The 144,179-nt window shown below is 42.4% G+C and overlaps 2 protein-coding genes across 11 annotated transcripts; both read left to right on the plus strand.

The window, feature by feature from the left end:
- Positions 1-1,619: 1,619 nt before the first annotated feature.
- On the plus strand, positions 1,620-37,221 carry ARFIP1 (ADP ribosylation factor interacting protein 1). Of its 9 annotated transcripts, none has more exons than XM_035112049.2 (10): positions 1,620-1,773; positions 7,277-7,356; positions 11,835-11,936; positions 19,325-19,433; positions 19,842-19,937; positions 22,409-22,521; positions 25,037-25,258; positions 26,628-26,785; positions 29,284-29,458; positions 35,600-37,221. In XM_035112049.2, exons 2-10 carry the CDS (start codon positions 7,279-7,281, stop codon positions 35,756-35,758), a joined length of 1,212 nt encoding a protein of 403 aa, XP_034967940.1. In that variant the 5' UTR covers positions 1,620-1,773; positions 7,277-7,278; the 3' UTR covers positions 35,759-37,221. The 9 variants fall into 9 exon arrangements, with proteins under 9 accessions (XP_034967940.1, XP_034967943.1, XP_034967941.1 ...); XM_035112050.2 differs by lacking the exon at positions 1,620-1,773 and adding an exon at positions 1,780-2,157; XM_035112053.2 differs by lacking the exon at positions 1,620-1,773 and adding an exon at positions 10,018-10,139 and having other exon boundaries at positions 2,177-7,356.
- An 11,212-nt stretch (positions 37,222-48,433) lies between these two features.
- FHDC1 (FH2 domain containing 1) lies at positions 48,434-100,531 on the plus strand. 2 transcript variants are annotated; one of them, XM_035112476.2, is made up of 12 exons: positions 48,434-48,569; positions 63,684-64,313; positions 72,825-72,886; positions 73,489-73,591; positions 80,457-80,542; positions 80,631-80,731; positions 83,872-83,942; positions 84,067-84,174; positions 85,114-85,184; positions 86,989-87,106; positions 89,886-90,050; positions 93,067-100,531. In XM_035112476.2, the coding sequence occupies exons 2-12, from the start codon at positions 63,840-63,842 to the stop codon at positions 95,089-95,091; spliced, it is 3,384 nt and encodes a 1,127-aa protein (XP_034968367.2). In that variant the 5' UTR covers positions 48,434-48,569; positions 63,684-63,839; the 3' UTR covers positions 95,092-100,531. The 2 variants fall into 2 exon arrangements, with proteins under 2 accessions (XP_034968367.2, XP_060134644.1); XM_060278661.1 differs by lacking the exon at positions 48,434-48,569 and adding an exon at positions 48,655-49,817.
- Positions 100,532-144,179: the final 43,648 nt, after the last annotated feature.

The following is a 144,179-nucleotide window of genomic DNA, read 5'->3' on the forward strand; positions in this document are numbered from 1 at the left end:
CACTGAACTCTATTTCGCCATGATATTCTCCATGCAATCAACAGCATATGAAGAAAGAGCAGAGCCATGTGTGCTAGCCCTGTCATTGCAGCATGTGTGCCAGGCTTGCCCCCATGCTGTCTATGAATTAGGTGCATATCTCCTAAGCGGAGACCACTGAATAGAACTAGTGTATGCAACCTTACTTTTTCTCCACATGCTGTTAATTACATGCAGCCCTGGCACACTAGCTGTGGACCTCACTGCAGCTCAACTCAGCTATGCCATCACTCACTGTCCTCAGTGTTACCCCCCTCTCCTCTGGTGGTGTCTTAGCAGCGGGAGGCACTGCTGCTTTTTATTGGGAGCCGTGGTTAGGTCCCATCTATGGTGGCTGCCCACCATCTTAATTTACCTAGAACACAATGATCTATGCAATCCAAAGATGGTGGCCACCACAGATGGCAATCAAGGTCAGTCCTATTCTAAAGTGGCATCACTGCCCTTCCAAAGGTTAGACGCCACATTGGCAGCCCAGCAGGGAAGGTGGGTTGGGCTGTTGATTCCATGGTGGTGGCAGGAGGGGGGGGGGGAATGCAGCTACATTAAGGGTGGTGTGTGTGTTTGTTATCAGGTGCGGTGGAGGCCCATGGCAGCACCTAAAGTCTTGTGTACAGTGGAACCTTGGGTTACGTACTGTCCTCCTTACGAACGCTTCGGGTAACAAGCTCCACTAACCCGGAAGTAGGTGTTCCTGGTAGCATACTTTGCCCTGGGATGCAAGCAGAAGTCGCGCAGCAGCAGCGTGGCGGCAGCGGGAGGCCCCATTAGCGAAAGCGCACCTCAGGTTAAAAACTGTTTCGGGTTAAGAACGGACCTCCGGAATGAATTAAGTTTGTAAACGGAGGTACCACTGTATTTCTGTCTGTCAATTAGAACAATCCCACCTCTCCTAGGAATCATAGAGCTGTAGAGTTGGGAGAGAACCTGAGAGTCATCAATCCCCTGCAATGCAGGAATCTCAACTAAAGCATCCATGACAGACAGCCCCCAACCTCTGCTTAAAAACCTCCAAGGAAGGCCCACCACCTTCCAAAGGAGCCTTTTCCACTGTCAAACAGCTCTTGCCATCAGAAAGGTCTTCCTGATGTTTAGTTGGAATCTCAGCATCTAAAGACAACCCTTTTTAGGGAAGTTCCCGGGTGAAACAAGGCTCTTCCTTGTTTTTGCCGCAGGCAACTGAATCCACCGAAGTCCTCTGGGAGGGCGGGAAAGGAAAAACCACACACAGCACAGCCTTCGCTTTCCGTTCCCACTGGCAAGCCGCAATTCGAAGTGGAGCAGCCTTAAAGGGCACGGCACGCTATTCTACTTCTGCGCATTGGTTGCCCTACACAACCGGAGAAGCTCCCCCTTTTTTCCACTAGGTCTGCAGCCGCGGCCCGCTTGTCGCAGGCGAGAAGCGGGAGGGGGGGGGGGCGGCGGGGGAAGACCGGCCGAGAAACTCGACGACAGGCCCGGATGCTGTTGCCATGGTGACAGCAACGTGGAAGCCTAGAGCGGCCGCTTTGAAGGTTACAGAGCGGCAAGCGGACGCTCTACTTCCGGCCAGGCAGTTCCGGTTGGTGCAGCCGTTCAGGGAGGGAAGGAGGGCGGGGAGGGGGGTGAGGGAGAGAGAGCGAGAGGCTGCAGTAACCGGCGCCCGTTTTCTCGCGAGCCCTTTCCGTTTAAGCTGCTCGGCCGTGTTTCCGTGGCTTTTGCGGGGGGAGCAGCTGGAAGCAGCCGAGCTTGAAGGCAAGTGAGGGAGGGAGGAGGAGAAGAAGAAGGGTGTGGTGGGTGGTTACTGTGGGCAGAGGGTGGCGAAGAAATTAGCGCCGTGGCCCCCTCTCCCCAAAAAACCTCCCCTCAGACAGGACCGACGCGGAGCCCTCAGCGTCTCCCTCGCCGAAGCCCTTCTCGTTCCGCAGCCGCCTCTCCCGTTACTCCGCTCCTTCCTCCTCGCCCGCGGCGCCAGGCCGGTGTTCTTGGCCTGCCTCCTGCGGCGGCCCCGGAGCTTCAGCCGGGGCCTAGGCCACGTATAAGGGAAGGGCGTATTTCCCACCACCACCATTTCGCTCTTTCCCGGAAGAGACCGTTTCCTATCCGCTGCAGCTTGCCCGACAGGCAGTGGCTCAACAGGTGTTGCTTTATTTTTATTTATTTTTAAAATGTCACGGCACGGAGGTGTAGGATGATGCAGGAAGATTAGTTTCGCCTCGCAAACCTTCGCCTGTTAGGTAACAAATCCGCTTGGGAGGCCTGTCGGGAAGGGGATCCTGGTGCGCGCTCAAGGTTCCTGGTCTTTATCTCTTCTTGGGGGGTGGGGCAAATGGCAGGTGTAAAGCTGATGTGTTTGTGCCCAGGAGGAAGTACTTGTGCTTAGCGGAGAAATACAAACCTGCTCATGGAAAAACGCCTTTTTGGTTTTCTTCTCTTCCTCACTTTATTTAGACTTTTAAAAACACAAAATCTTTAGGTTCCTTGGTGCTCACACCCTTGACTTCCAAAAGTGAAGTTGCTGCTGCTTTGTTTTTGCTCAGGGGTTGTATTCTGGCCATGCACTCTTCTTTCTGCCCTGCTTCCCCAGAATCCATGACTCCCAGCCGTTTGGATGAGTTACTGTATGGATGAAAGGTTTGGGGCTGTGTTCACGCAAAGGTAGTTTTCTTCGTTGTGAAATGGAACTTGTAGTTCAGTACTGTCTGGGATTTAAAACTTGAATAGTTATGTCGTCTTATGAAGGAATTTAATACTGGAGCAGTTCTTAAAGATTGTTAGGATGGAAGTGACTTTTCTAAAGTCAGTAGGTGAAGCTGATGGTCAAGCTAGGAAATAGTCATCCATAGGAAACAGACATGGAATGGTTTCTGCAGGTACATTCAAAATACAGTGAGATGCACAGATGTGATTGCTGCTTAGTTGAATAATATACTCAGGTCTCTTCTTGCACTTTTTATACCACAGCATTCATCTTGCAGAGTATACTACTCTCTGTGTGTATTATACCAACTCTTTCTGGAAATGTGGTTTTTTCTGGTTTTATAGATGACTAGAATAAATAAAAACTAGGCAGCTAGTGTAAAAAGGAAGTAATGGCATATATATAGTCTGCCTTCTGCCATTAAGATACTGTTTTATTGAAGGAGATTGTTGGGGGTTTTATAGCATGCATATATTATGGGATCATAATGATTCATAATATGATATAGTTCTGAGATTACTGGTAAAAGAACAGGAATATTTTTAGTTTGCTCAATTGTGATTCCAGGTCCACAAATTGTGATTTGGCTTGGTAGCTAGTGAGACTTTATTTCTTTCTACGCCAAGAGGTGCTCTCCTTTTACACCCACTGACAAGGAAGGGGAGTTTCACAGAGAAGTGATGGGAAGAGGTACCGTGTTTCTCCGAAAATAAGACACCGTCTTATATTTATTTTTCCTCAAAAAAAGCACACTATGGCTTATTTTCAGGGGATGTCTTATATTTTTCCTCCTCCTCCTCCCGTGGCCGGCATTGCTGCTGCGCCTATCACTATGTCTTATTTTCGGGGTATGGCTTATATTCCTTGAATGCTTAAAAATCCTGCTATGGCTTATTTTATGACTGTGTCTTAAAATAGGAGAAACAGGGTATATACCAAATCCTCATCCAACCCATGATAAGATACTCAGGTGCTTCTTTAAGACAATGAACAGATGAGACTTGACTACTACATTAAGAGTTTCAGCATAACCTAAATGAAAACTTGGATGTGGCAGGCTGCATGAACTGTTTGATGGGTGGTACAACATGGTCAAGTTCATGTGTGCTCGCCCGCAAAATCCTGTTTCTGTCTACCTACTCATATTACATCCCACAAGTGGCAGACCTCGGGTGCCCTGTGCAACGCCAAAATTCAGCACATCCTTGCCTCTCGCCTTCCATTCTAAGTCATTGTTGTGGTTTCCCCTGTGGCACCCTCTCGGCTTGGCGCCCAGCACAGGTGAACCAATCACATTCTCTTCAATCCGCCTCTGACCACACCAGTTAGATGCAGGCTGGTGCTAACTGTGAAAGAAATGTTTCTATAAAATTTTACTTGCATAGTCAAACTTACTGGAAGTCTTCCCTGCACGTTTAATTTTCTGTTTACCACTAGTGTATTTGTGGGTTCTTGGCAGGTTAGAAAGGCATCATGTAAAACCACACTGTTAAACATGCTAATTTGCAGTGAACTTTGCTTAACTTCCTGAGTCCTAGGAAGCACAGCAATTAATGGTAACTACTTCCGCTTGTTTGAAAATGCTCTCCATTTTCTCTATTGTGATTGACACAATGTCTTTCATTATGAAGTGAAAGAGTTTGTTTAATATTAGTGTTAATTCAAGTTGATAACGTCCCCTTTACACATAAAGTAAAGGTCTTCAACCAAGACCTGATTTTTATTGTGTGTGTGTTTTTTTAGTTCAGTGTATAGTTTCTGAATTGACAGAAAAAGAGTGAGAAAGGGGCAGTGGGTTTAAAGAGGCCTAAAATGGTAAGGCCATATGGTCAGAGTCTTCAACAGCAACAGCAAAGAGTAAGAGCTGAATATGGGGTGAAACAGTGTGGGCTTCCCCACAGCCTGCATATCTGAAAAGAAAGGGGACTAGTGTTGTTCCTTGAGACTCAAATAATATTCAACAGTTATATAGTTTTTTCAAGTTTCTGAAGTGCTTCAAGTGCATAGTGCAATATCTGCTAATTATATTGTGCCAATATTAACTTTTTTGCAGGTGAGTTTATATACTTAAAATGGCGTTTTAAAGTTGTTAAAGGTTTGAAAAGTTTTAAGTGCTGTCTTTTTGCTATGTTAATGTAGCAAGATGTACATCAGTGTAATGTAATCCATGTGATTCAGTTTCACTATCTTACGTTCAGCGTGTTCTTGTGTGAGCTAGGTAATGTGGCCATGTGATGGAAATACTCTTAATTAGATACAGTATAAATAAAACATTCTAAATTGGTTTTGGGGGACGCAGGTGGCACTGTGGGTTAAACCACAGAGCCTAGAGCTTGCCAATCAGAAGGTTGGCGGTTCGAATCCCTGTGATGGGGTGAGCTCCTGTTGCTCGGTCCCAGCTCCTGCCAACCTAGCAGTTCGAAAGCACGTCAAAGTGCAAGTAGATAAATAGGTACCGCTACAGTGGGAAGGTAAACAGCATTTTCGTGTGCTGCTCTGGTTCGCCAGGAGCGGCTTTGTCATGCTGACCACATGACCTGGAAGCTGTACGCCGGCTCCCTCGGCCAATAATGCGAGATGAGCACCGCAACCCCAGAGTCGGTCACGACTGGACCTAATGGTCAGGGGTCCCTTTACCTTGACCTTAAATTGGTTTTAGTATTGAAATGATTCCTGTAGTGGACAGGTCCATTGCTTTTAGTGGGTCTACTCTTGAGTATAGCTAAGGGTTGGAATCCTAACCTCACATGTCTGAATGTAAGCCCCATTGAATTCAGTGAATTCATAACTTACTTCAAAAAAGACATGGCTAGGATTGTAGCCTTAGTTGGATAGTGCCTTTAGTATTTAGACCTAGAGATGCTCTAGGTCTCTAGAGTTTAGTTGTAAGTAGGCACTGAAGGCATCAGCAGTCAGTCTTCCTGTTCCCCTCTATAACTTTCCTACAGAGTTACTGTTTGTTCAGCATTCAGTTTTGGCAGGGAAATAGGAAAACTTTGGTTTAGGGGAGGTTTTTTAATCAGGAAAAGTGGGAGCATGCAAATATTAAACAAGAAAGTATAGTACGCAGCATAGTCTTCTGCAACTCCCAAAATATTATTCTTGTTTAGGGATCTAATCGTTCTGGAACAGGAGCCTTAATAGCACTAGTCAGGGCTTGATTGATGAGGATTGTAAATTGTGGCATAAAGGAATACTTCTTTCTTTCTTTTCCACCTTCCTATAACATTTTCCTGTTGTGCTGTGTAATGCTAAAAGATTTGAGTGGACTATCATCAACAAACATGATCAATTTGCTGTGTATCAGAGTGGTAGAGATGAAGACTCTGCATTTTTAAAGGAGATGACCTAATTCATATCTCCCAGGCTTAAACATGAATTGGAACATAATTTTGCAGTACAGTTTCTGGTTCATAATGTCCCAGCATGTGTTTAAAAATGCATTTTAGGATAGAAAGTTTAGGAATATGTACATTGAGATAAAATTCATACTTAAATATCAATATTTGTATGGACTTCTTTTTTAAATCAGATTAATGTGGAGATAGGACTGACCATACTTAAGAGTAAATGAATGTAAAATTGACCCAGGTCACATGGACTGATCTATCCATCGCTAAAAAGCAGAGGGGGAGGTTTCTGGAGAGGGAAAGAAAAAGAGTAGTAGTTCTGCTCTTCCTCCACCTGAAGCCTCCCTGTATAGTTTGGAGAAGAGCTTTATTTTAACCTCATGACAATCTTCTCTTTGACTTTAATCCTCCTAATTAATCCCAATTATAGAACGTTGAGAACTGTTACAAGATCACCCAGAACCATTTCCCTTTTTTTTCTAATAACACTGAACATTCTGTATCTCAACTGCCTTCAGTATTCTATAGGTCCTGGAGATTAAGGATTAGGTTCCTCTGGGGGCTTCCTCCCTTACAACTAAATGCATTTCTGCAAACCTAAACAATCCCTTGCTATGAAGAAAGTACTGTCCATTTTTTAGATTTCCCCATTTCAGTTCCAAACAGATACTGTAGTCATGAAGCTATGCAGGTTTGATTGTCGTGTGACCGCTGATGTGTATGCAGGTTTTGGCACCGGAAAGGGAGCAGGGGCAGGGTTAGGGTTAAATGTGCATAAATTGTAAATTACCTGTATCTAAAATATTGTGGTGGTTATCTAATACTGAAAAAGGTTATCAGGTGCTGGTATACAGCATTTTGACCTTGAGTTTCTTGTGTTAGTCTCAGCATTTTGATCTGTAGGTAGAACTAATAGTAATTTGTTTTTAGATTGCTTGGGAACATTTGTATTTTTTAGTTAGTACGGTAGTTCTAGTTTAGCTGAGGGAGCCCTTAACTATTCTCTTGTTGTTCTGTCCCTTGTGTTATGAAAAAGAGTAGAAGTAATTTACATTTCATGATATTTGCTAGTTAACGAAAAGTCTACTGAATTTGGATACATATAGTTGGAAAGGTTTGTAAATATCTTGAAGGAACTTCCTTAAAGCACATAATTACTTAGTTAGTTAGAAGAACTCAATGCATGCTCAACTTATTTCACTTTCAGGTATGTCAGAAAACAGCAAGAATCCAGAAACTGTTGATGAACTTCACCAGGCTCCAGAAGAACTCCAGTCTGACTCTGAGGTGATTGGGTGATACAAGTGGTTTAGCTATTTAAAATCAACCAATCCAGTAACAGGCTCAGACTGGGGGGGAAATTGAACCAATCTCTGTTTTAATTGTTCTTGATTATAACAGAATATTATTTGTCAAATTCAGAATATGATTAACTGAAAACAAATTAATGTTTACATTTGATTTTGTATTGCCCCATTAAACAGCAAAGTATTCTGTCAGAATGAGGATTTTTATAGATAACCTTGCAAGTGTTTTTGTTGTCCCTCAGCCTCATTTTTGTCCCCACAGGTTTTTTGGTAGTTGGGGCCACCTGGTGCTTTTTCAGGAAAGACACACATGACAGACCTCTGTGAACATATTGATCCAGATTCTTGTGTGTTTATAGATAAATAATAATAAGATAGAATCACAGATGCTAGATGGTTTGATAAGTCTTTCATCACTATACCCTGGTACATCAGATCTCATAATAATCCCCCTCCCCCCTATGCCCACTGCTGTTCTTTGGCAAAATCTCGCTGAAAAGCATGCACTTGGCCAGGTAGAAAACAGGAGAGATAACATACCAATCTTGGATGTTTGCATCCTCCTAATATGGATCTTTGGCTACCAGTTATTTTGAGATTGAAAACGTTTCCTAGTCTCATCCCGAATTTGAGAGACTGTTAGTTTCAGCTTTTGTTGTAAGGGCACAGCTTCCCCTTTTCGGGTAAGTAACTTATTTGGTGCTTGAGTAACTTCTTGCAAAGTGTCCTATTAAGATGTGGAAAACAAGAAAATGGCCAAATCCTGCTCTTAAGTCTGTCCTTGAACAGCTACAACTGGTACAGAATGCTCCAGGCCACTTTCAGGTGATTATTATATCCAGTTGTTGCTGCATCAGTTGTGCTGGTTGTATCCTAGGATAAGGGCAGAGCCTTATTGGTTGTGTACTATGGCAAGCTCTCCATAGTGCAGTCCACCAGAGCTTACACCTGCATCTTTTAGAACAGTTGTGGGAAGTTCTGTTTTTCTGTAAGGGGCCATACTCCCACTTGGTGCTGATCTCTTGGCAGCTGCATGTCAGTAGTGGGCAGGGACATTTTCTTTCTGGAATGACTCAATCAAGAGAAACACAAACATCAGGGGAAGGTGGTTGCAACTACCAGAGTCTCTAATGAATTGCTTTTTAACTTGTAAACTGCTTCACATGATGGTTGACTGGGAACATTGGAGGAAGAGTCTATACCAGGCATCCCCAAACTTCAGCCCTCCAGATGTTTTGGACTACAATTTCCATCTTCCCCGACCACTGGTCCTGTTAGCTAGGGATCATGGGAGTTGTAGGCCAAAACATCTGGAGGGCCGCAGTTTGGGGATGCCTGGTCTATACATTGTAAAGAACCCTGTGAGTAGTGGCCACTCGGTGTTGGGAGTACAGGCTTGGCTTTGTTTTATCTCAAAATGCAGCTTGTCCCCATAGGAAGGAAGTGTAGCCATTCATTTAGGTGGGAAAAATGGACACCACTAGGTCAGCGGCAAAGCATGTCTCTGGTGAGTGCCCAAGGTGAGAAGGGAGAGAAGTCGGCCTGGCTGAATGTGGAGCACAAAAATATTCCATGCTGCTTTCAGTCTAGCAGGGGTTCGGTCCATCAAAGTACGACATTATGCATGGTCAGCCAGTGAACTTCATGACTGAGTGGGGATTGGAATCCTGGTCTCCTTGGTCCTAAAGCGACTTGCTAACCACTACACTACATAAGTGTGTTTGGGATTGAAGCCAGTTCCATTGGACTCAGTGGGGCTTACTTCTGAATAGACATGTGCTGGCTGCAAATGAAAGATGATGATGATGATGATAAAGATAGATATAATAAAGTTGTATACTGCTCTATACCTGCATGTCTCAGGGCAGTTCACAGGATAAAATTACAATATAAAAACACAACAAAACCCCCTTTCCAGCCAGTAGAGAAACAAAGTGAGATCTGATAGGAAGGGTAGGAAACTCATTCCTTCTTTCAGAAGTTCACTCAGCTTTCATGCTCACTGCCGAGGAAGATAAACCCCTTCCTCTGCAGCCATCTCAGAAACTACCAAAGGAGGGGCAGAGCAATTTGTCTTCCTTAAGCTCACCTGGCATCCCTCACAGCACATGTGTTGCAGACCAGATTAAAAGTATGTGGAGGGGGATGAAGAGACTGCAGGCTACATAGGAATGTGCCATCGGTAAGTTTTTATATTGAGTCAGACTTCAGTACAATTTGGTGGTGTCTCCCTTTGGCTTTGAGAAATCAGGGAACACAACCCTATATAAGAAAGACTTGTGATATAAAAGTATTTAAAATAATCATAGCTGGTTAAATTTTGACCTGACATGTGATTTCGGGCATTTTGTGTTTAGGCTTCTTAAATTTTAGAACATGGTGCTATTGTGCTGAATTGTATAGCTGTAGGCTCAAAGACTACTTGTAACTCCAGAGTCGTATAATACATTGTAGATTTTATAGCGTGTACTAAAGTTTTATGAAGTGTCTTTTAATTTGTATTGAGAAACTTTTTATTGATTTTTTTTTTGCATAGAGCAATGCTTTTGATTACATCATGGGAAAAGTGTTACACCTACGGATAGTGATGCAATAATACTTTATTCCCTAGCATGAACATAGGATTGCATGTTGTTGGCAGGTGCTGTCTGTTTTATCCTTACAACAATCCTGTGAATTAGATTAGGCTGAGAGACTATGACTGGCCCAAGGTCATGTAGAGAGCTTCAAAGCCAACTGGGGATTTGAAACCAACTGCAGTGGGTAAGGATTTTGTTAGCATATACTGTACAATGGTACCTCGGGTTACGTACCTGATTCGTTCCGGGGTCTAGTACGTAACCCGAAAAATACGTAACCCAAACAACTGCAAAAGCGCACGTCTGCACATGCGCGCACAGTGAACCCGAAAGTAAACGCTTCCGGGTCCACCGAGTATGTAACTCGGAAAGTACGCAACCCGAAAAGTATGTAACCCGAGGTACGACTGTACTATGAAATCATGGTTCAGCATCAAGTAAACAGACTAGTAGAGGCAACAGAGGGGAGTGCCTTGGGAACTATTAAGTAGCATACATCAAACCATAGTTTGGTTAAAACTATGGTTTAATGTGATGCGCAAACCATGCCATTGCTTTAAGAACTGAATGCTACATTTAATTGATGCGACCTGATCTGTGGCAAGGCGGGTCTGCTTGGATGACTATTGCAATATGTCATAAATTGTAATTTACAGTTTACCCTTACCAGGCTTAACTAATCCAGCTAGTGTCTTAGCACTTTCAGCACTGGTCACTCTGCATCGTGTACACTGTGGTGACTTGATTGGTTCAGGCTTTTGCCACATAGTCATGTGGACTCTTCGTTGGGTCTTTCCACAATCTAATACAGGCATCCCCAAACTTCGGCCCTCCAGATGTTTTGGACTACAGTTCCCATCTTCCTCGACCACTGGTCCTGTTAGCTAGGGATCGTGGGAGTTGTAGGCCAAAACATCTGGAGGGCCGCAGTTTGGGGATGCCTGATCTAATAAAACCCAGAAGATGCAGAAAGATACACTAGCCATGGGGCATATGCCATTTTGCAAAGATGAGCTAAAGTTATAGATAATAGCTATGTAGTGTTTTCATATTACCTTACACGTGTGCATTAGCCTTTTGATCTGCGTTCAATACCTTATAAAAACAGATGCCATAGTTACATGAGTTTTGACTAATAAATTTGCAGGTGTTGTGTGAAAGAGGAAACAATTTGCCTGTAAACTATTCAGCTGTTTACAGTATCAAAATTGTACATCTGCTCAGATTAAATATATAACCTATTATAATACTCCAGAGTTCATGTGGGAACACCATGGGAGGTATGTGAACAGCCCTTGGTTGGTCTTAGTCTTATGTACACTTCTATAGAGAAACTGGGCAAACTAGAATTTTACCTGGCACTGTGACAATCAGGTGCTTGATCAGATGCACTCACCAGCCTTACAGGCATTAATATTTGAGGCTGCACAACAAAAGGTAGATGACTCATAGGCGGTGCAGTTCTCTTAAGTCCTTCTGTGAGCATCTTTTGATAACTGAAAAGGGTTGCCATGTACCAAAGTAAATATAAATATTATGCTGTTTGGTAATGTTAAGCGTCAAGAATATTTAATGTACTGTGACTTGGAGGCAGAAATTACTGTGTGGGCCATCAATTGTTTTTATGTGTGTCTAGCACTGGGGTGGGAGCAGACTGACCTGAACAAAGGGTACTTGATCTACTACTTGCTTTTTGTTTAGGAGACTGAATAATTTAATAAGCTATGTTTCATGGGATCAGTGTGTTAGGATCTGCAAATATCCTCTTTGTGGTTCAGTGAAATGTGGTAGTTTAGTGAAATAGCTAAACATTTAATATTAATATCATTTTTATAACACTCAACATATAACACTCAACATATTTCTCTTCAAACTATAGGATTGTTCAATGGCTGAAGAATCTCCAAAAAATTCAGCAGCAGAGATTTCTGTGACAAGTAATGGAGAACTTGAAGATACACATGAGCACAACTATAACAGGGTATGATGCATAACTAAGCAGTTTAACAATATGTATAATAGCAATGGTTTTTAGTGTTTGAGTTTAATATATTTTCTCACCTAGTGGCTCAATAATTTTCTTGGGGAATGTTACTTTTTGAATGATGAATTCGCACATATTTAGATCAGTTCAGAGTGGGGTTTTGCTATTGCTGTTAGTGTTTTTTTAAAAACTATTTTTGCTTTAAAAATGATTTTTGCTTAAAAAAATAGAATTTGTGGTACTGTAAGTTGCCTAATGGCATTTTGCATTGGGCAACACATGTATTAATATTAATTAATGATAATCAATAATGATATAAGTATAGTGTAAATTAAATCCCTGAGCATTTCACCAATAATCAAATTATTGGTAAAATCAAATGCCTGGAGCAAGCAAATTATAGGAGGAAAGTATTGCCTAGATTAGTCTAATGTTCTCCTGCTTGGAGAAGGCTTGCCAGCCTTTTGTCTAGAGATGACTACTGTATAGGTTTTATACTTTCAAATCACAAGATATGTTGCAAATAACTCCATAAAAGTAATAAAACATAGAAGAGTAAGATGCTGTAATGGTTTGATTTCTTGCAGTTAAAGTTATTTGTAGATTTCATTTAATATTTTCTAGAGTATAATTTGTCCTGATTGTTGGGAATAAGGAAAGTCCAATATGCAGGTGAATAAATCAGATAATCTGAGAACGTATTAGACTGCTAGACTATTCAAGTCTTACTCCAACTTTAGTTGTATTTTGAAACATTAGCTTTCTGGGACTTAAAAAATACTTCATTTCTTCTATCAAGTTGTGGTGACTAGGAATTTTGCTTAGGTAAGTAGGGCTTGTTAATACAGGCAGGATGAGAATATGTGCCTGCAAGTACATGAGGCACAAGGCTTCCCAACCTCAAGCCACAAAGGGATGGGGAGGAGAGCAAGAGCTACATGCCTCAGCCACCACCCAACCATAAACATCTCCCTTCCAGCACCAGACTCACGGGACCAGCATGTTTTGCAAGCAAAGTAGGAATGTGCTGCCACCTCCCTCCAGCAGCCCGTTGGTTATGATTGCTATTTGAAATAGCATTCCATTGATACTAACTGATGGGATCATGATGTTGTGTCAGTTTGAACTTGAGGATTCTGTCTTAACTGCTTTGTGAATCAGACAATTAATGTAGCTGCAGTGATTTGAGAGAACAGGAGGAAGAAGAATTCTAAGTATTGCTTTCTTTGCTGAGAGTGATAGGGGAGGTGTGGGAGCAAGTGGTGGTGGGATAACTGTAAATGGCAGGATAGCAGAGTGTAGTGGCAGTCCTAGATGTTTGCTCAGATGTAAGCCCCCATTGACTTCAGTGTAACTCCCATGTAAGTGAGTATGGAGTTGCAGCCTGAATTCTGAAGGTTTGTTATTGATGCGAAGGATGCAAAAAGGTTTGTCTAGGTGGCCATGGAGAGGCTGATCAAAGTAATAAGTGATGAAAATCAGTGCTGAGGGTGTATAAATCTTTTGCATATGTGTCCTTGTTTTGCATGCTTTCTTTGGAGTTAATTATTTTTAACTTTCTTAGAATGTTTTCTGTGTTACTCCTTTTTGCAAAGAGCACCTTTTTCTGGCTGCAGGAGACCTACAAATATGGTGTGTGTTGGTTATTAGGGATTATCTTCTGGACATGTAAAACTATCATGCTCCCGTTAAAATTATCCATAAGCAGGCTTTGTTGGCATCCATTGTTGGCTTATTTACAAGGCTGACATTGTTAAGTGAAATATTCTTGCCAGCTGAAATGCCCCTATTCTTTGAGTGTTTTTAAATACGGATTACTATTGTAAAATAAACACTGCATGAATAAAATGAAATTGTAACATACTTTTGTGTCCACTAGGGGCTGCTCTGGTATAGGCTGTGTGGTTTGAGGGATAACCTCTTTCAGACTTGAAAAAAATCATATATTTTATACCTGGCTGGTTGGCTGTGCCCACAAAATGTTTGTAGAATCATCTGCTGCCTCTGTAAAAGTAGGAGAGCATTTTCAACAACTATTGAGGGAGATCAGATCTATTAATTTTCAGAGGGGAAGGAATGTACCAATATGAGAGGATGTGGCAGAGCGTTTACCAGTTTATTTAAATATTTTAAAAAGCTTTGCTACCACTTCATGTCAGTGGAGCTGCAATTTGCAGCCTAGCAGAGTTGCAATATGCTGCTACAGAATGGATCTATGGAAATAATGGGGGCAGCCCTTCCCATTGTGTCATTCTGTGTAGGACAGGGGTCAGCAAACTTTTTCAGCAGGGGGCCAGTCCACTGTCCCTCAGACCTTGTGGGGGGCTGGACTATATTTTGGAAAAGGAAAAAAAGAAAAAGAAAAGAATGAATTCCTATGCCCCACAAATAACCCAGAGATGCATTTTAAATAAAAGCACACATTCTACTCATGTAAAAACATGCTGATTCCCGGACCATCTGCAGGCCGGATTGAGAAGGCAATTGGGCCAGATCCGGCCCCTGGGCCTTAGGTTGCCTACCCATTGTGTAGGATGTTACAATGCTGCTGCTGCTGCTGCTGCTGCTACTACCACCACCACCACTACTACTACTACTACTAAAAACGGCACCAAGGCTTTTGATTAAAGGAAATCATTATTGCCTGTCTGTCAGAAGGATTTCCTAAACACAACTCCATGTTGCTCCTAAGTCCCTTGCATAGCTAAAGTAATAGAAATTAATTGCTGCAAACTTGTATTAAAAGATCAGCTGTGTTCAGAGCTGATGAGATTAAGGTATTTAATTATTTAGACAGTGCATTGGAAAACAATAGCTCTTACCATCAGAAAGTTTTTTCTGATGTTTTAGTCGGAATCCTCTTATCACTTTGTTAAACTGGAAGCTATAAAAGGCTTTCAGAATCTGTTCTTGAGTAATGCTGAATAGACGGCATTATCACATTAATTGCTGGAGTTCAAATGGAAGAAAGTATATGCACCCTTGAGTTCATTACTGGTAGCCCATTAAATGGAGTGGCTGGCTGGCAGGTCCCTCTTAACTACTCTTTAGGACAGGAAACCCAGCAGACTAAATTATTCTGCAGGACACACAGTAAAGTTACTGCCTTATGCTGTATAAATAGTGTCAGGAAATTATCTTTGTCATTTCAATGCTTGCATCACTCATCTTTGCTCATTTGGGAGCACTTGACATATTAGCACTTCTAGGTGTGCCCCACAGAGGAGGAGAAATATTGCAGGGGTGGTGGTGGAAGGGGGTTTCATATGCCTGGTGTGTAGGGCACACTTTCCAATAACTAATTCTGCACTGTGATTGGGTTTTGCCCCCTTTTCAAAATTGGTTTTGGTCTAGGTTACTCGTTTAGTAACTCAAAGCTTCACAGCTGCCAAAAATGCAAGTTCCTGCAGATTTTCTGACATGAGACTTTAGCTCCTAAACTCATTTTCTAAAGTTGTCAGAGCTGTAGGGCAGCACACTTCAGCCTCTGACATTGGCATGGGGTCCAAGGACCCCCTGGGAAACTCCTTGCCTCCGCAGAAGTCAACTTGGATCCATCAGCCCCCAAAGGAGCAGCTACATGAATCTTGCTCCCCCTTCATCAGCCCCAGCCCCAGTTCTTCCCTCCCTATTTGTAAAAGCATTGTTTAGAGTATAGGATGTTAATTTCCCTTCTTTTTTGTTCTATGAGTTTAAGGAGTTTTTTTGCTCCTGTTTGTAGTGTGATGAGAGGGTCGTAATTTTTGTTCTAATTTACCAATTTTGGAGGAGGCTTGTTTTTTTAAGTGATGCTCTCTCCTTTATGCAGGCTCCTCTGGTGACCACTTTCATTGTGTCCCAGAGGAGGGGGTTATTATGTCGCCCACATCATTGTCCTTAAAGTAGCTTTGGAGAGTTTTCAAGAGACTCTCTCTAGCTAGTTGGTTTGTGATTAGGATGGGGCTGAAGGACCATGATAGGGTTGTTTGTGTTTCCTCTCCTATTTTGAGAGTAACTTCTACTGGGGTGTGGTCTGTGATTTTAATGTTACCAATGTTTGTTGTTTCTACCACGGGGATCAGGCCTTGTGTGAGCTGAATGCTGTCCAGTCTGGACATTGTGCCATGGCGTTCAAACTGGAATGTGTGACTGGTGTCTCCTAGGTTCTTTTCTCCCTGGATGTCATAAAGGCCTCTGTTTCTTTGAATTTTCAGTAGTTTGTACGAGTCTCTAATTGTTTGGGGTTGTAGGATGGATGTCTTTTAGGGAGGTGCCTCTCATATTTAGGTTGAGGTCATCTCCTAGGATTGCTTCCCCTTTGGAGAAGGAGAGGAATTTGCTTAGTGTCTTTTGGATGAACTCCAGTTGTTTTGTGTTTGGGGCATTTATGGATCCATTTGTCAGTTTAGTTTTCCCATCTAGTACCCCTTTAGCAAAAATAAATCTGCCTTTTACGTAGCACTGTTGTGGCTTTAAAATTTAGGTCTCTACTGAGTAGTATGAGTACCCCACGGACCTTACCTGAGCCAGGGGCGACTCATTGTTGATTGAAGCAGGGTTCGCTCAGGAGTTTGCTTCCTTTGAGTGAGTTGTGTATTTCCTGTAGGAAGGCAATGTGTGGTTTCATTGTGCTTACATACGGGGTGATGTGTTTTCTTTTGATAGGGTTTCCCAGTCCCCTCAAGTTTAGTACAATTGGTTTAAGCTAGCCATTTTGCATGTCTATTATATGTGAGGTCTTCCTGCCAACCCGTCTGGGTTGTCCTGTGTGTATCTCCCCTTACATTGTCTATCAAACCTAGAGTGTTGAGCTGACATATAGTGTGGGAGAAGGGGAGTTAGAGTTAGAAATGGGCTGAATGGGGGGAATAGATTATAGAGCAGGGGTCAGCAACCTTTTTCAGCCGTGGGCCAGTCCACTGTCCCTCAGACCATGTATGTGGTGGGCCGGACTATATTTTGAAAAAATAATAATGAAGGCATTCCTATGCCACACAAATAACCCAGAGATGCATTTTAAATAATAGTACACATTCTGCTCATGTAAAAACACCAGGCAGGCCCCACAAATAACCCAGAGATGGATTTTAAATAAAAGGACACATTCTACTCATGTAAAAACATGCTGATTCCTGGACCGTCCGTGGGCCGGATTGAGAAGGTGATTGGGCCGCGACCCGCCCATGGGCCTTAGGTTGCCTACCTCTGTTATAGAGGGTAGCCTGTATGTAGTTATATAGGTGTTTGTTTGGAGTAGCTTGGACCATTTGGCTTCCAGCCTCTTGTTCCGGTCACCCATATTAACAACAGTTAAAGCTACAGACAGCTGGGGATAGGCATCATTCAGTTTTATGTTTCTTTTTGGATTTTGGTCATTGTCAACTCTGCATTTCAAAGAGTTGCCAGTGAATTACATTAAAGTGGCAAAACGTTGGTGAGAGAGCTGTCTATAGAGCAGGTTCCCTATTCCAACCAGGCCTTGAAAAAGTTACAGAGACTACATGTTTTTTAAATCCTTTTAAAGCATCAGGCTCTAAATCGAGATATGGGTAGGCTTTTGGCATGGTTTTTTGTGCCTATTATGGTCATTAACATTGTGGTTTTGAAACTAATGCTGACAACCTTTCTCAATAAAGGCTGAATCTCTTGATTAGAGATTAAAGCCTTAATCCCTGGTGTTTGTTCATTGCTATAAGACTTTGGCACTTAGTTGAAAACAAGAAAATGTTTCAGAACTGCCAGAAGTTGGGTGTGGTAAGGGGATGAGAGTGAATCTAGGGAGGAATATTGTACAGAGGTCCCACAGAGAGGCATACTTCTATAGAGCATTAGCAGAATGGGCAAGTAACAGAATGATTCAGGAAACAGAGATTTGTACCTGGGAATAAAGTTGAGAAAGCCACTGAAAAGCAAATCTGGGTCATATCTTTGTCAAATCTTGTTGAGGATACCGGTATCTAAGGGGATTTACCAGGGCTGAGGGGAACACCATAAGTCAGCTCTCTCCCTCTCCCTCTTTTTTAAAAAAACATAACAAACCCCAAACCACACATAGTTTTCTTGTAGAAATAAGCATCTATACCAGAGGAAATCAGTGCCTATCCCGCCAGTCAGGGCAGTGATTGCTAGTCAACTGAAATGTAAATTGTATTGCTGGCAAAAAAAGGGAGGGATACAAAAATCCTACTTAGTTGATCAGCATATGCAATGCTGGGAAATGTAGCAGGGTGTTACTGCTTCTGTTAACTCTGCCATACTGCTGGGAGGCAGAATGCTGCCTTTGCAACTTTCCTTATTCTGTAAGTTAGCATGTAAGTTTCTGACTTTTAATATGAAAGCAGAATACATTGCAGTGTCTTAACACATTTATTTAGAATGCAGTTGCATTGAACTTGATGGAACTCGTCTCATTCTTAAGCCTTCCAAATGGCAGAGGGATACTTGAAGTCAAAGCAAAATCCCTTAGGAAAGAAATTGGATATAAGTACTGTATTGACCCAACCGAGGTGCATTCTAGACCACGTTATATTGCCCTCCCCATCTTCTTAGTGGAAACCATTTGTCCTTGTAAACAATTGGTACCGTGTTTCTCCGAAAATAAGACACCATCTTATATTTATTTTTCCTCAAAAACAACAACACTATGGCTTATTTTCAGGGGATATCTTATTTTTTCCCTCTTTCTGCCGCGGCCGGCATTGCTGCTGCGCCTATCCCTATGTCTTTTTTGGGGGGTATGGCTTATATTCCTTGAATGCTTAAAAATCCTGCTATGGCTTATTTTATGACTACATCTTAAAATAGGGGAAACAGGGTATATAGCAGGCACGTCCAACTCCCAAAAGACTGCAATCTACTCCCAGTAGAGACAAAGTTGTTGACCTCTTGGGGGGGGGTGAAGCCAAAGTTGTTGAGCTTCTTTTAGTGAGGAATAGCAAAGCATGTTTAGCTTTATTTGTGGGGGGGGGCATCACTCACCTATAATGACAACGCAGCGGTAACAACTGCTTTTGTTTTCTAACTCGTTGGCTGGCAAAATACGCATTTGACACAACAAAGGAAAAGAGCAGTGGGGGGGGGACTTTCACTCCGTAGCTTATCACTGCCACCGATCTATAGGGATCCCGTGGTCCACCAAGATCTGCCATGATCATCCGGATTGATCTAGCGGATGGACATCCCTGGTATATAGCACCTGGTTCACAAATTTAAGTGAAATGTATGATGCAAACTGCAAAGCTGTACTGTGTTAAGTCATCATAATACAATCTCATGACACCATAAACTGGATTCTAGGCTGTCAAATGCCTTGTTATAGAGGAGCTTGATAGGTTGTTATAATGCCTACAAGTTCCTTTATCTGGGATTTTTACATGGATTTCCCTTTTTATACAAACATTTCTAAGGACTTGAAGCACTCAATACCAGCTGGACTTGGTCTGTCTGAAACCCAAATTACATCGCATGGCTTCGACAGTACCAAAGAGGGAATCATTGAAGCTGGACCATTTCAAGGTAAGTTATTACTGATGAACTAAGAATATTTACTACAAATATATTAATAACAGGAAAGGGATTCTATGTAGTATTCATTGTTACTCATTTGTATGTAAAAAAAAAGCACTTCAGCCAAAGAATATGTCTATTCGCAATTCATTCAGTGAATTTGTACATGAAAAAATTCTGAGTTCTAAAAGCTAGTTCATGGTGGTGGTGGTGGTGGTGAGATAAATAAATGGTCAGTATACACAAAAGGGCTTGCCCTGTGGAGCAGCCCCCATAATGGAGCTGCCTCTGTTTCAAAGCAGCCCTAACCTGAAATGTTGATGTACAAATTTCAATCTAGTTTCTCTATTTTTGTGTGTACATGTAATGTGTTGATCCAATAAGGATGGATTTTCATGGTGTATGTCCCGTTTCCAGGTCCCTCATCATTACCCATGTCACCTGTTGTATCTCCTAGCAGTGCAGCTGCTAGCAGACTGGCTGAACAAGGGAGTGATTTAATTATGCCCAAAGGTATTCAGAGGTTTAAGCAGATAACACTCTTGCTGATACAATACTAACTCCCAAGTTAACAGATAATTCGTTATGATTACTTGCTATTGCTAAGCATAACAGCTGCTTTTTCATGGTTCTGTCACTTGGCAAAGTAACCATTGCATTTTTCTTTCTGCATACTATCTTTCTTTACTATTAAACATGATCAAACAAATTTTATCATCAGGCAAATGATTTGAGGAATGACCTTGCTACTGCAATTTTCTCTTGTAGTGGTAGTAGTGTTCCATTAGTTCTCCATTATAACAGGAATATATAATTTCCAAGGCTATACCATGGACTGCTTGGCTTTGATCAAGTTAGTCTAGTGTTGGTAGAGTGAAAGGGTAGAGTATTTCCCAGGCCTATTGTATAAGGTAGCCTCCCCCATCCAGGTGCCATCCAGATGTTTTAGACAACTCTCATCATTCCTAGACATTGGCCATGCTAGCTGGGGCTGATGGCAGTTTAGCCCCAAACCCATTTAGGACATCAGCTTGGGGGAGCCTTTGGTGTGTAGGGTATTATGCAGACATTATTTTAGGTATGATGAAGTTCAGAGTATGTGCCAGTGATCAGCACTGAAATCTCTAAATGTACCTAAGGCATTCATATGTTTTAGCCTTTTAAAAACTAGATTCATGTATGGTTGGTATTGTGAACATATCTTAAAGGTTATAGAAAGCACTTGCTATCAAGTAATTGTATGAACCACTTAGAATGAATTGATAATACTTTGGTTTATAGCAATTTAAAATCTTGCTTATGGCTCTGCTGGATCATTTGTAGAAATCAAATGAATCAATACTTTCCTAAAGTTGCTATTGGTTGTTGATGTTTAGGTCATAGCCCAAACATGTTCCTACTGGATTGTTAGCTTTCACATAGCAAACATCTCAGGTTGCAGCTTTTAGAATTGCAGGAGCTGGTGTGCTTCTTCTCAACATGCTCTATCCTGTATGCTAAAATAACATCATCTGTGGGAGTCAACACCATCCTGACAGTTCATCTTTGTACTAGCAAGCTGCAATGCCACACATATATTTTTTTGTAGTTAGCTATGAGTATTGCTGCGAAGGAACATATCATAGAAGTGGTATAGGTGAGGCATATGTTGCAATTTGGAATGTTTTCCAACAATTCTGTGCTTGCTTTTGTTGGGTGTTTGTAAAAAGAGCAGGCTTTATGCACTCCCTATCTGCAGTTCAATACCACTAAATGTAGAATGCTGATGGTAACATTTTAAAATTCACAGCCTTGCTTGTGATTCTTTTACTAGCTTCTACTTATGGCTGGGTTCCACTGCTCTCTTGATTTTGAAGGTCATGGTGAAAAATAATTTCAAAATGTTTGAGATGCCTAACTGAATCATTGCATGAATTTGGGATAATGATTCTGATGTGGAATATGGTGCACTGAAAAAGCTCTCTGGTTGACGAAACTGTAATGTGGCTGCTTTCTCTCCTCTACCTTGCAGTGTATTTGTAGTCATCACTAGAGTCACTTTAGAAGCACTGTGTGATTCTTCACACATGTCTTCTGAGCATCAAAACACCTGAAGGGGGTGGTGTATCACATGCAAACGCATGGTAGGCACATCCTAGGTTCACCGCAGCTCACATGGTGGACATACTGGAAAGACATCTGCTTTAAAAAATTTGAAGCCTCCTTGAGTAATGGGGTGCTATAGAAGTAAGATGGGGTTGGAAGGAAGAATGCCTCTTCCCTTGACAACAGTGAGCAACACTCAAGTATGCTGTACAGGCATTTAGCTGTCAGAGCTATTTATTTATTTATTTATTTATTTATCTGAATATTAGTTATAGGGAAGTTAATTCTGTTTTTAAAAGTGAGATGGCATAGGTAGTTGCTATGTCATGTAGATGTCCTCTTGTGACTTGATCTTGTTCCTCTCAACTCTGAAAAAAAATGCCCATAGAGCTCAGCAAGACTGGCTTCCAGTTAAATGTGTGTAGGCTTGTAACCATAACTGCTATGCAGATATTTAAAAGAACCAGTCTTCATAAGCTTTACTGCAGCATATGCATTTAGTGAAAATGCAAGATACTGCATATTTTCCACATGCTGGGAGAATTATTAATTCATCAGTGTACTTGGACCAGTATCCCAATTTCACACTGTGAACACTGCAACCGCTGGCAAATGCAGTAATTAATTGAGTCTGCTTTGTAGCATTTTCTAATATCCTGTTTGTATTAGATAATTTGTCAAAGTATTTTAAAGCTTCTTAATTAAGAACTCAAAATTACTGACTATTGTAACTTAAATCCAAATATCCAAGCAATCTTATTCTTTAATATTCACCATAATATTAACACAGAGATTAGTGTGCTACTCACTTCAGAATGAAGTGGGAAATTCTTTACTTTGTAGCCTTCTGTTTAAGTAGCACACTTCAGCATGCCTATTTACACCTGGTTTCTAAACAGGCAATCTAAGAATGCAGCAGAAAAGTGGACCAGTGGTGCTAGCAGAAGAGGCGAAGAACCCAGCCATGGAAAAGCTGGAGCTTGTAAGAAGATGGAGCCTAAACACTTACAAGGTTTGTATTTCATTGTTGCTGTTTAGATCCCACAGATGCAAGCTAAGCATTCTCTCTTGGCCTGTTGGCTAAGAGGAAGCACTGTTTCTAGTACCGCACATGTAAAAGGATTTGGCGTTTTACCAGAATTAGAAGTCTTAAGAGACTGACGTGCATTTTGAAAATTTAATCTCCTTCTGCTACAGTGACCCCTTGGTATGAAGAGAGGCTTTTGGAACAGTGACATGTAATAAGGAACCTAATTTGTTTTTCTAAAATTTATTACTTCAAGATTATTTTGAGTACTGTGTGAACTTCTTAATAAAGTGGGCTATTAAATAATTGCTTTGGAGTTATTTGAATTGGTCATCTCCTAATAGAACTGCTGAAATTGGCAAGAAATGCAACACTTGTGTGTAAGATTTACAAACAAGAAGATCTCTAATTTCATTGTTATGGCTGCTCCTCATTTTATAGTCAGATTTTAGTTTGCAAAAGAAGGGGCAGTGTATGTTTTAATGGTGCTGTTTTGTGCTTAGGACTGGGTGTATAATTTATTATGTCATTTTGCAGCAGGTTCCCAGTGAAATTAATATTCACACCTTTAATCTGGAATATGCACTTGTTTACCAGGACAAGACTCTGCCCCACCTATGAAGACTGCTTATACTGCCACAACTATATATGTACTTAAAATAGAAAACAAACTATATTTTTTGCTTCTGAGTTATTTTTTTACTAGCATAATTATACTGAAGACAGTGGGAAGTATTCTTCCAAACCTGGGAAGGATATTTTATTTATTTACACCATTTGTATACCACTCAATATACAAAAATATATCTTATTTTATTTTTCGTCCAAACCTGGGAAGGATATTTTATTTATTTACACCATTTGTATACCACTTAATATACAAAAATATATCTTAGCAGTGTACAGTAAACTAAAACAGCAGCAACAAATGTTACAAAAATACCAGGGAAACCATTCATATAGCTTACTAATAAATAAAGACTGCTATAAATTCCTTCTTCTGACACATTTCTTCCCTGAGCACCTCTCAGTTGCCTGGCTCTCACCCATGGCCCAAACAAACTCACTGATTACTCAAAAAATCTCACATCAAAGAAGGTCCGTAGAACCTGGCGACATCACCGTAGTTTCTGACTTTAGGCACCAAGGATACGCTAGGAAGCCAAACTTTTTCAGCTTAGGAAAATGTAGTATAAGTAACCATTAATGAATTTCTTACTCAAACAGCTAGTTCACAGACACATTACATCTTTCCCGTATGTATGTGCTCCTCACATGGAGAAACTTAATGTGCCTGTTTATAGCTATTCATAGATGAGCTCATTTATAAATGAGTGACAAAATGTGTCCAGGGGCTGACTGTGATTACCTTGCCCTCAGCTTTGTGCACCTCACTTCTGCATGTTGACATAGCATGTTAAGGCTGATCTGCATGCAATATTTCAACAAAGTTCAGGCTCACATGCTTAGATTCCCTCCCTCATTTTCTGATTCACAGCAGTTACAGTATATAAATGCCACTCAACATGGGAGTGGCTAACTGGCTATATCTGTGATCCATGACTTCCACATTGTTTTTTCCATGTACATGTATACCTGTTGAAAGTTAGAATTTCTTTCAATGCAGAATCAGGAAATGGTATTGTTGTGTGAACTGGTCCATATGGAACTTGGTAATTTTAAGCAGGGTAGTGAATTGGCTCCCTGCTCCCAGAGTCTGTTATGTGCACCCCAAACCATTCTGTGCTTTCATGTTTGATCATTTTTGTTGATGGAAAATTTTAAGAATTATGATTGTTTCAAAACTTGCTGCTGCATTTGCTCTTGATCATGCTTTCTGTTTATCTGTTCACCGTTTGGCTGCCTCATCAGTTGCTGAGGACAGTATTCCTGATTAACGTTGCTGCAACTTTTTAAAAATGCAGTGGTTTTCCCACACACACACACACATTTCATTGTGGCCCTGTGCTTGGTTTACTATTCAGAATATTGGTCAGTTTCTTTGTGTGTTACAGCATTCTTACTTAAGCCCACACAGAAGATTGACTAATACTAAAATCTGCTCTCTATTTTTCAGGATGAATTGAAATCTTTTTAATGAGCTTTTTCAGTCTCAAATGGCTACATAGCAGCAGTAACCCAAAATGACACTTTTACCCTTTAATCAGAAAAATACACTTGTTCTTTTTTTTCTTTTCTTTTTTGCGTACAGAACCAGTATGAATTATACTAGCTTGCTCTAATTGGCTTTTCGCAGAGTTCAGTGAGTGGAATACATACTACAGGGATCACAGATTCAATTATTTAGAGTTCTAGATCAACATTTGAATCACTAGTGTGGTGCACTCAGTATTTTAATAATAATTTTTGGAGTCCTAAACAGGCTACGAAATGTGAAAAAAGCTTCTTAGGTGTATTTTTTTATTTATTTAGCAAAATATTTATACTGCCTGATTGTAAGAAAATTGTAATTTTATACTTTGTTTTACAAACTTTGCAGTGTACTCGCCAGATTATCTCTGAGAAACTGGGTCGAGGCTCACGAACAGTAGATCTGGAATTGGAAGCTCAAATAGAAATACTGAGGGATAACAAAAAGAAGTACGAGAATGTCCTGAAGTTGGCACAAACATTGTCCACACAACTTTTCCAGATGGTGAATACCCAAAAACAGCTGGGAGATACATTTGCAGACCTGAGTTTGAAATCATTAGAACTCCATGTAAGCATTTAATTGCAATAGAAAAATAGTAAAGTTACAGGAAAGTTGGAAATGCCTCCATTTGCTTAATCTAATTTTGCCTGATAACAGATAGCATAATTTTAAAAAAGAGAACAGCATGAATTGTTGCCTTGCATGTTAATCACTAGCTTTCTAGCTCAGTGGGGCGGGGGAGCCTTTTTGACTTATCAGGATTGGCTTCATGTGCCCTGCCCACCTGTCAGATTACCTGATGTTACAACTATTTCAGTGGAAACCATCTCCCTGCCTAGAGAAAAGAATGGGGATGGACAACTGAAATTGCAGCTAAAGTGGAGCAAAAGTAACCCTGACCAGGATGGGAGTTCGCATTGAAATCCCCAGCAGGGTTCAGCTCCTCATGCATCCTGATTTCTGCAGGGTTCAAATATGCAAGCTAATTCCTGGGGTGGGGGGTGGGGACCTAGCTAATGCACTTGAGCCCCACAGGATTGACTTGCCAGATGAGCAGATGTGCAGATATTTTGGACCTGCGTTCCCTAGGGGTTGGCTGATCCAACCATGTCTCCACCTGCCCCACACCTAACATCACATGTCATCAGTTTTGAGGCATGTGGGCATGGTTTTGGGAAATGGCTTCACAAGCCAAGTGGAGAGGCCTGGCAGACCAAATCTGGCACATAGGCCGGAGGTTCCCCATGCCTACTCTAGCTAATCTCTGCACATTCGTTTCAATTTTTGCCATAAGCTAATTTAGGGCAGAAGCTGTACCTATTTGTGCGTAATATTAAACCATGGTTTCTTATACAAACCGTGAGTTATCACAGATGATCAAACAATGGTAAGTTGTTTCTCCAAAGCTTGCTTTGTTTTCCAGCTGGTTTTGCCTTGTGCCTTTGTAGTTTGGTGAGCATTTGGGATGCAGTAGCCCAACTAGCCAAGAATGCTTGAGTGTTTCTGCATAACACCAAGCCATAGTTAAAACAAATCAAGTTCATAAGCTAAAAATAAACCATGGCTTCAGATGATGATTTTCTGGAAGTAAATGAACCATAATTAAACCACGGGGTATGGTTTGCACGTATTAGCTAAGCCATGGATTAATAAAATTATCGTAGTGTTATGTATGAACAGGACACCACATTTTTTACCCATAGAAAAGCCATTCATTCCACTTTTAAAATGATTCTAGACTTGTAGCATATAGAATAAAGTTCTTACAAATGGAGAATTCAATTTGGTGAGAGAAGCTAATCAGTAAGCTAACACAGGCTATTTTAAGGCTTTGAATTCTCTTAATTGCTATGAATAGTGTCAATAATTTGGCGTTTAATAGATAATGGAAAGTTAAGCATTCAAAAACACTGTTATATTTCCAATTTCTTAACAGGAGGAATTTGGATACAATGCAGATACTCAGAAACTTCTTGCTAAAAACGGTGAAACTCTACTTGGGGCAATTAACTTCTTTATTGCTAGTGTGAACACTTTGGTGAACAAAACTATTGAGGACACGTTAATAACCGTGAAGCAATATGAAAGTGCCAGGTAATGGATTGTACAATATTATCTGATGTCTTTCTGAAGTATATAGTTTTAACAGATGGTAGGGTAGGTGATCGTTGAATCTTGAGTTTAGATCTCATTAAGACATACTGTCCACAGAAACAAATTCAAATATACTGTGTGAAGCATTTTTACCCCATTGTTTAGCCCGAAAGCCCTCCTGACCAGCTTACATAAGATCAATAGCAAACAAAGCAGTCCCTGCTCTCGGGCTTACAATTTAAAAGACATGACATAAAAGGAAACGGATGTGGAGTGCAGGTATAAACTACCCAACTGATGCACCAGTTCTTGGTCTGCATCCCAACAACAAATTTATAAGCATGTCAGGAAACCATATTATGTAGCTACAGCTTTTTTCATACGGTAGCTTTTTTTATTGGTCCTTTTCCACTGCTGAAGAAGCAAGCTGCTGTTCATCTTTGAAATTAATCTATTTGAGGGCGTGAGTTGATGTGGGGAACATTTCAGAGAAAGATCTGGCTATGCCATCGTTTCCAGTACTTGCTTGTAAATGACTTTATTTTTATCTTACTCATTTAATATATACCACTCAATACTGAAGACAGTCTCTGTACAGTGTACAAAATAACCAATACAATACAATACAATGAATACTGAGAAATTACCATATAATTCACTGCCATAAAACATTTTTTTTAAAAAAAAATGAAAGCAGCAAAGCTACAGATTTTGAGACATCTTTATAGAGTTCAGCCTGTTCAGCCTCCCTCTTGCCAAGGCACATTCTGACTCACAAAATGAAACACTTACCCCATTAACATGTACACATCACACACACATTCTGCCTGTATTTATACAAATCATACATCACCTACTACTACTCATTCAATACTGCACACACATCCACCAGTACACACAATCACTCTCCCACTCAATCACAACTGCTATCACCCATCACTCCTTCCACTCAACAAAAATGTACTGTACTGCAAAAGCTCACCAGGAGACAATGAAACCATTCACTGACAGAACCATAAAAATGACACTACACATTGCCACCCATCCGTCACTCAGAAGCGCTGTTCCTGATAGCAATCTGGCTCTCGCCCAGATTGCTCTGTCTCACCCAAAGATGCATTAAACTGCACACACCCCTCCCTGGTACTCCTTTCTGTCACCAAATAGGGCCCTCAGACAATTAAACCCATGCAAGAGGCACTCCAAAAGGCAAAACTTGAAGGAGGGCCTCAGCTTTGCTGGTTCTGCAGCTCTCTGGGTGGGTGGCAGTCATTAGCATCAGCTGGTACCACACTTCCTCTGGAGTTCTGCTCCAACAAAATGACTCCTGGGGCACCCAGTCGCAAAGTCTTTAAAAAGTCAGTATCTCCCTCATAGAGTGCTACAGTCTCCTTGATGAGGGGAAGGGTGGAGATCAGTCACAACTAACTTCGATAAGGGTGGAAATGCCATCCATTATTGCTAAAAAATATTGACTGGACTAAGTGTACAGCAGTCCTGTTCTAAAGCAAGGGTGGGAAACCAGCAGCCCACAGGCCAAAGTTGGCCTCCTAGACCTCTCTATTTGGCCTGCCAAGCCATTTCCCCTAAACCATACCCGCCATTGGAGCAGGTATCAATATGTCTACAAAGTAATAATTGGGAGCTTAAAGTGTGCTATCATTTTTTCCTCTGCTGGAGAAAGGTGCACTCCAGCCACTCGTTGGGTGCGCCTTGCTCATACAGCACCAAAGGTTTGCATTGAAACGCTGTTAAAATGAAGCTTGTTCTTTGCATTTTAACAAGAGTTTCAAGGCAGACTGCTTGGTGCTATAGGAGCAGCAAAGTCCCACATACTGTGGTTCCCAAGTGCCCAGCAGCCAATTGGCTGTAGAGTGCTTAGGAAGTTCTATGCAATGGACTTTCTGCAATCATAATGAAGTCAGGTGATTGACAGATGGGTTGTGCTATCAAAGCTGGCCCATGTGGTTTGGTCAGATAAAGATCTGGCTCATCAAGCCAAAAAAGGTTTGCCACCCATGTTCTGTAGTATACAATATTGCAAAATACCCTGTATGCTTCCATGAGCATTATTGTTGAAACCTGCAACATGAATGCTATCTGATCTCCCCTGCTCATTTATAACCAGTTCCTACCAGGCACAGAAAGTGGAACTATTTGTAAGAGGCTCCAGCTGACAAAATAAAACATTTTAGCTTCCCCCCGTATTATCATATATTTGAAATCTTCCAAAAACATCTGTTACATGTATTGGTGAGACCCAGTGTAGTGTGAGAAGAGCAATAGACAGACTTATTGGTTATCACTCTGTGATTACTTCAGATCATATTCCCGAATGGGAGTCTTTGTTCCCTTTTTCTGATGGCAAGAACTGATAGCTGGGTTACTTGCGTGGACAGGGATGATATGCAAGGCTTGAAAACGAGGGGGGGGGAATTATATGTGTTTCTGTTGCTCCATGCAAATATGCACAGGTCATTTTAATTCTTTCTTCTCAGGATTGAATATGATGCTTATCGCACAGATCTAGAGGAGCTGAATCTTGGCCCACGAGATGCAAACACATTGCCAAAAATTGAGCAGTCACAACAACTATTTCAAATACATAAGGAGAAATATGACAAAATGCGCAATGATGTATCAGTTAAATTGAAGTTTTTGGAGGAAAACAAGGTAAGGAACTGCATTACTTCCTAATTTGCTATATACTTGAAATTCAACTTTGCATTATCAACTATATATTAGATCATGCAGTCTATTGAATTTGATTATCATTGTCTCTTTTCTAAACTATTTAAACTTCTGGCAGGTAAGTACTAGAGTAGATTTGAGTAAGAGCATTAAATCAGATTCTTTTTCTATTCTTAACTCCTATTTGTTTTTGTTTTCTTGTTTGCGCATAGCAGGGCACCTTAAAATTATTTCAGTGTCATAATTTCAACAAGGGGTTGATAATGTACCTGACTATTCATGAGGACCCTTGGAGCCCTTGAAGACAGATAAAATCAGGGCTCAACTGTTTATAAAAGTTCACCACTGTAAAGGGAGGAGTGGAGATGTCATCTAACTTTGTATGCTTACTTGCTTCAGTTTTTGGAGGAAAGCTCGGAACATGAACTGAATGTTTCTGTTTCTGACATTAGGGTATACTTGGAAACCAAACGCTGTAATTTTGGCTGGTTGGTCAGTGTTTGCTGGCCAATATCGTTGTGTTCCATTTGCAGTACTACCATTAGTAGACCTCTGTTTCCTGACCAAATATATCATTTTGGCTAAATATGTGGACTGTAACAGCTATAGCTATTCTTGTTAACATATAAGTAGTGTTGATTGCTGTCAGAATTGGAGTACAATGAACTTCTATACAAAAAGGGGCCGAGACACTTTTTTTCTCTTATTTGACAAGTAGCTGCGTTGGGCAAAGGCAAACCTCCCAAAAGATTGTTTCATGTGTAATAGCCCAGTGATTAAAAGTGCTAGTTTGAAGCAGTAGGACAACTCTATAATGAGTCACTATCTCACTATCTGACTGGTTAATAGTTCTTTTTGCACCATGTTAAGCAGCAATCTGGTACCTACCACATTGAAAGTACATATATATACTTCTAAGACAGTTCCATATTTATACCTGTTGTGTTGGCTCCTTACAGGGAAATGAGTGGCAGAAGCTGTGTGCAAGCTGTGACTGATGTGCGTGGGTTGAAAGGAGGGGAAGGTGGAGACTTCATCCTATGGACTGAATGTGGTTCTGTAATATTTGTCAGATAGTCAGTTTACTTGAAATACTGCAGGTTTCCCCTTTGCATCATTTTCATAAATTTGCTAAGGATAGCAATTTGAGGGTCAATAATTCTTAGGTTGATTGTCTTTGAATTCTGCCTTAATGACTTCATTAGCTATAGACACCCTAAGGGGAAGGAGGTTTGGCAGCCATTCAGATGTTAAGATAAATTGATATCTTTGCTCTCTTCACAAAAAAAAGAAAGCTGTGCTGTCAATGTGCAGTGATAAGTGTCTGTAAGATGTCAGAAACTCTTTTGACAGTTAGTAGCACTACCTGTTATTCTAGCCTAGTCTATGTTTGCACAGATTGCACCTTTTTAAATGTAACAACAATATCCACTCTTGTATAGATCTCTACACATTTTGAGTAGCAGAATATTCTGAAATGTCACCCCCACATCTGGGGTAAATAGTTTAGCAATGAAGCAATCTGTGGCAGTGATGGAAGGTCCTACTGGGATCCGCATGCTTCTGTTTGCGCACTAGTGGTTCCTTAAGTGCCTCATATAGTATTTATTCACTGTGGTGAACAGCAAATTCTGGTAAGCTCCCCTTGGTTTTGAGCCACATGCAGACAAAAGTCAGAGGAATTTATGGCACCCAAATTAGGGTGTGTGTCATTTTCTCATGGAAATCAGTCTTCTTGATTTTGTCTGTTTGTAACCATGAAGCACTATTTATATCTGTGGATTAGTTTTGGACATAGCAGTCCCCTCTTCCTTCTCTTCCATACACAAAAGACAAATATCTAAAATTTCTTCTGCTTTAGACCATGCATGGAGAATCTCCAGCCTGTGGGCATAGTTTGACCTGGCATGGATCCCAGTTTGGCTGTTTCCCCCAAAATACACCCTCCTGCACCACACCTGACATCATGTGAGGTTGGTAGAAATGTAGCAGCCAAGGAACAATTGGGAACCTTAAAGTCCTTTCGGTGATTCCTTGGCAAGGAATGTTCGCTGTTGATGCCAATCATTTGATCAGCAGTAACAGCATACAGAAAGCTAGATTTCAGGGGACAGGATTTTAGCCTTCTCCCGGCTTTCCTCAGTGACATACCTGCTGTTTGAGATTCAAAGCTAATGATTCAAAGTTGTGGCTAAGAAGAAGCCTTTAAATATTTGATACTGAAAGATAGAGGAATATAGGAATACAGTGGTACCTCGGTTTATGAACACAATTGGTTCCGGAAGTCTGTTCATCAACTGAAGTGTTCATAAACTGAAGCGAACTTTCCTATTGAAAGTAATGGAAAGTGGATTAATCTGTTCCAGACAGTCCGCGAAGTACTTAAACTGAAGCGTTCATAAACTGAAGCGAACTTTCCCATTGAATGTAATGGAAAATGGATTAATCCGTTCCAGATGGGTCCGTGGCGTTCGTAAACCGAAAATTCGTAAACCGAGGTGTTCATAAATCGAGGTTCCACTGTATAAATAATTGCCTGAAAATAATTTTGCAGGCCTCTGGATTGCAGTGAAATCCACTTCTTCATGGGAAGATTTGAGGGAACATAATTGTTTTGCAATATCCTGTTTTTGAACTGTGTTGATCTTAGAAGGGTGTGTGGGAGCCATGGGACCTATAATTTTCTCCCTTAAGTTGCTGAGTTCTATACCATATACTCCTTTAAAGCACCTGTGTCTCCAATAAATAAATGTAAAGTGTTAAAACTTCAGGACAAGGAAACTTCCAGAAGATCTGTCATCTTAAATAACTATATGTGGCATGGCTCACAGATTTGAGGTTACTAGTTTGAGGTTACTGCATTAAGTTAAAAAATGCATTTAAAAGCCTTTACCGTCTTCTAATGATGCGGGTGGCACTGTGGGTTAAACCACAGAGTCTAGGGCTTGCCGATCACAAGGTCAGCAGTTCGAAGCCCCACGACAGGGTGAGCTCCTGTTGCTCGGTCCCAGCTCCTGCCCACCTAGCAGTTCGAAAGCATGTCAAAGTGCAAGTAGATAAATAGGTACTGCTCCGGCGGGAAGGTAAACAGCGTTTCCGTGCGCTGCTCTGGTTCGCCAGAAGTGGCTTAGTCATGCTGGCCACATGACCCAGAAGCTGTACGTCGGCTCCCTCAGCCAATAAAGCAAGATGAGCGCCACGACCCCAGAGTCGTCCACGACTGGACCCAATGGTCAGGGGTCCCTTTACCTTTTACCTTTAATGATGGCATTAGTAAAAGATAAAGCTACAGTTATAGTAACATTCATAAAAATGTGCTCTGTTCCATACATTCTCAACAGTTTTGAATATTTTGAACACGAGCTACCGGTAGTTTTATAGATGTGTGTTTAGCATTCAAATAGTAAATGAAAAAAGCATACATTTTTCCTTGTTGCCACTTCCCTTTTTATAGAAAGTATTCAGATATGATGGCTTGTATCCTATGCTTACGCTACAGAACTTACAGTTTTGCTCCTTCCCTGCACCCCCCCCAATCAGTTCTGGGGGGGCCTCCAACGTTTTGAATATGATTTTGGGAGCGCTCAGAAGGCTGGAGGGGACAGTATAGGAAATTTTACTGTCTACCTACTCACATTTTCAGGTACACTTCTAGGAGGACTGTATCATGTAAAAAGGTAAAGGACCCCTGACAGTTAAGCCCAGTCGTGACCGACTCTGGGGTTGCAGCGCTCATCTCTCTTTACTGGCCGAGGAAGCCAACGTTTGTTCACAGTTTCTCCGGGTCATGTGACCAGCATGACTAAGCCGCTTCTGGCAAAACCAGAGCAGCGCACGGAAACGCTGTTTACCTTCCCGCCAGAGCGGTACCTATTTATCTACTTACACTTTGACGTGCTCTCAAACTGCTGGGTTGGTAGGAGCTGGGACCAAGCAACGGGAGCTCACCCCGTGGCGGGGATTTGAACTGCCGATCTTCCGATCGGCAAGCCCAAGGCTCAGTGGTTTACACCACAGCACCACCCGCATCCCTTATCACGTACATTTTCTGAATTTGTATTCAGCCTGAAGTGTATGGGTTGAATGCAGATTTTCCCCTCCGTTAATGGAAGGGCTCCTTCTTTTATGGAGGCAACTGATATCCAGTGAAGGTTTCCTGCTGGAGGAGCAGAGTGGATAGACAATTTTGTCAATTTCTTCTGAACCACTTCCCACATTATTCTGCAAAGAGTCCCTGCCCCATTCCCCAGTCTTTCAGAGCAGCTTTTCAGGGACTGCAAGAGGAAGGAATTGGAATTGGTGGAATTGGCATAAGCAAAAGTCTGTTGAGCAAATGTCTAGATCCAATGTCTAGAAGTTTTGGTGGAAGGAAATAGGCCTATGAAAGCATTGGGGACTGGAGGTTAAGACAGTATGTTCAAAGAGAAGCAGAAATATTGGAGCAAGTTGAATTGGTACAGATTGGTAATACGGTAGTACCCTTCATATTTCATTGTCATTCAGCCAATTTTATGGAGACACCAGTTATTTGGCTGCCTGAATGTGACTCTCTCAAGTCCCTCTGGGCTTTGGGGGGTTTTATGCTTTCTTTTACTTCAGTGTTGCTCTGTTGGTATGTATGAGTACTGTATTGCCAAGACTATTATGGGCTGACATTAAAAGTATTGTGAATTATAAGCAAATACATAACTCAAAGCACTTGATTTTAAAATTCTGTTCAGTCAGTAAAATACAGCAATGTCTAGGTGTGCTGTCTGAGTATTGTAATCAGATGTTATTTTATTTTAAGTGTGTCCATCCCACATAGTTCACCCACGAAGTCTGATTTCCCAGCCTTTAGTTGTAAACACCCAAAAGCCTGAATAGTAAAAGAAGTGAACAATGAACAAATAGTTGCCATACAGCACTGATGCCTTTTTTCACATTAGCTTTTATTTTGATGTGTTGCAAGATTGCCACTCTATATTTTTGCTTATTAAAGGGAAAGAATATCAACTGAGATCATATTTGTTTGCCTTGTAACAAAATTTGCTACAGGGAGTCCAAATGGTAACTGCTACAGTTAACTGATGTAGCATATTTCCGGATGTTCTGGAGGGATAGTCATGTTTATCTGTTGTAGCAAAACTAAAGGGGAAAAAAAAAGACTTGTAACACTTCAAAAACTAACAAATTTATTATGGCATAAGTTGTGGATCAGATTCATGGAAGTTTTTTTCCTAAGCTAGAAGGGGTGTGTGGAGAGAGAGAGAGAGAGAGAGAGAGAGAGAGAGAGAGAGAGAGAGAGAGAGAGAGAGAGAGAGAGAGTTCTGGAGGAAACAAAAGTCAATTTTGTGGAGGTGAAATAATAACAGAAAAGGATGATAGTACTTCTAAATTTTAAGAATAGCTACTGATCAAAATTGAGAATGTATGTGAAAAGATAAAGCAGACGCCTCTCTTATAGGAGTCCACAACTTTTACTAGCCTCCTTCACAGGTTTCCATCCATTCAGTCATCTGCAGCATTTCTTCTGCTCTTCTGGACATATCTGAAAGAAATTCATTCTTACTGTTTTCACCTGAATGGTGTCCATTGTTCCTCCTGGACACTTAGATTGGAATATTGGCTGAATTCCAGCCAATTGTTTTCCAGCAATGTCCTGTGAAGAAAGTGGCAGTCCATTCCCCCTTTTTGTTATTTATAATTAAAAACCTCTCATCTATATGTAGCATCATTTGAATTATATGATCTGTGCTGTTGCCATTTTGAAGAATGTCTGCAGATGTAGAATGTTTGACCTACCTCCTGAAGACTGTAGCTTGTTGGAAGATACTTGACCTAATCCAGGGTGTGCCATGGCTTGAAATGATGGCTTAAGAATTTAGGATTTTTTAAACTCCGAAGCTTTAAAACTCTTGGCCTCCATACACTGCACTCTTGGCCTCCATACACTGCACTCGTTTCCCCTCTCATATCAACAGCTACCGTACTAATTCCACATCTGCCCAGCTTTTTAACTGTGAAGAATGCTGGAAAACTATTTGTTTTTTCTTAAAACTGGAACACCTTGGGGTTAACCTCTGATCTTCTTCAATATTCAGTTACATGCCTTTTCATCTTTAACTTTATCCTTGTCCACAGGTGAAAGTATTGCACAATCAGCTTGTTCTGTTCCACAATGCCATTGCAGCATACTTTGCGGGGAATCAAAAACAGCTTGAACAGACTCTTAAACTATTCCATATCAAATTGAAAACGCCTGGAGTAGATTCTCCATCCTGGCTTGAAGATCAGCAATAGGACCACAGCATGAAGATCCCTTGATCAACCAAGAATATTGTACATCTAAAGAGAATCAATGAATTTGTATAAGGAGGACTGTTTGTAATGATACTTGCACAAGCAGCTTTATTTTCCCCCTTGATAATGAAAACTATAATAGTTTGGGAGGGTGGATGGATGTAACCAAATGTAACTTGCCATTTCAGAAACAGATCTTTTTTGTATTTGAGGGTGGATGGTTTTCTGTAGTAGGGAAATATAGATTTGCACTGACAAAGATGTTCGTGATCTCCGGTAATTGTGGTGGCTAGATGAGAATTTTTTCAAAGGGAGATGCTCATAGTTTGTATCAACATCTGATATTTTATATAAATGTATTAAACCTATCTAAAGATTCTTTTTTCATGTAAATGTGTTAAAAGAATAAATATTTTACAGAGTAATAATATAAGGAAGGCCTTCAAGCAACATCCACAAAATATCAGTGGCTGGCTGATACGTGGAATTGCAGCAAATAGCTTTTTTAAAAAAAATGTTGGATCATTCAATTTTGTGGTTCAGGAACACTAAATATAGAATTGCCATCTTGGTCTGAAGCTTTGAAAACACATTTTAGCATTGTAAAGATGACCTGCTGGAGAAGCAGACCTTAGCCCTACTTCTTTAATATTTAAATGTCTATTAAAAATACCTTTACTTGCCTTAAATTCAGAAGTGCCTTTTGCGACACACTTTGTACCCAGTGTACATAATCTGTAAGAAGCCCTCTTTGGATTGATGACTTTTTAAAGAGACAGTCTGAGGCCAGTCTGGGTTGTGTGTGCTTCTGTTGAATGGCAGACCATGTCACATGACTAAAATGACTGTTTCTTTTCTCAATAGTGTAACCTTTATTAAACATACATTTCTGTTCTCTTATAGCCTTTTAAAATTCACTGTTATGGAGCATCCTCAGTTGCACATTATCCACTGCTTTTTGTGTTTATATAAATGAAGTACTTAAAATAACTCAACACAGTTTATATGGATTGTATAATTATGTATTATATGTTGAAATGATTCAGTTGCTACTTAAAATGGTTAAGTTTAAGTCTTAATGTAATGTGTGTATCAAGTACATTTTAAATCATTCCTTAATACATTCTTGTCTGTTCAATGACTTTTTGCAGTTGGATTTTTTTCTCTGGCAATAACTTCACCAAGTTACCATTCCTCAGAATGTGCCTCCATTGTTAACTTTGTTTTCATACTAAAGGTGTTTGCTGCAGTCTGTTTCCTTTATTTCATGGGCTTTGTGGATTAACATTTGCACAAACCTTCTTTTTCTTCCTGCTAGCCATGAGGATGCTTTTATTAGCCATAGCCCTACAAACAAGATATGATTAGCTGCCTTTCTGACTGGAACTTTTTTCCTCCAATGGCTTTTTTCCTCCACTGCTAGGAAGGGAAGCAAATATTCTTGAGGAAGCAGGGCTGCAGCAGTAATGTACCGGTACTCTTCTTTGTTCACTTGTACCCCTTTGTTCACTTTCCTCCAAACAGCATGTTCTGTTGTTTTGTCCTGTGTGGATTTACAGCGGGAACGTTGGAGATGGGATAAAAACTTATCGGGGTAGACAAGGTGAGCCTGTGGTACCAAAAAAAACCCCTCTGAATACAAGTGGTATTCATATGTTTCCATGTATTGTAATGTTTTTAAATGTTGACAGCTAAGTTAACAATCATCCTGGCTTTTGTACTAGTTGGCTGGAAATTTGCTTGACATATAAACAAAAACTTTCTAAACTGTCTCTTCCCTGCTCACATCTTCATGGCCACAGCTCTGGTAATGTGAAATGGCTAACTCTCAAGATGACAATATAGCAAAACTTGTGTGTCAACTGGGTAGATTTAGTTGTCTCCCCCTAATTCTTGAGTCTTTCCTATGAAAATTCTTTCTTTTTTTAAAGTACCTGGCCCCAGTTATCATTTTATACTTTCCTCCAGCCCCAGTGCTGTGCTGTGGGAATCTTTCATAAGTTTCAACTTTGCACGTGACATCTCCATGCAGTAAAACTGCTAGAGTTTTCAAACTTCCTCCTTTAAAATTTATCTGGCATTTTCACAAAGCAACTATTGGCCAAGTGTACATCTTTTGTGCCTCAGTTTGATAATAACTGACTTCACATAAACCCAGAGTTCCTAGAGTTCTGGTTTTACTTGTCACTGTTGTTTTCCTTCTCTATTTGCATTTCTCATTTCTTATGGCACTGTGTGACATGGTGAATTTCTGTATATCAGTTTGAGAAATTGTCTGGACCTGTATTTTGAGGTACAGGTCATGAAATATTTATCAAAGAATTTCAAATTCTGCACTGAAGAATTTGAAATCATCACACAAGGAAAACCTTTAAATATACATTACAACAGTCTTTTGCAAAATAATCAACATACACAAATAGGTGTAACTTGAACGGGGTACTTTGTATTATGCAATCTTTTCTTTTCTTTTTTACAGTGGTGCAGGTTGTCATACTGCCATAGGGTGTCAGTAGCATAGATCAGTAGTAACTGAAATAGAAATCAGGATCACTTTTGTCTCAGGTAGTTGGACTAGATGACCCTGGGAGTCCCTTCTTACTCTTTAGTTCTAAGACACTATGAACAGTAAGGCACAATGCAATCCCACTATAAATGCACTAAATTCCACCACTTTTCTAGCTTCAGTGGTTCTATGAAGAGTGCACTAGTAAACATTGCAGTGTCTAAGCTCTTAGTTGTAAGGATAGTTCTTTATAACTAGATCAAAGACACTGGGACTATATCAAACCCAGCTTGATGTGGATGCAATAAAATGGAACATTTCAAAGGATGCTTAGTGCTTTGATATTTTTTTTAGTAAGGTTTGTAAGATATCTTAGAAAGCTGGGATCAGGGAAGTTGGTGTTTTTGGAGGGGAGGAATTTTTTTGAACTTTGTTAGGAGCATTGGCTTCTCCACTGAAAGGAAATAAACACAGATAAATGAACCCAAAGTGGCCTACTGTGGAGGTCCCTGTTCTACCCACTGAAAGCATGGACAGGAGAAGCTACTACCAGTGGTAGTCAATGTACCATATTTCACTGCATAATAGTCGCACCCCCCCCCCCCTTTTAGGACCCTAAAAGCCATCCCCAGGGCATTCCTCACACAATAGTCACAGGGTTGAAAATGCCTTGCCGGTGGGACATTAGTTTTGCCCAACAACATTTGCCCACTTTTGTAAATGAAATTGTTATTAGCACAGCTGTTTCCCAGCCTCTTCCTGTACCTACCTGTGGAACTTGCTTTTTAGCGGCACACAGAGGATGGAGAATGAGGCAGCCTCATATGAGGAGTGAAGGCGGCAGCTGAGGAGGCCTCACCCGAGAGGAGTATGGAGATGGAGGAGAAATGTGGTGGCAAGGTCCTGGCCAGAGGCATGCGGCTTGGGCCCGTGGGTGTGCCCAGCAACTGTAAACTGCCTGCTATTTGCAGTGGGCCTACTTCTCCGTGGGGGGGCTTGCAGGGCGGGGTTAAGAGACCTAGGCTAAGCTATGCATTTACTGTATTTCAACGCGTAATGGTTGCCACCGCATAAATTGCACCCCTCTTTTTTGAAAAGAAAAATCGGCGTTAAAAATGTGACATGCGGTGAAATGCAATAACCCTGGAATGAAGGATTATGGAACTGATCTAGCCAAGGAGCCACTGGACCCTAAGGTACTCTTATCTATTGACAACTCTTGTGAGGAGTCTGAGCCACACCTGTTTGCTGCGTTTGCTGCGCCAGCCTGGAGCTGGTGCAACAAATGTATACTTTTTGCGCCCCACTCTGGCTGCCACAAACGGTGGAACACCAGATGCCATGCCGCAGTGACTCCATCACTCACTACTTCCCTCCAGGAGTTCAGATTGTGCTCTTTATCTCATTGTTAAGGAAATAGTGAAGGATTTCACAACCACTCATTATACACTAGGAGTGTCCCATGTACCAAATGCAGGAGTTAAATACAAAATTCCTCACATGAATCTTGAAATAGGTTACTGACATGCTCTCTGTTGTTGCATAGATAGGCACATTTTGAGGTTCAGACAGAACATATTATCCAGAACTAAGTAATTCATGACTTAGCTGGATTGGTATTACAGTTAAACCTGTGAACAATAAACTGTCCTTGGTAGAGTGGCATACTGTTACCATTTTTGTTGCAGCTACTGATGATGGTGGGAGTTTACCGTCTGCATAAATGATAAAGGGAGGCCTTCGCGTATATGTCATCCTCAAAGCTTGGCCCTCTAAAGACAATGTCGTAAGTGTGCAGAAGGACAGAATGTTGCCTATGAAGAATTGTGCGCTGTGTGGGCGGCTGGCCACTGCTCATAACACAAACTCACAAACCCAAGTGGAAATTTTCCTCTGGGCTGTGAATATTCATAATGATTAGTAGAAATTACGTAATCGTTATTACCATCCCTGACACAATTCCAATATGTGAACAAATAGGTCTACTTTTTCTAATCTCGACTGTAAGCTTGTATTTTCTTAGAACGTGTATTACATTTTTGAGTGTGGCCTCTTGAGTGCTATATTACTGTGCAGACTCCTGAAAGCTGGTCTTCTGGATTATCCTTGGTCTGGATAATGAATGATATCAGTTGTGGGATTTAATTGTGAAATATACATTATCCACCAATGTTAAGTGCTTTAAAATTAAATTTTCATTTGATCACAATGGGAGAGATTAAAGCACTTAATTGATTTTAATGCAATAAGACATAAGTGTTTAGCTTTGGTTAGATTGTTTTGTTTAGGTTGTTTCTCAATATGTCAGAAACAATTTCCTCACATAAAGGGAACCCCCTTTTTTGCAGAAAGCATGACAGAGTAAATAAGGATGAACCCTCTCCCTGCTTTTGGGACAACAAGAATGCTTTGCTGTTGTAATACCATTTCTGCTTACAATGCATTGATTTTAGTTTCTATGGTGCGTCTCTGTGTAAGTGCACAAAATCCAGCAACCCTAGACACTAAACACTGGATTGGGAATGCTGCCCTGGAATCACACAGATAGCACAAGTTCATGCAATTAACAGCAGGGTCGAATTGTGCTTTGACTTGGAGTGATTGCAGAGCATTGACATGAGTCTAGTAAAAATCAACAAAGGTGATGCCCCCTTAGCTGTAGTTGTTAATTATTAAGGAGACTTACTATAATGATAGTAACATTTTTTAAAACAAACCGCCAGTACAGAGCAGGGCTGTGTGAACCCTACAGAAGCACATTCTGGTTTAAAATAATTAAGAGTTACTTTTATATATAGGTGGTGATGCTTGTGTGAGAATCTGAACTCCTTTTAAAGAGTTTTTGCATAAGCCTGATGGCAAGCTGGCCCCTTCACCTTGAGCAGCCTCCGCCATCACTGCTTGTGTTTTTTCTTTCTTTCTGGTTTTCAAAATGCTGACTCCTCTCTTCTACTCACTATGTGCTGCTCCTGTGTGAACTGTCTAAGCTTCTTCCCGTAGCATACCCTGGCCTCCCAGATACTCTGGGAATTTGTCAGAAATTATTAGGATTTAGTGACTTGGGGGAAGGGCATGCAGTAACGGGCTGGTTTTCTGAGAGATGGTGACTGGAGGAAACCAGAATACTTGCAAAAATTGAATTGTTCTCTTCATTCTCCTTCAGCACTAATGACCCTCTGTACTTGGTGTAAGCAGACATCCATGCACACTATATTAATGCATTCAAAGCAACAAAACTTCTAGTTCTGTCCTCGGAACTGTGTTTACACTTCTAGTTAGATGGTTTTTAATTCTAAAAAGAGAGAGCACTGCAGAAAGGAAAGAAGCATTTACAGAACCATGTAATGTTCAGGACACAAGCGTGGTATAGACGTCGGGGTGCTTGGAGACACAGGTTCAAATGCCCACTCAGCCATGATTGACTCACTGGGTCAATCATTGTCTCTCAGCCCAACCTATCCCACAAGGTTGTGATGAGGCAAGGATAAAATGGGGAGATGGAAATCATGTGCACCATTTTACACCTCCTTGGCGGAAAGGCAGACTTTAAATGTAATAATAATATTATTTAGGTACAATATTTTGATGTACAGGTAAAAAATCATGCATATCAACTTTTTCTACTATACATCAGTTTCCCTATAGTCCAATTTTCTACCGATGCACAATAAGCCTAATTAAAGATGGAATATAACTAATAATAATAACAGTATCCCAGACAAACTTAGAAAATATGTAAAAATAATATTAAAAATACATTAAGCTAAAACCAACATCAGGGGAAAAACACTTCTCAGAGTGCTCACAATCAGATTTTTCACATGCTCACAAGCACTCACAGACACCAATAAAAAGGTGCTTCATAAGCAATATTCAGAGCTGAAATAGAGAAAACGCCTAATGCGACTCTACAAGCAGGCAATCTCATAAGGAGGCTGTGACATTGGAGAAGACAGTCTTCAATAAAGCAGATACAGTCACAACAAAAGATGTCGCAAAGAGGGCAGATGTGGATGTAAATGTGCATTGGGTATGAATACTCCCATTAACAAGCTACTTGTATCACCTAACACCCAAGATTCTTCACAAGGCAGCAGTTGGTGATACACTACAATCCTATACATGCCTACTTGGAAGTAAGTCTCACTGAGTTCAAAGGGATTTGCTCCTAGGCAACCGAAAAAAGGCTCCCGAAATGGCTTGCAAACATTGCTCCTAAGACAGAGCCTGTCCTCAAGCTTGCAGTCTAAAACTTCTGTGCTATGATGGCTCATTCATCTTTTATGAACATATATGTTTCTGTGATCTGGTATACCTCCCAGTTCCAGGGAGGGTGAAGGCAAAAAGCTTGTCTTGCTGAAGCCATGGGGAGTACAGTACAATATACAGTATTTTGTGTTATGGAATTTCCACATCTTCGGCCATATGTGAGGTAGTTTCAGGTACCTTGTAAAGACTTAGTCCAGGCTTTCTTTACCCCTGATTTATGTATCAGAATCCCAGTGAACTCCTATTTTATTTGCTGTTATGCTGCTGTACTATTGGCTTTTGGTTGTATTTTTCGCATTTTAACTATATTGTTCTTATATTGCACACCACTTAGAGGTTTTAAATATATAAAGTGGTTTATAAATGCTAGCTTGTCTTCTAAGACTGGCTTCCAGGATCTGGCCTTAGCCAAAGAAGGCTATCTGCACTTGAACTGGCAATAAAGTCTGCGTCTACAGAAAGGCTTATACCTCTCCTGCTGTTTCCTCTGCACAACACTTGAGTGTGTTTTGTGTTTATTTAGGGGGCCTCTCTGTAGTGGGGGCCAATGTGTTTTAAGGTATTTGCATATTATCAGTTCTTAAATACTTCCCAATCTGCAAACTGCCTTATTAATGGTCTCGACAATTTGACAGCTTGTTCTGCAAATGTGAAACTGAGATGGAGCGACTGATTTGCATAAGGTGACCCGGTGTGGCTGGAGGACAGAGCTGTGGTTTTACATTACCCAGGTGTGTCTGATCCAAATGTGCACTGCCCATGGCAGCTATATTTATCTCAGCTTCTTCAAATACTGTAAAACATTTGAGTTTAAATCTTAAATGCTCCCAGGTCATAGGTGTGCTTTCTCCCGATAGATAAGAATCTTACCTTAGAGAGGGGGGGAAACATATAAACCATCAGTTATCTGACTGCAGGCAAAATGGCACTGTGAGCAGGCTCAGGGGAATCCCAAGGTTTTAGAAGTACAAAAACAACAGCAACAAAAAATTAGGAGTGGAAAACCTGGAACATGGAGCAACCTGATGTTTGGTGGCCATGGAACGCTGTTTCTGTATGGGAATGGGGAAACTGGAAAACTAAGGGAGATGGACTGTGCAGTATCTGTGAAGAAAGTATGGGTAGAATCCCGAACAGGAATTCTCCACTCTGCAAGGTTTTGTTGCAGGTCCCACTCATTTTCTGATTTTTTTGTATTCCCGTTTGGTAATAAAAGCAAAACAGTGGTACCTTGGTTTAAGAACAGCCCTGTTTATGAACTATTTGGTTTATGAACTCCGCAAAACTGGAAGTAGTGTCCCGGTTTGTGAACTTTACCTCGGTCTAAGAACGGAATCTGAACGGTGGAAGGGCAGCAGCGGTGGGAGGCCTCATTAAGGAAAGCGCACCTCGATATAAGAACGCTTTTGGTTTAAGAACAGACTTCCGGAACGGATTAAGTTCGTAAACCGAGGTACCAATGTAAAACAAAGTTATTTTTTCCTTACTTACGCCTGTCCCAATTTTCTCCTGTTTTATTTTTTCTATATACTTCCAGCATAAATGTAATGTTTTGTTCATCTCTTGATGTGCATGCAGGGTTTCTGCATGTGTAAGTGCCACAACCCTCACCAAGGGGCAACTCCACCCAAATAGCTAAAATGGGGGAAGCCATATATTTGTGGGCAGGTGTGTAGGAAATGCACACTGAAGACTCCAAAGTCACAATACTGTGATCAGGGTGACTGCTTATAAACGTGAGCGTGCTTTGTTTACAAAGGTGGACCTGGCAGCAGGTGCTCGCCTCCCATCCTCCCATTGTGAATCCGGTGTAACATGTTTTGGTCTTGCTACTACCTCCAGCATTAATTGGCGTCCCAGCCTTGTCCCTCCGCACAAATAGGCTGGGTCTGCTGTATGGAACCTAGGAATCCTCACTACCGACACTGCAGGTATATGGAATTGAAAATGAAATGAGAAACAATATTTAACTGAAAGCAAGAATGGAAGCTGCAGTGGCTTCAGCTTGAGAAACACAGTTCTTTCTCTCTCTCGTGTGTATGTTAGCTACTGTGCAATATCTTTTACATATTCAAAGTACTAAAACCAGAGGCTTTTTGGAGTGGAGGCAGGGAGCGCTGCTAGGGCTGGGGTCTCTTCTTACACGGTACCAGGATTTCTCCAAGTGTTCTAGCAAATGCAGGGGGTTTGAGCAAGGGGCACCCAAGTGCAAAAAGAATTAGTGAGAAGTGGCACATGGCATAGCGTTTCAATTGCGGTTTGATAGTGGAAAGAGTAAATGTGAAAACGTGATGGCATCTCAAGTGGCTCTGTTTAACTGGATCCAGTTTGTGTGTGTGTGTGTGTGTGTCCCTGTGGCCTTTCATTCATTCACTAGTCTATACTATTGTATAGGGACGTTTTAATGTTTGATCATTTTATTATGCTTTTATATTTGCTGGAAGCCTCCCAGAGTGGCTGCGGCAACCTGGTCAGCTGGGCAAGGTACAAATAATAAATTATTATTATTAGTAGTAGTAGTAGTATGGCCACCCAACCTCTTAGATCACTCTGTTTTCGCCTCCTAGGTCCTTGGCCACTCTGCTTTATGTTCAGGGACATAGCTGAACATATTGAGAAGCAAACTAAGTTAAAGGAAGAAGTGGAAGAGAGTGTTGCTCTTTGAACTCCCTCCTTCAGCACTTTTCAAGGGGGAAGGGAAGGGTAAGCATTTTTAGCACCTCATGGCAGGTGGGTGGGTACACATATTGAAGTATGAATGGATTCAGGTTGTAGTAGCTCTGTGTGTGTGTGTGTGTGTGTGTGTGTGTGTGTGTGTGTGTGTGTATGATTCAGATCAGACATACTGAAATCAATAGACTTAAAGTCGATTTTTTTTCTGTGGATCTACTCTGAGTATAACCATCAAATGATTGGGAATAATAATGAAATAAAGCATTAGAGCCTGGAATGGAAGTTGTGAAATTATCTATCCTAGAGTTTCTTCAGGAGATGGGATGATAAGCATCTTCTGGGAGCGACTGTAGTGGGAAATTTTATCCCTGGAGAGAGTTTGACACTGACCATCAAGGTTCCTTTTCACTTGTCTAATATGATACATTATTAGTATGTGAGTAGCCCATAGATTTCAAAGGGATTGCTTTCATGTAATTGTCAGGCTGGTTGAGCACAAAGTGTGGAATGTCAGGAATGTATGCTAATTGCAATTTAAATTGTTATTCAACTACCAAGCAACCAGGTATCCACAGACATAATTAATTTCCTTCACGTTGTGTAATACATTTTTATCCCTCTGCGTTTGCTTCATATTATAAAACAAAAAATATTACACAGCCACGGACCTGGTAGAAGTTTCTTACTTGTCAACCCACTACCCATCTCCTTTAGATTCAAATTCATCCTATTTTAGCCTTCTGCTTCTTTCCTGTGCAGCTATATACAGGGTGATTCACTCATATCCCCTTTCAAATATCTCCCCCCCCCCCTGCACAAATATGTCTTGTACCTGTTTTGGGCATAACCTCTGAGGATCATCTTGTCCAACCCCCTGCAATGCAGGAATCTCAGCTAAAGCATCCATGACAGATGGCCATCCAACCTCTGCTTAGAAACCTCCAAGGAAGAAGACTCCATCCCCTTCCAAGGAGGACCATTCTACTGTCAGAAAGTTCTTCCTGATGTTTAGTCAGAATTTTTTTTCTTGTAACGTGAATCCATTGGTTTCGGACATAGCTAATAATAATAATAATTTATTATTTATACCCCGCCCATCCGGCTGGTTTTCCCCAGCCACTCTGGGCGGCTTCCAACAGAAGAATAAAATAACCGATTAAAGATTAAAAGCCTCTCTAAACAGGGCTGCCTTCAGATGTCTTCTAAAAATCTGGTAGCTGTTTTTCTCTTTGACATCTGATGGGAGGGCGTTCCACAGGATGGGTGCCACTACTGAGAAGGCCCTCTGCCTGGTCCCTGCAACTTGGCTTCTCGCAGTGAGGGAATTGCCAGAAGGCCCTCGGCACTGGACCTCAGTGTCCGGGCAGAATGATGGGGGTGGAGACGCTCCTTCAGGTGAAACCCTAGCCCTGTCTACACAGAATGTAGAATGAATTCAGTGGGGCTATCTCCTACATAAGTGGGGTTAGGATTACAGTCTTTCTATACAAAGCCAAGAATCCTATCCGTTGCTCCACACACTGTTCCCTCTGGCCTCACCCTCCACTAGGATGCGCTCCTTGAAACGTTGCAGAAGATGGAATGCAGCACCCAGCTGAAAAAAAAATTCCCACATAGATCTCAGTGACTTTTAGTACGTAAGTGGACTCCTCTCCAGTAATTCTAGTGAATCCCATTTTCAGTTTGCATTCATGAAATCCAGCATAAAAGGACTTCAGTGAAGGGAATAAATGCAGAACAGGATATACCATAGCTTTACCTTATCCTTTGTCGGTCACATTCTAATTGCTCTTCAAAACTTTACAGAAACTCTCAAAAGTGTGTCTCAAGACATTTTAGTCTCCAATGTAGAGTACATTCTTAGCTACGGAAGCCAATTAGTCTGAAAGTTGAATCCTACTCCATCACTAGCAATGGGATAGCATTCTCTACCATATCACACCTGAAGCAACAGACTAATGGCCGGGGGTGGGGGGGAGCACAGCAGTGGCAGACCTTGGGGCCAAAAATTCCAGCAGCACCCTGTGCAACACTAAAACAACTGCCTACCACCAGCAACCATCTAAGGTGTTTGCATAAGGTGGCTTTAGGGTAATGCGACCGGTTCGGCCACACTGGGTGCTGCACTGCAGAGGGTGCCACAACAATACTGTAGAATGGAGTGCAAATGGCAGAGGGCTCTGAACTGCAGCATTGAACAGGGCACCATTGGTAGTTGCTTCCCTCTGCCTAATGGCCCTAGCTGCTGTCCAGGGGTCCTTTTACCTTTTTCTACCATGAAGCAGCGAAGGGACCCAGGTGGTGCTGTGGGTTAAACCACTGAGCCTAGGGCTTGCTGATCAGAAGGTCGGTGGTTCAAATCCCTGTGACGGGGTGAACTCCCGTTGCTTGGTCCCAGCTCCTGCCAACCTAGCAGTTCGAAAGCACGTCAAAGTGCAAGTAGATAAATAGGAACCGCTACAGCGGGAAGGTAAACGGCGTTTCCATGTGCTGCTCTGGTTTGCCAGAAGCGACTTTGTCATGCTGGCCACATGACCTGGAAGCTGTACGCCGGCTCCTTTGGCCAATAACGCGAGATGAGCACCACAAACCCAGAGTCGGTCACGACTGGACCTAATGGTCAGGGGTCCCTTTACCTTTACCTTTACCTTTACCATGAAGCAGCAAAAAGGCTTGCTTGTGTGCAGACAATGGGCCTGGCTTCTTTTGTTCTGTTCTCTTTACCAATCACTGCCCTATAGAGACTGTTGTGACCCCAGCTTTCCTCCAGAACTTTCCCCCTGTACTTGCCTGCCTCAATGACCCTTGTAGACGTGGTCTACTCAGAAGCAAGCCCCATGGAGCTCAATGGGACCCACTCCCAAATCAGGATCTGTAAGGGTCCGTTGAGTCCAGTGGGGACCTATTCCTCCCCAGTGTAGGATCTGAGAGCCCCACTGAGTTCAATGGGAGGTCCTCTCCGTATAAAACTCCCAGCTCGCATCCGGGGCACCACGGTTTGCTTGCCTCTCAACTTTGGCCATTCATTCCCACCGGAGCCTGGTCGAACCGAGAGGCTGGGAGGAGGAAGAAAAGAACCTATATAGCCAGAATGTCCCCAGCACCAGCCTTTCGGCTTGACTCGGAGAACAGGCTGGTGGCGTTACCTGAAACAGCCCCGCCTAACGCCGCGCCTGCGCGGTGCCGCCTCCCTCCTCCGCCCGGGCCGCAGTGAGAGCGAAGGGAGGAGGCAGAGCAGGGGAGGCGGCGGCGGCGCAGCAGCTCTCTCTTCGCAAGAGTTGGACAGGCAGCGAGAAGGACTCCGGAGTCCGCGAAGGAGTCCCGGGTGGCCGAGGGCGGCGCGCACACAGCTGGGGGGGCTGGGTAAGTCGAGGCAGCAGCAGCACCCGCTCCGTCTGGGAAGGCGACGCGTAGACGGGTGGGGGGGGGCGGCAGTGGCTCTTTCCAGGGACAGGTTCTCTAGCCCTGTGCGGCTAAGCGGGGGCTTCCCACACCCGCTCCCCGCCCCTTCGCTTCATCCCGGTAGGGGTGTCTCGGTGCGCATCTTCCATGGGACCACGGAGCTGCTTTCCTCGAAATTGCGACCTGGTAGCAATCCCGCCCCGCGCGACATCCTGGGCACTGCAATCTAGTAATCCGATCTGTAGGTGTCCAGGAGGAAATTAAAATCCGGGCACGGGGCCTTGGACGAGGGAGGACCCGGCTTTTTTTTTGGTCCTCTAGAATAACAGAAGCCGTGAAACCTCCCCTCCCCACGGCCCATTTAAAACCTATTCATCGCTGAGCCCCGGCAGAGGCTGCTGTAATTATGATTAGACGGCAGCAGGCTGGCTCTCCGGGGATCCTGGGCGCCCCCCGGGTGAATCTCCTTCCCAGATTTCTCCTCGCTCGCTCGGGGTCTGCTGGGTCCTCCTCGAGGGCAGCAGAAATGTTTGCTGGCGTTACGAGGAGGAGATCTGCGGCTTTCCGCCCGCCGGGTCGCGCGACTCCGCTGGCGAGCGTGAAAGGGGAGGGGAGGCTGAGCGGACCCTGCAAGGGCAGAGGAGCGCAGCAGCCTCGGCCTGGCTCTCCGGGCGTTGAAAGATAATTTTCTTTTTGCTGAAGTTGGAAGTCTGTAGCTGCTTCTCCCCCGCTCCAATTAGTGTGAGGTGGAAGCGAAACAGGGAGGGAAGGAAGAAACCTCTCCCCCCCCCCCGCGCCCTCTCCACACTTTTAAAATACGCCGCGTATTGGTGACCCTTTGATTGCAGCCGCCTCGGCCGCCTCTTGTCTCCTCAGGGCTGACCTAAGGCTGCCAAACGCGATGCTCTTATTGCCCTTTTCCTGGGAACCATAAAGTTGGACGCGGGGTGAGGCCGGGAGAGCGAGCGAGCGAGACGGCGCACGTGAGAGGAGGACTTGGCCGGCTGGCGGCGAGAGTTGGCGGTGGGAAGCTGCCGCTGGGTGTCCTTTCCCGGGGAGTCACCCTCCGCTCTGTCTCCCGCCGCGCATCCCCCCCCCCGCCCGGCCAGCCTCGCGCGCTTCCCTCGGGCTGTGAGGGGAGGAAAACGGCGGAGATCTGATTACAAAGCGCCGAGGCCACCTTGGAGCAGCCGCTGCCGCCGCCGCAAGGTGCCTGAGGAGCTCGTGTGGGGAGGGGGGACGACGAGGAGGACAGGGCCCTGGGGAGCGCGCCGGGAAAACAATAGGGCTGCGGAGAGGGCGAGGGGGGCGATTTTTCTTTCACACCCCGTCGAGGAAGGAGTGTGAGGAGAGGAGGAGGACGCCTCAGCCGCCGCCGCCCGCGGGGAAAGGAGCTCTGGCTACGGGAGAAGGAGGGCGAGCTAAGGAAACGCCAGTGTGGGAACTCCTGAGCCGGCGGGAGGCGGAGGTCTTGGGACCGCGCACGGGGCAGCGGGGGATTCGGGGCGTCTGCCGCCGCCTGGGCTGCTTTGGCGGCGGCCGAGGTCTCTTGGCTGCCGCGGCTCCCGAGGGGGCGGCAATCTGGTCTAGGCTGCCGCCTCGCCCCATCTGAAGAGAAGAGCTCTCCTCCAACTTGGTCTCTCTTGGCGGTGGGCTTGTTATTTTTAATTGGCCTGTTCTTTTCTTCTCCCCCCCTCCAGGATCCGCCCTGAAACAAAACAAGCAATTAAGAAATAATAATAATAATAATAATAATAATAATAATAATAATAATAATAAAAAGGCTGGGGAGGGTGATGATGAGGGAAGGGGCGTTTTACACTTTTGTTGCCGTTCATCCAAAAGTAGGGGCCAGGACTCGAGGAGGGAGAAGAGTCTGTCTCGGTTTTTGGTTTTTTTTGTTAAATCACACCACACTCCCTATAAAACACGGGCTAACAATGGAGTTTCCAATTTCAAGTGTTGCATCCAGGCAACGATTGTTAACCAAACCAGGAGCGGGGCAAACTTAGGTGAACCTTTTTCTTAATGATCAACTAGTAGTCGCATTTTCATGCCCAGCCCCTCTTGGGTGGTCTTGGGTGGACAAGACAATTCTATTCTTCCGAGTTCATGCCCCCTCCACTTTTGCTTTTATTAGCACGGAGGAGGTGCCTTTTAGCTGGTGAAGTGCAGGTTGCAAGTACTGTAAGCAAAAGAGAAATTAAAATTGTTTTTCAGATATTTAAGGGTGGGGTGTATTTTTTTCCTGTTGCAAAAACATGCTTTTTTACAACCTCCAGTAGCCTTAAATTGCATGTTGTGCTGCTAGCCAGAGGGACATTTGGGTTAATTGCTTGAGCTAGGACTATAATATTTCTTTTGGTCTGATTTATACAAAGTGTGTTGCTTTTAAGAGAACTCTTTTTTTATTCCAGAAGGTATCTTAAGGTTAATTCAAGGTGCTGAAACCCCATCCTTTTAGTGGCTTACTGGTGGTAGCCCCAAAGAAAACTAGTGTGTCACTATATCTCAGCATCTTCTTTAAAGAGAGTTGTACATAGGCTTCTGGGGAGGATATTCTCTCCAACTTTGCAAATTCAATTTTGGAAAGCAACATTTGAGAAGAGGGTGCTCTGAGGTTACAGGTGCCTGCCAGTAGATGCCAGCAGCAAAATCACCAATAACATCCACACATCATTTTGCTTTCAGTAGTTGTGCTACCAGAAGTAATATTCACCTGGTTACCGTGTTTCCCCTTTTTTAAGACGTAGTCAGAAAGTAAGCCATGGCAGCATTTTTTATCATTAGTGAAATCTAAGACACCCCCCGAAAATAAGACATACCTCCATGCGAGACCGCCAAGCGCCCCAGCCAGCCAGAGGGGCCTGGAACCGGCTGCTGTTGCTGCAGTGAACGCATGGAGCGCCCTGCAGCACCTGGCCTCTTTTTTTCTTTTCTTTTTTTTGGGCTGCCCGAGGCCTGCCGCCCCGCCACCGGAACCGGCGGCTGCAGAGCGGAGCGCTCCGAAACAGCGAGCGCTCGGAGCGCCCTGCAGCACCTGGCTTCTTCTTTTGCGGGGGGGGGGGGAGCTGCCCGAGGCCTGCCGCCCCGCCGCCGGAACCGGCGGCTGCAGAGCAGAGCGCTCCGAAGCGCCGAGCGCTCGGAGCGCCCTGCAGCGCCTGGCCTCTTCTTTTTTTGGGGGGGAGGAGCTGCCCGAGGCCTGCCGCCCCGCCGCCGAAACCGGCGGCTGCAGAGCAGAGCGCTCCGAAGCGCCGAGCGCTCGGAGCGCCCTGCAGCGCCTGGCCTCTTCTTTTTTTGGGGGGGAGGAGCTGCCCGAGGCCTGCCGCCCCGCCGCCGAAACCGGCGGCTGCAGAGCGGAGCACTCCGAAGCGCCGAGCGCTCGGAGCGCCCTGCAGCGCCTGGCCTCTTCTTTTTTTTTGGGGGGGAGGAGCTGCCCAAGGCCTGCCGCCCCGCCGCCGGAACCGGCGGCTGCAGAGCGGAGCACTCCGAAGCGCCGAGCGCTCGGAGCGCCCTGCAGCGCCTGGCCTCTTCTCTTTTTGTTTGGCTGCCCGAGGCCGGCGGCTGCAGAGCGGAGCGCTCCGAAGCGCCGAGCGCTCGGAGCCCCCTGCAGCGCCTGGCCTCTTCTTTTGGGGGGAGAGCTGCCCGAGGCCTGCCCCCCGCCGCCGGAACCAGCGGTCTGCAGCGCCGAGCGCCCGGAGCGCCCAGCAGCGCTGGGCGGAGCGCCGAGCCAGCAGCCTGCCGCCTCGGTGCCGCGCAGAGCGCCCAGCAGCACCCCGAGCCAGTGGCCTGGCCCTTCCGAGGAGGCCTTAAGGTACAAGGCATCCCCTGAAAATAAGACACCGTCTGTTTTTTTGAGTAAAAAAAGTTATAAGACGGTGTCTTAAAAAGGGGGAAACACGGTAGTACAATATTGTGGTTTTCAGCAATGAGAAACTGAAAATTGCCAGCAATGGATTTGCTTCTGAGCAATGGAGTATTATGTGAATTGCTGGCAAGGAACAATTAGCATTAGCATTGCATGGAAAGATTCAGTGCTTTTCCATGGAAATAACATGGACTTTATTCCCAGTTTAAATGTATAGGATTGGGCTATATCTTTTAGTATGCTAAGCAAAACAGGCTTGTGTTCCTTTCTTTTTGGGAAGGAGTAGGATTCCAAGTGCCATTTATTGAGCTCCTGCTAATGCATAACAGTAGTTCTGGTTAGTTGCTCTCTTTACCCATTTTGTATGGATGATGTTATTGGGGTACTGAGTTGAAAGGCTGTGTTATATATGAAACTTAAGACATCACAGTTCTGATATGGAAGCATGTATTTTGACTTGAGTCTATTCTGCACTCATTGCTTGTGGCAGGATCTCTGCCTCCTATGCTCGCTTTATATTGAATACAGCTGAATATTGCTGAGTAGACCTTTTATTTTATTTTACAGATATTTTAATGGTAGCCTGTTTGTTTGGAAGAATATAAACAAATGGTGAAAAGGCAAATGTAGCTTATTTCTGGAGCAATCCCAATTTGTCTATGGATCCCTGGTGTTAATTACTATCAGACAGACCCAGACGAATGAACTATTTGTAATTTGTTGCTTAAACCTGGTGATGGTCTACTTGCTTTAGACTGGAATTCTGTTCTCTCTCATTAGTCTTGTCTCTATGAAATAATAAAGTATAAACTGGTCTTGCATATTCTAAGCAGCACCATTCCATTGCACAGTTGTCTTGTTCCTCTAGCACTTTTGGCATAATGTACTCAAAGGGATCTTTGCTGTGTACACAACATACATTTAAAGCAAATATTTTCCTTCAAAGAATGCAGGAATCTGTTGCCCCCTGCCCCCAAGCCACAGTTCCCAGGTTCCTCTGGGGAAAGTCATGTGCTTTAAATGTATGGATTGCTCAGTTGGTTAGAGTATGGTGCTGATAATGCCAAGGTTGCAGGTTCGATCCCTGGCTGCATATTCCTGCATTGCAGGGGGTTGGATTAGATGATCCTCAGGGTCCCTTCTAACTCTACAATTCTATGATTCTGTGATTCCATTCAGCCTTGTGTGTCACTTTTGCAGCAAGGTGTTCAAGTTCCCCTGGTGTGGTACCATCAGTACAGAGGTCCTTGGTCCCACTAAGGAGGAGGAGCAGAGAGGCTCTTCAAACATAGCAGAGCTAGCACACCACAGTTTTGAAGCAAGTGAAGTGATACACGTTACCAGCTGGAAAGTGCCCCATTCCTCTCCAGAGTTCAGAATAACCTAACTGTGCCACTGTGCATCAGCTTTTACATTGCAAAGCAGTTCTGTGTATCTTTTTTGTGCAGAACACAGGTGTGTGTGTATATGCTATGTATGATGGTGCTGTGAGAGCGAGCCTTGGGTATGCACATCCCCCTCCTGGCCGCCCAGCATTCACTCACACCCTTTAATGTAAAGCAGGGCCCTATGTGAGGCTCACTACTGTACCCCACCTGTGTAACCTGAACACCTGGGTTGTATGGGAACCAACCCTAAGACCTCTTAGAATTGAAACGCCAGTTCCTTTCAGACTGGTTGTTCAGGCTGTTATCCCACATGCAGCAAAGTGTGTGGCAATAGCCTCCAGTTTTACTCTCGTACTTGCTTACAGGGTAGGAGACACCTGCTGAAGCAAATTGAGCAATAGTTTTCCAGGCTCCTGTGTAGTTTGATAAGTCTCATTTTCCTGAATCACTGGGGACTGTATGGTGAATTTGCCTTAAGGTAGACCTTGGGTAAAACGAGCATCAAAATAAAACCATGTAATTCCTTCTCCAATTGTTGGGTTTCCGTGCTGTGCCACAATGAAGTACACCCTTGCCTAAAGCAGATACAACTGACACAACTGTGTGCATGCATGGGTTTTTTTTGTGTTTATATATACACACACCCTGCAATAAACAAAAATTGGATGTTTTATCTAAAGTGAACCTTCAGCAAGACTAAGAAACATGCCTGTTTCAAACCTGAATTGAACTGAAATAAGATACTTCAAATATAGTTCTGGAAGCAAATTTATTGGGTTGTACTGTTTTAATAGTCAATTTCGTTCTCTGAAATGTTTTACCAGGAGAAGCCTAACCAAATCTAAAATTGGCTACAGAATCTGGAATTGAAATACCACAGTCAGATTTTCATCTGTGTCTGCTTAAATTCATTTTTATTATAACCTCTAGGTTTCCTTGAAAATTCTGGCATTATGTGGATTTGACAACTGGATAGCTCAGTCCGTACCGTTAGAGCATGGTGCTGATGACACCAAGGTCACAGGTTCGATCCCCATATGGGGCAACTGCATATTTCTGCATTGCAGAGGGTTGGACTAGATGATCCTCAAGGCCCCTTCCAACTCTACAACCCTATTATTCCTATCCTATTTTTTATTTTTTTTAAAAAAACAAACAAACCTGGAGTGAGTCAGAGATGTAAATGTGTCAAAGCAGCTTACAGTAAAAATAAAACCTATATTGGTGTCAGTCTTAAAATAGAATAGGTTATGTCTTCTAGTCTTCTCCTCTGAGGATGTTCACACAATCCCCGAGGAAACAGAAAGTACCTAACATGTGAAATAGTGTTAGGCATGTGACCATAGCAAATCCATATGTATGGAAGCTACTACCATTTATTGTGCTTCTTGTCTGAATGGTGTGTCTTTGGTGGGGGAGATGGTGAAGCCCATCTGTGGGTATCTTGCATGTGTGATTTCACTACTACCATAACTTACCGTTTCCAAAAACCTGGCAATTCTCTAGTTGTGCCAAGAAAAATGGCTGCAATACTGCAGAAAGAACTTACTGCAAATTGTGCATGGTGCCCAAATAACCACTGAAAGCTGTGGGTATGTACGTAGATACCGTATCTTCTTTCTCACCTTGCTGTTTCTCAGCTCTTGTGGGGGCAGAGGAGCTTCAGAGAGAATTCTTCCACAATTGTATCATAAAGCTATGTATGTACATAGAAGGCAGTTTTCAATTCAATTTGTAAAACTTGCATCGAAGTGATGTGTAGAATAGAATTATTAAACAAAGTAGTGGCTTCTCTTGCCACTTCCCACTGTCTTTGCCACTCTATGATGCTGCTCAGGAGGCGTGTTTTGTGTCCTCTCCTCTTGACTATAAAGGATTCTCCTCCCTCAACCTCTTGCATCTATTCATTCTGCGCATCAGTGCAGTATTATGAATGTATTAATCACTTCCTTTTAGATCATCCATTACCTGCTTCCTTTACTGATGGACAGAGCAGAGAATAATTTGTAGCATTCATACTTATCTTGCACATGAGATGTAATTTGGGATTACTGGGCTTCTGTGAATGTTATGTATGTGTGTGATACATTTAGAATGGTTACCGTACTTAATTAATGCACATATTGAAAGCTAGACAGTCTAGTGTGGAAGGTAACTTCAATTCAGTCCTCCCTGTTGCAACAAAACGTCCTAAGTTAGATGTCTTTTTCTTAACCACTCTTTACGATTTTCTCAATTAAGTAGCATGTTGTCAAGCACCCCTACTCTGTTTTTGAATGCATTAGTTGTAGATCAAAGAAGCCAGTCTTGGAACAATGGCAGTAATCTCATTTAAAAAGCAACATGGTTCTTCAAAACATATTTTAGAGCTGATGGTTAAGTACCAGCACCCTTCAGCAATTGGGCACAAACCCATGGAAGTTTGCAGTGACTGGGAATTGCATTTAAAAACGCCAACATTGTGTGACTTGCAAAGAAAAAGATGAGATGAGTTTCAGCCATGGAGAATAACCAGAATAAGGGAAAATATCCATTTCTGTGGATGTCTTGAATTTGTATAGCTTCTGAAGCCATTTGCCATGCTGGCAAATCCTTGATATATTTCATTATAATTATTGCATAATCTGAAGAATCAAACTCATTTTTTAAATATCCCAGCAATCCAAAATAAACCTCTTTTCTTATAGATGATCTTTGTCCAGTATGTATTTACCTTTAATCCAACATCTTCATTCTGTCTCCCCCACTCCCAGGAAGTTTTAGTAATCTTTCAGTATTCCTGTAACAAAGAACTACATTGTTGTGCTAATGCAGAATAGTAATTGTGCTCTTTCTGCTGCAAGCTTTTTATTCTCTAAGACTTGCTTGTGATCTTATTATCCTATGTCTGTTATGCACAGTTGAGTAAAACTCCTGCTAATATGCCTTTTTTGCTCAGCATGGTTTTAATTTCACCATATGCCTCAAACCAACTTCTTGGTCCTTGTAATCCATATTTCATCGTGTATTGAAGTTGAATTTTTAGATCTAACAAGTTACAGGATAAGGATCCTGCTTCAGGTCTGTTAACTGGTTCCTGGTTACCATCAATTTAGTAACTTGGCTCTGTGTACCTTTAGACACTGAAAAAAAGCCCACTGTTGTGCATCCCTGCACAACAACACTGCTGTGTGTTGGTGTTGTGTTTAAAAAAAAATATTATAAAAATATTTCTATACCTCTATTCATAAATATCAGACTAGGTTAGAACAATAGTGCAAAAACCCCATACAATAAAAACCATATTAAGAAAGCTAAAATCAGGAATCCACCAACTACTGTGGAAAGATATCTTAAGTTTTCAGTATTTTATCCTAGTAGCTCATACTTGTGGAAGGAAGCACCATGTGCCACTATAGTAAAATAGTTCCCCCCCAAACTATCAAGGGGAAGAAACTGCTTTGATAAACTTACATCACCCCCCAATAAAACATTGTATGTGTATTGTATAGTATAGTATAGTATAGCATAGCATAGCATAGCATAGCATAGCATAGCATAGCATAGCATAGCATAGCATAGCATAGCATAGTAAACTCTGCCACTGAGATGCAACCTATCATATAGCAGACTTGATTTACAGATGGTGTTTTCATATTTGAAGGTAAAGGGACCCCTAACCATTAGATTCAGTCGCGACCGACTCTGGGGTTGCGGTGCTCATCTCGCATTATTGGCCGAGGGAGCCGGCGTACAGCTTCCAGGTCATGTGGCCAGCATGATTAAGCCACTTCTGGCGAACCAGAGCAGCACACGGAAATGCCGTTTACCTTCCCGCTGTAGCAGTACCTATTTATCTACTTGCATTTTGACATGCTTTCGAACTGCTAGGTTGGCAGCAGCTGGGACCAAGCAATTGGAGCTCACCTCATCACAGGGATTCGAACCATCTTCTGATGGCAAGCCCCACAGCACCACCCGCGTCCCATTTTCATCTTTAAGTTAACATAAATTGCTTTGCCCTTGCTTTAATACTTGCCTATGATAAAATTGGACACTAATAAAGAAAGTATCACCATTCAATAGAATCATAGAAATGTAGAGTTTGAATGGACCACGAGGGTCATCTAGTCCAATCCCTTGCAATGCAGAAATATTTTTTGCCCAACATGGGCTTGAACTGAGAACTCTCAGATTAAGAGTCTGATGCTCCACCAACTGAGCTATTCCGATAGCTTTCTTCAAAGGAAAGGAGAAAGCATACAAGAAAAACTCTTTAGTGATATTGTCAATCACTTAGAGCAGGCATAGGCAACCTCCGGCCCATGGGCTGGATCTGGCCCACGGAGGCCATTTAACTGGCCCATGAGCCACCTGCTCGGCAAGTCCCCCGCAGGCTGTGCTAAACCGGTGTGGCGCAGGGACTCGCTGAGTGGTGCTGGAAATGGCATCTGTGCACACGCAGATGCCAAAAATTGCGTCTGTGCATGCCCAGACGCCGAAAATCGCTTCTGTCCAGGTGCTATTTTCGGCTTCCGGGCATGCGCAGAAGCGATTTCCAGTGCTGCGGACATGCGCAGGCATGATTTCCGGCATTGCACTGTGCATGTCCGACCCACAGACGATTGTCCATGGGAATGATCTGGCCCATGGCCGGAAAACCTTGCCAACCCCTGACTTAGAGACAGTCATGGCAAGCATTTGCTATATGCTATATGCAGGGGGAAATGATCTAAAGTATGGCTTGCAAGTTTCTAAACATCTAGTAGACATGTACCTGGATGACATGACGGTCACAACTGCATAGTTATGTGTCACACCATAATTCTTAAAGGCCCCTGACCATCAGGTCCAGTCGTGTCCGACTCTGGGGTTGCGGCGCTCATCTCGCTCTATAGGCCGAGGGAGCCGGCGTTTGTCCGCAGACAGCTTCCGGATCATGTGGCCAGCATGACAAAGCTGCTTCTGGCGAACCAGAGCAGCACACGGAAACGCCGTTTACCTTCCCGCCAAAGCGGTCCCTATTTATCTACTTGCACTTTGATGTGCTTTCGAACTGCTAGGTTGGCAGGAGCTGGGACCAAGCAGCGGGAGCTCACCCCGTTGCAGGGATTCGAACCGCCGACCTTCTGATCAGCAAGCCCTAGACTCTGTGGTTTAACCCACAGAGCCACCTGGGTCCCTACCATAATTCTTACTATGGCACAAAAAACCTGCTGCATCAAGCATGAATGGGCCCTTATTCAGTTCACTTAGTCTCACAACAGCCATACAGATAATTACTACTCCCATTTTATGGTACTCATTGTGTAGTTCCAAGTCTAGTACTATTGACTGCAGTGTTAGTTTTCCTTGCCTGTTTTTTTTTTTAAAGTTGTACCTCTTACGCATTTTTAAAATGTGGTTCATTGGATGTATCTGAAACCTATCTGACCATTATATGGTGACACAAGAAAGGGAATTCTCTGTAGTAGTGGAATTCCTTCTCTGTGGAACCTAGTTTGTCCCTCTCAGTGACAACTTCCCAATATCCACTGAAAACACAACTGTTCACTTGGGCTTGCGGGTAATGATAGTGATATTGAGCCTCAAAGTTAGTCTTTTTTTATTACTGTGTTATGGAAATGGTTTTGGCTGATGGATATAGTTTAATACTCTTAATTATTTTTAGAATTGGTTGTTTTCTGTGTGTTTTGTCTATAAACCACCCTGGGATCCCATGGGAGGAAAGGCAGTTTAATGATATGTGCCCCTTTTCTGCCATAACTGTGTCTGATATCCCATCTGCATGTTACTAAAATGAAAATATTTAGCAGCTTTTATATGTTTCTCCACACATGTTTAGGGAGTGCAAGTAGGATGATTGGTTGCTAAAATTTCTGTTCTTAGCAACTGCATTAATCCTGGTTTGGCTTCCTTTCTACCAATTGTGCTACATTCGTTTTCTTGTGGGTTTTCCATTCACCTTTTTCTGTTTACTGCTTTAAATGTTGTAGTTTTCCTATAATGCAGTTGTGCTGTTTACCACATCCCTGGTTAAGCCCTCTTCCTTATCTGATTCTTTTGCTTCATCATTTGAATTAGACAGGGTTTCACTGAAGCATTGGTAAAGACTGAGAATAAAGTAGTTGTTGTTTTAAAAAGAGAGAATGAATTTACACTTTAGGATGATTCAGATTTCAAAACCATAAAAGACTAAATTTAAAAATACGTATTTGCTTCCAATGCCAACTTTACTTGCTGGATGACGGCAGTACAATTATATGGTTGTTGTCTGGTTGTTGTCTGAGCTTTGAAAGTTCCCATTAAACTGGTATGAGGCAATCTGGACATACAGGTTTGCCTATGTAAATTCTTAGCTTTGCACATATGCAGAGTTTAAGGTACACATCTTCCTCTCCACGTATGATCATTTATTTTACTGACTTTGCAGTAGCAGTGTGTGTCCATGGAATTTTTTTATTTTTTTTACCTAATGCTGCTGAATTTCATTACGTAGTTTTGCCAACAGGTGTTGGACTGTTGGGCTGCTCTCGAAATATATCAGGATTGCTTGGGGATCCTTGGTTCATCCAATATCCAGAATTTGGTCTTCAACAATTATATTAATTTTACAAAATTGTTAATACTCTTAGTGTGTGGGTTTTAATATTAAGACCATGGCTTCTGCAATAAACTGCCTCTTACATTTAGAGTGAAATATATACAGTATCAGGAATTTCTAACTAGTGTATCATTTTAAATGCTTAGTGGAGGCACCACAGTTACAGAACTCATTTCTGATTGATTGAAGTACAGTGGTACCTCTACTTACGAATTTAATGTGTTCCGAATGCACATTTGTAAGTCGAAAAAAATTGTAAGTCGAATCCCATAGGAATGCATTGGGAGAAAAAATTCATAAGTGGAAGCAACCCTATCTAAAAATTCATAAGTAGAAAAAATCCTATCTAAACCGCATCCAAGATGGTGGATGGAGCTCCATTCCTAAGTAGAAACATTCGTAAGTAGAGGTACCACTGTATACTGGAGTACTGTATATTCCTGCGTATAAGACTACTTTTAAACCCAGGAAAATCTTCTCAAAAGTCGGGGGTCGTCTTATACGCCGGGTCATATTTCTTATACAGCGAGTATATCCCAAACTCTATATTTTAACTGGAAAAGTTGGGGGTCATCTTATAAGCTGGAATATACGGTATATCTCTTTCCAATGCTCGCCTTCCCCAAGGGTACAAATCGGGTGGCTAACCTGTGGCCCTCCAGATGTTGTGATACTCCAACTTCCACCAGCACTCAGCTAGCTTGCCCAATGGTAGGGAATGATGTGAGTTGTAGTCCAGCAACATCTGTAGCACCACAAATTAACTACCTTAGTGTACATGGTTTATGTGATTCAGTGAAGCTATCGCATAGATAGCAATGTGTACCATTCTGATGTGTCTTAAACAGTACATCTTGTGTACATTGCTCTGTGAAAGCATGGCTTTGAAAAGTGCCATATTAATACTTTGAATGAATTACAAATTAGTCCATTATACAGAGTATCTATATCACATGTGGACAGTTTATTAGCATTTCCTTTTATTGCCATGGTGATAGAGGGGTAAGATCATTTTCTTTTTATACTTTGTTACATTTCAATTAAATAGCCAGTTTTAATCTTTATAATGGCAACTGGCTACACAATTAGGTGGTTTTTTAAAAATCTGTTTTGTAATAGAGAACCATTTTCTAAGGCAGGAAAAATGGCATTTGGTTAAATATAAGTTTCAAGTCCTGCTATGTATGTGGGCAGTGGTTCGGAAACTCAGTGTGTGACTATGGCTGTATACAGACTTGTCCTTTAAAATCTGAATTTAAAAAATGAGAATTTTAGTTGGTAAACACCTGACTCCAGAAGGTTGACAATTCACAAGATTTCATATTAATTTCTCAGAGTTTGAAAACTGTGGCTTCCTATTCCCTTGACATATCTTTCATGGGAAGCCTTGACTTCTGCACTCAGTTCAGGATAATTCTAAACTGTTCCATACAAATGTTACTCTGAACAAGGTGAAATGACTAAATTGCTAAACAATTCCAATGCAATTAAATAAATGTTTGGAGTATTGTTCTGTTATTATTAGTCATCAAGTTCCCATGGCAAGCTTTTGTGGAGAGTCTTGCATGCTTGAGGATAACAATGTTAGATAGTACTATGCAATATGTAAAGCATGCCTTCCTACTGTAGCTTGGCATCCATACACGTGATATTAATGATATGAAAGAAATGTAAATGATAAGCAGTGATGATGAAGTGATGAGTCCAAGGTCTACAATTAACTTTTTGTTTTTAATGCAGTTATAACAAGGTTTTAAGTGTTGGTATGATGAGTTTGAGAAGACTACCTCAATATTTTTTTCATTAAGCTAGTGTAGATCTATTTATCATACAAGTTGCTATTAAGCTTTCAGATTACCTTTTGTGTTGCATTTAAAACAAGGAAGCTAAACAGTATTGAATTTTCACACATTAGGTGAATGGAGATTTGTCTTAAAGTACAAATTTGTCTTAAAGTACAGACTATAGCAGCAATAATAATAATAATAATAATAATAATAATAATAAATAATTATTTCTACACCCCCCAACAGATCATTAAAAACAGAATAAAACTTCAAATTTTCAAAACTTCAAACTTCAAAACATTAAAAACTTCCCTAAACAGGATTGCCTTCAGATGTCTTCTAAAAGTCGGCTAGTTGTTTATTCCCTTGACATCTGATGGGAGGGCGTACCACAGGGCGGGCACCACTACTGAGAAGGCCCTTTGCCTGGTTCCCTGTAACTTTGCTTCTCGCAGTGAGGGAACTGCCAGAAGGCCCTCAGAGCTGGACCTCAGTGTCCGGGCTGAACAATGGGGGTGGAGACACTCCTTCAGGTATACTGGGCCACGGCTAAAATAAATTTTAGATTTACTCAGTTAATGGAATGAATAATACTTTTCCTTTTTCAAAGCTGCATATGTAATTAGCATCCCATATTAGCTCAGTGGTAAACCATCTGCCTTGAATGCAGGAGGTCCCTGGTGCAATCTCTGACATCTCCAGTTAGGGCTGGAAGAGCATCCCTGCCTGAAACTCTGGAGAGCGATTGCCAGTCAGTGTAGGCCAGGCATCCCCAAACTCGGCCCTCCAGATGTTTTGGGACTACAGTTCTCATCATCCCTGACCACTCGTCCTGTTGGCTAGGTATGATGGGAGTTGTACGGTAGTCCCAAAACATCTGGAGGACCGAGTTTGGGGGTGCCTGCTGTAGACAATACTGAGCTAGATGGACCAATGGTCTGATTCAGTGTAAGGTAGTTTCCTATGCTTCTAAAAAATAAGTAACAATGTCCTAACACTGGTTGCATAATAAACTCTTTGAGTATCCCTGTGGATTGTCATGGCTGTCTCCTTCGTTAAGGTGCCACCTTCATTTGTAGGGTCTTGATTTCATTGCTCAATTTTACTGCCAAAGAGGCAAGGTCCTTTGGTGTGGAATGGAACTACTTCAGTAAAATCATGGACATCCCTCATGTGCATAACCTCCTCCTTTGGATCATAGTCTGTACACTCAAAGATCAGGCTAACAAGCCTTGGGCATGAAGGTTTTAAGCAATGGTTCCTGCCTCTGTTGTTTACAAACATGCCACTGAGATGTCTCCTAGAGCCCAAGAGCCATAGGGTGGAGCTAGTAATTGGTGTGTCTGGATTGGTCATCTTATTTGCACACAGCTACAAATTGATGCTTCAACCATGCTACTCAGCATATCCAGTCTAATTTTGTTTCTCTCTGCTATTATTTTGTTGCAGGTTTCTGAGAAATGACTGATTTCCTGCATTCCCCGTCGCTGATGGTAAATTAACAGTTCTGGTGTGCAAATAATAAGTTGCCGCTGTGTGTTTGGTGCTCCATGCACATCTGAGGAAGTAAGTCTCTCTCTCTCTCATAGAGAGAGAGGCTGTAAAATGCACGTTATGAATTGTGTCTCTTTGGTCAATGACAAAGAAAATGGAGCTCTTTCAGCTGAAGCTGGATTAATGATTGGAGATACAACAGAACCAGAAGAACAACTGTCTCCAGCACCGCCACCGCCGCCACCTCTACCATGTCCACCTGCAGAACCTGGATTTTCTTCACTAGAAGTGGTGCCACCCCCTCCACCCCCTCCACCTCTAGCACTGAGCAGACCTCCACTGCCGCAGCTGGTAAATGGGCATGGCCACCAGAGCAAGAAAAAGAGACTACGTAGCTTCTTCTGGAAAACTATACCTGAAGAACAAGTCCGTGGCAAAAACAATATCTGGACTATTGGTGCTAAACAGAATTATCAGATTGACACCAAGACAATGGAGGAGTTTTTTGGCCAGCAAGAAGAGACGCCACCCCGAGATTCCAAAACCAAAACTTTAAGGAGGTCCTTTAAAGATACTAAACAAGAGGTAAGTGTGAGCGTACTTCCTCTTCGTTAAAGAAAACCTTATGTGTTGAATTTCTTGCCTTCATTTCCCTTGCCCACTGTTCTTGTGCTGTAGCCTTATTCCTATCAGGGAAAATGTTTATTAAATCTGTATACCACTCTTCATCTGCAACTAGAGCCTAAATTTGTGCGTCGCTCAAAATTGATGGTTGAAGGTGTCTGTAGATCAAGATGTGTCATGCAATGATATGGGGTTAATGTATTAGCAATTTGACATTGCCTGAAGTATTTAAGGATCGTTGGGACTTTGTATATTGCTGTGCGGTTCAAATATATCTGCTCTCATGAAAAGGGCAAGCCCCTAGCTCTCATGAAAAACTTGGACAGTGTCTCAAAACTTGTGCTGTCCACAGTTCCCACTAGTTTTTTATTTGTTACTGACCAACCCAATATTTGTCACCAGAACACACTCTCTTTACCAGGTAGAGGCCTGCCTGAAATGCATCTCCTGCTCCTCAAAGTCCCAAAAGGTCAGAGCTGGAGTGTGGCGAGGCTCCTTGTTCCTTGGTGCCTCTATCATTCGAGCTCCAAGCTTCCAGCATCGGAAGGGAGAGGCAGAGGTGGACTGTCTTGCTGTGCCTCTGAGCAAACAGGTGCTCAGAGCTGGAAGGGAGAGGCAGAAGCTGGTTCTGCCTCTATGCCTGACTAGTGTTTAGGAGCCCTCCACCTCTTCATCCCAGCTGCCAGAGCTGAAGGTGGGAGGTAGAGGCTTGTAATGGATCTATGATAGCACCCAGTAAATCAAGCGCGGCCCTACCATTGGGCATAGTGAAGTGACACCTCAGGCGGCACATGTTGGAGTGGTGGTATTGCAGGAAGCTTCCCTGGCTGTTTCTCCAAAGCCTTCCCCCCAGCCATTCCTGTCTGTTGGTGGGTGGAGACTCTCTCTCTCTCTTTTTGCTACTTGGCCTGTCCTGCCCCCTCTCCTGCTAAAAAACCCCGCCCTATCCTGCTGTCTCAGGTGCAGTGGTGGATATCATCTTGCCACTAGTGATGAAGTAAGATTCCAGCACCAGTCTATGGTTAGTTTCTCTATTGGGAAGGGGTGCTTTTACCCATCTTGATGAATTTAATTTTTAAAATTTGAGGCAGTTTTAAAACAGATAACTAAAGCAGGTTTGTTTTATTGCATGGCTTTGCACATAGCATTTGCATTGTTTGACACAGAATACATGAGAGTGGTGGTATTTTTTCTTAATGAATGGATGGCTCTGTAGTCCGCAGCTCACTTCTTTTCTTCTGACTTTGAGGCAGTGGAGGTGACCCTAGTTCAGACATCCCCAAACTCGGCCCTTCAGATGTTTTGGGACTACAACTCCCATAATCCCTAGCCAACAGGACCAGTGGTCAGGGATGATGGGAATTGTAGTCCCAAAACATCTGGAGGGCCGAGTTTGGGGATGCCCGCCCTAGTTCCTGGAGCAAGGAACCTTCCTGAATCAGTATGGGCACACATGTTTCTGGTGTGCTTAAGGTCCTTGTCTTGGCTACTTGTTAGATCTGTTTGCACATAATTCATTTCTTCATTCAGGACAATTGAGGGCTAGCTTAGTGAATGCACACTATATGATCTGTACTAATGAGCTGGTGAATATTAAAGGGATAAGACGGTTGCACCACTAACTATGTACAGTAGAAAGAAGTAAAAGCAGTCTAAAACTTGGAGGTTGGGCACTGCATGCATGAAGGGCTTCCTTCAGCAAAGAAATATTTGTGTCAGAAGTGGCTTTCTTTTCAGGAAATGCTGTATAAAAATTGTGCATTGTGCCATCACCCTCATAAAGTTAGTTGTTTGGATTGTAGCCAGAAGAGTTAGTAGAGCACATTTGCTGCCATGAATCCTAAACTGTGTTAATGTTGCAATCCTAAGCACACACATTAGTGAGTCAGCTCCTTTGAGCTCTGTGGACTTGCAGTCCTAAGCATGTTTACTGAAAGCATTGCATGACGTGATAGGAACATGTTAGCTCTTTTTGAAAAATTAAAACCCATTTAACTTTTATCTCGTAGCAAATGCCTCTAAAATAACTTATGGGAGATTATTACAAATGCATAAGACTAAATCCATAAAACAACGCTGCATTTTTGTGGAAATATCCTTGTGTTTTATCAAATTATGTGTTTCCTTAAAAAAAAAAGATACCTTGATACACTGCTTATTTATCATTCCCGAGTGTATGTTCTATAAAGTGATTGTTCTCTTTTTATAATACGCTAATATGTTTGGGCTGTGCCTTTTGAAGCTTTTGCCTCTTAGCATTACTTTTGTGTTGAAAATGCAATCTAGACTCAGACTTTTGGAAAGCTGCTAATGTTAGGTTTTGCTAGGATGGGTGTCTGTGTGGGGACGTCATCATGTGGTTTGGGAAAAATGTCTAAGATAGTGTGCAAGCACAATTAGAAGAAAATAATGATGCACTCTGTGGTAGAAATTTGTAGAAAAGACAAGTTCATGCATATAGAACTAAACAACAACCACCTGATAATTCTAGGAGCGCATTTAGAAAAATCTGCTTGGAAGCATCTTTCTGTCTGACTACAGATTGTTACAAGTTGGTGAAGGAGTTTGTGTACTATGACTAAACACATACACATATTTGGTAAGATTGAAAGGGAGGGTAGGGAAGTGGGTGTATATACTTAAGTGTGTTAATCATAGCTGTGTGTACATTTGAAAAGTTACTTCAAGTTCTTGTCCACCTCCTGCAGAGAGGTTGCCACCTGTAGTTTTCTTGTTGATTTTAATAGCTGACCTCAAACCACTTTATTCCAGAGTGGTTCTATAAATGTTTAATAGCGTTGTCACACAGAAAATAGTTTGAGGTCTCAAAACAAATTATTTCTTTGCCATGGAAAACCAATATATACATAAAAGGTAAAGGACCCCTGGATGGTTAAGTCCAGTCAAAGGCGACTATGGGGTGTGGCGCACATCTGGCTTTCAGGCAAAGGGAGCCAGCGTTTGTCCACAGACAGCTTTCCGGGTCATGTGGCCATCATGACTTAACCGCTTCTGGTGCAATGGAACACCATGACAAAAGCCAGACCACACAGAAATGCAATTTACCTTTCCGCCACAGCAGTACCTATTTATATGCTTGCACTGGGGTGCTTTCAAACTGCTAGTTTGACAGAAGCTCGGACAGAGTAACAGGTGCTCACCTAGTCACGCGGATTTGAACTGCCGACCTTCCAATCGGCAAGCCCAAGAGGCTCAGTGGTTTAGACCAGAAAACATACTGCACGTAAGCAAAATGTGATGATCTGAAGGAATTTAAATATTTCGCGTGAAACTGTTGGGTTAGCTTAAACTCCTGCCAAGTAAAAATCTGCAGTGAAGACCAGGTTGTTCTATGGCAAAGGATGCAAAGGTGACCCATGGCACAGTGTAGTTTGCCCATGACTGTGTATCTGTGATATTTAACCAAAATATGGATTTATATGAGTGCAGACAGAAGCTGGGGTAAAGACAGGTGTACTGTTAATACTAGGGCTCTGGACTAATCCTGAATCAGGCCAAATAAAGTTTAAAACCCTGATTAAACATGTGGTTTGGAGGGGGATCACATATTTAATTAGGATGCATCGTAGGCATACCAACTTCCAGACACCGATATACAATTGTGGTGGTGAACTAAAAGTCATTCCATGCTGTCTTCAGCATGTGGCGCAGGCATGCGTATGCCTGGTTCAATGTGACTGGAAAGCAGCAGAAATTGATTGGAAGCTTTTGATTCCCACTATTACGATCCTGAGAATAGGCCCCTAGAGAGCAGTTGAACAGCTGCACCACAAATGACTGGATGCTTTCCAGCAGGCAGAGGCAAACTCCGGCCCTCGAGATGTTTGGGACTACAATTCCCATCATCCCTAGCTAACAGGACCAGTGGTCAGGGATGATGGGAACTGTAGTCCCAAACATCTTGAGGGCCGGAGTTTGCCTATGTCTGCTTTCCAGTGTTGCAGTGATGAAAAAACATGGATCTGAGGCATATCTCCATATGATCCCTCATAATTTTTACAAGCAATTCCACCTATTAAACAGTAGGCCACCCAGTATATGAATTCTGTGATTCGGTGATGGTTTTTCTTGTCAGCCTATGCAAAAATCATGAAGATCCATGTGGATCTGTGCCTTGGATTGATGTCTTTGTGGCAAGCACTGGATCTGATTATTATTATTTTTTTACTCTACAGTCTACCAGCATAAACTTTATTTTGGTGGTGTTTTGGGGAAATTCAAGAGAATCCAATTTAATTCCACTGCATCTGATTTTTATCCAGATCTTGTGGAAATTAAAAAAAATGTGTACACTCATCCACATGCACAAATTATGTATTTCTGTTTGTACAAGTGACAAGTGAGGGAGAGGGGGAAGAATGAACCAGAGGGACTGAGGTGCTATGACACCTTTTCAAAATTCCAGATGTGATTGTGGGGCCCAAAAGAATGGTGACTCAGGTGAGAAAGGAATATACAAGTCTGTGTTAATGCCCCAATATTATATCTTTATCTGTCTTGCGATTTTTATCTATAGTTCTAGAGCAGGGGTTATCAACCTGGTCCCTACCGCTCACTAGTGGGCATTTTAGGATTCTAGGTGGGCGGTAGGGGGTTCTACAGCACAAGCCGAATCCTCCTTCCACCGAGCACTGGTGGGCGGTAAGGGAATTTTACCATCAAGAAAGATGCATTAGTGGGCGGTAGGGATAAAAAGGTTGGCTACCCCTGCTCTAGAGAGTTTTTGTTTGATTTAAGACTTGTTCATAAAGATGAATCCAAAATAGGCATGCAAGGGTCGAAGTGTTGTGAAATCTACTTTTTCAGAGTTGTGGAAATGACAATTATTGGACTATCATCTTGTGCCAGGTGAAAGAAATGGGAAGTTTTTACTCAACAAGAGTATAATAGTAAATTATTCCCATGCAGATGAGGAAAACTGAGTGCTCTTCAAATAGAATATAATAGAATATAGGTGTATACATACATATACATACACACACACACTGTCCTAATGAATGGAGTGTAGTGTAGTGCTGAATGTGGATATTACTGCTGAATGTGGATATTACTTTACATTGCTAGTGAGGAAGAAGGAAGAAGGATATTGGTCAAAAGAGTTGGGGAAGGGGAGATGAATGGAAGAGAAGACATCTTGGAATTTCATTGCGAAATGTTTCACTTGTGCAGATGACAAACTTAAGAGATTTTAAAAGATTAATGTGTGTTGGGGTAAATTATAATTCCAGATTTTTCCTATGCCGAATTGAAAAATCTATGTAGACTAAAGATATTTGGGCTTGAAATAGCAGAATCTGGTCTTCTGTCCATAGATCTTTCCTTCAAAAGCCACTTTTTTTCCTACATTCAAATAACTCAGTTGTTTGACTGCCCTGTCTCGCCTTCCAATTATAAAATATGGGATAAAAGTGGAATTCACTTAATGACTCTTGAAGAATATCAGGAGATATGACTCTTAATAAATCTATGAGTATCTGGTTATCCAAAAAGAATGGAAATGGAACAGCTCAGATAAAAGATGATGGTGAAGAAAGAGCCTCTGAGCGCCATTTCAAGACTGAGAAACATGATGAAAAATGTAGCTTGAGCTTTCAGTCCAATGCATGTGTCTTGCAAGTTTGGCTTCAAAAGCAGGGAAAGAACTAGTGTAGTCACTTTCAGGATGAATCAAGTTACAATCTGTTTAACATCTTTAATAGAAATGAGCTATCAACATTGTGCTGAGTTTATATCACATGTTTAATCTTGGTCATCTGTCTGACTAAACTTTATATATGACTTCAGGTCAGGAGCCATGAGGTTGCAGAGATGCTCAAGTCTCAGGACTGTAGAGTAATGAAATGTGGAAATATGTTGGCATACCTTTTAAGTAAGTGCAAAGCCAAGCCCCAGAATGAGGTGATGGTTGTCAGGAATGCCAAACAGGATTTAAGAGTGATAAAAATGTGGCATTTACATGTAAAAGCACAGATGATAATTGCCATGTACTGAGCAACACTTGAACAGGTTTTAACTTTTGTCCTTGCTTGTCTTCCTGAATTTTTGAGCACTTCCAAAGGGTGGGTGCTTATTAGTTCCTGAGGCTTCCTATTAAATACTTGCTTGAAACATCTGAGGGCAACTGTTCAGGAAAGTATGTTGCATGAATCAGTAAGCAAAAGGGAGAAATTTGTTGGTAGAGTGTGGAAAAAGTAATGCTTGTTGAACGGAGAGAGCTCTTTTCACCTTGCCTGTTGCATCCTCTTCAATATCTGATTGTGCAGCTCACTAAGAGGGTATGATGGGTAGATGTTTGCAAAAGAGAGAATATGCCTCAAGTTAGTACTCACCCAAGGAGGTGGGTACCCACCCAAGGAGATGGTGTACTTTTATCTATTTCATCTGGTAACTTCAAAATTGATAGTATGATATGATCCCCCTGGGGGCTTATGTTTGCCCCTCCCTTTAACATAGTGATCTGGTATCTTTTAACACATCTTTTTAAAAATTATAAAGGATTCCCTTGCATTTTAATATGGGTTTACCAGTTAGCCAATGAATTTGCTTTTCTAGGGGTCAATGAAAGTACATTCAGGAAAACATTTGAGAACAGATTAGATACAGCTTCTTTAATGACAGTTCAGGCTTTACTATATGCATAAGTTTTCACTTAATCATGTACTCCTTGCTTTGGCAAATATTCAGAAGGGGTTGTTCTTTCTATAAGACTGGACTTGCACTATAAAAATCTAATTAAAAAATAAAATAAAACGTAGTATTCATGTTTTAGTTATAAACAGCGTATTGTAACAAGTGGGGACTATTGTAATGTTTGTACATTCTCAGATAAACACACCAACAGTAATTTATCAGGAAACTTAGGGTCTTGTTATCAATAGTTGCAGCAGTGTTCAAAATTAGCGATGTGCCAGGCTCATTTTGTACTTGACTATTGCCCACTTGCAACTAAGTGAAGATGCCTGGGCGCCAGGATAGTGCCTGACATCGCCACCATCTGGAGGTGCATGCCCAGGGATCAATGGATCTTGGCTATTTTCACTGCTTACTAAGAGTAAGAAACAATGCAACTTAGCCTGTAACTACTTTCCAGAATCCAGACCATAGAGTCGTTTGGAGGAGAACTCTGTTATCTGTCACTTCTGTTATCAATCAACATTATAGTATTGGAATGACTAACTGCTAACTCTGACTTTGCATGAGTCAAACAATTGTATTTTGTGAGTACTACCACACAGAAACCACAATTCACATTTTCACCCCTGCTTCAGGGAATTGAACAATAGTATACTTTTAGTTTTAGATTACCAAGTGTGGTTTGTTATGCTATTCTAAGAGGAATTTAACTGAGGGCTGCTAAACTAGTCACTGTGTATGATGGTGCAATGTATTATTGTACAAAGACATTATGCTTTTGGGTATCTGCCTTTGCTGGCCTACAGGTGACAGTTGTCATAAAGCAGTTTTCTGCTGCTAATGAACTGCATGGGGGTTAATAGCAGCAATGAAAGCCAAGTTACCAATGTAAAGTTTTTACCTAATAACATAAGGTGGCATCATTCCAGGTAATTGTTTCTGGCTTTTTTAGATTCCAGTGTGGAATGTGGTGAAGTAATGTGTCTGGAGTGTGCAAAATGGAAGCCACTTACTTATTTGGGCTTTTAGCATTTCAAGACTAGCCACAGATTCAAATGGGTAGGCAGGTATATCAAAAGGAGTCAAGAAAACTTTAGAGGGTTAGGATAGCCTTCAGGTTTCATTTGTATTCTCTGTCCCCCACCCCCCAATATTTTCACCTTTGTTTCTTATCATTCATTTGTGCATGCAAACATGCACAGCAATGTTGGCTAACCTGTGGCTGGGCTACAACTCCCACAATTCCTGATCATTTGCAGGGGCTAAGAATTATATTCTACCAATATAGTATTATAGTATTAGTGCTAAGGGAAAATTAATTTTAGTTAGCATGAATGTGAAAACCATGGATCCAATCAATTTTTTTGTCAGATGGATATTAAACAAATAGCATCATAAAGATGCAATACTATTTTTTTAAAAAAAGCTTAAAGTGTATTATTTATGTTCTAAGGCAGCAGTAATTAAAGTCAACTTCAGTTCGTAGAGGTGATGATGTTTAATGTGTAACAGTATGAACTGTTAGCAGTATTGTGCTGGATACATGCATTGTAAAGTTTGTATAGGGGAAAAAGAGAAAAGCAATTTCTGGTTATTTACAGATAATTGGCTCTAATGGCAACTTCTTTCATTGTGTATGAATGTTTACACAGTATTTGGGATGATTTGCATATCACAGAAGAATTATCCTTGCATTTGCTATAGGGTAGAACTTTCTTCTGCTTTTCCATGCCAGGAAATGTAAGCAAAGTAATCCAGCATTATTAAAACATTCTGTTTGAACAAGCCTTTTAATGCATCTTGCTCTCTTTTTTTCAGATTAATATTTTGGATGCCAAAAGAAGTATGAATATTGGGATCTTTCTTAAGCAGTTTAAAAAGTAAGACGTTACATGACTATGGCAACTGTCATACATGGTGATAAAAATATGGTAGAAAATGAGAAATACCTCACCATAACTAATATAGCTACAAGCCCAATCTAGCTAAAAAATGGGGTACAGATTTGTCAACTTGTACAATTTGTACTGTGTTTTTCTTATACATGTGCTAATCTTACATTCTATTCTGAACACTGCATTTGTAAAGTTGGGCAGTCTATAGTTAGATACTTCATTTTCAGTTGAGCTCAGTGTTTCTCTTCAAGGATTGAAACCCATTATAGTTTGAAGATTAATGTTATATTTTTCTAAAGTCATTTATGTGTAAAAAAGGCAGAGGGTAAGAATTGTGGGTTGTATTGGCATTCATGCATTATTGTTCTAGACAGTTGTATTCATTTCAGTGGAACCTGCAATGAGGGCACTTATATCAATACCATGCATGGGCACTGAAAGTTGTATAGCAATGAAGCTGTCAAAGCATATAAAGCAAAAACAGCTTGGTTATGTTCTTGAACATGCAAGAAATCTAATCTTCTAGCTTATAGAAATGGCAACTTCCAAGATCAAACTGTATGTCTTTGTTATATTTCCCCACCAAGGTCAGTTGAATCCATAATTGAAGATCTCCACTCAGGAAGAAGTGATCTCTATGGTTCTGAGATACTACGTGAACTCATCAAGCTATTGCCAGAAACAGAAGAGGTAAGAGGAGGATTGTATTGAAAAACTTCTGTAAATAGAACAGGGACTATTAGCTACATGTTCTTGAAGATGAAAAAGAGATGTCTTTTTTCCGGGGGGGGGGGGGGATGTTCTAACTGGTCAAGATAGTAAGTCAGATCCAGACTTGATCCTGTATGGAAGGGTTTCTTCCGTTGGTTCTGGGAGCTAAGATCCAGCAAAAGTTTCTTATTCCATCTGCAGCCCAAGTACCACCTCAAACAATGTTCTAGGGGTCCCCAAAACTTCCAGGGGCAGTTTTTCAGGGAGCACTGGCGACTGTGGAGAGTAGGAGGGACCATAAACAAACAAACTCACCCTGCCCCCCCTTCTTCAGCAGTGGTGGAACTCTGCTGAGCTCAGGTCGGGATTCAACCAAAAATATAATGCTTATCCTGTGACTTGCTGACTAATGCCACAAAACCCGACATTACAGCAGCCTTAAAGCAATGTTAAATTTGAGCAAATGTTGTTTAGGACTATGCTAAAGCTATATCTTGTAAAGGTGGTGTTATGGAACCGTCAGTATACATTAGGGATCTTAATTACTCCTTTCCTGTTGTGCTCTTGAGCATTTTTTGAAAACATTTTTTGTTACGTATTCAGTCTTGCTTAGTGGAAAGATTGTATAGGTCAGGGGTGGCCAACTCCCAAGAGACTGAGATCTACTCACAGAGTTAAAAACTGGCGGTGATCTACTCCTTTTTAGGGGTTCAGGTCACAGTTGTTGAGCTTCTTTTAGGGAGGAAGAAAGCCACATTTTAGGGGGTGCAGGGCAAAAATGTTGAGCTTTTTTAGGGGAGCCAAAGTTGTTGAACTTCTTTGGGGGAACCAGTGATCTGCCAGTGATCTACCACGGACGTCCAGTGATCTACCGGTAGATCACGATCTCCCTGTTGGACATGCCTGGTGTAAGTGATCAAACAGTGCTGATGGAAAAGAAAAGACAGTCCTGAGGAGTAGGAAGGCAATAGCCAGTAACAGAATAGGCTAGGACAATATTTCTGGTCGGAAACTGGATTGTGTGGAGGAACTAAGAGGAAGGATGGAAATTTGAAGCACAGTAATAGAGAAGTTGCTCCAGGCATAAGAACAGCATGGTTGAGAGAAGGTGTTCTATGTGCTGACAAAAAGAGAGAGAGAAAAATGAATAGATTAGGGACTTGAGAGTGAAAAAAAAGTCCATTTAACTGTAAGAACAGAAGTTTTTAGATATTGAGTATTTCATGGATAACCAACTCTGACATTCAGGACCACCACAGAATGTTCATGTGGAATTGCTCCTTGGCACCTTCATACAGAATCTGTTTTCATATGGAGGACTATGTCAGATACTTCCCTGAATATATAAACTGGCTAGCAGATGTTATCACTAAAGGGAAATATGGCTTTAGCAGAGACCAGTGTTGAGGCCCAGGATGACCCAGTCATGAAGGAGTGTCCCAACAGTAGATACAAACAGAGAAAAAGGACTTCTTTTAGATATGGGGGCGGGGGCGGGGGGGAGGAACCAGAAGTTGTAAGATGTCCCCTCCTCCAACTTGTATATAAGAAGAGAAGGAAGGAACAAAGATGAAAGACATGGCAAAAGTTGCATATTTAGGAACAAAGTGGAATAGGTTTCTCTAATGGAGGTTCCAAAGGAATAGGATGTGTCTATGTGTTTGGGGGGGGGGGGAAGGTGAGCAATGGCTTCTGCATTCAGTCTCAGATGCAAGAGAAGGGGAAAATGTGTAAGTGCACATGTGTGAGCACACACACAAAGTTCTGGGTCTGAAAAGTGTGGAATGTCAAGGGTAAGCATTGTTAAAGACGAAGAGCTGCCAGATGAGATGACTTTACACAGGTGGACGGGGAAAGAAGAGAGGGTGGTGCGCAAAGCCAAAGGAAGTTAGGGAATATTAGTATTGCAATTAGGGCTGTGTTCCAATGTATGCCATATCATGGGTGTTTTTGGTATAACTCAACATCAACATGCTTCGACTTGCACAGTTTTACTGCTACAGTGTAGAAGTAATTAAAATAGTCACACTTTGCAACATTTTGTTTTAATGCAAGCTAGCTCTATACTGAAGTGTTAGCTTGAAGATCTGAGCAAGCTAAGAAGATAGCATGTTAATCCCCAAACTATTGTTGTACTTAAGGCAACATTTTAACTACCCATATACCCAGTGCACTGTATGCTACAATTCTTTAGCCATTGTATTTGCTACTGGGTGTATACCGTAATAAAAAACATTCTGGCTTTTATTACGAGTTCAGAGTGTAAACAGAGTTCAGAAGACAGCAGCAGTCACACTACAGGAGCCTCTTACATAGCTCCCTGAACACATACAGGGACACATACAAATGTTGTGCCCCTTTCCTAAGTTCTCAGAAGACCGACGGGCTCAGGATAGGAGCAGAGTCTTATCTCTGACTTCACGCTGTGCTTTGGTGCTGCTCAGAATGTTTCTCTAAAGTGCAGTATGGAGACTGGGAAACTTCCCCCTACAAGCTTAGGTTCAGGAAAGAGGCAGGGCCATTTGAAGCTCAGGCAGTTGAAGATGAGGGCAGGGATGATTGCCAGAGGAAGGACGGACAGTTTCCATGGTGACTAAATTTATGGACTCTTGTTTACACTGTTTCGCTTAGTTTACATTGTTAAAGAATTCAACTTTCATTGATTCAGAGTCGAACAATGTATCACCCTGTTTACAGGTCCCAGCCCTTGAAACATTTCCTTTGCATAGTATTCCCTGCCAAAGTATCTATCTATCCATCAGTAGCAAATGGCTCATTAGCCAGCAATAGGCTACTTAAGTTCTTCTCTCGAGCAGTTATTCCTTTTTGTACCCGCTCAGCGAGAAAGTGCATATTTCTTATTTGTCAGAGGCCTGTGACATTTGGAGCAAGGTGCTTAAGCAATGTTCAATCATTGGGTTGTCTTTTAAAAAGATGTACCAAAACTGAAATGCAAATAGGTTGGGGGGGGGAATAGAAATCAAGCATGGAGATGGAGAAGTGACAAGTGGCTTTTGTTGTGTTAAATAATACATCATTTACTTTATAACTTTTTTTCGGGGGGGGTATGAAATATTCACACGAGTTGCATTGTTGTAGACACAAAATAACACCAAGTCCTGAATGTGCAAAACTGTTTTGGGGCCAAATCTGCACTTAATAGCTTAGAAATAACTTCCCTGTAGCAAGATCTACTGTATGCAAAAACTATATAGGTAGGACTTGCTTCATTCTTTTTCATTCAGTTGCTGCCCATCTCCCAGGCCTATATGTGATGTCCAACTCATAATTCTTATACTAAGGAAATGGGTTCCATTCATCTCTTTGGAAGAGTTCTCATCTCTTAAATGGGTGGTGGGCATAGCATATTTTCAAAGACCTGGTTCATAAAGCACCCTTGTTTTAGAGATTGCCACTAGATAGATTCTGTTCTGCATTTGGATATTTGCATTATGTTTCCATACCAATGTTCATAGTCTCAGTGGAGGGGAAAACGGCAGGAATCCGAACAACCCATGTGAGCAGCGTCACTGTGTCACTGACTTTGTGAGGGAGCCAGACATTTAAGTCTATAAAGATAATGGTAATTGAACAAAGGGAAGCTTTCCTCCAATGTTTTCGAAGTTTTAAAACATTTGGATATAGGTAGGGTTTGTTTAAGTAGCTCTTGGGCACATCCCAGGTCTAAAAACAAACATTGGGGCTCAGTTTTTGAATGTGTACAATACAGAGGGTCTTTGAACATGTGCAGAATGCTTTTGCCTTCGCAATACCTAATCGCACCAATGTATCTCCACCTTGTCCCCTTACAAATCTGGGATTTAGTTTATGGATTCATACAGTAAAGGGCACAACTTCTTGCCATGTCTCTCACTTCTAGTTTTAGAAATCAGACCCGGGTGTGCAAAAGGGTGAGGGCATGATGGGGTGAGAGAAGCTGCCCACCTCCATTTCCGCCTAAACATGGCTATTAACTTCACACTTTATGAAATAGGCCTGCCCTGATAAAGCATAGCCAGTTAATGTTGCATTTGTATTTTGCCTACCCTTGTCTTTAGCATGGGTGCCTTTTTTAAAAAAAAGTACCTTATGAGTACTGAAGCCATCTGTACACCCACAGCTTCCACAATCAGTGTCTATGAAGGATTCAAGGAGCACTAAAAAAATACATAACAGATATTACTGCCATTAATTTGCATACTAAGTAGGAGTGATTCAATTATCTTTGCAGCAAAGCAATTGTTAACTTTTTAAAGAGGTTTTTAAAATTCTTACAGGTTTGCTTTAGGTGTTGGAAGTTTAGAAGTGTGTAAAAGTTTGGTTTTTTTAGTAAACTATTTTCCTCTTCATGTTATATTAATCTACCCACAAATTGTAAAGTATGTAGACTCACGTTTTCCAAAAGTAATGTAGATACCATATCCTTGTCTGAGTAAAGGCCAAGAATGTGTGAAATTGTCCCCCTAAAGGAGAAATGAAGGGAGGGAGGGAGGGAGAAATGAGACACAACTTGTTTTTGATAATTTCCACGGTAATGTGTTGGCAGGCTGTCTTGTGCTATCTTGTAGCGCTCAGTACTATTAACTGCCAGGTGTGTGTGCCTTATGCCAGTTTTGTGACAACATGGAGATTGATCTTGTGGTCCTCTGCATGCCTGATACCTGTCAGACAAAACATTTCAACGATAAGCAGTCAAATGAACACATTTAAGGCTTCTGGAAACCTCTGCTTTTCCTAGCAATGCACTTATTCATTGATGCTTTCTGCTGCCCCAAAGCAATATTTTGCATTCAGGCAAAGTCTGAATCGAGCCTATGTTTGAAACAGAGGCATGTGTGAGTGACAATTAAATTTAGTGGGGGGGGGGAATGTTTGTTTTGCCTAGAATTTCCAGATAATTAACTGGATTCAGTATTGTTCATTTGTTCTGTATTTTATTATTTTATAGTTGTTTAATGTGTTTTTTTTATTGTACACTGCCATGAGATTTGTTTTGAGCTGGTGGCTTTAAAATATTCTAATAAACAAATACACAGTTGAACAACTCTTTGCCCCCTTGTTAGTTCTAACCACAGAGAGAACTAGGTTGTTTTTCTAGAGTCCATCTTTCTTCACAATTACAAAAATATGGTTGAAAGAAGAGTAGGTTTATCAGACACAGTTCAGCCCTGCAGGGAGCCATACACACCAAGAGCTAGGTACTGTGTTTCCCCGAAAATAAGACACTGTCTTATATTCATTTTTTCTCAAGAAGACACACTATGGCTTATTTTCAGGGGATGTCTTATTTTTTATTATGCGTCCAGCCTTGCCTCTTCCTTGGTGCCCTCCAGAACTGCGCCTATCACTATGTCTTATTTTCGGGCTATGGCTTATATTGCGCAAATGCTTAGAAATCCTGCTACGGCTTATTGTATGAGTATGTCTTATTTTCGGGGAAATGGGGTAGGAGCAGCTGGGAAGGTTAGCTGTGATACAGTCTCCAGCCAAGGACTATTTGCTACACATTTGCCTGAGCACACAGCAGCTCAAGGGCTCATAACTCACAATTCCATTTTTCCCTGATAAGGAGCAAATGGAGCTGGCCTGTGTGGAGAGGGGCTCTGCAAAGTTCCTGTCATCAGTTGGCAACAGTGTGGGTCCTGGGAAGCCTTTGTCCTGTCTTTCCTTTGTGAAGTGCAGGCATAGGCAAACTCGGCCCTCCAGATGTTTTGGGACTACAACTCCCATCATCCCTGACCATTGGTCCTGTAAGCTAGGGATGATGGGAGTTGTAGTCCCAAAACATCTGGAGGGCTGAGTTTGCCTATGCCTAGTGAAGTGCCTTTCTATGAAAGGTAGAATAACAACATTTACCATATTTTTCACTCCATAAAATGCACTTTTCCCCTCCTAAAAAGGAAGGGGAAATGTCTGTGAGTCTTATGGAGTGAAGGCACTGGACGGCAGCGGGATCCCGTGGCTGCCACTGCAATCGCAAGTGAAGGGAGATATCTGCTGCCGGAGCAATGGCTCCTGGTGGTGGCAGAGGAACAAGCAGCCCGAAAGCAGCCCTTTCAGACTGCTCGTTCCTCTGCCGCTCGCAAGAGCCAGCATAGGAGCTGCGGTTGGGAGAGGCAACCTCTCCCATCCGCGCCTCAGTGTCTGCCCCAGCGAGAGGTGGCGGCGGGACCGGTTGTTTATTAAAGGTAGTTTAGTACAACGTTTGATCCAGAATTTCCCCCCCTTGTTTTCCTCCTCTAAAAACTAAGTGCGTCTTATGGAGCGAAAATGCGTAAATAGATAGATGTGGGGACAAAAGAAAGTGTAAGCTTGTTGTAGTAAATGTCACATTTCAGGCATGGTGGCATACTTCCTAGATGTATGCTATCAAGATTTGCCAAAAAGAAAGCAAGAAACAGAAACAAAAAACCCAACCCCACCTCTAAATGTTTGTATTAAACAAAGTGTCTTGGGCTTGAACTAGATCTTACAGCAGACAAAGGACCCTTGTTGGAAACAGCAGCCCAGTGTCCTATCTCTCTCCCCAATAAATGTTAGTGTTTGAAAATGAATGAGACAATGTTGTGCTGAGATATCCTGCTCCTGCAAATAAAAATAGTAGACAGGCAGGTGAATCTGGGGGGGAGAAACTTACAGGACAATGGCAAATCCGATGTTACTTGGTAATATATGCATGGGTATTGCTTTTGATGTAGCTATCTGCCATAAGATCTAGTCCTAGCACCAAAAGCAATTTTTAAAATCATGGTAAGCTCTTAAATCTCAGTTCATTCTTTAACATTAGTTTGACCAGTGACCAATTTGATTCTTATCAACCTCTTATCTACCCCCCCATTCCTAGGTAAAGAAATTAAAGGATTTCAATGGAGACCTATCAAAACTGTGTCAAGCAGATTCTTTTATGTACCTACTAATCCAGGTGCCAAAGTAAGGAAACGCTAAGCCCTTTTCTATTCACTATAAATTCTCTCTCACTTGTATACCAGTTCTAAATCTTAATTTGTTTATTTTTCAGCTATTCACTGCGACTCGAAGCCATGGTGTTAAAAAAAGAATTCTCCCCATCTTGTACTTCTCTTCAGAAAGACATGACAATTATAAGAATGGCTACAAAGGGTAATTAAACATGCTGCAGCATGCATTAGGCACTTGTTTTTCTTAGCAGGTTAATCAACTTAACTAGAGGGATGAGATCTGGAATTTCAGGTACCTATTAGCTATTTAAAGGAAGCTAGCCAGCTCTGACACATTCCACAAAGGTGTGTGTGTGTGTTATCAGTCTGATATGTTCTTAACTTTGATCACAAGGCCACATTATTGAAGTCATTTTCCCACTTGTTTGTACTGATGATACTCCCTTTCCTGTATATGAAATAACTTGCAGTATTTTCTCATTTGTGAAGTAGTGGCATCCACCACCCCCCACTATATATTTCTATGGTTGTAGTCCTGTCATTGTGATCCACCTTGAATCAGGTTGTGATCAAAGCAAAGACCATGGTTTGAAGTTGGTTTACAAATTTCAGCTTGTATTTCACCATGGTTTCTCATCACACTTGATCTTGCATTCCTGGCATAACACTGGTTCATTTTCATGCCCTGCCCCAGATGCCCACCTGGCTACAGAGCAGTTACAATTAGGCAAAACAAGCCACGGTTACTTGCTCATCTACAAGACTGATCCTGGTTTGTACTGCAAACCACAGTTAAAATAAACCATAGGTTAGTATCCTATATGAATGAAGCCAATAAAGCCTTGAGAAGTTCTCTTACCATCACTCCAGTCCCTACACTGCATTTCTCATTGCCATTTCAGATTGGCAGATGTGCCCACTCAGGCTTGAATCTGCTTTTAAGAGCTATAACGTCATTGATCACTAGCTGCTTGCCAAGTGCACAGAGAAGTGTTCTGGCATTAAGGGGTAATGGCTTTATGGTAGGTGCTTGAAAATGAGGAGGGAAGCATCAGGAGGGACTTGGCTGTACATAGAAAATGTACACTATTTCAATACGTTAAGAATTGCATACAGAAGGTCGGCAGTTCGAATCCCCGCGATGGGGTGAGCTCCCGTTGCTCGGTCCCAGCTGCTGCCAACCTAGCAGTTTGAAAGCACGTCAAAGTGCAAGTAGATAAATAGGTACCACTCCAACGGGAAGGTAAATGGCGTTTCTGTGTGCTGCTTTGGTTCGCCAGAAGTGGCTTTGTCATGCTGGCCACATGACCTAGAAGCTGTATGCTGGCTCCCTCGGCCAATAATGTGAGATGAGCGCCGCAACCCCAGAGTTAGTCACGACTGGACCTAATGGTCAGGGGTCCCTTTACCTTACATCTTACTATTTCTGATAACATTTTATTTCTTGCTGGTCAGTGGTTTAATTGTGATTTTTGATAAAACTATTTTGTAGTGTTTATCATGATGGTTAATTTTCCTAGGCTCTCCCAAGAGGAAGGGTGGGATCTAAGAAAAATAAATAATACTATATTTGTAGCTTTGTTTAAACACTTCATACATCCAAATTAGCATTTTGCAGTTCATGAACTGACCCAGAAACTGCAGCATTTATTCAAACAGACCATTCTAAGTTCCTGTTTCATTTTCTTGCTTCCTCCCACATACTCCTTATAATATATGAATTTAATTGTGGCCTGGGTACATAAGCACTGGTTACAGGAAACCCTTTGGCCTTTAGGTCACATCTATTGAACAAGAATAACAGTGGCCTCTTTCAGAAATGTGCAAATTAATAAGTTGAGAAATAAAAAGTGCTTGTAGGCTGACAATGATGTCTTGGCTTCCAATGCTGCACACTAGGTTAATCAGTATATTGAAAGAACTATGACTCCCTAAGATGATGTTGGACTACATCTCTCATGCTCCCTGACTGTTGACCATGCTAATTGGGACTGGTGGGAGTTGTAGTCCAGCAAACATTTGGAGGGTTACAGGTTAGTTGCCCCTTGCCTGACAGCCTTGGTGATACTAAATAGTCAAAACTGCATGTATATTTTGCCTCTTCAGATTTATTAGATTACCTCCCCTTCTTTTATTGGTAAACGAGTGACTGAAAACATTTGATAGTTAGGAATAGAATCATAGAACTGTAGAGCTGAAAAAGACCTTGTGAGCAGTCCAGCCCAGCCCCCTGCAATGCTGTAATCTTTTGCCCAACATGGGTCTTGAACCCACGACCTTGAGATTAAGAGTCTCATGCTCTGCTGACTTAACTATCCCATAAATAATGTCAAGCACCTTACCAGGCTGTGGTGCTGGTTTGTACATCACTGTTAAGTGAACAGGCAATCTGGTCAGACTCTTTGCAGAGTTGGTTCCAAATACTCAGTGTTCTAGTCAGGGTGAGGCTTGGCTGGCAGTGGGGCTTTGCCTTTTCCCTTACCTTTAGGTCACATCTATTGAACAAGAATAACAGTGGCCTCTTTCAGAAATGTGCAAATTAATAAGTTGAGAAATAAAAAGTGCTTGTAGGCTGACAATGATGTCTTGGCTTCCAATGCTGCACACTAGGTTAATCAGTATATTGAAAGAACTATGACTCCCTAAGATGATGTTGGACTACATCTCTCATGCTCCCTGACTGTTGACCATGCTAATTGGGACTGGTGGGAGTTGTAGTCCAGCAAACATTTGGAGGGTTACAGGTTAGTTGCCCCTTGCCTGACAGCCTTGGTGATACTAAATAGTCAAAACTGCATGTATATTTTGCCTCTTCAGATTTATTAGATTACCTCCCCTTCTTTTATTGGTAAACGAGTGACTGAAAACATTTGATAGTTAGGAATAGAATCATAGAACTGTAGAGCTGAAAAAGACCTTGTGAGCAGTCCAGCCCAGCCCCCTGCAATGCTGTAATCTTTTGCCCAACATGGGTCTTGAACCCACGACCTTGAGATTAAGAGTCTCATGCTCTGCTGACTTAACTATCCCATAAATAATGTCAAGCACCTTACCAGGCTGTGGTGCTGGTTTGTACATCACTGTTAAGTGAACAGGCAATCTGGTCAGACTCTTTGCAGAGTTGGTTCCAAATACTCAGTGTTCTAGTCAGGGTGAGGCTTGGCTGGCAGTGGGGCTTTGCCTTTTCCCTTACCTTGACTGGGAACTTTCCTTTAATCGCCCTCCAAAAAAATAATAATACCTGGTTTGACTGCAATTTTTCTGGAGCAATAAAATCTTTCTTGGATGCCATTTGAAAGCAGCCCATGGATTCAGAACCTTATGTCGTTGTTGTTTTTGCAGAGCTAATGTGCTGTGAAGAGTTACATTCCATATTGCACTTGGTCCTTCAGACTGGGAATATTATGAATGCAGTAAGTGGACAAGCTTCATTTTGGGGCATTGGGGGAGAGGGTCAGAATTTACAGTACTGCAGATTGACATCTTGTACCTCTTCTGTCTTGTCTTTTCCATCACCCCCCCCCCTCCACTCCTTAGGGAGGCTATGCTGGCAATGCAGTTGGCTTTAAGCTATCCTCATTACTCAAGTTGGCAGATACAAAAGCAAACAAGCCTGGGATGAATCTGCTTCATTTTGTTGCTTTGGTATGTAAATAACAATCATTTCCAAGATAGCAGGCTGCAGAAATCTAAGCAGCAGGGGGATGTGATTGATAGGCTGGGGGGGCATGCATGCCACAGAATTTAAGAGCAACATTTAATTTTTATGGTTATTAGTAAGCTCTTCGCAGGTTTCATTAATTTATGATTGCAATGCTGAAATGTGCAGAGTAAGCATGCAGTTAAAAGTCTTGGAACAAGCACTTTTTTGGTATTGTATTTAAAATTCCCAATTCTAGATTGTCCTGTCTACCTAGCTATACCAATCTTAAATTGTTGTTTGTGAAGAAGCTACCTGATCTGATGGATTACTTGCTGATAATACTTCAGGGTGTGTGTGATTCTCATAAGATTTAAGAGGAGGGCAATGCCCTCTTATTTCTTTTGAAACTGGTTGCATAGATTGAGATTTTCCTTACATGTATAGAATTGTCAATTTGCAATTAGTTTAACCTTGATGGTGATTATAGTTAATCTTTGCCTAGTTTGCTCTAAGTCTTAGCATTAGTTTCTGTGACTTTGTGAATATCCCTGTGCAAATAGGTTTAACAGCTAATCTGAAGGGGCCGGGGGAGGGGGACAGAGAAAAAAGGGGATATTAGGTGGAGATTAAGCAGGAAATATTGTATTAGATTGCATACATGGCATTAGTACACTGCTTTTGCCTAATAGCTCTCCTTAGTGCACCTGGGCTGAACTCACTGAAGGATTACTAATTCCCAGGCTCTCTAAAATAGAAAATGTCTTTTTTACCTTGTTTAATTAGATCCTTCCTAGCCTTCTAAAAGAGAGTCTTCTAAAACAAACACAGCAGGTTTAAAACAGAAACCTCTTCAGCTGCACTTCCAAAAAGACCTCTAAGTTTATGTACTGTAGGTTTCAGCATGGGAGTGGAAATTTATGGGGTCATCTTGTTTGTTTCAGGAAGCCCAAAAGAAGGATAGAGTTCTTCTAGCCTTTTCAGACAAACTACAGCACGTTCAAGAGGCAGCCAGGTAAGCAAGAAAACTGAGAACATTGACTGGGAACCTTTTTCTTTGTGAAGCAATTCAATACATGCACAAAGTTTTGGCGTGAAAACTGAGATCTTAACAAGTGTTTACTATAGACTCTGTGGTTTCATTTTCACTGTGGATAGAATGATGCCTGAAGCATGCCTTCACGTTTAGAGGTTTTCTGAGTTTATCTTTAAGGGCTTTTCAGAAGGACTACTAACTTGTTCGAGGTTATTGGTCTCCACATAATTTTGTTGATAGAACAACTGATTAGAGTTAAGTATTGGTATTACAGGGGATTATTTGGTGATTTAACAACTTCCCTCAACTGACCTAGGTAGGGTAACTCTTCTGGGGAAGAATTATTCCTGTGGTTTGGTGACAAATCCTTTAAAAATCCTGCAAGCAGAAAACCAAAATTCAAAGTCAAATTACGTAAGGTTGAACAGAAATAGTGCAGTTGTTTATTTTTTTTAAAAAAACTGAAAGCTGAGAACAATTGGTTCTCTTTTTAATTGATAGTGAGTTATAATGTGGTTGTTAAGAAAACATACATGTATCCCCGTTCCTTTTCTTCTCTCATCACCAGATGGGAAGCTCTGTTACGGGGGTGATGAGACAAGTGACTAGAGCTTCTTAAAGCACATGACAGGCAACCTGTGACCCCAGAGGCCACATGCAACCATGCCTACTAAGCTGTCACATTCTTCCATCCCATTAGAATTCCTTCCTTATTTTTCCTGGCTTCTTAAAGTGTTTTCTTGCTTTCTGTGTAGGTTTACAACAAGGAGCAATACTCTATTTCAGGCATGTCAAACCTGCAGCCCTCCAGATGTTTTGGCCTACAACTCCCATGATCCCTAGTTAGCAGGACCAGTGGTTGGGGAAGATGGGAATTGTAGTCCAAAACATCTGGAGGGCCGCAGGTTTGACATGCCTGCATTTGATTAACATTTTGTTTCTGTCTTTTAATTTTTCTCTGGTTGGGGGAAGAAACACTCTACCCCACCCTACCCCACCAGTCAAGCTGTTTGAGAGCATATTGGTATGCTTCTGCCATACGTGTGCAAAAAACGCTAATGTTAGAAAAGAATTAACTTCCACTTGCCTATCAGAACAGTAGCTGTATTGGTCTGTTACACCCTACTAAAAAACCACTCTGCATATCCGAAATTACCCATCAAAACAAGAAGCTTGCTGCTAAATAGGGTTGGGATTCTAATCTAAGGTGAAAATGGAAGCAAAATCTGGATTAGTTCATTCATAACACTTTACTCTCTGGTTCTGCCCGCCATTGGTCTGTGTCTCCTGACAGATTATTCCCAAAGGAATATTGCCCTCAAGAAAAAAACAGTATGCACTCAGCCCCTGCTTTAAAACTTAGTTAAGTTTCTGTGATGTTGTACCAAGAATAGACAGGGCTACACAGAACAGGAGGTGTTCCACCACTGTTATGACTCCTTGAGTGCCCAAGATCTGTGACTCGGTAATCCCAGGCTCTTTTAATTTAGTGACAGGTAGTCTGGGGAAATATTTTGCCCTTTGGTCAGAGTCCATTACTGAAACTTCTTGATGAAATTGCTTTGGCATAAAACCTTGATCACTGAAAATAATGGGAGGGGAAATTATTAGGTCATATCTTCTACTGTGGGAAGATTTGCTAAACTGGCAGGTCCAGTTTGTTCACCTCGTGTTATAACACTTGCTGTCATATGTGTGTTTTTAATTAGTTAGGTAGTCAGCACTTATTGGTGGGTAGTTCGTCTCTCTAAAATTGCTCTCAATTACAACTCTTTCCTTGCAGAATATCTCTTGAAAGTATAGAAGCAGAGCTCCATTCACTCTCAGTCAAAACAAAGTCTCTTAAGGATAATATTCGGCGGGACTCTGAACTGTTTCACCAGATGGAAGGCTTCCTCCAGGTTTGTTGGTAGATTTCTGCCACTTCAGTTCCTTCTTATGTCCATATTCTGCGCCCTTGATGAATTTCACTGATGTCCTTAACAGGCTGTAATATTTAGTCTAGGAGTGCCTTGCCCACAATGCTTCTTATTACTGGTAAGCATTTCAAGAGAGCCTTTTTACAGAGAAGAACCCTTAGTTGTGGGGGAAATCAGGCTTAGGCAGCTGCCATCAATAGGTAGAGAGCTGCAATTTTTATCTGATACTTTGAAGAGCAAGGATACATTGTATCTTAAATTAGGTGGCCCTAAACTGTATTTCAGTAATGCTTCTGAACTAAATTATTGATTTTATATTTTGCTTGTGAAGAAATAAAGATTTTTAAATCATTTTTTCCCCTCTAGCAGACACCCCTCCTATGTGCTGCCTTTATCTCTGGGTTTGTTTGTGGTTTTTTGGAGGGGGTAGCTTTATTTTAATTTGACATGTTTGGATATCCATTGCAAACAATTCCACAAAAGCTTCAGTTTAAATACTGCTAGTCTGCAGGGAAGATGGTGATGTCATTCAATGAATTGCACAACTTGGCTTTCCTGGGTATCCATTAACATTCTGAGAACCCCAGCTTTTTGTAAAGAGGAACAAGTTTGTAGGTCTCCCAGTTATGTAGGGAAACTTAAAGATTCTGGCTGCTTTCTGACCCCTTCCTGACCCCTTCCCATAGACCTGTTTGCTTCTTGAGAAATGCTTGATGGAGACGTTAGAGGAGATGAGAAACAGTCTCATTTGTCTCTGCACAATAGTAATTGGAGTAACACTTCACCAGTGGCAATGTCTCAGAGAATATTTGCCTAACACATCAGATTTGGTTGGTTTATAGCTCCCAAATTTTTAAATAATTTGCATCATTCTCTTTCTATGGAACTTTGATTTCTGAATTTCAGGAAAGCGAAGTACCATGTTTTTGCTTTGTTTTGGTTGTGTGTTTTTTAAAAAAAAATCAATGAGGTTATTTTATGAGTGGCTGAAAACATCTGTAGGAAACAGCATTTGCTCGTACTGTTTTCTAGCAATAGTTGCTAAAACTGTAGAAAGGGTTGGCTTTGCACTAAGCAGAAGCAACAACATTTCCCCCCCCCAAAAAAAAATCCTTCAACTGCAGCTGAAGGTGGGGACCTGCAAATCTTGCTCTCAATGGCTGGGTGCAAGAGATAGAGCTTAATTATGATTTCTTGCCTTACCCCTGATTTAAGATTCTGAGTATGCAGTGAAAAAATGGCTCAGCTTGCTAAGCAAAGCTCATTCCCTGGTGGGTATGCTTGGAGAGATAATAGCAAGACCTGCTTGTCACGTTGCTTGCTGGCAGGCAGATGGGAGAATCTGGAATGCTGCTTTAGCCCTGGTTTGCTTGGAGCAGATGCATAGCTGCCAAGTTATCCCTTTTTTTCAGGGATTTTCCATTATGCTGAATAGGCTTCCTCGCGAGAAAAGGGAAAACTTGGCAGCTATGCAGATGTATAAGCATGGCTAGCACAAACCAGAGTCTACAAACCCAGTTCAACAGTACTGTAATTCCATAACCTGTTTTTTTGTGTTCACACTTTAGATATTCAGGTGCAATTTATTTATTGCTCCAGAGAACTTTAGATTCTGTGCTGCACATTTCCTATAGTTGCCACTTTATAGGTTCCCATGCACTGTTCAGCATATTTGTTACCGCGTCTGAACAATTGTATTCTGCCCCATTGCTACTAAATTTGCAGTATTAGGCTATGTTTGGAATCTCTTTAGCACTCATGTTTTTTGTTTTAAACATCAGGAGTAATTCAAAATGAATCGCTCTTCCTTTTACAAGGTTCACCTTATATAACACTTCCTAAAAATGGTGGGTGAGTAACCTGATTTAAAATTTGGCTTCTCCCATCCTTGTGAATAAGCTACTAATATGAAAGGTGGAGCCAATTTTCCATGTCACTCCTTTAGCTTATCTTAATAAATACCTTGTTGAGTGACACTCTTTTTTTTCTTTTTGGATGGCTGACAAAGCGAAGATTATCTACCCTTCTGAAGGCAACACTTACATACTCCCCATTTGCAAACCCTTGGGCTCCCCGTTTGATTTCTTGCTTTGTAAGGGAAACCACCGAGAAAACAAAGATTAATACATTTCTGGCACTGGCTTATTCATTGTTAAATAATGCTCTTTTATTAGATGAGTAAAGGTTTCTGCAAGTACCTGTGTGCATGCTTGTTATGAACAAAGGGGGATAGGAAAACAACAAGTTAATCTTCTTAAAATCCATGGCTGCAACATCTTATCTTGATGAAACAAATGTTACTTGAACAGTGTTTGTCAAATCTCAAACTGGATTTCAGTTTCAAACTAAATGGTTCCTATAGGCAAATTCTCACGATGTTTAAAAGGCAGGTATAAGGCTGAGGTTTTTTACAAGCTATCTAAAAATGTGTTGTGCTGGAATTGCATATAAAAATATAATATAAGCTTGCTGGATCGGTCTAGCATCCTGTTCTCACATTGATCAACCAAATGTTTGTGGGAAGTAGGGTTGCAAGAGTTTGAGCTGACTCACCACCACCATTGCAAGGAAGGCATTTCCAGTGTTTTATGTGCTCTGCTGCACTCCAGACGCTGTGCTGAGTATGCTCAGCGAATTCTTTTTCTTCTGACAGCTCCAAACACTATAGTTCTGTAGTCTCTAGCCAGTTAACATTAATCCCAGACTTGAGCAGATGCTAAAATTGGTCAGTCTCTAATTTGTATTTTGGTTTTATCTTAAGTTTGCTGTAAAAGAGATAAAAGAGCTGGAGCGCTGGAAACGAGACCTGCTGAAGGAATCACACACCCTTATGGACTTCTTATGCGAAGATAAAGAAACCATGAAACTGGAAGAATGTTTTCAGATATTTAGGGATTTTTGTCTTAGGTTCAGCAAAGCTGTTAAGGTAAGAAAAACGTCTCTACAAAACTGTGAGGGTAGTATTCAGCTAAGTTGTACTTGGCTTTTTGAAATTAACAGATCTAACTTAATCATGCCGATTGATTTTAAAGAATTTATTCTGAGTAAAGCTTTGTTGAATATTACCAGAAATATCCATTGACTTTTATGTAACTAAGCTGCATTACTGTTGGATGATTTTAATAGTGGTAATCCTTCATATGATATAATGGAACAAAGTTATGTCTGTTGTAGGACACTTCTTCCAACCTCAAACCAAACATTTTGTTACAGAAAAGATTTTATTAAGCTGTAGCTATTTAAATTTCATTGTTTGCGCGGCACAATTTAGGATTATTTTAATTTACTTACTTATTAAATTTGCATAGTGCTCTAGATCTCTGCAAGCAAATCCCCACAATGCCTTTTCTTGGTTTGTATTGTCTTTAATGGGGGAGGGGGAAATGGCATTATCAGGTCCATTGTCTTGTGTAGTCCATTTTCTTGTAGTTTTTTTTGGGTGGGAGCAAAGGCACCACCAGCCATTGTCTAGAGATAAAACTGCAGGTGCCCACATGGTTGGCTTCTGTGCCTGAGGCACGCAAACACTGCAATCTTTTTGGTGCTTTTTAAAAACGACAATAGGCAAAGTGCCTGGAATCATATATGTATACTGAAGAGCATTTGGCTCCTTTTGATCCAAAAGGTCATGCATCTATGGCCTTGAGCTATTGAACAGCAGTGTAAGCAGGTGTGCACTCAGTGTACATTTTTTAGTATGCAGCAGGTGTTGCTTCTCAGAATAAAAATGCTGCTAACTGGATTATTATTATTATTATTATTTATTTATACCCCGCCCATCTGGCTGGGTTTCCCCCGTCACTCTGGGCGGCTTCCAACAAATACCAAAATACATTAAAATATCACAGATTAAAAACTTCCCTAAACAGGGCTGCCTTTAGGTGTTTTCTAAATGTCAGGTAGTTGTCTATCTCCTTGACCTCCGATGGGAGGGCGTTCCACAGGGCAGGCGCCACTACCGAGAAGGCCCCCTGCCTGGTTCCCTGTAGCTTTGCTTCTCGCAGTGAGGGAACCACCAGAAGGCCCTCGGCGCTGGATCTCAGTGTCCGGGCTGAACAATGGGGGTGGAGACGCTCCTTCAGGTGTATAGAAGAGAGTACTTAAATAGAAACATAAAATGGTGTGTGCAATTTCATGTTTCAGCTCTGGGGCATCCATTAGAGAAAGAAGTGTTAAATGGAGGGGGCATCCATTAGAGTTTGGAACATATGGTAGTAGGAAACCTGGGTTGCAATTCCTACTCCTCCATGGTCCTTCTTGTATGCCTTTGGTAAGCCTCTGGGTGGAATTGAATGCTAGTCTTTCACAGAGTACACCCATTGAAATGAATGAAGCCAGGTTAATCACGATTCTACAATTCTGTGTTTATTAACTTCAGTTTGTCTACTCTGAGTAGGACCAGCATTGAACACCTCCCATTGGGCAGGAGTCACCTAACAAACCCCATCAGCAGAAGCTGTGGTGGACTTTGGGCTTTAAGATTTCAGCAGCATCCTGTGTGACACCAACATTTGGTGCCCCCCCCACCTCCTGCCTTCCATTGTCCGTTGTTGTTGGCTACATACTGAGCACTCATTCTGATTTGATTGTGGGAAGGTTAGAGGATGTCACTTCAAACATTATCCCACACTTTTCTTGCATTTCCCTATCAAAGGCCTTATAGCAAAAAGTAATATTTTAGGGAGGGGGAAGGGAGTGGGATTGCTGTACAGGAACACCCAATCAACCTGAATTGTGCAACCTGAATTTTCTGGTATGTGATTGAACCCGACCTTAAAATAGCAACAGTCTGGAAGAAGCCTCAGATGAGACAATAAGTGAGGAACTGGCAGGATGTATCTGGCCCATATGCTATTTAGATCAGTCCAGCAGCCTCTCCTCAGTGATTGTCCAAATGGTACTGAAAAATTGCCACTCTTAGGACCCACCCCTTCAACCAGTAGTTGAAGTGGGAAGTAGGCAGAGTATTGCAAACCTTGGAGGATATTGGACATGCCCCCCTGTCTCTTCTGATGTTTGCAATGCTCCTCTTGCCTCCCTCTTCAGCTACTATAGCTTTAGGAAGCAGAGGCTTTCCTTGCTATTCTGTTGGGAGCTGGTACCTCAAAATAGCATTTCTGAAAGGAGCAGCTCTCTGTTTGCCACTGCTCAGCAGCTTCCTAATCAGTTGACCTGGAGGGAAGGAGGAGATCACAGTGGGGAATTCTCTCATGGAAGTGTGTGCCTGGGAAAGGAGCTGCATCCCTTGTCTAAAAAGATGCACAGTCTAACCAGGTATGAGACAGCTTCACATGCTCCACTTGTAAGTGTTCCAAAACCACAAAATGTTTAGTTTGCTTTAGTGCTTTTAGGTTGCATACAGTCATGTATGAGCAAAGGTTTAGAGTTTCCTGTTCAAGAAAGAGCAAGAAACATCATGTCATAGGCACCTTTGCCCTTTAAATAAACAACATCTTCTTATTTGAGAGAGCACTTTGAGAGTAGAAGTAATAAATATCTAAGAATTTATCCTTCTGTATTCAATATACTATGTTTGTGAAAGTTTAACCTGACCAAGAATTTTATTACATTTACCTGGCTGCCCTACATTATGGTTGTTTTGTTTTGTTTTTTAACTGGAGGCTTACTTAAGCAGTACCATTTAACTAGGATTCAGAACAATATTCAAATTAAGTTGAATTGCAAAGAAAGCTGCAGGATAATGAACCTGAGCATGAAAAGCAAGTATCTCATAATGTCTTCACCAGCCAGGCCTAAATAGATGCTATTGGGGGAGGGAGTGTTTTCCTGCTTTAACTGGTACCTAAGCAGAAAATTGTTGTCATAGTAATTTGTACTCAAGAACCAAACTCAAATGCCAGGGAAGAACATGAAAAATGTGAAAATGTTAAATTTAAGATTTTTGAATTCCTTTCCCCTGCCCCTTCTCTCTTTCTAAACAGGAAAACAAGGAAAGAGAGGCCCAAGAACTTCAACAGCAACAGCGATTAAAGGAGTTGGAGCTAAAACGCCGATCATGGGTTGCCGGAGATCTTGGAGCTTTTGGTAGGAGCAGCAGTGAAAATGATGTTGGGATGTTGACAAAGAGAGGACTTGAAGAATTTATGCCCTTCTTGCAGCAGAGACCGCAAAGTCCTTCTTACAGAAATGTCAGCACCAGGCGTTCCCGGCATTCCCTGGGAGTCACTGCAGACAGAGAGCTGTTGAGTTTCCTGGAGACCTCAAAGGGTGAGGATCCAAACAAGTTCAACAGCCTTCCTCGTGAGCATGCAGGTCAAGCAAGACCCAGAGTGGCCTGGACTGAATCTAGAGAGCCTGGAGATCTTGGCTTAACCAACTTGCACTTGCACCAGGCACCAGAAGAAGGCATGGAGTGCAGTTACTTCCAGTTGCCCCCATCTCATTCTGATGACATGGTAGACCTTGAGGACAATAGCACTGCCCATGCTAATCTCTACAGCAACCAAGAGAGTGCTGGAAACGACAAGTGTAGATTCGATGTGCCTTGTACTAAAGCCACCGATGCAGCACCCTGGGATTTGTCCCTTGAAGAAGATGAACATGTTCCAGGGATGCTGAAGCTTGACCCCCATGAACCAGATGATGTGGAGGGCCTATCTGCAGTTCATTTTGAGGCTGATGAGAGAGGTTTGGAGACTCTTGGTGACTCGAGCTTATACACTCCTGGCATAGTAGCTCCTCCTGTACCAGCCTTCAGAAAATCTAAAGCTGACCATGCAGCCAAAGTAGCAGGTCATGCCCCTGAAGCTCTGGAACTAGGCAGTGGTAGCCCCACATCCTCAGATGGTAGTGTTTCAGGAATTCAGGCACATGGACCAATGTTCCGTACATCTGAGACTTCTGACTGTTCTTTGACGTTCGATCTGCCAGAAGGAAATGATCCAAGGCTCGGGGACAGCAACAAAGTGAACAGCAAAGACAGTGCTATTGCCCCTTTTAGGAATGATCTTCAGGCTGGTGGTGATGTCGTCTTGGGACTGAACTCACTTTCTGCTGATAAGGATGATTCCGGCAGCAAGTCAGGTCTCCCAAAGGAAAAACCTGTGAGAAGCAAAGATGCAGTGGGGCCAAAGAGGAATTCTCTGAAAGATAAACCTTCAAGTGCTGCAAAACCCGGCAATGGTCCTCTCAACCACCCCAGACCCTCAGTCAGAACGCTGAATTCTTCGGAGAATGCAAGCATGAGAAAAGTAGTGCCCATTTCTAGATCAACTAAAGCAGCACCCCCGAGCTGTACCAAAAAGCCAGATCCTAAGCCAGCACCCCGAGACACGGGTGCACCTGAAGCACGACTCCCGCGTCGCAACTCCATCCGGGGCAACTCCGCAGATGCAGCGCCAAAACCTCAGTACAGGCAAAGCACATCTGTAGAGGAGCCGAAATTCCAGAGGGGGACGGCAGCTTCAAGTAGCGGCCATTTTGAAAGAGAGCCGCTCCAGCACAAGGGCTCCTTCAAAAAGCCAAGTTCCAAACCAGTCAGGTACGTCCCCAAGTCGAAGAATGATGAAACAAAGATGTGCCGCTCTTTGACCAAACCCCCGTCCCCTACAGAAGCCAGCAAAAGCACAACGGCCCCTGTGCCCAAGACACCAGCTCCAGTTCCGAGCTTTGCAAGGAATACAGTGGCCTCTTCCTCAAAATGCGCCAAGGTGGATTTGCCAGCCCCTTCCAAACCTCCAGCCCTCACAAGGTCTCTGTCTCAGAGGCTTCCTAGGATGAAGATGACACCAGCCTCTGATGATTCTTATCCAAGGGAAAGTGGTGGAGGAACGCTCAAGCGAGCAAACAGTGCTAGGTTTATCAAAAGGAACACTGACAATGGTGACCTTCTAAGTGTTAAAGCGGAGCCTGTGCTAAAGGAACAAATGATAATGGAAAAATCAACATCCCTCAAATGTAAAGATGGAAATCAGACTACAATAGGGAAACTGCTGAATCACTTTTGAAAATAAAGGGTGTGTGTAGTGTTTGGCAATACAGAATGTGAAAACCAGCTCTTTTAAACACTGCATTTTCCTGTTGTGTGAAATACCCCCAAACATTAACGTTAACGTATTAATAATACCAAATGCAAACTAAAGGTACATTGTGTGGATCCTGCTGTATGTCTGAACTGAATGTATTGACCATTACTGTGATGGAATTGCTGTAACAAAGTTCCTTTGCTCTACATGAATTTTACATGCTAAATGAATGCATCTGTTTAATGAAAAGGAAAGGAAAACAGAGCTAGGGATTATGGCCAGTTGTATGAACACTGCTTTTCTGAAAATGCCGTCCTGAATTCTTTTTTGGGAAAGTATGGAAAGCAGATGTGGATCGCTTTAATTCATTGGGTCCAATTAAAAAAAAATGTGTCTGTTGCTGGGTCCATTGCTGGCAATTGGACACAAAGAACCTCTGGCCTACAATAGGATCAAACAGGATATTGCTGTGTTTGTGGGGGGAGGGGCGTTGGTTGTAATATCATCTGAGGGATTTGCAGCATGTCTTAAATTGTATGTGTGTCTGTAGGAAGGAGGGGAAACTCTGCTGGGCAGAAGGTTTATTCTCCATGAGTGTGGCAAAACTGCCTTGCATGTACAAATAGAATAGTCAGTGGAATGACTGGTGCTGGAATTACTGTAGTAGGATTAGCCTGAAGGTTGTGACTTTCAGAAACCACAAGTAGTAGCTGGGGAAAATGGCTACAGGTGACTTGCCTTGTGTCAGTTAACATGCAAACTTGCCAGCTTTTGGCATACAGAAGTGCCATATTTATATTACATATCACAGATACTACGAGGGCTACAGCCTCTAGCAGAGCACTTTTCCTGCCAATTCTCATTTCCATTCATTTTTAACTACTGTCAGGTGACTTTAAAATGCTGCTATGGCTCTTGTTGGGAAGAGCTTTTGATTTCCCTGCTGCCTATTTTCTTTTATCAAAATGACCAGTTGGCATAAAACATGCAAGTTCCTTTTTTGCGTGACAAAAAGCTCCCCGCCCCCTTTTGGTAAATTAAGCTTATTTTGCTCCTGGTGCAGATTTTAACACTACTTTTTAAACTTCACTTTTTGATAAGCTTTGTTTTTATATATAAAAAAAGACTATAGTTCACTGCAAAATAAAAATGACATCGGGTCAGATTAAGATACAGAGAATGAGGAAAAACTTGTCACTACGAGTTCTGCCTTCCCTTTGGTCCCTTTCCAGATAAATATATGTAGGTGGGGAAACTGGCTGTTGCTGCTCAGCCTATGTACTTAAATAGTTGCCATCCAAGTCATCTATGAAAACCTTTTTTTATTTAAAAAAAATATACCCAGGCAATGGAAACAGATGGGCAGGTGACATTGAGCTGGTCATTCCTCCCCATTAGAACTCCCCACTTTTTCTTCCTTCCTTCACCTAATACTAAGTGTAATCAGTCACAACAAGACACTTGCACTGATGTGACAACTGAATCTTGAGGGTTGAGTCCCTCCATTGATGGAAGAATCTTTGATCTAGCAGATGCTTCCACTAGCAGAAGGAAGACAATTCTCCCTCCCTTCTGCATCCCCCTGTCCAACTCCCATCTGGTCAAGGGAGTGGGGGGGGGACTTCAGGAGCAATGTGGTAGATGTTTGCAGGAGAAAGGAGAGATTTGCTAAAACAAGCTCCCTCCATTTCAGTTCATGGAGCCTCCATTGACTCAGACTCTTTCATCAGCAGAGAGGCACCATGCTGAACTTGACTCAACCAACCAATTCTACCATTTCAGTTCATGGCCTTACATTTTTATTTCTTTGTCCCATTATAGAAATAGTTTTCAGGAACTCCTCAGAAAGTATGCCAGAATGTCACCAAGTGTGCTATTGGGCTCTCTCAAACAAGACACCATCTCAGTGTGATAGTTGACTTGGGCTCCCTCTTTATAGTAATGGTGCTTGGAAGGAAGCCTTGTTGGTTTTATAAGCTTCTTGGGTACTCCTCCCTCCATGTTTTAAATGCAGTAATCTTTCCATTTGGCGCTACCTGTATCTTTTTGTGTGCTCATCTGCAAAAGCAGGTGTTGGATTTTTTTATTACCTTTTGATGGTAGTAAGCTTGAAAAGAGAAAATAATTTAAATGTTACATGTTCAGAAACTGTAAGTAAATTTCTATATAAGAAGTATCTGTAAAAATGAACTGGATGTATTTAATGGACCATTTATACATTTCTGAGTTTATCTTGCTAGTTTAATAAAGTTCCCATTTATGGGAGTTTGTGCTATATGTTTCCATTATTCCATTGTAATTTTGATTAATGTTTGAGGCTCACGTTGGAGCAGATGATGCTTGCCATAATTTGGTGTCCCTGAAAGGGAATGAATGCATTTCCAATAAGGTCTAAAATGCTGGGTTGAGAACATGTTTCTTTTCAATGGTTAAGCCTTTCTGAAACTAAATGAGGTGTGCTGGAAATGGATCTTGAATGCCTATCACCCTCATCCTAGGTCTAGGAACACAGAAGGAACCCAGTTGCATTGTCCATGCCTCAGCAGCCAACCAGCTGCATATAGGAGGTCCACAAACTCAACATGAGGGCATTAGTCCTCTCATGTTGTTGCTCCCCAGCAACAGGTACTCAGAGTCCTGAAGCCTCTGGTCCTAGAAGTACCATATAGCAAAGGCTTATGGGAGTTGTAGTCCAAGACATCTCTGGAGCGCACCAGAGATGCCCTGGGGAAGGCTGCTTTAGAATACGAAGATCTAAGATCGGATAGCACCTGTGGTCAAATGAGGTCTTTTTGAATGTGAATGCAGATCCTTTGAGTCTTTCAGTGCAAACCAATCACACACTTCTATTAAGATATATTCTTTAATTCATGTCCTTGTTTTGCTGTCAAGGATTGGCAGTGGAGGGTAGAAAAAACGGGTCTCTGTGTGCTGTAGTGGCCTAGTAAGATTCAAGGTCAGAGTGGAGAGGTGTGATTTTTGCACACACACCCTGGGCTTGAACCCTTGATGGGTGTCAACCTAGCTAACACCTGGGTACGCCCCAGAGCCCTCTGCTTGTTGGGGGCAGCACTTAGACCCCGAGGATCAGGGAATGTGTCTCTTCTTTCCACCCTCCTGAATGGGGGAATAATGTTTGAATGAGGTTATAAAAACACTCAATGGAGCCACAAACACTTTTTTTTAAAGAGTGTAGCCGTTGGCTGGTTATTTCCACAGCATAAAGCACATGGCTTCCTCCAAAGAACCACGTGAACTGCCGTTTGTTAAGGGTGCTGCCGGGAACTGTAGCTCTACAGTCCCCCCAGAATTCTTTGGGGGGAGCCATTTGCTTTAAATGTATGGTGTGCATGTGAGGTAGAGATTTAGCAAGGATACTAGAAGCAGCTGGACCTTGCTAAGTGGAGAATTTGAACACACCTGAGTGGGTAACTCTTTAAAGGCATGGCTCTATTTCTTTCGATTAAAAGACACGGCTGCAAAAGCGTGCTATGTTAACCGCCAACTGTCATTTTAAAAAGGGGTGGTGGATTTAAAATAACGTTGGGTGGAAAGCCTTCTCCCCGTTGATAGTGCCTGTATGCCAAAAAGCCCAAAGTTATTCTATATTAAACGGCAACAAAACAAAACTGTAACAAAGGACTTGAGGTGAAAGGTCTACATGTGGAGGGACTACAGCATCCGGACAACAATGAAAGATCATGAACCCTCGACATGCAGCCAAAGTTAAAACCTTTCCCAGCCAACCAAGAGAATATTAACCACGTCTATCACACCTAGTACTATTTTTATTTGGTCTCGTATCCTTTCTCTCAATCTGGGGATAACCAATATTGAGGGTTTATATGAAGTGGATACTCATTGCCAGTTCCTTTTCTCAAAAGATGTATAAGTGTTTGAGCCGCTATATGGCCTGAATATCTTCAAACACCCCTGTCATGTGGACCTATTCAATTCTGGATGTTGTATTCCTGTGTGATTATAAATGCTGCTTTTTCTACCTGTCGTGAGATCTATTGGTTTATATTCTACAACTGGATGAACTGCCTCAGAACAATTCCCACTCGGGGGGGGGGGCATTTCACTGCTATTTTTTTTCAGACACTGTGGGCCTGAATATGACAGTAGCAGGGCTGTTGCTGAAAAAGGCATGCCACAGCTTTAACAGAAAATGCCCAATTGCGTGCAGATGAGTGTGTGTGTTTTAAACAAAAGTTGGCCCTTCCATAACCATGGGCAATCTTCTGTGAGATTAAGGCATGCTTTAAAATTCATCCCCCAAACAGCTGCAGCACTTTTAACATTTCATTATCAAGCTGCTATTCCATTCCCTGTTGCACTTGTTGACAGTGTCTCAAAGAAAATTTCAGACATCCATTGACCCCGAGAAACTAGCAAAGGAACTGCAAACTGCAAAAATCCTCCCACCACAACAGGATAACTTCCTTCTCTTTGTTACTCTTTCCTTGTGATTTGGGTTGTGGATTTCAATGCAAAGATGACTATTAGCAGTGAATTCATGTTGGGAGGGTTCTTGCATATGCAGAATCGGTTTGAACAGGGGGGGGGGGGTGTTCAGAAAAGGGTACTGTAGGAATTGCATAAGTTGCCAGCTGAGGTTCCATAGTAGTGTGTGGGAAAATTCCATCTTAATGTTGCTGCTTTGTTAGGAGCAGGAGCAGCATTGCATATTCGACCTTGTGTTTTTTCCCACAAGCTTCACATATTTCCCTTCTTTTCCTAAAGTTATGTGTTAAATAGTCTGACCCATAAGCAGAGTCAAGAGGCTCTTTTTAATTTAAATTGCTTGCTGTCCTGGTGTACAGATCCCAGCTGCAGCAGATTGGAAACAGAAGCAAAACTCTAGACCACCTTAAGCAGATTACTATAATTGCAGCTAAGGGTTGACCATGTCAAAAAATAAAACTGGTGTTAGAATAGCTGTAACTTTGGCCAAAAGGGGTTTGGTTCCCTACTCCCCATGGCTGTGGAGTTTTATCACAGAAAGCAGCAGAAATAAGCCCCTAGCCTAGCGCTTTAAAGGTGAGTGTGTGGTATTCTATTGAAATTTTAAAAACTGTCATGTGTGCTTATAGTATTAAAAATACCATATTAAAGTAAGTTTAAAACAAATTGCAGTCAAGAGAATAGAATGGGTCCTGAAATATGTATTGCAAGTGTCAAAAGACCCAAGAAGTGTGTCTTCAGCATATGATGGAAACTGACTACATAATAAAGGTGCCAGACACACCTCTGTGGGGAGGGAATTTCTGTCACAAATTCCTCTCCCGGGCCTCTCTTGGATCACCACCACCCACTGAGGGCAGTGGAACAACTAAAAGGGCCCCTCTGCTAATCTTAAGACCTAAGAGACTCTGGGGAAGGAGGAAGTCCTTCAGATATTGACGCCTAGGTGCTTTAGAGCAGGGGTCAGCAAACATTTTCAGCAGGGGGCCGGTCCACTGTCCCTCAGACCTCATGGGGGGCTGGACTATATTTTGAAAAAAATATATGAACAAATTCCTATGCCCCACAAATAACCCAGAGATGCATTTTAAATAAAAGGACACATTCTACTCATGTAAAAACATGCTGATTCCCAGACCGTCCACAGGCTGAATTGGAAAAGTAATTGGGCCGCATCTTAGTTTGGGGACCCCTGCTTTAGGGCTTTAAATACTAAAGTGAGCTTTTTGAATTTGGCCTAGCAGCCAGTGCAGCTGTTTAGAAAGGGGGTAATATGAGTTATAAATGGAACCCCAGTCATTAATTTGGCTACTGCATTTTGAAGCTTCTGAGTTCTCTTCAAGGACAGCCCCATGTAGAGTGCATGGTAGTTTAGAAGTTACCAGAGCATGGAGTATGGCAGCCAAATTGTCTCTGTCCAAAAGGAACCTGTCCAAGATTGATTTGGGCTGAAGGATCTAGATTTTACTCATTTTACATATAGACTAATCTGTGTTTGGTGAAATTGATAAAATATTGTTCAATAAAAAGTATAAATTTAAAGAGGCCATTTTGTGATGGGAAGGAATGCTTCCATCTCCTATGCTGGATTCAGACATAACTCTGCATAAGTGCTAGTTAGTGCATGAAGGGGTTAAAATCACAGAGTTGTGTTCCTAGACTCAGTTAGGTCAACTCCCCGCTTTCTCCAACAAGGGAGAAAGTGAAGCTTTTTCTTCTTGTTCTCCATTCACCTTTTCCCTGTGCCAAGAACTGATCAAGGAGGACTTGCCTAAGCAACCTTCAAGCTAAGAGCATGTGTTTGAATCTATCTTTCTGTATGTTCTACCCAAGAGTATTCTGTCTGTGTTCTCCTTGCTGCTGCTTGTATAAACGCATGAATCTGACCTTTGGAATGTTTTGTAAGTAGCAGTCTGCTCTTCGCAAGAGGCAGACTAAATGGGATATGCAAAAGGTTTAACAGCGTACATTCCTAATACTTCACCGTGCTGCTTGACTTTGTAAATTTAACCTCTGCTACTGAGGCTTTCTCCTGCTGAAAGGTGCATTTATTCCTGCGTTTTGAATCCAGGCACTCAGCTAATTATTTTATTTACCCCCCCCCCACGTGTGTCACGGAGATTTCTATTTCTCCCACAAAAAATATTAAATTGTAATAACATTATTATTCTCCCTACAAGGTTACTGCAGTGAGATCCAACATGGCTAGGTGATCGCTTCATGACATAGCTAATGCAGCATGGTTTTAGTTCATTGCATACTCTCATCTGAATCCCAAGAACCAATATCCACGGAATAACAAAGATTAAATCTAATGCTTTACCTGGTACAACTTGTTTAGCTAGCTGGCTGTATGTGAATGGAATTAAGATGTCACAGAACAGATTCAGGTTCAATATTAGGAGCAACTTCCTAAAGCATTAGAGCCCGTGAGCAGTGCGAAAATTTGCATAGGGATGTTGAGGAATTTATTCCTGTGGCGGGCCTTTGAGAAGGGTCTAGATGGTCATCTTTCAGAAGTGCTTATGTTTTAAGTTTTCTGCTTCAAGGTAACGATGGCCTTTTCCCTTGCCTCTTCCCTCTGTTCCTGCCGCTGACTTGAGGCTCTAAGAAGTGCTTCGAATGTCTTATCAGGAGCTGAAACAACATTACAAATGAGTGATGAAAATTCATTCCACTGCATGCACTATCAAGGCCTTTTAAACAGAATTTATTCCAATAATTACTGTAGCTTTGCTTACTCATATGTACAGCACTTGTAAATAACCTTTTGCAGACCCCGTTTAAGGTTCTGCACTTAATAATAATAATAATAATAATAATAATAATAATGGTGCAAAAATGCTTCACCTACCCCAAGGCTTGTTTATTATAATTATTATTGTCTATACAACCCTTCATCTAAAGATCACAGGGCACTTTACAGTATAAAAACATAAAAATACATACCATAATAACAAACAAAAACAATAGACCCTCCCCCAGTTTAAAAGGCCATGGATTGATTGATTAATTAACCAAGGCCTGAGAGAAGAGGAATGTTTTTGCTGGGTTTAGGTTTAGGTTTCTTTTTTTGCGTGTTTGATTACAGAATTTTCCCAATGCAAAGGTTGTTAATGATTCTATATAAAGTTGTGGTTAAAAAAAAACTTTAAAGTATTTTAAGATATTTGTAGTATTTTAAAAATGTTTGCACGTGCGCTTTGTGTTTCCCTTACCCATCTGATATTTTGGTTTTTCTCTAATTCTGACCCTCCCTTTAACTATGTCCACGACAATTTCCTCCCACTCCCATCCCCTTTATTGTCTCTTTTTTCCATCCTTCCCTAACAAGCACTGCTGTAACTTATATTTTCTTTGTTCAGATTGCAAAGGGTTTTTGTTTTGGTTTTTTGTTTTGCTCTTATGGCTTCTTTCTTCCCCCCAACCAAAAAACAAAACATCACAATAGTGCAGTTCGGTAATTTTAAATTCTGAACATACAATAACTGTCACCCAGACCATATCTCTAGATAGTAATGTTTATTACTTTATTCATTTCAAAATGTGGTCACGCCAGTGTGGCTGACTTTTTATATACTGTATCCGCATTCTCATTTTTCTGCCCCAAAGCCAAGCCACCTGATGTTATCAAAGCTGGTACACTTGAGTTGTTAACCTGGAACACACCATCCTCCAGTTCTGAATGTATGATACCGACCTTAGCCTTCTAAACTTATGAGGGAAGAGAAGTTGGGGAAAATACCAGACTACCTTATGGAACAGTGTCTAAAGCTTAAAGCTGCCACTTCATTGCTTTTCTGCCATCATGCTGAACAACGGTTACTGACCCCAAATAGAGAAACTGAACTTATTGTGCAGAAAATGGATAAATGTTACTAATAAGATATTTCAAGGGCAGTTATAGGCATGAAAATATTTCCTGCCTGGCTAGAGTTTCCACTGATGCAACTTTTCCCATCACTGCATCTTTGATGCAAAAAAAAGTTGTATCAGCTATCAATACATCCCACAAAACATATTGTTGCGCAATGCCCCAATCTCCGCTGAGCAGATGCACAAGATTCTAGACACTCTTCCAGTTGCGAAATCAAGGCACAGAGGAGACTAGTGTCTTTAAGAAATACAGTTTATCTACACCAGGCATCTCCAACCTTCGTCCCTCCAGATGTTTTAGACTACAGTTCCCAGCATCCCTGACCACTGGTCCTGTTAGCTAGGGATCATGGGAGTTGTAGGCCAAAACATCTGGAGGGCCACAGGTTGGGGATGCCTGATCTACACATATTTACGCTTGGATCTACTGTGGAGGGAGTTCAGAGCATTACATCTCAAAATGCCATCTAGCTCCAGTGACTGTTCATTTTTTAAATTTGCCATTAAGAGCTAGAACTTAGTGTTTTGTCACCACTTTCTGCCTCAGTTCTTCAGACCGCCTTTCTGAAAAGCTTAGTTTAGCCACAAAGATCTGCCCTATATTTCCCACTGTGAATACAGAGATAAAGACTTCATTCAGCTTCTGTGCAATCTCCTTTTCCTTCACTTGCACACCTTTGACTTCTTTGTTGTTCAAAGATCTAATTGCCTTCCTGTTTTCCTACTTGTAATACTTATAAATATATTATTGTGGGACCTATTTTAAAGTGTGATATTATATATATATATATATATATAGATATAGATATAGATATAGATATAGATATAGATATAGATATAGATATAGATATAGATAGATATAGATATATAGATATATAGATATATATAATTATTTGGTTACATACCGTATATTTTGCCTGAGTTTGTATCCCTTTTTTGTTCCCCACATTTGGACAAGGCTCCCATTATTTTCTAAAGAAAGCCTTTTTGCCCCTCATAACTTCTTTGACTCTTCTCCTTAACCTTGCTGGCATCCTCTTGACCCTGGGGTGGGGGGTCCTAATCTGTGGCATTAATTCTAGATGAGCTGCGCTATGGTAGTTTTGAATAATTCCCAAGCATTCTGGAAATAATTTACCCCAGGGTCCCCAAACTAAGGCCCGGGGGCCGGATGCGGCCCAATCGCCTTCTCAATCCGGCCCCCGGATGGTCCGGGAATCAGCATGTTTTTACATGAGTAGAATGTGTCCTTTTATTTAAAATGCATCTCTGGGTTATTTGTGGGGCATAGGAATTCGTTCATATTTTCCCCCAAAACATAGTCCGGCCCCCCACAAGGTCTGAGGGACAGTGGACCGGCCCCCTGCTGAAAAAGTTTGCTGGCCCCTGAATTATTTTTACCCTCTCAATTTGCCTTTTCAACTCCTTTTTTTTTTAACTAGTCCCCTCGGGGTTGAGAAGCTTCATCTGAGCACCAGAGATGAGGAATCACCAACTACTGAAGCCATCCTACTTCTGTGTTTGGCTCCACCCCTGGCTTCTCCCAGCATCCCTGCATCACACACACAACATGCATATGTCATAACTTCTGCTCAGGTTGGCACCTCTGATCCTAGCAAAAACTGTGAGGGAAGGTGCAAAGCAGTGTTGGTGGGGGAGAGACCTGGAGGGCTGCATTTGATTGGCTCTTGAGCATGAGGTGCCTCATCTCTGACATGTATTGCAGGGAGGTAGGACCCAGGTGGCACTGTGGGTTAAACCACTGAGCCTAGGGCTTGCTGATCAGAAGGTCGGCAGTTCGAATCCCTGCAACGGGGTGAGCTCCCGTTGCTCGGTCCCAGCTCCTGCCCACCTAGCAGTTCGAAAGCACATCAAAGTGCAAGTAGATAAATAGGGACCGCTCCGGCGGGAAGGTAAACGGCGTTTCCGTGCGCTGCTCTGGTTTGCCAGAAGCAGCTTTGTCATGCTGGCCACATGACCCGGAAGCTGTCTGCGGACAAACGCTGGCTCCCTCGGCCTATAGAACGAGATGAGCGCTGCAACCCCAGAGTCGGGCACGACTGGACCGGATTGTCAGGGGCCCCTTTACCTTTACCTTTATTATAAAAGACACCGCTAATAAAATAAGTTAATGGCTGCCAGAAAAAAAATGTGGTAAAAGAAGCAAGAAAATAGGAAACCTCCATATGAGGAGGAGAGGTTACAAAATGTTATTAGATAATATAATCATACAGTGTGCCAGGAGAGGAGAACATAAATTGAAGAGGGATTTTTGTGCTGGAGTACTGAACGCCTGGGGTGACCATTATGCAACATCATGGGTTCTGTAAGCTAAAAAATCTTTTAAATAAAATAATGTAAGTAACAGCATAAAGAGAATAGTGGCTGCCTGTCTTTTCCACCCTCTGCAGCTATTATTAGGGAAGGAATTAAAGTGGTAAAAGAAATAGGAGGTCTCCCCCAGGGCTGCAGTCCCTGTCCAGTTGGATGTCAACCACTCCAGAGAGCCAGTGTGGTGTAGTGGTTAGGAGTGGTAGACTCGTAATCTGGTGAACCAGGTTCGTGTCCCCGCTCCTCCACATGCAGCTGCTGGGTGACCTTGGGCTAGTCACATTTCTCTGAAGTCTCTCAGCCTCACTCACCTCACAGAGCGTTTGTTGTGGGGGAGGAAGGGAAAGGAGATTGTTGGCCACTTTGAGACTTCTTAGGGTAGTGATAAAGTGGGATATCAAATCCAAACTCTTCTTCATCCTTCCATGGTTGCTTTTAATTATAAAAAAAGAGAAAGGTCTGGTGATGGATCTCCCTCATCCCATCCCGTGTAATCTGGCTCTTCTTAGCTGAACATCACAAATCAGGGGTTTCTCATCATCCAGCCTTAAGGTTCTTCACATGTGGAGACACACAAGACATGAGAAGATCCTGCTGGATCAGCCCAAAGGCTTAGCTAGCCCAGCATCCTCTTCTCCAGTGGCCAACCAGATGCCTATGGGAAGACCATCGTCAGGACTGGGATGCAACAGCGCACTCTCCACTTATGATTCCCAGCAACCAACATTCAGAGGCATATTGCTTCTGCCGATTGAGTGAGTGATTGATTGATTGATTGATTGCATTTGTATTCCACCTTTTTCTCTAAGGAGCTGAAGGTGATGCACATGATTCTCTGCTCCCTCATTCAGTCCCCACAACAACCCTCCAGTAGACTAGGCTGTGAGACAGTGACGGACCCAAGGTCATACACTTCATGGATTTGAACCCTGATCTCCCAGATCCTAGTCCAACACACCCAGTGTTTCCCAAACTTGGGTCTCCAGCTGTTTTTGAACTGCAATTCCCATCATCCCTGACCACTAGTTCTGCTAGCTAGGGATGTTGAGAGTTGTAGTCCAAAAACAGCTGGAGACCCAAGTTTGAGAAACACTGCTCTACCCACTATACCACACTGACTCCCAATGGAAATGGAGCAAAGCCATTCATTGATTGCCTTATTTTCCATTAATTTGTATAATCGTCTTTTAAAGCCATTCAAGTTGGCGTACATCACACCTTCCCCATTCTTGAACAGATCTTTGCAACAGCTCCTGAATGCAGGTAGCTTTTGCTTCCTGATATGATTGGCCATGAAATTTGCAGGATGATCTGGACTAGCCAGCTTATTGTCTTCCACATTCCTTCACCTCCCTTGCATCTACTCTTATAGTGTGGTGACCCATATGTTGCATCAACAGTGTGAGAGTACATGTATTCAATGTTTAAAGGTCACTTTTGCTGCTTGCGTGGCCTAATGGGCTTGCTGCATTAGAACCATGGGTAAATGTGTGTGTGTGATATAAATATAAGTAAGGAAGAGTATGGATTTCCCTACCCCAGCATATTATTGCCTGAAGCAAGGTTATTTCCAAGGTTATTTCCTTCCATCTTCAGGTGCTCAAATGTTAATTAGCATGTGAGGCTCGTGCCAATCTGTCCACTTAGGCACAATGCATGCATCTTACATCTCACCTGCTCTGGGAGTTTCTCAAACAATCCACATATCCTTGCAAGCAGCTGCCCATAGTATGTGGTTGTCAAATCTTTTGCAAACAGTACCAATTAAAAAAAATGTGATCTCATTCCAACCAATACAGCAGAATCTGGAATAAGTGGAACACAACAGCTGTCAGATTGGAATCCTCACCTGTGGCTGTTTATCTAGATAGCCAAGTCCCCTATTTGTCTCTCCCCCCTTTCTCTGCAGAGAGCAAACATGCTCTGTACACACTCACACTATCCTTCTGACTTTGTCTTTTTGACATTATGGGGAATTATTTCTCTCTCTTCAGAAGTCACAGCCGGGAGTTCTATAATTAGTAGGTATTGACCAAAGCATTAATGCATGGCTTTGTTTTTAAATGAGCAAGCTTTGACTTTCCCTTCCCCTCATTAAGAAGGTGGTTAACACACGTAGCCTTGAGCTATCCCAGCTATCCCAATCAATCCGGAGTGAAAGGACTTGGAAGGCCATCAGTTATGAGCTGTAATTTCTCAATACTGTTCTCCCACTTTGAATCAATCTCGCTCTCTGATGTCTATATTATAAGCATGAGGTGGTTTAATTGCCCTGCTCCCTACTGCCTGGAATCTTGGGAGTTTGCCTTTTTGTGAATGAAATGAATCGAAGGACCTCAGCACACACATATTGCTGCAAGCCTGAGAGTTCCTTGTGGTGATAGTAATGGATATAAGTCCCTTTTATCTTTATTGCGTAATCAGTTGATAGAATTCACTGCCACAGGGTGCAGTACACAGCTTGAAAAGGGGATAGACAAATTCGTGGAGGATAAATGTGTCAATGGCTGCTTGGCCATGATGGCCACACTGTGTTCAGGTGTCACTGAATGTCAATTCCTTGGCTTGGGGGGGGGGTTGCCTTCATGTTCTGTTGGGGAGTTTCCTGGATGCACCTGGTTGGAAATTGCAGGAAGCAGGGTGCCAGCCTAGAAGATGAATCTGTGGCTTTATCTAGTGGGGCTTTTCCGATGCCCTTGGCTTCTACGGTATGTGGAGAATGTGCCTGAAGTCAAACTCTATTTGTTACTTCTACAAGGATGTCCTTGTTTTGTAGGTGCAGGCAGCTTCACAATTGATATTCAACACCTCTCTGGAGCAGCTGACGTGGCACTAATTAGGACTTCTGCTGCAATTGTGCCTTTGACGAGGTGCCATGGTGCAATTTCCATCTGTGGCCATTTGCCACTGTTTCCTCCATCCAAAGTGATGGGCTCCCCAAAGCTGGGAGGTTAGGCGTAGGTTGGTGAGGAGGCAGGAGTGGGGCACTTTGCTAATTGCTGTTTGTGGGTGCTCTGGTAAACACCATTGTGCCAGCCCATTTCACTGCCAACCTGATCTCCAGTCCATTTGTTTACTCAACAGTTGGGTGAGTAATAGGGTGGTTTGCTTCGCCAGAGCCACACCAGGCAGATTCAGAGTGACTCACCGCAGCTTGAGAAGACTTGCATTGCTTCCTGGGCTACCAGAAAGATGCAATAATTATCACTTGGTGATGGAACATGTGCGGGATCACATGTAGAGCTGGGTGAGCAGCCAGGCAAAGCGCTATTCCAGTAGGAAATGCTGCACGTAATGCACCAGGAATGCATTAATCATAGTGACAAAAGTCAAGTTGGGACACTTTCCCTCGCAGTCAAGCCTCCAGATGCTCAAAGAGACACATGAGACTCCAGCACTGGGGCAGGGGACCTGCAGCCCTCCAGATGTTTGGGACTTCAACCCACAACAGCCCCAGCCAGTGACTCCAGAGTTCAGGAATGATGGGAGTGGTATTCCAGCAATATCTGGAGGGCCATTGGTTCCCCACCATGCCACTCTGGGCTTTTTATAGTGGGGAAGCTGGAGTACAATAGACAGGAATGTCAATGAATGAAACACTTCACTCACATCCACTGTAAAATGCAGAGTCCTGGCCGGAAGGTCATGGCAGTCCAACACTTGCGATCCAGCGTATGACACTGTTTTTCCCAAACTTGGGTCTCCAGCTGCTTTTGGACAACAGTTCCCATCATCCCTGACTGCTGGTCCTGCTAGCTAGGGATGATGGGAGTTGTAGTAGTAAAACAACAACAACAGCTGGAGACCCAAGTCTGGGAAACACTGGTATGGAAGGTCATGACTTTGAGAATTAGTACAATGGGCAGGTGTTGAATGTGATCATAGCTGTATGGTGTGCAGTGACTGATTTCGATGTATACAAGAAGGGCAGGTTTTCACTTATCTGAGATCTCCAGCGTTATTATTTGGGGTGGGGGTGGGGCGGATTGAGTTTCCACCTTTATGCTAAATGCTGGATGCAACAACTCAGAAAAGGTTTGATCAGGCAAATCCCCATATGTTTGTGAGCTCGCGTGTGTGTTAAATATGTGAATATGGGTGAGGGGATTATTTGTTTGTTAACATTTGGATTTGGCAATCGTGGAGAAGCGGTTTCCTAGCCACGGCTGTATTAATTTATATAATGCAACTGACTGACTTCCTAATCTGTCCCTGCTTTACCCAACCAATAAAGCTGCGAGTGAGGTCATGCTTGTAACCTGATATCCTTGCTGGGAGGACCTGCAAGGCTGGAGCGCCCGTGTTTGCGAATTGGGATTAGCTCAGTGCCACTAGGAGAGAAATCCTTCCACTTTGTTCATCGGATTTGCAAGCAATGTTTATTCCTCCAAGGGCCACCAACCAAACCCTGTCCCTAGACGCTGCCCTTAAGGCTTCTGAGACTGGCAGCAGCTGTTGCTCCAGCTGCAGGCTCCTGGCTCCACTGTCTCAGCGTTGCCGTGTCTGAAAAACTTGCTAGTCTTGCCTTCACACTCTTCTCTTCCTTTTTATAGCTGAGCAGGAAGAAGAAGCCTTCCAGAAAGTGTGACTGTTCAATCTCAGTGTTACAGAGGTGGAACAATCTCACTTCCATCACTAAATAAAGAACAAATAACACAAGGTGGAAGAATTTGCTTCTGTTCTTTCCCATGATCTGTAATATTATTATTATTTTTAAAAAAGAGTGCCCCATTTTTTGTAGGATTGGGGACAATGGGATGAGTGGGTTTACACTGCAGGATTGTTGTACTCCTACTATACAGTAACTGTACCAAAAAGAAGTGGAAGATACGATGTACAGAAGCCCTAGTTTGCAGTGCAGAATGATGCAGAGCTGGGGTATAGTGCATAAATCTCACAGGTCTCATGTATAATGAAAGGCATCCAAATAATGAACCATGATAGTGTTTTCCTCTCCCATCGGGGTCCCCCTTAAAAGGTAAAGGGAGACCCCTGACCATTAGGTCCAGTCACGGACGACTCTGGGGTTGCGGTGCTCATCTCGCTTTACTGGCTGAGGGAGCCGGCATACAGCTTCCAGGTCATGTGGCCAGCATGATTAAGTTGCTTCTGGCGAACCAGAGCAGCACACGGAAACACTGTTTACCTTCCTGCCGGAGCGGTACCTATTTATCTACTTGCACTTTGACATGCTTTCGAACTGCTAGGTTGGCAGGAGCTGGGATCGAGCAATGGGAGCTCACCCCGTCGTGGGGTTTATTTGAACCGCTGACCTTCTGATCAGCAAGCCCTAGGCTCAGTGGTTTAACCCACAGCGCCACCCACATCCCTGGTGTTAGGCTTAAACTTTGCTAAATCAAGAGGCAAGGTCCTGGAAGCAAGACCAGGTGGGTTGCAAGCAGCAGGCATCAATGGAGTGGGGTGGGGCAGATCAAGGCAGAGGTGAAGACCAAGAAGAATCATAGAGCTGTAGAATTGGAAGGGACCACAAGTACCATCTAGTCCAACCCCCTGCATTGCAGGGATCTTTCACCCAACGTGGGGCTCAAAGCCATGACCCTGAGGTTAAGAATCTCATGCTCTATGGAGTCCTGTTATTGGATTTGATATCCTGCTTTATCACTGCCCTAAGGAGCCTCAAAGCGGCTAACAAACTCCTTTCCCTTCCTCCCCCACAACAAACACTCTGTGAGGTGAGTGGGGCTGAGAGACTTCAGAGAAGTGTGACTAGCCCAAGGTCACCCAGCAGCTGCATGTGGAGGAGCGGAGACGCGAACTCGGTTCCCCAGATTACAAGAGGAAGACTGGCCAGGAAGTTTTTGTAGGAGTCAAGGAGACTCTTCTAGCATTATTCCTCTGCAAATGGCTTCTTGGCATGTCTGGCTCTTTGGGTGTGTAGTTCCCTGCTTGGCCAGAACTTGGCAGTTGCACATAGGCTGATTTTTTGTTCTATGCATCTTCCAAGTCCTATATTTAGTGGGCTTGAGTCCTCCTAGCAACAGGTTGTTGTGGCTGTGCACAGGATGAAAACTATCATCAGCCAGCAATATGGTTTAGGGCAATCATATTTGGAAAACAACTTTGATATCGTTTTGAGGAGCACAACACTACCGGTATGTGTGGAAAAGATAAATGGCAGTTAAGTGCTCTGTGACTTCCTCATTCCATTATATTAAACCATGAGGTCTAGTCGGAGTGTGCTAGGCAACCAAAGGATGGAGCAACAACCCTGTAAGGAAAGGTTGTAGCATTTTGGACTTTTTAGTTTTAAGAAAAGGTGAGTAAGACACTGTGGGAGTTTGTGAAGTTATGCATGGCATGTAGAAAGTAGATAGAACAAAGTTTTTGTCCTGCTGTCATAAGACTAGAATGTGTGGCCCTCCAGTGAAGCTGAATGTTGGAAGATTCAGGATGCGTAAAAGAAGGTACATAGCTCATAGTCTATGGAACTCCCTCCCACAGGAAGCAATGATGGCCACCAATTTGGATGGTTTAAAAGAGGATTAGACAAGCTCATGCAAGATATGGCTGTCAGTGGCTACTAGTGATAATGGCTATGCTCTGCCTACATGGTCAGAGACTGAATATCTCTGAATACCGCTTGCTGGAAACTGCAGGAGAGGAGAGTGCTCTTGTGCTCACACAAGGTTTCACACAAGTATCTGGTTGGCCACCATGGGGACAGGATGTCAGAATAGATGGCCTATTGGCCTGATCCGAGAGGCCATTCTTATGTTCAGGAATAGACCCAAATTGATTGAAATCCTTGGGGAATGTTTCCCATGACTCACTTACTGAAACTGATGGAACTTAAGCACAACTAAACTGCTCTGAGGTTTACAGTATCTCTGAAAATAGAGGGTTCATGTCAGAGTATTCATATTGCAATAGGAGAATCCAAATTCATCTTCAAAAGAAGGGCAGTTGTTTTCCTGTCCCTATTCTGACTTGGAAATCATACAGAACAATTACCCTAAGAATAGATTAACAAAAGAGGGCCTATAAAGTCAGCAACCAATTCTATGGCAACCTCTCAACGCTTTACGCTTAACTATCTAGGATTATTTGAGTTTTAAAATGGATGAGACCAGGCCTGCGATGACTTAATTCAAGTATGCTTAAGTCCGTGAAAGCTGGTTGTGAAACTTAAAATTATGTGCCTTGCAAATTCCTATTTTCACTACAATTTTCAAAAATGCATTTTTCAGGTTGCAAGGTTTGTCCATTTGGGGATCTCGTTTGTTTTCACCATTTCTTGTGCTCCCTCTTCTGTCCAGAAGGAAGAGCTCTTGGCGACTCCAGAGCTCCCTAACTCTACTATTCCCAGCAGTTTGACAGATAGCATGCATGGCCTGAGCCATTACGACACCTTTCTGCTACATTCTTTCTTTATTCCTGGACTTTGACAAATGTTAGCACAAGAAGCCTGCCTTTTTTCAAGCTATATTTGTATAAACCACACGTCCATGATTCATTGTACCACACTTTAGCATGAAGATGTTGGAAGCCTCCTCTAATTAGCACTTAGCTTGGATTATAAAAGGGGTGATTTAAGGTAATTCATGCTCAAACCTGGAGGCTAGGGGCAGGTTTGCACATTTGGGTGTGGGCACCACCTACATTTGGGTTTAGGCAATTATGGTTTGAATTCAGTGTAGGTAATGTAACAGACATAAGTTTCTGACCTCTCCTGAAATGCATGCAGTACACAAACCCATCAACTGGCAATTATCCTACAGTACTACTTCCGCTGGTAAAAGGGATCATTATGATTAATTGATGCATCGTTTTTGGTCTTAGGTTATTTTTCTGTATTTTTCTTATTTTTCTTGGTTGATCGATACAGACTAGCACCAGGGGATGTGGAGCGGGACAGGAAGCTTCAAGCCATGCCCCCGATATAGATGAGCTAATATTTATTCTTAAAACAAAAAAAGCCACTCATTTACTAATTACATGAATGCCATATTCATATAGATGGACTTTCTATGCATACAACTTCATCCTAGGATTCATGCAAATGCTAAACTCTGAAGTGTAATATTTGACAACCATGGGCATATTAAACATCAAGGCTCATTCATTAGGCTTGTTCAAAGCTATACTAAGAACCCTTTGTTTGCCCCTAATACAAGGACTCAATTGAAAGGGATCCACTTCCTTTTGTGCTGGATCAACAGTGAGCTAGTTAATGTTTTAGTTTGACTGTTATTGAAATGAGTGTGGTTTCTGTACTGTACATTATTATTGGCTATTGGCCAGATGTAAATTCAGTTGGGCTAGTCAAGAGAGGATTAGCCCATTTTTAGGTTGCCTCTCCAATAACTTTGAGCTGCTGTACATTCAGCTGGCAGTTGAACAACATAGTGCATGATACTGTGCTTTAGGATCTCCTCGTAAATCCAAACAGCTTCTGTAGATGCAGCTGGAAAAGAATCCAGTGATAAACATTCACTTACTAAATCATTTTGAAATTACTCATACTTAAATTTTCTAAGACAATGTATCCAAGGTTGTAAGCCTAAGCACAGTTACCTGGGAGAAAGTTTCACCGAGTCCAGTGGGATTTAACTCTGAATAAGCATTGTACTGTAAATTCTTTTTAATCGTCTACAGATAAATATCCTCCAGCAAACACCTGTTGCTGTTGGTTGTTCTAGTCTTCTGTGATCTCATATCCTTTATATCCAAAATGGAGGACGTGTGGACATCCATTCCCATCATCTCTAGCCAGGGCTTTTTCTCAGCCAGAACTTGCTGGAACTCAAGTCTGGCACCTCTCAGGTGGGCAACCATTGGCATTATAAGAGAACAAGGGAGGCATTCATGGTGAGTTCCAGCACCTCTTTATCTAGAAAAATAGCACTGTCTCTAAACATCGGCTATTGTGGCTGGGGCTGATGGGAATATCTGGATGGACACAAGTTTCCCACCTTTGCTTTATATTTGCATTAAATGAAAAATGTTCAATTTAACTCTCTCTCTCTCTCTCTCTCTCTCTCTCTCTCTCTCTCTCTCTCTCTCTCTCTCTCTCTCTCTCTCTCTCTCTGTGTGTGTGTGTGTGTGTGTATCTGAAACCCCAGCTTTCATTTTTAACTACAGTAATTTGTATAGTGCAGTTGCTAGTCTCTCTGTGAATTCTCCCTTATGTTACAAGATGTCTTGTAAATATCGCTATTCTTTCCTTTTTTAGCTGAAATGACGATCTTTTCCACGAGGCTACAGAGTCTTGGTGAGCTCAGTCTCACCTGCAGCTGAGAAGCAAGAAGATAAAATGCCATGAGACGCTGTTTGCAGAGGGTGAGTGACAAAGAGACCATGACGCAAAACTCCTATGGTTGTTTAATCAAGATCTCCCTGTTTCATGCAGGTTCTTGACATGCTTGTACTCTTTTAAGTTTGTACTGCACGCAATATTACTTCACCCTGTTCACTTACTCTTAAGTGACTTAGACTGAAGTGGGGGAATAGAGAAATGGTAGTTTGAAGAGAGAACAAGAGTTTTGAGAGAGAAGGAGAGGGTTTTTGTGTTAGGCTGCTGAATATATTTAGCCTTTAGCCCCGATTCAGTTTGAGCTTGGAAAGTTCAGTTGCTTGAAAAGCTTACTTTATTATTTGTTTTAAAAGTATTTACATACTAACATATCGTAAGTTGAAACAGTAGCATGGCTTTTCAGATAGGTAAAATGGTAAATACAGTGGCCACAAATCAAACAGAGAGTTAAGTGTGAGGAGATATACTGTATACACCAGGGGTGTCAAACTCAAATTCATCGGGGGGCCGCATCAGCAGTTTGGTCACCCTCAAAGGGCCGGTTGTATCTGTAGGACTATGTGTCCACTCCTTATTATCATAAATTATTGTCACTGCATTCAATTATTACTGTTTTTTGTAATAATGTAAGTAATAACTAGCTCTGAAAGCAGAAACATTGTCAGAATAATGGCAAGTAGATATTCAAATGTACAATTATTGTACAATTTATTGAAAAATGATTTTTGGTAACTGCACTGGGTGGTGGAGGCTCGCTAGGGTTTCATGCAGGAGCTTTGCAGAGCTACTAGTACCTGGAGATGCTGGGGTCCTTCTGCATGCAGGACAGATGTTCTGCCAGTGAGCCACCACCCTTCACCAAAGGGACTGGCTGAGGTTGACTCACTGGAGCTGCTCTCCTGGTTCCAGGGTTTAAGGGCCAGAAGTATAAAGCAGCATCCTATGTTTCTGAGGAGAGGGAGGGGAGGGGAGGGGGGAAGGAAGGAAGGAAGGAAGGAAGGAAGGAAGGAAGGAAGGAAGGAAAGAGGGAGTGGGAGGGAGAGAGGAAGGAAGGAAAGAGGGGAGAGAAAGAAGAGTAGGAAATAAGGAAGGGAATAAAGAAGGAAAGAAAAAGAAAGAGGGAGAGAAGAGGGAAAGGGAGAAAGAAGGAAGGAAGTAGAGGGAAAGAAAGAATAAGAATGAGGAAGAGGAAGAAAGATGGGAAGGACGGAAGGAAGAAAGGAAGGAAGGAAGAAAGAAAAGAGGGAGCAGGAGGGAGAGAGGAAGGAAAGAGGTGAGAGAAAGAAGAGTAGGAAAGAAGGAATAAAGAAGGAAAGAAAAAGAAAGAGGGAGAGAAGACAGAGATAAAGAAGGAAGGAAGGAGAGGGAAAGAAAGAATAAGAACGAGAGAGAGGAAGAAAGAAAGGGAAGGGGGGGGTCGCCGCCTTGATTCAGCGCCAGAAAAGAGTGCGAAGGGACCCCCCCAGCACCAGCTGTTTGTCGGCGCTTTGTCAGCGCGGCGCTTCAGCAGCAAGGTCCCGCTGCTGGGTCCCGCTGGCTGGGGCGCTCGGCGGGCCACATGACGAGGTCTGGCGGGCCGGATTTGGCCCCCGGGCCTTGTGTTTGACACCCATGGTATACACACACACACACATACACACACACTGTTCCCCAGAAAATCATAGCACCTACTTTCAGGTATAATGCAGAAGATTTTTTTTTTAATTCAGTGAGTTTAGTTAATCTGAACTAGCTCATTCTATGCACTGGTTTGACCATTGTACAAAGGCCGTGTAGAAGGAAGGAGATGTGTTTTGCTATGTGCAGAAAAGCATAATTCTTAATTACATCTTCTTCCCATGGTGCCAAACAATCCACTGGAATTGTGCAGACAAGATTGGAGGCCTCTGTCAGCCTCATGAACTTCATTATTAAGGAACACTGCATCTCCTTTCCCTTTTTGAAAAGCTACATGCATGGGTCCATGTGTGGTTGTGTTAGGATGGGCAGATGAAAAAGAGGGCAGGGGTCCCTCACCTTTTAATTGCAATATTTCAGATCCAAATACACACATAGATAAATGTACACAGAGAGAGGGGGGAGGGAGAGAGAGAGAAATATGAATGTGAGTAGCAGGGTCATTGGAAGCTGTACTCAAAGGTATTACTCCATCCTATTTTCCTAGTAAAAGAAAGAGAGTACTAGTCATGATAAATAGGCTGGATTCCTGGGCACTTTTTTCCATCCAAGCAATTGCCTGTTTGTGGTGTGGTGCAAATCCAGAGTGCATGTGAATTGCACTCAAAGATCCACCAGGATGGAGGCTGCTCCTTAAACCACCACTACTCCTGTTTCAGCAGTGTCTACGCAGGAACTCATTATTCATGATTTCATCTTGTTACTTAAAATGTGTAATAGCTCAAAGGTTCCGTTGATGGATTTCTTCCAGCTCTTTGATGAGCCAAAGATAATTTCTCCATGTTCTCCCCTAACCAGTCCCCACTCCCTGTTTGTTGTTTAATGTTTACACTTGTGCTACATGTCTCTACTAGACTGGAAGATCCCCAGGGCAGGGATCTTATCATATTTGTCTAAGTAGCATGCACACCCATAAAGCGATAGATAGTATTTGCAGCTGCAAAGCATGGTGGAAATTGCTACAGCGGAGTAAGCATATATGTTGACTTTGTGTGTAATACCCCAGACTTTCGGTCCCTGCCGACTGAATACTCCATTGAAGCAAACAGAAATCTCTGCACACCAGTCTGGCACACAGCAATCTTTCCCCACGTTATTTGATTGACATGGACAGAAAATTGCCTTTCCAAACTCTTTGTAGCTGCTTCATGTTTCAGAAATCAAGCCCAAGCATAGGAGTAAGGGCATCTGACTATATAAAGTGCCTTCACTTTCCCAGTCTTTTACAGCTTCCTCTTCCACAGGACATCTTCAACAAAATTATATCTTCTGCGGACCAACATATTTGAGTAACTTACTATTACTACTAACGTACGCAGCATTTTAATTTGCAAAGATTACTACTGCTGCTTTTGCCATCCAAGTACATGGCACTTTGCAGTGCAATGTGGGCACAAACAAAAACAAAAACAGGTTCCTGCCCTTTTACAGTCTTTGTGTTGAACCCTACAAAGTATATAATTGCCACTTCTATTGTACAGGTGGGTAATTGTGACAGCATGGCTTGCTGAAGGCCACACTACAAACCTCTGATGAAGTTGGGACTTGAGCCAAGGTCTTCCATGACTAAGACTAATTCCCTAGTTCTTCCCCTCTCTAAGCCTAAGGGCAGGGTAGCCAACACAATGCTGGTCTACAAGCTCCAGATATTATTGGGCTACAACTCCCATAATCCTCTGACCATTGGTCATCCTGGCTGAGGCTGGCAACATCTGGGGGGGCAGCACATTGTCTACGCCTGCTCATACCCCTTCTCCATGCATAAGAAGAGCTCTGCTCCATTGGACCAAATATCCAACTTTTCATGAGTAAGCAAACAGACACTTCTCTGAAAATCCCACACACAGGGAACTGAAGGCAATGGTCCTTCCCCGCCGTTGCTCCCCAGTGAGTTGTATTCAGTGGCATGCAGTAACTATAAGAACTTACGCAAATTTGGTGTTTCCTCTTCTGCTTCCCCTCCCCCCTTTTCCCTCTTGTGTCTTCTCTTTCAGATTGTAAGCCTGAGGGCAGGGACTGTCCCGTTTCTTATTGATCTGTAAGCTGCTCTGGGAGCTTTTTTGGCTGAGGTGCAACCATGTAAGTAGATAATAAAGAAACATGAAGGCTCCATGCAGCTATCATAATTAATAGCCAGCCATTGTTAGACGAGTATCCTTATTCTCTTCAGTGGAGACAATGAACACACCCCTTTCATATCTTGAGCTGCTTCCTCCTTGGATGCAGTTGATGGCAGTGGGCACAGTATTTCTGCAGACCAAAGTGATGCTGATCTACGGTTCACCCAAGAACCAAAGGATACATGAAGATCTTTCCTTTCACGCAGATTGTCAAGGCCACTTCAACTTCATATTGACATTAGCTGATGCTGGAAGTACCTATTCTGGAGAGTTATTTAACTCTCCACTTCAGATTACCTGAGTCAAAGCACTTTTTTAAAAAAAAGGCACAGCAACTGAGATGTTTCTGCAGTATGGCACCCCCCCCCCCAATGTCTCTTGTGTATTTAGAGCAGGAGTGGGGAACTTTTGATCCTCCAGATGCTGCTGAACTACAACTCCCATCAGCCCCAGCAAGCAGCGCCAATGCCCATGGATGATGGAAATTGTAGTTCAGCAATATGCGTATCGCCAAAAATTCCCCGCACTTGATTTAGACCAAAATGACAAGCACAAATTCAACCATGACAAGAAAAAAACAGCCTATTGGTCTAGGAGGGGTGTATTGGGCATTAGGGGAGGAGGAGTACCTCCAGTGGGGGACACGTCAAGCTCTTTCTTTGGCCTTACCCTGCACTCAACTCTCACTTGTGGCTCCTAGAAGCTGTCAGCATGCGACAGCAGCCACACTCCGGGAAACAGATTTGACTGGCTTGGTAGCAAATAGATCTCAAACCCTCAGTGAGTACAGGCTATTGGGATGAGAGCAATAGTGGGTCTAAGTCAGTTTCTTACTACCGGTAGCATAGCTAGGGGGGACGGAGCACACTGGGCGGCCACTTACTGCGGGGGCGGCTCTTACCACGAGGTGCCTGCAGTGCGCCAAAGCCACGTGTCTTTCCTGGGAGTGAAGCAGTGGCTCGGGTGCCTGCAGGCACCATGCCACCCAAAAAGGTGGCGGGGGCTCGCGTCCACCTGCCACCTTCCTCTTAGCTGCTCTCCAGCTGAGGGGGGTGGCGGGCAGATGCGAGCTCCACACCACCTTTTCGGGTGGTGTGGACTCCATGCAGGCTCTGCCTGGGCGGCGAACTACGCTGCTGAGTTTCTGCATGTGCTGTAGAGGGAAATGAGGGGGGGGGTGGGACTCATCAGCCTAGGAAGGTAGCCCACCTAGGAGAAGGAGAACTCTGATCCTAAACCTCCACTGCCTTGCAGGATATCTTCAGGAGAAGAAAAGGGGTAAGGAGTAAACCCTACACAAATCCCCAAGATAGTTGGATGGTGCCTTGTAGGCCTTCTTCTGGCAACTCCTGCAGCCAAGCTGGTGCCAAATGTACTGCTCTGCTTTCCTTTGGACCACATCAACAAGCCGGTTGTCTGGGCAGCCCAAGACCTCCATTCACACTGCCCAGCCTTGTGCTCCAGGCAGGTCACTTCAGTGCTGCTCGTGCAACAGTATGACTTCAGCCCCGGAGGTATACTTCATTGTCTCTCAAGACAATGCCCACAAAATAGTCTAGGAAGCCTGTCCCCCCCAAAAAAGTTAAAAACTGACATTGCTGCCCTACAGCTTGTTTGGTAAACCACTGTATTTGAGTTGGCTGAGCCTGTGCCAGTAGCAGTAGATGTTTAGAAGGGATCCCTTGCCTGGACTGTCCCTGGCCAAAAAGACTTGAAGATTGTGGTTTCCATCCAGATGATGCACATCTGTGCTAATCACTTTTAAATCACTTTCAACCAACAGGGTTGATTTTTCCAGCCCTGCATGCGGCATATATTTCATGAATAATTGGCTGCTCAGGGTAAAGTTGGATGAGTTTGAAGCAGCAAGAGAGAGAGAGAGATTGGCATTAATTGCTTTGTGGTGTTCGCTCATACACTTGTTCCCTCCAGTGCAGGTTACAACAGAGCCTCCGCTTTCTTGCATTTGTTCTTTTTGCTGCCTCAGCTACCTTTGGTAATGAACTACGAGATAGATGGCCTTTAAGAGCACATGCAACAATAAAAAATAAACGCCCCACTGCCAACATAATCTAATAAGCTTTCTAATTTGCTCAGGTTGAAGAGCTTCACAGATGTTGGGAATTTAATAAAATCTATCTTGCTTCTGCATCTTTGCCAACAGCTGAATCCTCCTGGAGTTTTCACTGCTGCAGAAACAGGTCTAAAGCAGTACATGGAAAGTAAGGATCCCACTAATAGACTGCTACTAAAGGTGCAGCTCATGAGAACTGGGCTGTAGAAAGAAGGGAGATCAGTCTCATAAGAGAAGAAAGTAACCAGCTGATTGTCAGGGCTTGTGAAGCACCATGCCTGCATAGGTTTATTTCAAATCACATAGGTGAAAATGGGTCACTTGATGTCAGGTGATTGATAGGTGTCAAACCAGGTTGCAGGGGAGGTAAGACTCGAACCTACCAGCTGAATCTAGTTTTAAAATCCTGGTGTAGATCAGGGTTTCCTAAACTTCAGCTGTTGTTGGAGTACAACTTTCATCATCCCTAGCTAGCAGGACCAGCAATCAAGGATGATGGGAATTGAAGTCAAAAAACAGCTGGAGACCCAAGTTTGGGAAAGCCTAGTATAGATGAAATCAAGCTAGATCAGAGGTCAGTAAACGTTTTCAGCAGGGGGCCAGTCCACTGTCCCTCAGACCTTATGGGGGTGCAGACTATATTTTTTTTGGGGGGGGAACGAATTCCTATGCCCCACAAATAACCCAGAGATGCATTTTAAATAAAAGCACACATTCTACTCATGTAAAAACATCAGACAGGCCCCACAAATAACCCAGAGATGCATTTTAAATAAAAGGACACATTCTACTCATGTAAAAACATGCTGAATCCCGGACTGTCCGCCAGCTGGATTTAGAAGGCGATTGGGCTGGATCCGGCCCCCGGCCCTTAGTTTGCCTACCATGAGCTAGATGGAGCAATATGACTCAGTAAAAAGCAGCTTCCTATGCTACTCTCTACTTCCTTACACCTGACTTCCTAAATTCCTTGCCTGCTTCCCACCCCCCATACTATAGATTAGAAGGTGACCTCTATGGTACTACTGTGAGTACAACTCACAGAATCTGCCTGACTCCCAGTTGGACTTGGTTAATAGATCTTTACTAATGAAATAATCTTAAGCAGCCAAGCCATGTGTCCCCAGTTGGGTTCAGAAATACATGACCATCTGCTGAGGTCCTGAAACAGCATTTTCTGGTGTAAGCCAAGACTCATAGCCAGCAACTGCAAAGCATTTAAAAGCCAGCAGTAAAATAAGATTGAAAAGGAAGGCAGCATGTGTCAAACAAGAAGAGCAACTAAGAGTGGGCTAGAGGGGGGAAGTAGGAGGTGTTTAAGATCTAAACTAGACACGGAAGGGCTGTGGCAAAACCAGGCAATTACCCTGCCCTTCCTATGCACATCTTATTTGGGTCACGAGGAGGAGGAGTGTTTGCTGTGATGGGCAGCTCTGTGGTGGTTCAATTGCAAGGGCTAGTGGAGCCTCTTCCATTTTTGTTTTGCTGCTGTTTTGGCAAAAGGTTCGTGTTTACTTCTGGGATGGGAATTCACATAGCGCTGCACCCGCCATTTAATTGCGAATCCTCTTGCCCCTGACTAGATCAAGGATGAATCACTTAGATCAAGCTGTCATATTTGTTTTATTTTATTTTTGGTCCCTTAGTGTCTGAAGACTGAAAAGGAAGTTTTCAGCAGGCTTGGACTAGATGACCCTTGGAGTCCCTTACAACTCTGCAATTCTAAGTGCATTTCCCTCCTTTGGATTTCCTGCTCAGAGCCCGTTTTCGAGAGCCCTTTCCTAAGGCTAACCCTTGTCCTGGCTGCTTACGTAATCAACGGCGTATGGACCCTGCAGCTGAGCATAGTGCTTGCTGGCATCCCACCCTCTCCATTAATGCCTGTATTCATTTGCAAGAGAGCTAGCTTTCAGTGGTAATTCGGGCAATATTCTCAGCAACTTGTCACTCTACGTAAGGCTGGAGGGCTTCTTAAACCTTTCAGCCGCCACCGTCTTGGCAAGTCACAATGACCCTTTTCTGTAAAGCTTCAAACACCTGCATCTTATGAAAGAATACATTGTGTCCTCAAGTGGGGAGACAGCCCATGTAGTGTCTGGCGCCTCCCCAGCAAAGGAGGGGAGAGGGTGTCTTCCCATTGATTCATCCCACTCCCACACCATTGCATAGGGGCCTTGCCATTTCCGCTCATCTGCAACCAGCTTCGGGCTTTTCTCTGGGTTTATTAACGGGATATGCATGATGTGCCCGTGTCTTAGTTTAAAGGTTGCTTTAAGTGTTGCTCTGAGAAAATTCCCCAGACTGAAATGGTTCATTTTTCTCCCATTGTTGCTATAAAACAAAGCAGGTCATGAGTTCAGAACTTTATAACAGGCAACCTGAAATCTGCTTTTAAAAATACACAATGATAGCCAGAAAATAACATGGATTCTTTTATATGCTTTTGGAAGCCAACCTTTGTTACGCCTTTCACTGTGATGGTTTCTTTCCTTCGTGCTTATTCAGATATAATGTGATTCTAAATTGCATTCCGCGTAAGAAGTGCTGTATTTATTTAGTCTAATGTTTAATGAAAAAATTATTTCATACACTACGCGCACACATTTTATTTTAGAATAAGTGTAGCCTGAGCACTCCACCCCCCAATGCAGTCAACATGTTCTAGATCTATTGCATGCATATTTTTGTCTCTGAAAAGAGCTTCTTGAGAAACTGGTTTCACTGCAAAAACAAAAGTGCATTTCAGATTGATTCTGCATTACCCTGCAGTGCATCCATTTGAAAACAGATGTAGGCAGTCCAAGCTACAGATCCACACCTGCTCAGTGATGATGTGGGTAGGCCTATACCAGGATCCCAATCACCTCTTCCTTCATGCAGAGAGGAAAAGACATGGCTAGCCTAATCAAGGGTTTTCAAATGCATATCAGGTAACCACATCCACCCTTGTGGATGACAGGATCTAGACTCAATCCAGATTAAAAGCAGGATATTTGAGGACAAGCACGAATGATTCTAGAGATTGAGAAAATCTACCTTTTTGTGCTTCAAATAAGTGTTATACAGCCATAGATCAGGAGAAGGGCCATATCTCTGTATTAGGGCATTGGCTTTGTATGCAGAAGGTCCCTGATTCAATCCTCAGCATATCCTAGAGTAGGGCCAGGAATGTCCCCTGCCTGGAACTCTGGAGTCCCAATGCCCATCAGCATAGACAGTCCTGAGCTAAATGCCAATACATAGTCTGAATCAGTATCAGGTAGCTTCCTGTTTCTTTATCTTGCCGAAATAAGACAGCTTCACTGTATTTATCTGCCTCCGCAATTTTACTGACTTTGAGATTTCAGAGCTATTTCTGACAAAATGCATTATGCATTTTGAGACAAGAGATGTACACTTAGAACTTCTTTTGAGAGAAGAGAGGAAAGATGCATAGCTGCCAACTTTCGGATTTGAAAATAAGGGATCAGCAGCCTCACCTGTCCCGGGGACAGTCTACGGTATATCTAACAATCCAGGATAGCAGCGGGAAATAAGGGAATTTCCAGCAAAAAAAATGGAAGGTTGACAGCTATGGAGAATGCAGTATCTGGGCACACTCTTGGAGTTTCAACCTACCCATATGTTATCCATGTAAAACAGACATGGGGAATCTGTTCACCTCCAGATGTTGTTGGACTCCAATTCCCATCAGCCTTGGCCAGCATAGCCAATTATCAGGGATGATGAGAGTTGTAGTCCAAGAACATGTCATGAGCCACAGGTTCCCATATCCCTGTTCTAAACTAAATTCACATTCCCTTTCCTATTGGAATGAATGCAGCTTAGTATATGGCCATATTGCTTCTCATCCCCAAAGCTCCAGAGCTTTACCTTCCACATTGTTGCTCTTAAGGCTGTAGGTACATAGTTTGAATGGAGAGGTGCCATTTTAGCTGCATGTTTATAAATGTGCCTTTTAAAAAATCCCCTCCCTTTAATTCCAAAACAGAATGTAAAGTTGATAAGGATCTGACAGATGACTGCAGCTATATTAGAAGTAGTTGCTGTGAAGTAATTTAAGGTAGTCATTATTCCTTTTCTACCTAGTCTATATTTATGTCCAGTGCCTAATTAGTAATCTAGACAAATGGTGAAGTGATTCAATGTCTTATCTTCAGCAATAACATAAGAGAAAATGGAGTTTTCCTATACAATCTCCATCAGTTCCATATCTGTTAATGGTTTGATGGAATAATAGCCCATGCGTGAGTCAGAGGACTGTCCCATTTGGCACACCTCTTTCTACATCTGCTGCCCTTGTTAGTACAGAGGGAGCTGTCTACATCCAGCGCTAGCTTTTTCTGTTTGTCTAGCTTGACATCATAACTCTTCCCAGCAGTGTTATCGTAATGCTATGCATGCAATTGCTTCATTAACACTTCACCTGTTTGTCAGCCTAGGGCAGATCCACACTGTACATTTGAAGCACATTGAACATGCATTTAAAGCACATGACTTCCCCCAAAGAATTCTGGGCACTGTAGTCTCATCCTCATGAGCATTCTTAACAAACTAAGCTTGTGGAAATGTTGTGCGTATTGGGGACTGAATAACATCAGTGATGCATTCACCTGTCCATCATATAATATATGCCACCATTTGTATGCAGTGCCCTTCTGTTTTCTACAAGGGTCAAACAGACCAGATGCAAAAAAATTAATGTAATGTGATCTGGCATCAGAAACAGCAATATTCATAAACCAGTAGGAGAACATTTCTGCTAGGGCACTGCCACTGATCTTAAGGTGGTTATACCTGAATAAAGGGATTTCGGATTTTGCTATGTATGGCAGACTAAATATCTGGAAATCAGATAAGTGAGTTGGCAATGGATGTGATGATGGTTAAAGAGAGATTATCTGGAATGCTCAGATTAGTTTGAGAAACAGATGGTTTGCTATCTTGAGCCTGTCACTATGGGTGTTTCCAGACCGTAACTAGTTCCAGGTGACAGAACTAATCACATACCTGCCAATTTCAGGATGCGCAATTAAAGCCGATTTGGAACTCTTGCACAACAAACCTGTTTTCCCCCAAAGAGCAGACTTTTTGCGATAAGGAAAGTGATGGGGGGAATGCAGTGGACGTGCAACATAATCTAGCCTCCCTGCAAACAAATCATTTTTAAAAAATAATTTTTATTAAATTTTATAAAAAGAAAAGAATAACATCCATATAATTATACATTATTATAACATCCATATTAAAAAAGACAAAAAAGAAAAAGAAAAAAGAAAAATTAAAAAACTACAACAACATATAGGTTCCATTTTCTTCTCATTTTAGTAGGGAACTTCCCCGAGTCCCCTTTCTAGTGGTTCATTGCATAACATTCTTGGCAAGTTCTATTTCTCAAATTTTACAACTCATTATCTTATTCTAGCCTTTTTCCCATTATATCTCACTTATTTTCTTAACCTGCAACTTCACAATCGCTTATAATTCTACTCATACATCATTTCTACAATATTTTTTATAATAAATTCTAAATTTCTTCCATTCCTCTTCCACCTTCTCCTCTCCCCGGTCGCGTAGTCTTCTGGTCAGATCAGCAAGTTCCATATAGTCCAGCATCTTTATTTGCCATTCTTCCACTGTGGGTATCTTCTGTGTCTTCCAATACTTTGCTAATAGTATCCTGGCTGCAGTTGTGGCATATAAGAACAAATTTACATCTTTCATAGGCAATTCTTTTCCTACTATGCCCAATAGAAAGGATTCTGGTTTCTTAATAGAAGTGTTTTTCAACACTTTTTTCAGTTCATTATAAATCTCCCTGCAAACAAATCAGAAGGAATGCTCATTCAGTAGAGCATCTTTTATGGATGCTCAATAAATAGGTCACCTGGAAGACACTGAAGAAGCAGTTGAAATAATCTGCCACTTTTGGATCAGCAAAAAGATGGAATATAGCCTAAAAACAAATGTTTTTGGAAAGCATTTTCTTGGACTCTTGGGCTAGTTATACAAAATTCACATCTCTATCAGTATACAGTTAGCTAACTTACAAGACCACTCACAGACCAGACAAACAGAGATCTACCCTTGAAAGTTTATGCTGCAATGAATGATAACCTTCAAGTCTCTTCTATTTAATAGCATAGCTGCCAAGTTTTCCCTTTTCTCGCGAGGAAGCCTATTCAGCATAAGGGAAAATCCCTTAAAATAAGGGATAACTTGGCAGCTATGTTAATAGAAATGAACAAGGCATAAGTGCCTGGCCACATACTTCTCTGTCTCTCTCTTTCTTTCTTTCTTTCTTTCTTTCTTTCTTTCTTTCTTTCTTTCTTTCTTTCTTTCTTTCTTTCCTTCTTTCTTTCTTTCTTTCTTTCTTTCTTTCTTTCTTTCTTTCTTTCTTTCTTTCTTTCTTTCCCAGATTTGTTGAGTGGGGGAATCATGAATGTGGCATAGGCAGTAGGAGAGCCAGAATGAGCACCTTCATTCATATCTTCTCTAATCCAACCATAGCTTATGTACAGTATATGTGTTATTTGTATTTGTTAAATCTCGGCAACAATTATGATATATGTGCCCACTGATAATGTGAAATTTTGTTCAGTTGTAATGGAAAATGCATTATGCTATTCAGCTGGCTTAATTATCTTAATTTACCGTATCTTAAAGTATGCTTGGAGTTGTATTTTTATGTGGATGTTACAGTGTTGATTTTTTACTGAGGATCTTCAGCTTTCACAGTATAGGGGGGAGGGGGTTTAGCTACTTTTTAAGCAGTATGAATGTATCCTAATATGCCTAAATGAATCAGATTTCTCAAGTGACTTTAGGGTTCACCCTGCTTATTGGTGTTTCTTTGGTGATGACAGGGTAAGTATCAGATCTGAGAGTGCCAAGCTAGAATTACCCAGGAGGCTAACTGTTTAAAGTATCAAATCAGTTTGTATCCTGGCATTAATGTTATGGTTAGGCTGTTTGGCAACCCTGGGCATTTCTGTCTTATGTGCAATATATGCATGGATGATGATGATGATGTCATAATCAATGTGATTGGTGCTTGACAGGGTACGAGAGTACATGCCTGTGCCCAGAAGGCAAGTTACTTATAATCTGTGATTACGAGCAGGAAAAGAAAGGGAAAGGTCATAGCTCAGCAGATGAGCAACTGTTTTGCATCCAGAAGGTCCCCAAGTTCAGTCCCTGGCATCTCCAGGTGTTGTTGTTTAGTCGTTTAGTCGTGTCCGACTCTTCGTGACCCCATGGACCAGAGCACGCCAGGCACTCCTGTCTTGCACTGCCTCCCGCAGTTTGGTCAAACTCATGTTCGTAGCTTCGAGAACACTGTCCAACCATCTTGTCCTCTGTCGTCCCCTTCTCCTAGTGCCCTCAATCTTTCCCAACATCAGGTTCTTTTCCAAGGATTCTTCTCTTCTCATGAGTTGGCCAAAGTATTGGAGCCTCAGCTTCACGATCTGTCCTTCCAGGGAGCACTCAGGGCTGATTTCCTTAAGAATGGATAGGTTTGATCTTCTTGCAGTCCATGGGACTCTCAAGAGTCTCCTCCAGCACCATAATTCAAAAGCATCAATTCTTCGGCGACCAGCCTTCTTTATGGTCCAGCTCTCACTTCCATACATCACTACTGGGAAAACCATAGCTTTAACTATACGGACCTTTGTCAGCAAGGTGATGTCTCTGCGATGCTGTCTAGGTTTGTCATTGCTTTTCTCCCAAGAAGCAGGCGTCTTTTAATTTCGTGACTGCTGTCACCATCTGCAGTGATCAAGGAGCCCAAGAAAGTAAAATCTCTCACTGCCTCCATTTCTTCCCCTTCTATTTGCCAGGAGGGGATGGGCCCAGTGGCCATGATCTTGGTTTTTTTGATGTTGAGCTTCAGACCATATTTTGCGCTCTCCTCTTTCACCCTCATTAAAAGGTTCTTTAATTCCTCCTCGCATCTCCAGGTAGGACAGTCAAAAGACTCCAGTCTGAAAACCTGAAAAGCTGCTAGCAGTCAGTGGAGACAAACATGGCTGAGCTAGGTGGACCAATGGCTCTGCAAAAGGCAGCTTTGTAGATTTCTGTGAAGTGGAGGCAGGGGTAAATAGGAGAAGAATATGTGCTATTTCAATAGGGTATGAAAGCAAGGTGACCTGCAGGTTAATCTGTAGCATATTTATTTATTTAGGCTATTTTAAGGCTGTTGTAGCCTTCATGTCAATGCATCCCAGGGTGGGAATGCAAGACACAAAAACACAAAGACAACAAAACGCACAATCGTAATATGTAAAGGCCTCTTTGAAGAACAGGATCAGCAAAACCACAACTGAGTGAATCACGTTGATCAAGTGACTGTTATAGAGTTCATCAGCTGAAACCACAAAGCGGGACACCTGCCACTAACTAAGTAACTGACAACTCTGAAACACTGAAAATGCCTGGGCAAACAAGGATGTCTTCCCTTGGTGCCAAAGTGTCTGGTCAATGCCAAGTGTGCTTCTAAGGGAAGGGCATTCCTCAAACAGTATGGCACTGCAGAGAAAGATCTTTCCTGCAGCACTACCGAATGCAACCCCAGCACACACAATAGTGGCGTGCAGAGAATAATCTCCTCCAAGTACTTGTCATAGCTAGCATAGTTTAGGGCAGGGATGTCCAACAGGTTAACTGGTAGATCTACTGGTAGATCCCCAGGAGGTTTTTGTAGATCGCGGTCGATCGCTGCGTCCCTTTCCTTAGTGTTGGTAAAATTGACTCTGGCCCCGCCCTCCAGAACGGAAGATGGTGTTTACTCAGTGAGGCCATTTGTTTCCCCAGCAATTTGTTGGTGAGTGGCTGTTACTCTTTCTCCCCCAAAACCCTTAAAAATGGGGCTTTCCTCCTCCCTAAAAAAAGTCAACAACTTTGACCTGAACTGCCAAAAAACAGGGGAAGATCACTGTCAGTTTTTAATTCTGTAAGTAGATCGCAGTCTCTTGGGAGTTGGCCACCCCTGGTTTAGGGAAAGGCACTTCTTCAGGTTTTGGGGTCCTAAGCTGTTTGTCAGCAATATCAGTGTTCGGCCTGGAAAGTGCAAGTTTGATCTTTAAAGGGATACATAGTGCTTTACTTCTTGGGGGGGGGGGAGGCAAATGCCTTCCTAGAAATGCCACACTTTTATCTGGAAGTCTTTTTCTCCTCATCCCTAATGTGAGAAAACTCTTTGGGAAACTCGGTGGGAAGGGAAAATGTATTCTGCCTTTGTCAGGACTGCTTTCTGGATATCTGTTTTCAAATGTTCCAGGGTTCAGTTTCTCACATTGAAAACAAATGTGAGGGCTCAACCCTGGCACAAATCAAAGCCTAGAAGTCTAGGGAATGGCATCATAGCCCAAGATTAGACTAGATGGAATATTCAGTCCCTTCTGTGATCCTACAAGTGAATGCAGTGTTGCAGAAGAAGCACACTCATGTATTCACTTGGCCTCTGCTATGGCATGAGACGTCTGACAACTATACCACACAGGCAAGTTCTGCCAGGGTCACATGATAAATTAAACAGCTTTGCAAACAGCCACAAACCCACAGCCTGGAAAGCTGTTGTCTGTGTGGTTAGAAAGGTTCCTGCTGGTTGTGTAACCATACAGACAGGGTTACTAGTTCAAAGGGCAATAAATTTTCTCTTTTATAAAGGATCACCTGTATTTCATCTGCCTACATGCACTTGAAAGAGAGGCAAAGCTGGGAGCCTGGGGGAAAGTAATCCAACATCACACAAAGATATGTAGTCATCAGAAATAGGTCCTTCATAAAAGGAATATTCACAGGGCTTTTATGTCAGAAGGTTGTAACCAATTTGCATATTCTAATTTCACACTGGAGTCGCACAATTCCTACAATTTGTATGAAACCGGTGGTAGAATTATGCCCTGTGCATTTAATCTCTGGTGCCTTCCGAAGCTCACAATGCCTGCTAATACTTATTAACAGTCAGCAATGAAACTGGGTTCACTCATAAATGTGCACAATGCCAATGAAAGACATAGTGTGCAGTATTCCTTAGGTAAAAGAATACCTTGTCTTATGTCCTCTGGACTTTAGTCACCCTGGGAAACTTTCTGAAAGGGTGGGGTGTAAATAATCATTTATGAATGAATGAACAAGTGTATGATTGAATAACTTCAAGGAGCATTGAAAGAGCTTCTCTTTATAGAGTACCATTTCCACACAAGAGTTCTCACCTTTGCCTTCTCCTTGTGCCCTGTTCAGAATTTGACATCCATTCTTAGCTTTGAATGCTTTGAACTTTTTCAAGGTCGAGTCCAGACACAATACTGACGTGCTTCTGGTGGTTCATGAATCAGGAGCCAGTCTGGGTTGACACGCACCCCTCCTGCAATCTCTCCTTCCCTTTCCAGTGTCACCTCCCTCCCTTTTCATGCCTGCCTCATGTATGTGTTTTGGCTGAGTGTGGGGAGGTGTGGGGCTGTCCCAGGGGAGAGCGAGTGGGACAGTTGGAGGGCGAATTGGCATCTGACCACTTCACAGGTCAGAGCTGAGGATTGGTGACTGATGGTGACGATGACAATGACCAGGGTGAGAGCCTAGAAGCTGAGGTACTAGGTGAAAGGCATGAGGTTTCTATTGAGGCTGGCAGAGTGCTAGATTAGATTTGGTTTTTGCCTCATTGTGTCAGACTGCAGTGTTGTAGTGCGGTCTTTCCTACAGGAATCGGGGATGCTGGAATTGGTAATTGTTGATCATGAGCGATGGGGTTTGTAGGTATGTGTGTGAGAGCCAGTGTGGTGTAGTGGTTAAGAGCGGTGGACTCGTAATCTGGGGAACCAGGTTCGCGTCTCCGCTCCTCCACATGCAGCTGCTGGGTGACCTTGGGCTAGTCACACTTCTTTGAAGTCTCTCAGCCCCACTCATCTCACAGAGTGTTTGTTGTGGGGGAGGAAGGGAAAGGAGATTGTTAGCCGCTTTGAGACTCCTTCGGGTAGTGATAAAGTGGGATATCAAATCCAAACTCCTCTACTGCTGCTGCTGCTGCTTCTTCAGTGTGAGTGAATGCATGGAGGTGTGGCTTACTGAAGCATGGGTTTGTTAGCAGATGTGGAATTTGTGTGATTATTGATTGAGCAGAATCTGGTTTTATGGGTTTTGATACTTTGGGTGCAGTATTTAATTTGCATTGTTTTATATACTATATTATTTAATTTTGTTTAATTTACTTTGCAAATCGCTTTGTGATGTCCTGATGAAAGGCAGTATATATGAAAGGGATTTTTTTTATTGATTATTATATATTCCATCAAATGTATAAACCACTTGATTGCTTAAGAAAACCTCAAGGCAGTTTACAAAAATAAATAAATAAATAAAAGAAAAACCAACAACAATAATTAAAAGTTAAAACAACAATAGACTAAGAACAGATTAAAACTCACACAACTTTCTAAACATGTGGGTAGACTTGTCTAAACAAAAACATTTTTAGCAAATACCAAAAACCACACCCTGAAGGTGCCTGCATGTTATCATTAAGCAGGGGGTTCCAATATGTAGTTGCTGCTACACTAAAATACATAATACATGCACCAATAGCATTATTTTTCATTGCATGTTAAAAACATATCTGTTCACACAGGCTTTTCCAGACAAGATATGCCACCGCCCAAAATGCACATTGTATTGTTGTGGCTCTTTGTGCAAGTTTTATTTCGAAGGTATACATTCAAATGAAGAAATAGCAGCAAGAGCTTCAGGCCATTGAGTAATGGATGGTAGGTGTTTTATCTTTCCATTCTTGAAGTGTAAGGCTCTTTGCAACCATAAGAGTGATGCTTTTAAGTAAATAAAATAAAGGAGACACATGGCAATGTGACGGCTCCTTTCCACATACTTCATGGCACATCCAGCCACACGAGGAACTGATTGTCAGTGGCCTCTGGCAATGGGGCAAGCTGTGAATGCGCTATCTTACACCACTTCCTTGCATTTTGGGGAAATGGCTGGAACGTGTTGAAACACCTGCCAGTCTCGTGGATGGAGGCTTCAGATTATAACCAGCTATGCAGCACATAAACAGTCCTGGGTGCCCTTGTTGTTGTTTAGTCGTTTAGTCGTGTCCGACTCTTCGTGACCCTTACCCCCCAGCTTCTAATCAAAAGCCACCAGAATAACTACAACATTTCAACGGTGAGCTCTGCATGCACCTCCAAGTGGACTCCTGAGCATCCAAGAGCCATGACTGGAGGGGTGATTACAATGGGAATGAAAAACACGGTATGCTGAACACGGCAAAGCTTTCTATTTGCTTTTTGGTCCCTGAGCTTTAAACCCTGAAAGAAAGATAGGAATGTTTGCTTTCTTCATACCTATGAACACTCAACATTTTATAATAAATGGAGATTATCTGACATTAGCCTGCGAGTGTCATCATAAGGCTTGGGAGATGGGATTTGTTTTCTGTTCCGATTTACAAATGTGGGCTGCTAACAGCATGACGTGCACAGATGCTGATACTGTTCAGCAGGTGATGGTGACTAATGCTAGACTGGCAACCAGAATTTGATGGATGGCTCTGGAGTGGCACCCAAAGAATGATGAATTAGCATGGCCAAAGGCCAGAAAAATGGTGGCAGTTAAACTACCCGTAAGTAATGGTTTGGGATGGATTTGGTTGTGAAGCCTTAGCTTTAAAACTGGGCTATGTTGTGTGTTGTCTTTGTCCATGGAGTTTTCTTGGCAGAAATATCAACAACCTCAGATATGCAGATCGCACAACCTTGATGGCAGAAAGTGAGGAGGAATTAAAGAACCTTTTAATGAGGGTGAAAGAGGAGAGCGCAAAATATGGTCTGAAGCTCAACATCAAGAAAACCAAGATCATGGCCACTGGTCCCATCACCTCCTGGCAAATAGAAGGGGAAGAAATGGAGGCAGTGAGAGATTTTACTTTCTTGGGCTCCTTGATCACTGCAGATGGTGACAACAGTCACGAAATTAAAAGACGCCTGCTTCTTGGGAGAAAAGCAATGACAAACCTAGACAGCATCTTAAAAAGCAGAGACATCACCTTGCCGACAAAGGTCCATATAGTTAAAGCTTAAAGCTATGGTTTTCCCAGTAGTGATGTATGGAAGTGAGAGCTGGACCAAAAAGAAGGCTGATCGCCGAAGAATTGATGCTTTTGAATTATGGTGCTGGAGAAGACTCTTGAGAGTCCCATGGACTGCAAGAAGATCAGACCACTCCATTCTTCAGGAAATCAGCCCTGAGTGCTCACTGGAAGGACAGATCCTGAAGCTGAGGCTCCAATACCTTGGCCACCTCATGAGAAGAGAAGACTCCTTGGGAAAGACCCTGATGCTGGGAAAGATGGAGGGCACAAGGAGAAGGGGACGACAGAGGACGAGATGGTTGGACAGTGTTCTTGAAGCTACGAACATGAGTCTGACCAAACTGCGGGAGGCAGTGCAAGACAGGAGTGCCTGGCGTGCTCTGGTCCATGGGGTCACGAAGAGTCAAACGACTAAACAACAACAACAACAACAATGTTGCGTGTGTTCAATTGGCATGCCATAGAAACTGAAAACAGAGAGTAGCTGTGGAATCACAGGGTTGGACGGGGCCTTGTAGGTAGGAAGTCTAGGACAAGAGGATCCCCAACAGAAGGCTTTCTAGCATCTGCTCGGAGATCTCAAGTGAGGGAGAGTCCACCCTCCCCAAGGGAATTAGTTCCAGTTTTCAAAGTGCTATTACTGTAAAGTGAAATCTATTTTCCTGTAACTGAAGCTTATTAAATCTAGCTCTACTCCACAGGGCAGGTGAGGACAAGCCTTTGCTCTCTTCTAAGTGACAAGGCACCAGGTTCCCCCCCTTTATTGTATTTTTAATATTCTATTGTATTTTTAAGATTTTGTTTGAAGCCACCCAGAGTGGCTGGGGAGACCCAGCTAGATGGGCGGGGTATAAATAATAAATTCTTCTTCTTCTTCTTCTTCTTCTTCTTCTTCTTCTTCTTCTTCTTCTTCTTCTTCTTCTTCTTCTTCTTCTTCTTCTTCTCCTTCTCCTTCTCCTTCTCCTTCTCCTTCTCCTTCTCCTTCTCCTTCTCCTTCTCCTTCTCCTTCTCCTTCTCCTTCTCCTTCTCCTTCTCCTTCTCCTTCTCCTTCTCCTTCTCCTTCTCCTTCCTCTTTTCCATGCTGCTTCTCCAGCCTTTTCTTGTAAAATGTGCTTCCTTTGCTCTTCTCTAAACCCATTACATTTGTCCTACATTCTTCCCAGATTGCCATACCTTTAACACAGGGTCTCCAAACTAAGGCCCAGGGGCCGGATGTGGCCCAATCGCCTTCTCAATCTGGTCCTTGGATGGTCCGGGAATCAGCATGTTTTTACATGAGTAGAATGTGTCCTTTTATTTAAAATGTATCTCTGGGTTATTTGTGGGGCCTGCCTGGTGTTATTACATGAGTAGAATGTGTCCTCTTATTTAAAAAGCATCTCGGGGTTATTTGTGGGGCATAGGAATTGGTTCATATTTTTCTCCAAAATATAGTCCGGCCCCCCACAAGGTGTGAGGGACGGTGGACCGGCCCCCTGCTGAAAAAGTTTGCTGACCCCTGCCTTAACTGGACACAGTACTCCAACTGAGTTATCACTCATGGAGATTAAAGAAGCAATATTGCTTTTTGTGGTTGTGGTCCTATTAATGCAGCTTAAGATCATGGTACTTTTTTGTAAGCTGCATCACACTGCCGGCTCATGTTTAGTTTGTGATCAACTACAATCCCAAGATTTGTTTTGTTGGGAGTAAAACAACACTTGCAGTAGGTTACCTGAATTGGAGTGGGTGGGTGGACAAAAAGGTAACCTATTCTTCTCTTGCTGATCCCTTCTTGAGTAACCTCTTGTCATGTAGATTGTGTTCTCATGCTTTACTTCCTTCCACTTCTTCTCCAGTCAGTCGTGTTTTGTAGGAGGGAAGTCTTAGTGCTGGACCTTGTGAACCACCTGACTCAATCACAGCCACATATAAACCTGTACTCAGAATGGCTTTGTTTGCTCAGAGTAATATACCTTAAGTTTCTTTATTCTTTCAACCACCAGGCTTACTTGACTATTTATTTCTGCACTCTGGTTAACTACCGGTATATGTTAAACTCCAACAAGTTTCAGTGCCAACTCAGGCATTTCCCCCATCCTTTACCTGTGAATTTTGTGCCTTGGTACTTCTGTGATAGTTTTTAGGTGCGTTTCTTTAGCTATTGGAATGAAACAGAATAGTAACAAGTGAGCATGTTGAGGAGCGCACCTCAGCAGATGCTCTCTTTTTGAAGAACATTATTATGATGAACATGCACCTGAGCTTTCCCCCATGTGTCTGATAGCAGAGCTTGATGCTGTGCACATGTACATGAGACCAAAGCAGGTAGGATAGAACCGCACACCAGGTGCTAGAAACCACAGGAAAGGAGACTGTTCTTGTGCTTGGTTCCTGCTTGCAAGTTACCCACAGCATCTGGTTGGCCACTGTGAGAACAGGATGCTGCAGTAGCTGGACCAGTGGCCTGATCTAGCAGGCTCTTCCTTCTTATGATCTTGCATGGCGTTCTTTATTTGCATTTGAACCTGGATTATTCATAGCTGTTCTGTCCATTCGTCAAAATCACATTGTTTCCGGCCCTACAAAAAAAAAGGAAGGTATTTGTGAATTCATATATGCTATGTATTTCCTAGGGGCGCAAAGGTGACCAGTTATGGATTGCTATTTTGTTTTGTGAATGGTTCAAAATATATTGCAACTATCTGTGTTTATATGTCTTCTGTGTTCTGGTGTATTCAGAAAACGCAGGTAGACGTGCGTATCTGATACAAGCGGAGCAAAAAGGTGAGTTTGCTCTGTCAAGGTTTGTGAGAATCCACCCTTTAATGAGAGCACTGTTGGAGGATTTTTAGACAAGACTGAGCGAGCCTTTCCCATCATCCCCATGTGAAAACAAACAGCAGCAAGCTGCTTGACAAGTTTTCTGTGGGAAACACAAATGTTTTGTTCACTATAATTCATGCTTCTCATTTCCCCCCCCCCAACACAATAGTTTGCTTTATCCCCTCATCTTCCCTTGTTTTTAGCTGTATTCCTTCTCTCATCTATAAACTTATTTCAGATAATTTTATTTGTGCCCCCCCCACTTTACTTTTTTGGGTCTTTGCTCTTTCTGCACCTCCTTCCCACACCCACCAGTCACTTTTTTCTTTCCTGTTTCTTCTCTGATTTCCTACTCACCTTTGGGCCTGACTCACCTGCCTGGTTTTCTGTAGAAGCAACTCCCAAGGCCTTTGATGGTAACTGCAGATATTTAACAGAAATGTGTAACCAGACCCTGAATTAGCACCTGACAGTTTTCCAGCTAAGGGTCTTGGTGCTGGACAAATGGGTCACAGTAAAATCCACAGGACCAGGGCCAGCCCACCCATGAGGCAAGGTGAGACAACTGGCTCAGACGGCCAGATCCAAAGGGGCAGCTGATTCCTTCCTACTTTGCTCCTAATGTAGATCTTCCCTGGCGGGAAGAGAAGAGTCATTTGCCTCAGGTGCCAAAATGTCTTGGGCTGGCTCTGCACAGGACATTAAGATATATAGTTGCTAATACCTTTCCTTTTTGTTTAATAAGCAATAGATTTTTGCTATAAAATTCTGTTTTTGAGGAAAAAAATACATCTGTTCACTTAGGACTTATGTTGGATACAACCAGCTGTTTTTGAAGTTTTTGTAAGTTCGTGTTTTAAAATTGTAGGCCACTTTGGAGGCCCGTTGGGAGGGGGGCTGAAAGGCAGCTCAAAAATAACTTTACATAATAATAATAATAATAATAATAATAATAATAATAATAATAATAAAAGGTAGCAGAGAAAAGCTTTGTTGATTCCCAGGAGAAGGATCAGGGAAGGAATGTCTGAAATTATGCATCACGCCTGTTGTTGTATCAAGGAGAAGGTCTGCCTGCATTACAAATCAGCCACAGGCCCATATCTGAAAGGTACCCAGGGGCTTCTGATACCTACAACTTTCGTAACCTGACTATAACATGATTCTGGACCAATAACAGTTCAGTATAGTTGATGTTCATCTGCACTGTTCTTTCTAACACAATCACTTCTGGCCCTTTTAGGGAGCGATTCTACGCTGTTCTCGGTAACAACTTCAGTCGAACACCTATCCAGACTCTTCCGAAGCAGCTGTTGCTTAAAAGTGGAAAAGGAAAGAGGGCTTGGGGGGCTGGTCATCAAGCTGATCTTTATCTGCAAAGGGAAAAGGTCAGAGGTTAGGGTAGGGTAAAGGAAATCTTGCTGTCATTTGAAACCCCTAGAATGTTCACAGGGCTATCCTTCCTATCCACCCCCATCTTCTTACCCCAAGCTGCCTCCTTCTCTCTGCTTATAAGCAGCCTGCTGAGAAAGACCATAGATGATGTTTGGTTTAAGGAGAGCTGCCACTTTATTGGCCCAATTAAAATACAGCAACCTTAGGCCCTAAAATTCACAGCACTCCTTGTAACTATGCTTGATCACAGAACTGGCAGCCTGCAACTTCCAGCAGGAGGATGGAGAAAGTGGCAGCTGAAAGACCCCGCCTTCCAGCTGAGCCCTCCTTGACCTGGAATCCACCAGACATTTTGGATTATAAGAGCCATCAGCCCCAGCCAATGTTCATTGGCTAAGGCTGATGGGTGTTGTACTGCAAAGTATCTACACGGTGGGCACCTGGTTGGGGAAGGCTGTCTTTGCGTATCTGTGAGCCTGTTTCTCAAGAGCTACTTTTTAATGACTCCCTGTCTCTCCGCTAGGGAGTGGCAGTGACCTGCCCCGTTCTTCTTTAACAGGTGACAAAAGATTATGTCATGAAGGTAAAATATGAAGTTGCAAAGCTGGTCTAGCTCAGGGTTTGCATCGTCTTGAGCTGGAATAAGCTGAGCAATGCTGGTGTGGACTTTGGTTGGCTCTGGCAACAGTCCCTCATTGGCTGAGCACAGCAAAGCAACTTTCCTGGCCATAGTATTGAAGGGGCACCAGGCCATTCTCAGCAGGATCCGATGGAGGCATTTTGCTGACAGGGTACCATAGAAACAAGAGACGCTGCCTTTCCCTGCATCAAACTACCAGTCCATCCAACTCAGTAATGTCTGCCCTGGCTGGCAGGTAGGGCAGGAGTGTCTCCCAGCTTTACCAGGAAATATGGAGGCTTGAGATTTGGACCTTCTGCATGCAAGTCTTGGCCACCTCCTACCTGCTCACCCATCTGAACAGCTGCCTCACCCTGGCTAATGGAGGGGTCTCACCTCCAATGAGGTGGTTCCTTAATTTCTCACCCTCTCTCTCTCATCCCTTCCCGGACCTGTTTAGGGCTGAAGCAGGCCAAGGCGTGATTGGCAGTGGTTGACTTAAATGGCAAGCTCCACAATGCCTCCCACACAAAGTGTGCTTAGATGCTTGCTATACTTTAGGCTGGTGGGAAGGGGAGCTGGCCACCACCACTCACAACTTCTCCCCTTTTGCAAACGATTGAGGAGCGATACACATGAATCAAACACCTAGATAGAGAACCTCGTTCTGGCTACGGCTGTGCTTCCATGCTGTCCCCACAGAGGTCGCTTCCGGATGACCTAATTATTGAACATGCATCCTGATTGCTTGGAAAAAAATTGCAAGGTGGTTAGATGACACCAGCTATTTATTGAGCATTTGTTCCGATTTGTGGGGAGGTTATGCAATGTGGCATCAAGCATTCATTATCCCACACTTTCCAGTGCATTTTCTCATGACTTTCCTTATTGCAAAAAGTCTGGGGAGCGGGTATGTTGCACAAGAGCACCGCAGCAACTTTAATTGTACAATCTCAATTTGTCAGTACTGTATGTGATTGAATTCCACCCCCAAATAGTTACAGCTTGGAAGAGCCAAAAGGCTCTTTAAAAAAAAAGGTGGAAAATAAGGATAGAGTCTGTGTCCTTGGTACAGAAAAAAATTGAACAGCTCTAAAAATATATGTTCCAAGCGGCCAGAGGGTCTTTTCATACTGCTTCAGTCAGCTTTAGTTCCAGCAGAAATGGCGGGTGTGCATTTTGCCTTTGTAATTGGAATCTGTCTGGAGGTTTCACAGCAGATTGTGACATTGGGGGCTACGCTCGGAGCAGAGTTATATGAACACAAGGCACAAAGATTTGTGATAGCTAACAACTTTCTTTGGCTATAAAGCAACTGCATTGATCTTGTGCCAGAGCTGAACCATTCAACATAAACAATAAACAGCAGACTCTGAAGGAAGTCCTTAACAGTTTGCTTTGGGGTCCCCTGGACAATTTGTTTCAGACTCTGGAGAGGCAAAAAGCTGCCTTTGTGAGTGAGCTGGGCTATTCTTTAAAGTGGAAAAAGAAATTCAAGAACAAACAAAAAGAGATTTTAAACCTGGTCCTCGTTTTGGGGATCTGAAAAGGTCACAGGACTCTTGATCTGTTTCCCACAATGGAAGAATCTTCGCTATCCTATCACCAGGTCATCAGTTAAAAGCTTTAGATGATTGAACCACCTGGATTTTAATTCATTGTCCAATTACATTTAAATAAACTTGCATCTTAGCAAAACTTCGATTTAGGTGTTGTTGTTTAAAGCAAAAATAGTTATGAACAGAAAGGTAATATACAATTCAGGATGCGAAAGCTAATACTTTGTTGGGAGGAAAATCTAACTTTTATTCAGTGGTTTTAAAATATTTACATGCATCAGGCTTCATCAAACTTGGCCCTCCAGATGTTTTGAGACTACAATTCCCATCATCCCTGACCACTGGTCCTGCTAGCTAGGGATCATGGGAGTTGTAGGCCAAAAACATCTGGAGGGCTGAGTTTGAGGAAGCCTGATCATACCTACATAATTCTATTGGTGTAGTGACGTGGGGTTCGTGATTTCAGTTAGCATTACCGCGCTCTGACATAGTATGCTGGAGACAGTTTCTCTAGTAACTCTTCTTTATTAAGGCAAACAAGACTGACTCTGAGGAGAGGGAAGCTACATTTATAGGTACTGGGAACTTGCTTAAAAGGTATACAGGTACATTTTGGAGGGAACAATATCAAGCAATCACAGTGCTGCCTTTTGGTGGAAACCAATAGGACTGAGGATCCAAATACAGTACAGCTGTTTAAATGAACCAATAGTAGCTGTTCCTTCTGGAACCGAAAGCAATTACTTTACCCTAATGCAAATACAGACAATAGTTATACAGATATAATATCCTATGAATCAATACACAACAAATGGTATGTTGACTTTCCATACTTCAAGCCACACTCAAGGCAGCTTAAAACATGGAAAAGGTACATAATTGCACACTGAACAAAAGTAGCCATAAACAATAAATAAAACAACAAGTACACAACCCAACTGAACATTTCCACATAAATCGTAATAAGATCTAAAGTTACAAAAAAATTTATCAATAACAGCAACAACCCCACTGTTGACAAAACTCCCTAAATAAAAGCCCAGCTCAAGAGTCTGTTCAGCAACCTCAGCTTTTGTAGCTGGAGTCAGTCAAGACCCCACCCTCCCAGGCCAGGTGGAGAAAGTCCGGCAAGGCAGGGAGCAGGTCTCTCAGGACTCGCAGCCAAGATTAACTCAAGATCTTGGGCATGTTTACTCAGATGTCAGCCCACTAAGTTCAATGGGACTTATTCCCTGGTACATGTGTAAATTTCACTCCTGAGACAGCAATCTTCTGCCGACTCACCTTGAAGTAAGTCCCATGGAACTCAATGAGACTTACTTCTGAGTAGAATTTCTCTGTAAAATGCAGTGATAATATACATTTTTAAAAATGCAGCAGAAAGCAGCAGCTGAAGACCCTCTGCAAAATCAAAGCACATTTAAAACCAGCAACAAACATTTTCCCCTTTTTGTTAGTGTTTGGAGAGGAAGATTCAAAACCTTCATTCTTAGCTTTCCCTGAGGAATCTACTTTGTTCAAGACAACCATGTTAATTATATGTATGCATATGAGATGGTGGGGGAGAGGATATGACTATTTGTTTTTTGGGGTCATCAGTTGCTGCATGGTGTCTTGACAGCTCCTGTAGAACTGTTCAGAGAGACAGGCAGCCATAAATGATTTCCTGCCAGAGTTTTTAGCTCCTCGCCTTCACAAGGTGGATGGAGCGACAAGTGTAGATTTGGAGGCCACTTCTGAAAGAATAGGAAGAGGAGAGCCTGTATTACTGCTGCTACATGCCTAAATGCAGGTTAGAGTTGTAGAGCGGTTCCCACCTTATGATTATTTGGATAATGGCGTTCCTTAGAATGTGATATATCATGGTAGAATATTCAGCATCTGTCACATATTCATTATTTCACGGACCTTACAACAACTCTGTAGGGTAGGTCAGTATTGTTATCCCTGTACTGCAGATGAGGGAAAAGGCCAAAGTATTTGTGTGGCTGAGGTGACATTTGAGCTGGAGACTCTTGCCATTCATAGCTCAAGTTTAACAACTGCACAGCATTAGCTCTCAATATGAGACACTAGTTGGGTTTGAAATGAGTTAAATGAATCTGTGAGAGAAAAGAGGAAAAGGAACACACTTTTCTTAATCCCTTTATTGGAAAATATATATAAATATTCCCTAAGAAAGCCAAACTCATTTATAAACTTCAAAAGAAGGAAAATCAGCTACAAAACATTAACTCAAAGCAGCTTTAGAGATGAAGGGGGGGGAGTGTGTGACCACTTTCAAAACTCTTCCCTTACATTTTCATTTGACTTATTTTGATTCCAGAGCTGATTCCAAAGCTGCCTCAGAATTCTCCATTTACAAACTTTTATAGGCCATTGAAACTGCAATCCTATAACCACTTACTTGGAAGGAAGTCCTATTGAACCCACTGGGGCTTCTGATCAGACAGGTATAGGGTTGCACTGTAATTTATAAAAGAGTATGATATGCCAAACCTCATGCAGCTCTTCTCACGGGTATGGCTCAGGTCTTATTTCCAGTATTTTGTAATTAACATTAATGTTGTCATCCACAGAACTCCAATTAGATGCCTATATTGATGTGGAATATATAGCCTGAATATAGCAAACATTGAAAAGGGGATCCAGTGTCCAATAATTTATTTTAGTCTAGGAAATGACTTTCCAAAATACCTGAACATAAGAATAATTCAATAAAATTCAAATATAAATTGTATCCATTTGAATACATCTCAAACAAAGCTCAGTAGTCTACCCCAGGCATCCCCAAACTGCGGCTCTCCAGATGTTTTGGCCTACAACTCCCATGATCCCTAGCTAACAGGACCAATGGTCAGGGATGATGGGAGTTGTAGTCCAAAACATCTGGAGGGCCGAGGTTTGGGGATGCCTGGTCTACCCCATGTATCTGCCCAAGTTCTTTTAATTTAAGCTGCCAATGATCTACAGATTTATAGTAGTTTTCTCTAAAGTGGGTAGCAAACAAATTCATATCTCTTGCAGCAAGGATGTACCGCAGCTCTCCAAATATTGTTTGGCGAACTTTCTCCCATTTTAGTTTAAAGATGCATTATTTTAAAATCATGCCATAAAGTTATCTTATATACTTAGAGCAGAGCACTGTGCCTCTGACTGTCATACCCAGCTCTGGTGAAATCCTCTTATCTCCCCTGTCACTCACTGAACCATAATAACCAAGCACAGATGCGGCAAAAGAAGTGGCTTCTAGATCTTTTCCAGATACTATTCTGTATGGAGGGCGGGACCCAGGCAATGCTTGGATTTCCTCAGGGACAAATGGCAGGTACAAAAAAACAAAATCTTTTATACAGTAAGACCAGCACCAGTCAGCTATAAACAGAAACATTTGAGAATGATTTGATTATAGAATGCATTAGTTACTATTACAGCAGAGCTCAGATAGAAGTGTTTGCCTGCTACATTTGCTGACTATTGGGAGTAGGGAATGGTTAACCACTGCTTGTTTATGCATATTAATTCATATTAATTCATGTTGAATGCAAATGTAAATTCAACCAGTGGCAAACATTAATTATGAGGTAAAAACCAGCCCTGTCTATGAGGTCAACTCCTGTGGCACAGTGAAGCTTCCTTCCCTTTCTGGTGAGAAAAGGTTGTAACATTTGGGCCTCTTTTTTTAGTTTAGAGAAAAGGCAGGTGAGAGGCACCAGGATAGAACTGTACACAATTATACAAGGTGTGAAGAAAGTGCACAGAGAAATGTTT

This window comes from Zootoca vivipara, chromosome 9 (genome assembly GCF_963506605.1).
Source record: "Zootoca vivipara chromosome 9, rZooViv1.1, whole genome shotgun sequence".
NCBI classification, from domain to species: domain Eukaryota; kingdom Metazoa; phylum Chordata; class Lepidosauria; order Squamata; family Lacertidae; genus Zootoca; species Zootoca vivipara.

Coding starts and splice junctions, on each gene's coding strand:
- ARFIP1 (XM_035112048.2), top strand. CDS start 7,249: ATGCATGCTCAACTTATTTCACTTTCAGGTATGTCAGAAAACAGCAAG. Junction 7,357..11,834: donor AACTCCAGTCTGACTCTGAG/GTGATTGGGTGA, acceptor TTCAAACTATAG/GATTGTTCAATGGCTGAAGA. Junction 19,434..19,841: donor TGAAGCTGGACCATTTCAAG/GTAAGTTATTAC, acceptor TCCCGTTTCCAG/GTCCCTCATCATTACCCATG.
- FHDC1 (XM_035112476.2), top strand. CDS start 63,840: ATGCACGTTATGAATTGTGTCTCTTTGGTCAATGACAAAGAAAATGGA. Junction 83,943..84,066: donor CTGGGAATATTATGAATGCA/GTAAGTGGACAA, acceptor TCCACTCCTTAG/GGAGGCTATGCTGGCAATGC. Junction 85,185..86,988: donor CACGTTCAAGAGGCAGCCAG/GTAAGCAAGAAA, acceptor CTTTCCTTGCAG/AATATCTCTTGAAAGTATAG.